Source organism: Scyliorhinus canicula, chromosome 1, assembly GCF_902713615.1.
Source record: "Scyliorhinus canicula chromosome 1, sScyCan1.1, whole genome shotgun sequence".
Taxonomy (NCBI): domain Eukaryota; kingdom Metazoa; phylum Chordata; class Chondrichthyes; order Carcharhiniformes; family Scyliorhinidae; genus Scyliorhinus; species Scyliorhinus canicula.
This window is the reverse complement of record NC_052146.1, coordinates 216,267,861-216,371,732: the sequence shown is the minus strand read 5'-3', so window position 1 is coordinate 216,371,732 and position 103,872 is coordinate 216,267,861. Positions and strand designations below refer to the sequence as shown.

The window sequence follows — 103,872 nt, the reverse complement described above, 5'->3', positions numbered from 1 at the left end:
ACAGGGAGTCAGTCACAAATTTCTTTTTTTTTATAAATGTTTTTTATTGAGTTTTCATGTTTTATATATGACAAGTTACAAATTGTTAGAGAGAGAAAAAAAAAAGACACAAAAATTTAACATGTATATTTACAGGTAAGCATCTTTATAACAACAATTGTGGCCGCCCCCTTTAGCCAGCATACATATTCTACATTCCCCAATATGGCCGAGGCACATGTTTATAGGCATTTATTTATAGTTTGGTTTTGGGCCTTAGCTTGCCATCAAACCCCCATAACGAACCCGTAACCCCCCCCCGGCTACCTTCCCCCGATTCCCGTCCATTTTCCCCCGATTCTTGGCCACCCAGCTATTCTTCCTTTTGTGCGTTGGCCACAAACAGGTCCCGGAACAGTTGCATGAATGGCTCCCACGTTCTATGGAAGCCGTCGTCTGACCCTCGGATGGTGAATTTGATTTTCTCCATTTGGAGAGATTCCGAGAGGTCGGACAGCCAGTCTGCAGCTCTGGGCGGTGCTACTGACCGCCAGCCAAACAGGATTCTACGGCGGGAGATCAGGGAGGCAAAGGCAAAGGCGTCCGCCCTCCCCAGGAATAGATCTGGCTGGTCTGAAACCCCGAAGACCGCCACTATCGGGCATGGCTCCACCCTCACTCCCACCACTTTGGACATAACCTCGAAGAAGGCTGTCCATTAATCCACAAGTCTGGGGCAAGACCAGAACATGTGGGCGTGGTTGGCCGGGCCTCTTTGGCACCGTTCACATCTGTCCTCCACCTCCGGGAAGAACCTGCTCATATGGTTTCTCGTTAAGTGGGCTCTATGTACCACTTTTAGTTGCGTCAGGCTGAGCCTTGCGCACGTGGAGGTGGAGTTGACCCTATGCAGTGCTTCGCTCCAGAGTCCCCACCCTATCTCCATCCCCAGGTCGTCCTCCCATTTCCTTCTTGTTGCGTCCAGTACGGTGTCGTCCCTTTCTACCAGTCGGTCATACATGTCGCACAGTTCCCTTTCTCTAGGATACTTGCGTCCAGTAGGTCTTCCAGTAGAGTCTGTCGTGGCGGTTGTGGGTACGTCCTTGTCTCCTTTCTTAGGAAGTTTTTGAGCTGCAGGTACCGTAGCTCCCCCCCCCAGCTAGCTGAAATTTCTCTGTCAGTTCGTCCAGTGTTGCGATCCTGTCGTCCGTGTATAGGTCCCTGACTGTCAGTGTCCCCCCGTCCTGCCTCCACCTTTTGAAGGTGGCGTCAGTCAGTGCTGGTGTGAACCTATGGTTGTTGCAGATGGGAGCCTTGTCCGACATTTTGGTCAGGCCAAATTGCTGCTGCAGTTGGTTCCAGGATTGGAGGGTGGCTGTCACCACTGGGCTGCTGGAGTGTTTTTTGGGTGGGGATGGGAGTGCTGCCGTGGCGAGGGCCCGGAGGGAGGTCCCCATGCAGGAGGCCTCCTCCGCACGCACCCACTCGGCTTCTGGCTCCTGAATCCATCCCCTTACTCGATCGGCTGTTGCCGCCCAGTGGTAGAATTGTAGATTCGGGAGGGCTAGCCCCCCCCTGGATTTTGTTTTCTGTAGGACCTTCTTTGGGATCCTAGCATTTTTACCCCCCCCCCCATACGAACGCCATGATAAGTTTGTCCAGCGCTTTGAAAAAGGCCTTGGGGATGTAGATCGGAATGGATCTAAACAGGAAGAGGAACCTGGGCAGTACGTTCATTTTGATCGTCTGGACTCTCCCCGCGAGGGAGAGCGGGAGTGTGTTCCATCTTTGCAGGTCCTTTTTAACTTCCTCCGTCAGGCTGGTGAGGTTCCATTTGTGGATCCCTTTCCAGTCATGGGCTATTTGGATCCCCAGGTAGCGGAATTTGTGTCGGGCTTGTTTGAACGGCAGCCCCTTTAGTGCTGCCCCCCCCCCCCCTTGCGGGTGTACTGGGAAGATCTCACTTTTGCTCATGTTGAGTTTGTAGCCCGAGAAGGCTCCAAACTCTTTCAGGAGCGCAATGATTCCGTCCATGTTGCTTTGTGGGTCCGAGATATAGAGGAGCAGATCGTCCGCATAGAGTGAGACTCTGTGCTCTTTACCTCCCCTTCGGATCCCCCTCCAATTTTTTGCTGCCCTGAGCGCGATTGCTAGCGGTTCGATTGCTAGTGCGAACAGCAGCGGGGACAGTGGGCATCCTTGTCTGGTGCCCCTGTGCAGCTGGAAGTATTGGGAGTTGGTATTGTTGGTCCGTACACTCGCCATGGGAGCATTGTATAGGAAGTCACAAATTTCTTGACCCGCCTGAGAAGGCTGGCGGAAAAATGTGATTTCAGCCCGACGCTAAATGAAATGCTTCGGGACCGGTTAGTGTGTGGTATAAACAAACTCACAATACAGAAACGCCTGTTGTCGGAAATGGAGCTAAACTGCAGGCAGGCTTTACAGCTCGCACTGTCCCTAGAAAAGGCAGCAAGTGGGGTGCAGGAACTACAGGGCACGCCAATGGAGGTAGATACCTGTGAGAGGGACTACCACAACGGGTCCTGCTACCAGATAGCCGCTCTCAGGAAAAACCTGAGGAATAGAGGGAAAAAGGAAAACCCCTGAACTGCCCCCAAGTCTGCCAGGACTAACTGTAGACAGAGGGAAGTACTGGCTGAGGCTCCCCCAACAGAGAAGGACCGTTTCTGGCACCAGACAGAGTGGGGTAACAACGACAGAAATCCTAGAAGGAGGTGGCAAAAGAGGAATAGCAGGTGGGGACGCAGGGAAGTACACAACCTAGACGCCCCATCCTCCTCTGAAGGGGAACAATTATATAATATTACAACGAAGAAAGCAGAACCCATTAGGATTACCCCACGGGTGAACGGGCGGCCGACAATAATGGAAATAGACACGGGTGCGGCCGTATCAGTAATGGGAGTGGCAACATTTAGAAAAATCAAAGATGGACTCCAGCCACTAACCCTAACAAAAATATCGACGAAACTTAAAACCTACATGGGGGAACCCCTGGAAGTTCTAGGCACGACTCATGTACCCGTGGAATATGAGAAACAATTGCTCAGATTACCGTTGACGATAGTAGAGGGCTCCGGACCGAGTTTAATTGGACGGAACTGGCTGAAAGACCTAAAATTAGATTGGATGAAAATTTTCCAGAGTGGAAGCGGGCAGTTGAGTGGAGTACTCCAAAAATACCCGGAGGTCTTCCAGGAAGGTTTGGGGAAAACCATAGGCGCCGAAGCAACTTTGCACGTAGACCTAGAAGCCCTTCCAAAATTTTGTAAGGCCAGGCCGGTACCTTTTGCATTAAGGAAGAAAGTAGATGACGAAATAGAAAGGTTACGACACAACGGCATTATCAGACCAGTACAGTTTTCGGAATGGGCAGCACCGGTGGTACCAATTTTGAAGCCAGACGGCTCGATACGTCTCTGTGGAGATTTCAAACAGACAGTAAACAAATACGCACTGCTGGACAAATACCTAATCCCGAAAATAGACAACCTATATGCCAAATTGGCAGGTGGGCTTTTGTTCACGAAACTAGACATGAGCCACGCCTACCTGCAGTTAAAACTGGACAAGGGCTCCCAGAAGTTTGCTACGATCAACACCCTGAAGGGCCTTTTTCGTTATACTAGGCTACCTTTTGGAGTGTCATCAGCCTGCGCTATATTCCAGCGTACGATGGAAAATATTCTGCAGGGACTACCGCAGGTGGCGATTTATTTGGACGATGTCTTAATCACGGGTAGGACAAACAGGGAACACTTAAGGAACCTGGAGGAAGTGCTCAGGCGTTTCGCAAAGGCAGGCGTACGGCTAAAAAGGGAAAAATGTGTTTTTCTGGCCCCACAAGTGACGTACCTGGGATATAAAGTAGACGAGTCAGGCTTTCATCCATTAGAAGACAGAGAAAGGGCAATAAAAGAAGCCCCAGCTCCCACCACGGTCCAGGAGTTACGATCATTTCTAGGGTTGGTAACCTATTATGGAAAATTTATTGAAAATAGGGCATCCATCCTAGAACCCCTCCACCAGCTACTAAAAAAGGGGCAAGAATGGAAATGGCCCATCCGCCAAAACTGAGCATTTAGGGACATTAAGGAACAGCTGTCATCCGAAAATGTCCTAGAGCATTATGACCCAAGGAAGGAGTTGGTGGTCACTTGTGATGCATCCCCCTACGGGGTAGGAGCCGTCTTAGCCCATAGAGGAAGGAATAGGGAAGAACGGCCAATAGCCTATGCTTCGAGGACCTTGGCGATGGCTGAGAGGAAGTACTCCCAAATCGAGAAGGAAGGACTGGCGGTGATATTCGCAGTAAACAAATTTCACCAGTACGGGCGGAAATTCACCATAGTGACGGACCATAAGCCGGTATTAGGGTTATTAAAAGAAGACAAGTCAATACCCCCTATTGCATCAGCTGGAATCCAGCGCTGGGCGTTGCTACTGGCGGCATATAGATACATTCTGGAGCACAGACCGGGAACGCGAGTAGCACATGCAGATGCTTTGAGCAGACTTCCCCTCCCAGACACTCCGCCGCAAATACCAAAAGTAGAGGAGACAGTAATGACTCTAAATTTTTTGGACACCCTACCAGTAGACGCACAACATATTCGGTTGTGGACGCAAAAAGACCCAGTTTTAGCCAAGATGAAGCATTTACTGCTAACAGGGGAACTGGAAAGACCAGTGGAGCCCGAGATGCACCCATACTGGAGCAGAAGGGACCAAATAACCGTAGAAGACTGTATCCTATTATGGGGAGCCCGGGTAATCGTCCCAGCTCAGGGCCGTCAGGCAATCTTAACTGAGTTACATCACGGACACCCAGGGGTGTCTAAAATGAAGATGCTTACCGAGGGATCAGTCAGGGCTGCCCGCTCTCCCCGCTGCTGTTTGCGCTGGCCATAGAGCCGCTGGCAATTGCGCTGAGAGCCGCAGAGGGTTGGAAGGGGATGGTGAGGGGCGGGGTTGAACACAGGGTTTCTCTTTATGCAGACGACCTGCTCCTGTACGTGTCGGACCCAGTGGCCGGGATGGGAACTATACTGGGAATGCTGAGGAAGTTCGGCCAGTTCTCAGGATACAAATTAAATACGGTCAAGAGTGAAATGTTTGTGGTCCAGGCAAGGGGCCAGGAGAACAGATTGAGAGGGCTACCGTTTAGGCTGGTTGAGGAAAATTTCCGGTATTTGGGAATCCAGGTGGCACGAGACTGGGGCAGGCTGCATAAGTTAAATTAGGCCAGGGTGGTGGAGCAAATGAAGGGAGAGTTTCGGAGATGGGATGCACTCCCGCTGTCGCTGGCAGGGAGGGTGCAGACTGTAAAGATGACAATCCTCCCTCGATTTTTGTTTATTTTTCAGTGCCTCCCGATCTTTATCCCACAGTCCTTCTTCAAAAGAGTTAACGGGCTGATCATGAGCTTTGTCTGGGCGGGAAAATCCCCGTGGGTGAAGAAGGCGATGTTGGAGAGGAACCGCAGCGAGGGAGGGCTGGCTTTGCCGAGTCTGATCAATTATTACTGGGCGGCCAACATCGCTATGATAAGGAAGTGGATGGTGGGTACGGGGTCTATTTGGGAGCGGGTGGAGGCGGCTTCGTGCAGGGGCTCCAGCTTGGAAGCCCTGGTCACGGCTCCTCTACCGCTGCCGCTGGCCAAATACACCACCAGCCCGGTAGTGGTGGCGACCCTGCGGATATGGGGCCAGTGGAGGAGGCATGTGGGGGAGATGGGGGCGTCTGTCTGGGCGCCAATCTGCGACAACCATCGGTTTGCCCCCGGCAGTATGGATGGGGGGTTCCGTGTATGGCGGCGAGCAGGGGCGGGAAGGGTGGGTGATATGTTCCTGGAAGGGAGCTTCGCGAGTTTGAGGAGCTTGGAGGAGAAATTTGGGTTGGTAAGGGGAAATGATTTTAGATACCTACAGTTGCGGGACTTTGTTCGTAGACAGGTCCCATCTTTCCCACGCCTCCCGCCAATGGGGATCCTCGACAGAATAGTCTCTAGGAGGGAAGAAGGGGAGGGCAGAGTCTCGGGTATATATAAGGTGCTTATGAGGGAGGAAGGGTCCCAGACAGAGGAACTGAAACTTAAATGGGAGGAGGAGCTAGGCGGGGAAATGGAGGATGGGCTGTCGGCAGAGGCCCTGAGTAGGATAAATTCGACCGCGACATGTGCTAGGCTCGGGCTGATCCAATTTAAGGTCGTTCACCGGGCCCATATGACGGTGGCTCGGATGAGCAAATTTTTCGGGATAGAGTACAAATGCGCTAGGTGCGCGGGAGGACCAGCGAATCATGTTCACATGTTTTGGGCATGCCCTGAGCTGAGGGGGTACTGGGAGGGATTTGCGGGGGTCATGTCCCAGGTGCTAAAAACAAGGGTGGTGATTAGTCCAGGGGTGTCAATTTTTGGGGTTTCGGAAGACCCGGGCGTCCAGGGGGAGAAAGAGGCCGGTGTTTGAGGGACTCAAAGCCCCCGAAGACTGAGTGGTGGCTTGCGGACATGTCGAGTTTCCTGGGGATGGAAAAAATTAAGTTCGCCTTGAGGGGATCTGTGCAGGGGTTCACCCAGAGGTGGCAACCATTTATTGACTTCTTTGGGAGAGTGAGCGTCAGCAGGGGGGTGGGGGGTGGGGGGTGGGGGGGGGGGGGGGGTAGAGTAGAGTAGGAGGGGAAATATGGCGGGTAGTACCGGTGGGAGGGGAGCGGGCTTGTGCAATATGTTACGATGGAAGTATTGAAAGTACATGGATGTTTGCACATTTTTGCCTTTTTTGCTTTCTTTCTGATGATGTCTGTAACTGTTTATAAAGCCAAAAACTACCTCAATAAAATTGTTTATTAAAATGAAGATGCTAGCTCGAAGCTATGTTTGGTGGCCAGGTGTGGACACAGACATAGCAGCCTTGGTACATCGGTGCCAGGAGTGCCAACAGGGGCCAAGAGTGCCACCAGCGGTGCCATTGCACCCGTGGGAATGGCCAGGCAGACCGTGGACCCACCTGCATATTGACCAAGCCGGCCCTTTCATGGGCTCAATGTTTTTGGTGATAGTGGACGCCCACTCCAAATGGTTGGACGTCCACCGGGTAAACACGGCAAGCACAGCATCGACAATTGAAAAGCTCAGGGCCTCGTTTGCAACACATGGACTTCTGGAGGTATTGGTGTCGGACAACGGAACGGCATTCACAAGTGGGGAATTTGGAAAACTCCTTAAGGAAAACGGAGTCCGTCACATCAAAACGGCCCCTTACCATCCAGCGACCAACGGCCTGGCAGAGAGAGCGGTCCAGACACTTAAAGCGGGACTCAAGAAGCAGCCAGCAGCGTCAATGGACACAAAGCTCTCCCGCTGGCTGTTTGATTACAGGACCACACCACATTCCACAACGGGCATACCGCCAGCTGAACTCTTAATGGGAAGGCGGCTGCGAACGAGGCTGAGTCTCCTTTTCCCAAATTTAACGGGGAAAGTGGAGAAACAACAGGAGGCCCAATGCAGGGGGCATGATAATAGTCGGCAGCAGAGACATTTCCAGGTGGGGGCACCGGTTTGGGTCAAGAAATATGGGAATGGACCAACGTGGGTCAAAGGCACGGTAGAGTCCCAAACAGGGCCCATATCCTATGAGGTTTCAATAGGAGGTAAGGTGCTGAAGAAACACCTAGACCAAATAAGGGTAGCGGAACCACACTGGGAGGCAGGCAAAGCAGGACCGCCTGAAGCTGGGATAGCCCAGACGGAAAGGATACCCACATCCCAGCCCCGAGCAATTTCTCCAGACCCCGTCATCCAGTCACCAGAGTCGGAGATGGACACACTCGACGAGGCCGCCGCGACACCTCTCCCCGAGGAGGAGGAAGAACAATTTCCAAGGAGGTTGTGTAGGAAAAGACGGGCACCTATAAGGTACACCCCGCCCACTTCAGAGAACGACCCGGCGGACGACACAGAGGTGACAGACCCAGACATGAGGAGCAGGAAGAAGCTCAGAGGAATGCCAGCTGGCAGGAATTCCTCGAACCTTGGGGGGGGGGGGGGGGGGGGAGGGGTGTAATGAACTCCAATTGGCTTTATTGGTTGGCCAATTGGAGTATGAGCTCCCTCAATGATAGCTCATTGAGGGGGCCCATATAATCACCTGTGTAGGCTTTGTGAGCCGTCTTAAGTTGACTGGACTGCTAGCGGCACTGTTTGTAGCTGCTCCTGTAATATCGTTATTGTAAATAAATATTGGTGTGGTGACGGAACTCCTGCCTCCCGTGGATTACTACAACCACCTCTACATTTCCAGGGCATACCTGCCCCTCTGTGCAGCAGGTGCTGTGCTCGGACCACCGCCTGGTGTGAGCGGAGTCGCCCTGTCTCACGGTCAGTCGCCGTCTACGTACTGGCACTTTAACAACCTGCTGCTGGAGGACGAGCGGTTCCCGGGCTCGTTATGTCGCTTCTTGACTGGCTGGAGAAAGAAGCAGGGAGGCTTCCCTCTCCTCGAGGCTGTGATGGGACGTGGGCAAGACTTACCTGCGAGTATGCGAGGGGGTCAAGAAAGAAGCAGAAATCCAGGGTCGAGGATTTGGAGAAGGAGGGGCGCGACCTGGAGTCATGTCTCGGACAGCCCAATGAAGACACGGCCCTGCGTCTGGTGTACTGGAAGGGCATGGACATGGACTGTGGCATCGCTTTCTTCTACTGTTGGATGAAGGTGAAGCCTTCCGGTGTCGGAAAGTATGGAGTCTCTGGGCGGGATTTTCCCCTACCCGGCGTGATGGAGGATGCTGGCATAGGGGAGTAGCGCCAACCACTCGGGTCGGGCCTCCCCAAAGGTGGGGAATTCTCCCCACCTTTGGTGGCCAGCCCCGCGCCGGAGCGGTTTGCACCAGAAGACTGGCGCAAAAAACCGGCGCCCCTGGCAGCGGGGCTGGCCGAAAGGCTTTCGCCGGTCGGCGCAGCTGGCCGCTGACGTCACTGCTGGCGCATGCGCGATGTGGGGTTCTCTTCCGCTTCCGCCATGGCGAAGGCCGTGGCAGCCGCGGAGGAGAAATAGCGCACCCAGGGCATTGGCCCCGATCGTGGGCCAGGCCACCGTGGGGGCACCCCCCGGGGTTCGATCGCGCCCCAGGACCCCGGGGCCTGCTCGTGCCGCTGATCTCGCCGTTCCAGAGGTGGTTCAAACCTCGGCAGCAGGAGAGGCCTCCCAGCGGCGGGACTTCGGCCCATCCGGGCCGGAGAATCACCGCAGAGGCCTCTCCGATCGGAGTGGTGAGATTCCCGCCACCGCCACTTCCCGGGTGGCGGAGAATCTCTGCCACAGCGGGGGCGGGACTTTCGGCGGCCCCAGGTGATTCTCCGACCCTGCTGGTGGTCGGAGAATTTCGCCCTCTATCTGTCCAAAGTTCTGCATTTTGTTCCTGTAAAAATTTATCAAATAAAACCCCCCGAAATTGTAAAAAAAAAAAATATGAATAAAAGGAATGAACAAAATGAATATAACCACCCCGAACTTGTAAAACAAAAACTGTGGCTGTTTAAAAAAAACGCGACCATACTGCACATGCGCACCGATGATCGAGCACATTTTTTTACATGTTCGCGGCCATTTTGAAGGCCCCTTGCAGCCTGTGGTGAATGTATCACGGCAACCATTCACCACTGTATTGCATTGTACTATGCTGTTGCCCTTGTGGGCTCCACCTATGGACCATTGTACCACATTACACGGCACTGTTTCATGTTGGTGCCCTTGTGGGCTCCGCCCCTGGCTCTGCCCCCGCCCCCCCCCCCCCCCCCCCCCTTGGGGGCGGTATATAGATCTGCTGCCCTGCAGACGGCTCTCAGTGCAGAGCAGTCGCAGGTAGGCACAGTTCTAGCTGCTTAAAACCACTGTTCACTTCAACTCTCCGTCTCGTGTGAATTGATGGTTACATCACAGCCGGCTGCTGCAGGTGTTGCACGCAGATTTGCGCGATCGGGAGCGCCGCGATGGACGGCTCCGCGACCCTCCCGCCATCCTCCTGCCATCCACCCGCAGATCGCGCCCGAGTTTGACAATGTCAGGTATAGGTGCACACATTCTTTGACTAGTAATATAGTTTATGAACAAAATGAACAAGTGGAAAGATAACTAACAAACTATAATATAAACGGTAACAAATAAGTGAATTCTCCTGGAGCTACATTTTTTTTAAAATTTAGAGTAATCAATTCATTTTTTCCAATTAAGGGGCAATTTAGCGTGGCCAACCTACCTAGCCTGCAGATTTTTGGGTTGTGGGGGCGAAACCCACGCAAACACGGAGAGAATGTGCAAACTCCACATGGAATGTGCAAACTCCACATGGACCTCGGGGCTGTGAGGCCGCAGTGCTAACCCACTGCGCCACCATGCTGGCAACCTGGAGCTTGGCAGGGACATGGGTCTGCCAGTGATAACCTGAAATGGGCTTAGGCCTGTGTTCTGTTTGGGGTTGCTCTGATACTGCACAATACTAGTGGCAAGGCTTGAATCCAATTCATGCCTCCTTGGTTGTATTTGGACAATCATTCGTTTAAAGTCCAGTTCATTTGTTCCACTTGTCCTGATGATTCTGGATGACAAGGGCAGTGTAGATTCCAATTGATGTTCAGTAACCTGTACACCTCCTGGCAAACAGCACCTGTAAAGTGGATTCCATTGTCTGAGTCAATGCTCGCTGATACTCCCCATCTGGGAATATAGGGCGCGATTCTCCGCAAATGCAGCGAATCATAAAGGCTGCCGTGAAACTGGCCGTGTTTCACGGCAGCCTCCGCATCCCCTCCCGGGACCTAATTCTCCCCCCTGGGCGGGGCTAGCAGCAGGGCCCCGTGAAGCACAGCATCGCGGCCTTAGCGACCGTCGCTAAGTCCGCGCGCCAAGCGTCACGCCGGCCGACGCGCACGATGACGTCAGCCGCGCATGTGCGGGTTGGACGGCTCCAACCAGTGCATGCGCGGGGCCGTCATCTCCCTTGGCTGCCCCTGCGGGGCGGCGGAGGGAGAAAGAGTGCGTCCGTTACGTGGTACTGCCGTGCCAATCGGGGCCCTGGATGCCCAGAACGGGCATGTTGCGGCCGTTTTTACAACGGCAGCAAGCAGGTGTGTTTGCTGCCGTAAAAACGGCCGTAAAGGCCTGGGAACTCGGCCCATCGGCCTGGGGAGAATCGCTGTTCGCCGTAAAAAACGGCGAGCATCAATTCGTGTCGTGGGGCGGCTGTGGGGGGGGGAGAATAGCGGGAGGGCGTGAAAAATGTCGGGGACACCCTCCCGCTATTCTCCGACCCGTCGTGGGCAGCAGAGAATCGCGCCCATCGTCTTTGCAAAGGACTTTGGCTGTATGGGTGGCTGTAGCGCTCCTGGCTGGAGCAGCCTCTGTTAATTCCACACAGTCATGTTCTTCTGCTCCCCACTTTTGCTCGTCAGGAAGCGGGAGCAAAGACAATGGATTTACGGGGCTTGCACAGTGGAAGTAATAATTAGGTGCTTCCAAAACTGCTGATGTTGGTTCCATGTTTAATAGGCCACAGTCATTTTTGTCCTTTGACCAAATTGGGTGGTTCTCTAGTTGGCTAGGTGGCCAATCCACCTACCCTGCACAACTTTGGGTTGTGGGGGGTGAAACCCACGCAATCACTTTTTAAAAATAAATTTAAATTACCCAATTATTTTTTCCAATTAAGGGGCAATTTAGTGTGGCCAATCCACCTACTCTGCACATCTTTTGGGTTGTGGGGGTGTGACCCACGCAGACACTGGGAGAATGTGCAAACTCCACACGGACAGTGAACCAGAGCCGGGATCGAACCTGGGACCTCAGCACCGTGAGGCAGCTGTGCTAACCACTGTGCCATCGTGCTGCCCTAACCCATGCAAACTCCACATGGACAGTGACCCAGAGCTGGGATTGAACCTGGGACCTCGGCGCTGTGAGGCCGCAATGCGCCACCATGCTGGGTTGAATCTTAATAGCCACTCCTTAGTTGCCTGCCATCCCGCTTCCAGATTTTTAAAATCATTGCCCAGGGCTGCCCAAACTTCTTTCGAGAGTATTTGACTCTCATGAGCATTAACCATCACAGACAGAACCTGTACACCATCTAATGGATGGAGACTGTAAATAATCTGTAAGCGCTGTAGCTGTTCCCAGGTGGCTAACCCCCCCTTTCTAGTTCTTTGGACCATCGATCAACTTTATCGGGTTCTGCTGGATCATGGACCCAATGTCGGGCGTATTGAGATTTAGTGATTGTTACATCGTTTTCGGTTGTTTAAGGTCGCTTTAACCTTAACCCATTTGGTGGTTAATGGGGCGAGATTCAGGCAAACCCGTTTCGAGAGAGCAACTCCAGCTATATGATTTTGAAAAATGTACGAGAACCAGCTCAGAATGTTGGTTCATTTTTATTCACTTTTTTTATTCACTTCCTAATGTTCCTGTCCTGCCACTAGGTTTGTTGTTTGCGTCACTGTCATCGTCCAAGCTAACTAGTTTCCATTGTTCAGCGCCTCGTGTAGTGATAACAATCCTGGAGCCTGCTGAAGCTGCCCCGGGAGGCTTTTGAATCGGGGTTAGCTGGGTGTTTTGGCTGACCACACTTGCCTTGTAGGCGGCTGTGGTGACTAGCTGAGGTTGAGATTTTGTGGGGACAAGGGCCATTGAACCCGGAACGGACATGGGGTTTTGTTGGCCGCACCACAGCTGTGGAGTCTGTGTCAGAGGATCCATAGTTGCCATGGCAGCAGCGGCTGGCGGCAATGCCGGAGCTGATGTAGGTATAGAGCTGGAGAATTGAGAAACAGCTGAGGGGTTGCTGCCTTCAGAGCCGCCAAATTTTCTCTCGGCAATCTGTTATGACTCATCATGTCGTCCAGTTCAGTTTCCAGAGTAAAATTTTCTTCAAGTAACTGGGTATTTTCCTTTTGTAGCCCAGCATTTTGGGAATGCAATTCATCAATTTGTGATAGTAATTGTTGAACTCTGGAATCCGAGTTGGTTAATGAAGTTTTAGTTTTTTTCGTGTTCGCTCAACTGGGTTTCTAATTGTTCAAGCTTAGGTTTTGATTTCTGCAATCGCTCACAGACTGCCTGGACTTGATTTTTGGCAGTTTTAAGTTCGCGATCGTGGTTTGTGTTGGCGATTGTCGTCTCCTGTCACCTACGGAGCTGTCCCATTACCCCAAGAAATCATGTAACACGCTGAAGGACCCATTCGGGTAGTTTTCCCCCAAACTCTCTTTATATTTTCAAGCGACCATTGGCCCTTGGGAATGTTGTATTTTAATTCGATTTCCGTATTCGCGTCGGACAATTCAAACTGCCGATTACGAGAAGATTTAAGATCTCCGAACATATCATCAGTAGACACATCTGGCGGAGCTCGGCCGCCGTTAGAGGTTGTGGGAAGCTCTGCTCCGCCCCTCGAAGCAGTGAGGACACCCGATTTAGCACGCTCACATGTAGGAGAAGGACTCCGGTCGCACTTTGGACTCTCGTCCCCCATAACTCTTCCGAATAGGTTTCTGACCCGGCCGCAAATCGTGGACTCTAAAAGTCGTAGGTCATAATTCATATACCTGTAGCGCCGTACTGTATACCAAATTACACCAATATAAGACGTCTGATAATAGATTTGCACCCTCACCCAATTGCACAGTCCTTTCTTTTAAGGTTCTTTTGTTGGTACGGGGAAGTTTCGCGAGCCGTTGCGGCTTAAGACTTTAATGAGGTAAGGTGATTTCTTCCCTCAGTCCCGCCGATCTTCAGATCAAAGTCAAAGTTCGGTCTTCCGGTCAGCGATTCTGCCTTTGGGCCTCATCGTTAATGATTCGGTTCTCGTCAATGGCAGGGTCTTCGGTCCACTTCTCCCTCCTTTCGTCTTGCAGTGCCAGTTGCCAGTTGGTGCGGTCGGCAGGTCGCAGCGCTAGTTGATGGATCTCTGTGTCTATTCGGAACCCTGGATAAGTGTTAACCCTCCTTAGTTCCCAAATAACAGAGATTCAGGCTGTGCTTTTTGGCAAAGTTTCATTGAACTTTATTTGTCAGCTTTAGTGTCTACTGGTAAACTTGGTTACAATACAAACTTAGGTCAGATAGATTGTCTTTAGCAAATACAGTGGTTGAGTTTAAAATACAATTACAGGCCTACGGCGCTGAGGACCCGGGTTCGAATCCCGACCCTGGATCACTCTCCGTGTGGAGTTTGCACATTCTCCCCGTGTCTGCGTGGGTTTCACCCCCACAACCCAAAAGATGTGCAGGGTAGGTGGATTGACTATGCTAAATTGTCCCTTAATTGGAAAAAATAATTGGCTACTCTAAATTTTAAAAAAAATACAATTACAGATCGTGGTAATTTCTTCAAATCATGATACAAAGTATAAAAATGACTGATTGATTAAACAAAAGGAAGATGGTGATTTAGCAGAAGCAAGCAAAGAAAATAGGTTTCAGAAATAAATAGATTGATTCCGGAATGGAGTTTTCCATCCCAAAAAGTGATTTTTAAGAAGATTATTATCCTAAAGTCTCGCCTTCTTTTGATCTCTGATTGGCTTTAACTAATTCATAATTCACTCAATTCAACCAAACTGTCTGTCTGTCAATTTTGTTTTTTAAATAATTTTTATTGAAAAATTTTGTATTTATACAACAACATCGAACCATAATAAAATACCAACAATAACAATAATAATAGCAATCATAAACATTCGCCCCTCCTCGATGAACAACACAACATATTAACAACAACTTAAATTAACACAATGTTAAGTTACATAACCGTAGAAAAAAAATAGAAACTACAATAAGGAACAGCCCCCCCCCCCCCCCCCCCCGCGGGTTGCTGCTGCTATTGACCAAGATACCTATCTTTGAGCCAGGAAGTCCAGAAAAGGCTGTCACCATTTATAGAACCCTTGTATTGATCCTCTCAGGGCAAATTTGACCCTCTCCAATTTTATAAATCCCGCCATGTCACTGATCCAGGTCTCCACAATTGGGGGCCTCGCATCTTTCCACTGCATCAAGATCCTCCGCCGGGCTACTAGGGATGCAAAGGCCAGGACACTGGCCTCTTTCGCCTCCTGCACTCCCGGCTCCACCTCAACTCCAAAAATCGCGAGTCCCCACCCTGGTTTGACCCTGGATCCAACCACCCTCGACACTGTCCCCGCCACCCCCTTCCAGAATTCTTCCAGTGCCGGTCATGCCCAGAACATATGGGCATGATTCGCTGGACTCCCCGAACACCTGGTGCACCTGTCCTCACCCCCAAAGAACCTACTCATCCTAGTCCCGGACATGTGGGCCCGGTGCAGCACCTTGAATTGGATGAGACTAAGCCTCCCACATGAAGAGGAAGAGTTGACTCTCTCCAAGGCATCTGCCCAAGTCCCGTCCTCTATCTGCTCCCCAAGTTCCCCCTCCCATTTAGCCTTCAGCTCCTCCACTGACGACTTCTCCACCTCCTGCATTACCTTATAAATGTCAGACACCTTCCCCTCTCCGACCCACACCCCCAAAAGCACTCTGTCCATCGCCCCCCGCGAGGGCAGCAAAGGGAACTCTTCTACCTGTCGCCTAGCAAACGCCTTTACCTGCTAGTATCTGAACATGTTCCCTTGGGGGAGCCCAAATTTATCTTCCAGTTCCCCCAGGCCCGCAAACCTCCCGCCAATAAACAGGCCCTTCAATTTACTGATGCCCACCCTTTGCCACCCCATAAATCCCCCATCAGTGTTCCCCGGGATGAACCGATGATTTCCACCTAATGGAACCTCCATCGAGCCCCCTGTTTTCCCCCTATGCCGTCTCCACTGTCCCCAGATTCTTAGGGCCACCGCCACCACCGGACTCGTGGTATACCTCTTAGGAGAGAGCGGCAACGGCGCCGTTGCCAAGGCACCCAGGCCTGTACCTCTACATGACGCCATCTCCATTCTTTTCCACGCCGCCCCCCCCCCCTCCATTGGATGGATGGATGGATGGATTTGTTTATTGTCACGTGTACCGAGGTACAGTGAAAAGTATTTTTCTGCAAGCAGCTCAACAGATCATTCAGTACATGGGAAGAAAAGGGAATTAAACAGAATTCAAGAAAATACATGAGAATACATAATAGGGCAACACAATATATACAATGTACTACATAAGCATTGGCATCGGATGAAGCAGACATGGGTGTAGTGTTAATGAGGTCAGTCCATAAGAGGGTCATTTAGGAGTCTGGTGACAGTGGGGAAGAAGCTGTTTTTGAGTCTGTTCGTCCGTGTTCTCAGACTTCTGAATCTCCTGCCCGATGGAAGAAGTTGGAAAAGTGAGTAAGCCGGGTGGGAGGGATCCTTGATTATGCTGCCTGCTTTCCCCCGGCAGCGGGAGGTGTAGATGGAATCAATGGATGGGAGGCAGGTTTGTGTGATGGACTGGGCGGTATTCACGACTCTCTGAAGTTCCTTGCGGTCCTGGGCCGAGCAGTTGCCATACCAGGCTGTGATGCAGCCCGATAGGATGCTCTCTATAGTGCATCTGTAAAAGTTGGTAAGGGTTAATGTGGACATGCCGAATTTCCTTAGTTTCCTGAGGAAGTAAAGGCGCTGTTGTGCTTTCTTGGTGATAGCGTCGACATGAGTGGACCAGGATAGATTTTTGGTGATGTGCACCCCTAGGAATTTGAAACTGCTCACCATCTCTACCTCGGCTCCGTTGATGCTGACAGGGGTGTGTACAGTACTTTGCTTCCTGAAGTCGATGACCAGCTCTTTAGTTTTACTGGCATTAAGGGAGAGATTGTTGTCGCTGCACCACTCCACTAGGTTCTCTATCTCCTGTATTCGGACTCGTCGTTATTCGAGATCCGGCCCACTATGGTCGCATCGTCAGCAAACTTGTAGATGGAGTTGGAACCAAGTTTTGCCATGTAGTCGTGTGGGTACAGGGAGTAGAGTAGGGGGCTAAGTACGCAGCCTTGCGGGGCACCGGTATTGAGGACTATTGTGGAGGAGGTGTTGGTGTTCATTCTTACTGACTGTGGTCTGTTGGTCAGAAAGTCAAGGATCCAGTTGCAGAGTGGAGAGCCAAGTCCTAGGTTTTGGAGCTTTGATATGAGCTTGGCTGGGATTATGGTGCTGAAGGCGGAGCTGTAGTCAATAAATAGGAGTCTGATGTAGGAGTCCTTGTTTTCGAGATGCTCTAGGGATTAGTGTAGGGCCAGGGAAATGGCGTCTGATGTGGACCGGTTGCGACGGTATGCGAATTGAAGTGGGTCAAGGCGTTCCGGGAGTATGGAGGTGATGCGCTTCATGATCAGCCTCTCGAAGCACTTCATTACAACTGACGTCAGGGCCACCGGGCGGTAGTCATTGAGGCACGTAGCCTGGTTCTTCTTTGGTACCGGTATGATGGTGGTCTTCTTGAAGCAGGTGGGGACCTCGGAGTGGAGTAGGGATAGGTTAAAGATGTCTGTGAAAACCTCTGCCAGCTGGTCCGCGCAGGCTCTGAGTGCACGACTAGGGATCCCGTCCGGGCCCATCGCCTTCCGTGGGTTCACTTTCAGGAAGGCCGATCTGACTTCGGAAACTGTGATGGTGGGTATGGGTGAATTATGGGTTGCTGGGGCACTCGATAGCGGATTGTTGGTTACCTGCTCAACCGAGCATAGAATGCATTAAGTTCATCGGGGAGGGGTGCACTGCTGCCAGAGATACTGCTCGGCTTCGCTTTGTAGCCCGTTATGTTGCTTAGTCCTTGCCACAACCGCCGAGAGTCTGTCTGTGACTCTAGCTTAGTTTGATATTCTCTCTTGGCATCTCGGATGGCTTTGCGGAGGTCGTACCTGGATTTCTTGTATAGGACAGGGTCGTCTGCCTTGAACGCCTCAGATCTGTCCTTCAGTAGGGAGTCAATCTCGCGGTTGAGCCATGGTTTCCGGTTGGGGAACGTACGTACTGCTTTCTTTGGCACCCAGTCGTCCACACATTTGCTGATGAAGTCTGTGACGGTGGTGACATACTCATTTAAGTTAGTCGCTGAGTTCTTAAATATGGACCAGTCCACTGTCTCCAAGCAGTCACGTAAGAGCTCTTCTGTCTCCTCGGACCAGCACTGCACAACCTTCTTCGCTGGATTCTTCCGCTTGAGTTTCTGCTTGTAAGCCGGGAGAAGGAGCACAGTCTTAACATAGAACATAGAACAGTACAGCACAGAACAGGCCCTCCGGCCCTCGATGTTGTGCCGAGCCATGATCACCCTACTCAAACCCACGTATCCACCCTATACCCGTAACCCAACAACCCCCCCCTTAACCTTACTTTTTAGGACACTACGGGCAATTAAGCATGGCCAATCCACCTAACCCGCACATCTTTGGACTGTGGGAGGAAACCGGAGCACCCGGAGGAAAACCAAGGAAACACGGGGAGGACGTGCAGACTCCGCACAGACAGTGACCCAGGCGGGAATCGAACCTGGGATCCTGGAGCTGTGAAGCATTTATGCTAACCACTATGCTACCGTGCTGCCCCACTTATGGTCTGATTTCCCAAAGTGCGGTCGGGGGATGGAACGGTAGGCGCCCTTGATTTTTGAGTAGCAGTGGTCAAGAGTGTTGTCGCCCCTGGTGGTACTGTAGAAGTGGATTTCATTTGGAACTTCGCTGATAGGGTTAATATAACAGTTCTGAAAAGCTCTGTGAAAGAGATGTCAACAGGTCAAGGGATGAAATAAAGGGAGTGTGTCTGACCGGCATCTGTGAAAGCAAAGATGTCAGAAGGTTATGGGATGGAATATAGGGAGTGTGACTTTGGTACTAATTAATGGCCTGACCCGCATCTGTGAAAGCAGAGAGGTCAAAAAGGCAAAGAATGGAATGAATGGGAACCGTTACTTTATTGCAGAGATAACGTAATTAAGCTCGTTTGACCAGTTGGAACAAATAAACATTGAAATGTAAAAGGAAGGGCCTTGGAATGAGATAAGCCAGATGGCCATGGGATACAAAAACCTTTGTATTAATATTGATAGTGACTTGTGCTAATGATTATGTCAAAAATAACCTCCCGACCTCGAAGAATAATTCCATATATGTACATGTTCTGGATCCTTGCCAAATCATAGGTGTATCTAGGAATTTAAGGGGACCACCCCTAAGCTGTAAGATGTATAAAGATACCGTCCTTATTCTGGGATTTTGGCACTTCTCGAAGGTGGTTACCCGACTGCTTAGAGATTTGTCCCGGCCGTAAATAAACGAATATTCGTTACTGACGTGTTCGAGTGTTTTACTTCTGGACTGACGATCAGATACGTGAAAGCGCAATTCACAGTACAGGAGATGTGCTGGTGGAATTTTGGCAGTACACTCTTGAGGTTGGCTTTGTTGAAGTCTCCGGCCACAATTAACAGGGCCTCCGGGTGTTCTGTTTCATAGTTGTTTATAACTGTGCAGTTCGTCCAGCGCGCCCATCACCCATTTACGCACCATTGACACATTGGCTGCCCAATAGTACCCCAAAAGGTTGGGCAGCGCCAGCCCGCCCTTATCCCTCCCTCGCTCCAGGAAAACCCTCTTCACTCTCGGAGTCCCATGTGCCCACACAAAGCTCAAAATACTGCTAGTCACCCTCCTAAAGAAGGCCCTGGGGATGAAGATGGACAGGCACTGAAAGAGGAACAAGAACCTCGGAAGCACCGTCATTTTGACAGACTGCACCCTCCCCGCCAACGACAATGGCAGCATGTCCCACCTCTTGAACTCCTCCTCCATCTGATCCCCAAGCCTGGTGAAATTATGCTTGTGAAGAGTCCCCCAGTCCCTGGCCACCTGCACCCCCAGGTACCTAAAACTCTTCCCTGCCCTCCTAAGCGGGAGCCTACCAATTCCTTCCTCCTGGTCGCCAGGGTGCACCACAAACACCTCACTCTTGCCTAGATTTAGTTTATAGCCTGAAAAGGTCCCAAACTCACCTAGCAGCTCCATCACCCCCGGCATCCCTCCCACCGGGTCCGCCACATACAGTAACAGGTCATCGGCATACAACAACACCCTATGTTCCGCCCCACCTCGCACCAAACCTCTCCACCTCTCTGAATCCCTCAACGCCATCGCCAACAGCTCGATTGCCAATGGAAACAACAAGGGGGACAGGGGGCAACCCTGCCTGGTCCCTCGGTAAAGCCGGAAGAACTCCAACCTCCTCCCATTCGTGGCCACGCACGCCATCGGGGCCTCATATAGCAGCCTCACCCATCTAATAAACCCTTCACCAAATCCAAACACCTCCCATAAGTACCCCCACTCCACTCTATCAAAGGCCTTCTCCGCATCCAGCGCCACCACTATCTCAGCCTCCCCCTCAATCGCCAGCATCATGATGATATTCAACAATCTCCGCACATTCGTGTTCAGCTGCCTTCCCTTCACAAACCCTGTCTGGTCCTTGTGTACAACCCCTGGCACACAGTCCTCTATCCTGGTGGCCAGGATTTTTGCCAGCACCTTGGCATCCACATTAAGGAGAGATATGGGCCTATATGAACCACACTGTTGGGGGTCCTTGTCCCTCTTTAAAATTAACGAAATCAGCGCCCGCGACATCGTCGGGGGCAAAGTCCATCCTTCCCATGCTTCATTAAGTGTCCGCACCAGCAAAGGGCCCACTAGGTCCACAAACTTTTTATAAAATTCCACTGGGAACCCATCCGGCCCCGGCGCCTTCCCTGACTGCATCTGCCCGATCCCCTTAACTAGCTCCTCCAGCTCAATCAGCGCCCCCAACCCCTCCACCTGCTCCTCCTGCACCTTCGGGAAAGATAGCCCGTCGAGAAACCTCTCCATTCCCCTCCTCTCCACCGTTGGCTCCGACCGGTACAGTTCCCCGTAAAAGTCCTTGAAGACCTCATTCACCTTTACCCCATTCCGCACCACATTCCCACTCTTGTCTCTCACTCCAGCAATTTCCTTAGCCGCATCCCGCTTGCGGAGCTGATGAGCCAGCATCCTACGCGCCTTTTCACCATGTTCATACACTGCCCCTTGTGCCTTCCCCCACTGTGCCTCCACCTTTCTAGTGGTCAGCAAATCAAATTTAGCCTGTAGGCTGCGCCTCTCTCCCAACAGTCCCTACTCTGGTGCCTTCGCGTACCTCCTATCTACCTCCAGCATCTTCCCCACCAGTCTATCCCTCTCGCTCCTCTCCCTGTGTGCCCGGATGGATATCAGCTCCCCACGAATCACTGCCGTCAGGGCTTCACAGACCATCCCCACCTGGACCTCCCCCGTATCATTCACCTCGAGGTACCCCTCAATACTTGCCGGGACCCTCCTACACACCTCCTCCTCCGCCAACAACCCCACATCCAACCGCCACAACGGGCGCTGGTCCCGCACCACCCCCATCTCCAACTCCATCCAATGCGGAGCGTGGTCGGAGATTGCAGTGGCCGAATATTCGGCCTCCTCCACTCTCGGAATCAGTCCCCTACTCACCACGAAGAAGTCTATCCGAGAATAAACCCTATGTACGTGGGAGAAGAAAGAGTACTCCCGTGCCCTCGGCCTCACAAACCTCCATGGATCCACCCCTCCCATCTGGTCCATAAACCCTCTCAGTAGCTTGGCCGCCGCCGGCCTCCTACCCGTCCTTGAACTGGACCGATCCAGTGAAGGATCCAACACCGTATTGAAGTCCCCCCCCATGATCAGACCTCCCGCATCTAGATCCGGGACCCGTCCCAGCATACGCCTCATAAAGCCCGCATCATCCCAATTTGGGGCATACACACTAGCAAGTACCACCTTCTCTCCCTGTAGCCTGCCCCTAACCATAACAAACCTACCCCCCTCATCCGCCACCACCTCAGATGCCTCAAACGACACATTTTTCCCCACCAGAATCGCCACTCCCCGGTTCTTCACATCCAACCCAGAGTGGAAAACCTGCCCCACCCACCCCTTCCTCAGGCGGACCTGGTCCGCCACCTTCAGGTGGGTCTCCTGAAGCATTGCCACGTCTGCCTTTAGCCCCCTCAGATGAGCAAGTACCCTCAACCGCTTCACCGGCCCATTCAATCCTCTCGCATTCCAGGTGACCAACCGGATCAGAGGGCGTCCCGCCCCCCCCTCCCCCGTCGACTAGCCATAGCCCGTCGACTGCCCGCCCCAGGCCAGCACCCCCTGCCCGACCCAGTCCCCACAGCGACAACACCTCACCTCTGTCCCCCCCGGCCCACACCAGCTCCTTCCTGACCCTGCCAGCAGCAACCCGGTATTCCCCTTTCCCCCCCTCCCTCCGCCCCCAGGCTAGGAACCCTCCCAGCGCGAACCGTCCTCCACTGTACTTCCGTGGGTCAGCTAACTTCTGCTGACCCCGGAAACTCCTGCCAAAAACCCGACCCCTCCCAAAGTGGGATCATCCCCCATCCTGTCCCTCCTCCAGGCACCGCTCCAGCGCGGGGACGAACCAGTTAAGGTCCGGCCCCCCCCGTCATCGTCTCCACCCCCCAGCCCCGCAACGCGGGAAACCAGAGGAAAGCCCGCGCTTTCGCACTGCCCCACCACACCCTTCTGACGCAGCTCCCAAATATCAGCCCCACTCCATACCCCCAACCCGATATAGAATACAACAAACCCCCCCAACCCTCCCCGCAAGATACAAAACTCAAACAATGCCCCACAGCAAAAAAAAAGAACAACACCCCAATAAATAACCATATCAAAATTACAAAAGTACAGAAAAAGAGAACACAGCAACAGCAGAAACCAACAATAAAGCATTACAACCGACCCCGCAACCCCCAACCCCTAGTTCGAGTCCAGTTTCCCCATCCGCACGAAGGCCCACGCCTCCTCCGGGGAATCAAAATAATAATGCCGGTCCAAATAAGTTACCCACAGGCGCGCAGGCTACAACATCCCAAACTTTATCTTCTTCTTGTAGAGCACCTCTTTCGTCCGATTAAACCCGGATCGCCGCTTAGCCATCTCCGCACTCCAATCCTGGTAGATCCGTACTACCCCATTCTCCCAATTGCTGCTCTTCACCTTCTTGGCCCAGCGCAGCACACACTCCCGATCACTGAACCGGTGGAACCTCACCAGCACCGCACGCGGGGGTTCGTTCTCCTTAGGCCTCCTGGCCAGTACCCTGTGGGCTCCCTCCAGCTCCAGGGGCAGATGGAAAGATCCTGCTCCCACTAGCGAGTTCAGCATCGTGGCCACATAGGTTGTCAGATCCGACCCCTCCAGCCCCTCCGCAAGGCCCAAGATCCTCAGATTGTTCCGCCTCATGCGGTGATCAAGCTCCTCGAAGCGGTCTTGCCACTTCTTGTGGAGTGCCTCGTGCCCCTCCACCTTACTCACGAGGACCACGGCCTCTTCCTCTCGTTCAGTGGCCTGCGCCTGCAACGCCTGGATGGCAGCACCCTGGGTCATCTGAATCTCCGAGAGCTGTTTATTCGTTTCCTGCAGAGAGCTCAGCACCTCAGCCTTGAAATCTGCAAAACAGCGCAGGAGAGCAGCTTGCTGCTCCTGGGCCCACTGCTTCCACTCCTCTGGTGCTCTGCCGGCCGCCATCTTGGAATCCTTCCCCCGTTTTTTCTGGGGAGCCGCTGCCGTTTTTTCCCCCTTTCCACTCCGAGTTCGAGTCATGAAACATGGTGAAAGTCGATCAGCACACCTTCTCCCACCGGGAGACGTCGAAAAAATTCCGTTTTGGGCTCTAAAAAGAGCCGAAAAGTCCGTTTGAATCAGGAGCTCCCAAATGTGCGGCTTCCTCCATCATCACCGCCACCGGAAGTCCGTCTGTCTGTCAATTTAAGAGATAATTGTTTTGCTGCAATTTTCCATGCTCTGGCTTGCCAATTATGCCTCGAACGTTAATTAGATTAACACAGTTTTTGAAAAGTCATTATGACCCTGTGTAGAAGGGACTTTAGTTGGCTGTTTAGTTGCCTCAATACCCTGTATTCATTTTAACCAGCTGCTTGACTATATTTCATGGAAATAGGCACTTGGCAAAGCATGATGGATATTTAGCCTTATTTCAGTCAAGAGTTCTGTATGAAATAGTCAGAAGGTCATACAATGTAAACAAGCGTAGAGCTGCACATTGTTTTGCTGACAGCATATAATTATTATTTTTCTTAGAAAGGAACCCAAGGCCTGTTATTAAAATCTAACTCTGGCCTGCTCGGTTTTCTGTCTCTTGCTAATCTAAAGAATGCTTTCTGTCCTAGATATTGCTTACTGTATCATATAAATTGTCTGCCTTTACCTCTGTAAAGTGGGGACGTTTGGAATGACTGTGGTCTCTCCAACCCCCCACAAACTTAGTGTTTAATTAAAGGACCTTTGACAAAAACGCAAAGTGCTGACTTATAATTTCTTCAACACCCTGACTGACTGTTACCATGGAAACGGAACTGTCCAGGCTTGGGAAAGAGCTGCATACAATGGAGACTTTTGGGCCAGATAACGTCACTGGTCTTGGATTCTCAAGCAAGTCGCAAGCAACTTGCAAAATGTGAAAATTGAGAGTCTTATCTGATTAGTTCCCAGCTATTCTGCTTTCCTCACTCTTATGGTTAATATGATTTAGTTAATTACTATTAATGATTTCTCAATTAAACCTTTTTTCTATCTCATCTATAGCTAACCAGAAAAGCAGATTTCTATCAAAGTGAGATTCTTCAGATTTTTCTTTGAATGAGCGGTCAAAGGCTCTATCGGCCAAAAAGACAAGCTTCTATGCTGTACTATTGTATGATACTGATAGATCAGTTTACCATATCCCTTCAGTTCTTGGTCTCTGAGGAGCTCAGTGCTACACTGACAACAATGTTATTCTCCTGCTAGAACTACAAGTTACTTTAAGTCCTGACTTTCTAACCACTGCCTGTGGTTGTTGATGTTGTGTTCTATGGCTCCCCTGATCATAAAGACATAAATAGAACATGTGTGGTTAGTTATAACAAGTATTTATTATTAACACGTGGACAGGTAACCAACAAACTATGTACAGACTCCCACTACTCTCTGCGTAAAAAAGTTCTAGCTCATGTCCCCTCTACACTTTCTGCCACTTACCAAGGGAAATAATTTTATCCTGTCCACTCTATCTCTTCTCCTCATAATTTTGTACACCTCAATTAAGTCACCCCTCAGCCTTCTTTGTTCCAAGGAAAATAACCCCAACCTATCCAATCTCTCCTCGTAACTACACTTTTCTAGCCTTGGCAACATTCTTGTAAACCTCCTCTGCACTCTGACCAGAGCAATAACATCCTTCATGTAATGTGGCGACCAGAACTGCACAAAACTGTTGTCCTTATCTGGTCTGGTCTATGTGTGACTCCAGACCCACACTGAAATATGACAAATTTCCTTTTTAGAAAATTAATTCCAAGCAAACCCCTTCATAAGATAGCTGGAACAAAAATGAACCAATTGTCTTTTTTTGTTTGAACTGTGTATAATGTTCTTATGTTGTTATATTTAAGACCATATGACATAGTAGCAGATTTTGGCCGCTCGGTTCATTGGGTCTGCTCTGCCATTTAATCACGGCTGATATATTTATCATCCCCATTCTCCTGCCTTCTCCTCATAACCCCTGATCCCTTTATTAATCAATAACTTATCTGTCTCTGTCTTAAAGTCACTCAGTGATTTGGCCACCACAGCCTTCTGCGTCAATAAGTTCCATAGATTCACCAACCTCTGGTTAAAACAATTCCTCCTCTTCTCTGATTTAAAGGATTGTCCCTTCATTCTGAGGCTGTGCCCTTGGATTCTAGTTTTTCCTGCAAGTGGAAACATCTTCTCCATGTCCAGTCTATCCAGACCTCTCAGTATCCTGTAAGTTTCAATAAGATCCTCCCTCATTCTTCTAAACTCCAATGAGTACAGACCTAGAGTCCTCATCCGTTCCTCATATGATAAGCTCTTCATTCCAGGGATCATTGTTGTGAACCTCCTCCAAGGCCAGCACATCCTTACTTAGATACGGAGCCCAAAACTGCTCACAATACTCCAAATTCGGTCTGACCATAGCCTTATACAGCTTCAGAAGTACATGCCTGGTCTTGTATTCTAGCCCTCTCAACATGAATGCTAACATTGCATTTTTCCCAATTTCTGACTGAACCAGCACGATAACCTTAAGAGAATCTTGAACTATGACTCCTAAGTTCCTTTGTGCTTCTGATTTCCCATTTACAAAATAGTCTATGCTTAGGGTGGCACAGTGGTGCAGTGCTTAGCACTGCTGCTTCACGGCGCCAAGGACCTGGGTTCAATCCTGGCCCTGGGGCACTGTTTGTGTGGAGTTTGCACATTCTCCCCTTGTCTGTCTGGCCCTCACCCCCACAACCCGAAGATGTGCAGGATAGGTGGATTGGCCGCACTAAATTGACCCTTAATTGGAAAAAAAAAAGAATTGGGTACTCTAAGTTAAAGAAAAAGAATATAGTTGATGCAACCATTCTTCCTCCCAAAGTGCATCACCTCACAATTTCCACATTGTATTCCATCTGCCAGTTCTTTTCCCACTCTCCTAGTCCTTCTGCAGCTCCCTCCACCCTCCAGCTTCCTCAATACTACCTGACCCTCTGCATATCTTTGTATTATCTGCAAACTTTGCAATAGTGTCCTTAGTTACTTCTTCCAGATCGTTAATGTATATTGTGAAAAGTTGTGGTCCCGACACCGATCCTGAGGCACATCTCTAGTCACTGGCTGCCATCTTGAAAAAGACCACTTTATCCCTACTGTCTGCCTTCTGCCAGTCCGCCAATCCTCTATCCATGCCAGTATCTCACCATTAACACCATGGCTCTTAACTTATTTAACAGCCTCCTATATGGCACCTTGTCAGAGGCCTTCTGGAAATTAAAATAGATCACGTCCACTGGTTCTCCTTTGTCTAACTTCATGTTACCTCCAGAAAAAAGTCGAACAGATTTGTCAAACATGACCTCGCCTTAATGAAGCCGTGCTGACTCAGTCCTATTTTATCATGCACTTCCTAAGTACTCTGCAATCTAATCTTTAATAATGGACTCTAAAAACTTATCAATGACCAAATTCATGCTATAATTTTGCGTCTTCTGCCAACCTCCCTTCTTTAACAGGGGTGTTACATCAGCCATTTCCTGTCCTCTGGGACCCTCCCTGCCTCCAGTGATTCCTGAAAGATTACTGCCAATGCCTCCACAATCACCTCAGCTAACTCCTTTAGAACCCTGGGGTGTAGTCCATCTGGTCCAGGTGATTTATCCACCATCAGATCTTTAAGTTTCCCCAGAACCTTCTCCTTAGTGATAACCACTATACTCACCTCTGTCCCCGATTCTCTTGGAGCTCTGGTGTCTTTTACTAAGAAGACTGATGCAAAGTAACTATTCAGTTCCTCTGCCATTACGTTGTTTCCTATTTCTATTTCTCCAGCCTAATTTTCCAGTGGTCCAATGTCTGTTCTTGCCTTTATCTTGCCCTTTATATGCTGAAAAAAATTGTTCCTATCTTCTTTTATATTACTAGCTAGCGTACACTCATATTTTATCTTCTCCCCTCTTGTTGCTTTTTAAATTACCGTCTGCTCGCTTTTAAAGGCTTCCCAATCCTCTGGCTTCCCACTAACCCTCCCAACCTTGTATGCTTTTACTTTTATGCTGTCCTTTTACTTCCCTCATCAGCCATGGATGCCTTGCTCTCCCCCAAGCATGTTTCCTCCTCCGTGGGCTGAATTTCTGTTGTGTCTCCCGAATAATCCCCAAAAACTCCTGCCATTGCTGTTCCACTATCTTCCCTGCTAGGCTCCCCTTCCACTCAACATTGGTCAGCTCCTACCTCATGTCTTTGTAGTTACCTTTATTTCATTGTAATACCGTTACATCTGATTCCAGGTTCTTCCTTCCTCTCAAACTTGGACGTTAATGTTAAATCATTGCAATCTCCTGAATGATGGGCAAGGCAGAAATGTGGTTATACCTGTTTTCCATCCGGATTTCGAGGACATAGCTCAGGAAACATTTTCAGTATTATTCACAGTGGAAATCAGCTGACCACTGCCATCTACAGGCACAAGTGATTTTTAAAAATTCATTCATGGGATGTGGCATGTTACTGGCAAGGCCAGCATTTGTTGCCCATCCCCAATTGCCCACGAGAGGGTGATAGTGAGCCGCTTTCTTCAACACAACTGGGGAGCAGTTAAAAATAGACCACATGAAATGAAAATGAAATGAAAATCGCTTATTGTCACGAGTAGACTTCAATGAAGTTACTGTGAAAAGCCCCTAGTCGCCACATTCCGGCACCTATCCGGGGAGGCTGGTACGGGAATCGAACCGCGCTGGCCTGCTTGGTCTGCTTTAAAAGCCAGCGGTTTAGCCTTGTGAGCTAAACCAGAGTCACATATAGAATAGACCAGTAAGGGCAGCAGATTTCCTTCCCTCCCCTTCCTCTTTCTTTCAGCTTTTCCCATTGCGATCACCACAGTGCTGTTTCGTCACTCTTTTCCATCTCCTCCTGTCAGTCAGCCATTCCTCTTCCGATCTTGCTGTGTGTGTTGAAATCTCTCGCAACTGCATCTTTCCATTTGGTCTGAAGACACTCCTTTTCTCCTTCTTCCTGGTATTCCCTCCTCCATTGCTCACCTCACCACATTCCCTCTCTTTGTCTCTCTCTCTCCCGTAGCATTTCAACTCTTCTCAGCTACTTTCTTCGATGCTCCCACAATCTTCACTAACCCCCTGATGTGCTGGTTTCTGATCTTGTCCTCTCTCCTTACGCCACACATCCACTTCAGCATCCGCATCTCATTAGCATTTAGTCCTTGTTCCTCTCTTCTGGATGTTGCCCAGGTTTTCCAGAATACATAATTTTTTTAATATAAATTTACAGTATCCAATTATTTACTTTCCAATTTAGGAGCAATTTAGCATGGCCAATTCACCTAACCTGCACAACTTTGTCTCCCCACGCAGACATGGGGAGAATGTGCAAACTCCACACAGACAGTTCCAGACGACATAATGACCCCGGTCTCATAACCCTCTTGTAGATTCTTCCTTTCGGTTCAGTGATACGTTTCTATCACATAACACTCCCTACACTTCTTCAATTACTCTAATCAGAGCTAATCCATTCCTTAATTTCTATTTCCATACATTTTCAACCATCACTGACCAACCCCAAGTACTTGAAACTGTTCACTTTCTCCAAGTCTTCATCTGAAATCTTCACACCTTCCTTCTGTTCCCCTGCCCATGGTTCAAACTGACAGTCCAAAAATTGGATAAATGAAATAGAAACATACCTAGGAATAGAAACAGGAGTAGGCCATTCGGCCCTTCAAGCCTGCTCCACTATTCAACATGATCATGGCTGATCATCAAGTTCAATACCCTGATCCAACCTTCCCCCCATATCCCTTTAGCCCCAAGAGATATATCTTTCTTTTTACATTTCCAATTAAGGGGCAATTTAGCATGACCAATCCACCTACCCTGCATATCTTTGGGTTGTGGGGGTGACCCACGTAGACACGGGGGGAATGTGCAACCGTCACATGGGACAGTGACCCGGGATCAAACCTGTGTCGTTGGCGCCGTGCTAACCACTGAGTCACCGCGCTGCCCCACCAAGAGCTATATCTAATTCCTTCTTTAAATTACACATTTTGGCCTCAACTATTTTCTGTGGTAGTGAATTCCACAGATTCACCACTCTCTGGGTGAAGAAATATATCCTCACCTCAAGGTTTACCACTCATCCTAAAACTATGACCCCTAGTTCTGGAATCCCCCACCATTGGCAACATTCTTTCTGATTTTACCCTGTCTAATCCTATTAGAATTGTACAAGTTTCTGTGAGATCCCCTCTCACTCTTCTAAAGTCCGATGCATATAATCCTAACTGACGTATGATAGTCCTACCATCCCAGGAATCAGCCTGGTAAGCCTTTGCTGCACTCCCTCAATAGCAGGAACAGCCTTCTTCTTCCTCAGATAAGGACACCAAAACTGCACACAATATTGGTCTCACCAATGCCCTATACAATTGCAGTAAAACATCCCTATTCCTATACTCAAATCTCCTCGCTATCAAGGCCAACAATTGAAAAGATTTCCTTCTCTAAAAGACATTAATGAGACTGATGAGCTGATCTGATGATCAAGGTTGATGGTCACCGCTGAGGGCCCGGGTTCGAATCCCGGCCCTGGGTCACTGTCCGTGTGGAGTTTGCACATTCTCCCTGTGCCTGCGTGGGTTTCGCCCCCACAACCCAAAAGATGTGTAGGATAGGTGGATTGGCCACACTAAATTGCCCCTTAATTGGAAAAAATAATTGGGTATGCTAAATTTATTTTAAAAAAACAAAAAGGTTGATGGTCACCAAAACTGATTGTAACTTTTATTTAATTAATTAATTGCGGGTGGCACGATGGCACAATGGTTCACACCTCCGGTATGTTGTGTGTGCTAAACATCTGGTGCAGTTGCTCAACATTGGCCCTCGTGGTGATTACCTGCATCCGGTGGACCTCCAGCCACTTGGAGTAGGCGTCCACAATGATGAGGAACATGGCCCCCTGGAAGGGATCTGCAAAGTCAATGTGGAGGCGGGACCAAGGGTGACCCAGCCATTCCCATAGGTGGAGCATTGCCGCCAGGGGCAATGTCTGGTGCTCCTGGCAAGGTACACAACTTTTGGCCAACCGCTCGATGTCGGCATCAATCCCGGGCCAGCAGACGGAGATGCGGGCCAGCATTTTAATTTTCCTTACCCCAGGGTGTCCTCTGTGGAGATCCTGCCCATGTTCCGGAACTACTACCTGATGCACGATCAATTGCACAAAGACTCAGGTTGGGTACAACTGTGGTTTTATTGCAGTCAGATGCGTGGCCTCCTGCTGCAGCTGGCGAAATGGCTGATCAGAAGGAGGACACGCATATTTATACTCCTCCTACAGGGCGGAGCCAGCCGGCAGGGACTACCGGCGAACCTGTAGTACAGGTTCTACCTTACATCCCCTAATACAGGTGTACAGTGGTTTACCACATTCACCCCCTGTTAAAAATGAGTCCCCGGGCAGCACGGTCTACTTGTGCGCTGACACATGTACCTCGGGAGAGGGCGTCTGGGGGCTCGTTGAGCTTGCCGGGGCGATACAAAATCTCGGAATTATAGGGGGAGAGCTCGATTCTCCTCCTCAAGGTTTTATCGTTTTTGATCTTGCCCCTCTGTGTGTTATTGAACATGAAGGCTACCGACCGTTGGTTAGTGAAGAGAGTGGATCTCCTGCTGGCCAGGTAATGCCTCCAATGACGCACAGCTTCAACGATGGACTGGGCCTCTTTTTCGACGGATGAGTGCTGATTTTCTGAGGCATGAAAGGTGCGGGAAAAGAATGCCACGGGTCTGCCTGCCTGATTGAGGGTGGCGGCAAGGGTGACATCTGATGCGTCGCTTTCTACTTGGACGGGCAGCATCTCGTCTACTGCGTGCATCCTGGCCTTGGCTATGTCTGCTCTGATACGTGAGAAGGCCTGTTGTGCCTCGGCCGTGAGGGGAAATTGGGTGGACTGTATGAGTGGGCGGGCCTTGTCCACATAGTTTAGGACCAACTGAGCATAGTACGTTTGAGGGCCTTGGGGCAGTGGGGGAGGGGAAGCTCCATGAGGGGGCGCATGCGGTCGGGATCGGGCCCCAGAAGTCCGTTCTGGACTACATAGCCGAGGATGGCAAAGCGGGTCGTGCTGAACACACACTTCTCTTTATTATAAGTAAGGTTGAGAAGAGTGGCGGTGCCTGCACGGGCCTGGCACACTGCGGCAAAGTTGCCCTTTTTGTTACAAGACATGCAAGTGGCGGCGCGGGCCGGGCAGCGTTGGCGGGGGGTGCTTCTGTTGGCCGCAAAGTAGCAGCGGGGACCCCCGGGGTGCGCGGATTGGCGTGCGGCGCAGGCGTATTGGCTAGGCAGGGCCCCAGCTGGTGGGGGCGTTTGCAGGGTCCAGGAGGGATAGGAGGGGTGGGCCGCGCGGCCGGAGGGGTAGGCCTGAACATTCCGGGAGGCGACCGTCATGGAGAGCGCTAATGTTTTTGTCTCCGCTAGGTCGAGCGTGGTCCCTTCCAGCAGTTGTTGTCGGATGAAGTCCGACCCAATCCCCGTTACGAACGCATCGCGCATGAGGAGATTAGAATGTTCAGTGGCTGTAACGGCCTGACAGTCACAGTTCCGGACGAGTGGGATTAGGGCCCGCCAGAAGTCTTCGATGGACTCACCAGGGAGTTGTGAGCGAGTGGCGAGTACGTGCCTGGCGAAGAGCGTGTTCGCTTTCTGCGCGTAGTTCTCTTTTAGGAGTGCCATGGCTTCTGCGTAATTCGTGGTGTTCTGGATCAACGGGAACACGCTTGAGCTCAACCTAGAATACAGGACCTGTATCTTATGAAACTCCGTCGGTGTGGGGGTCGCTGAGTTGATGTAAGCCTCGAAGCAAGCTCGCCGGTGATTAAAGTCCTTTCTGGCGTCGGGCGGATCCAGCTGCAGGCGGTCTGGTTTGATTCTGATATCCATCTTGTTCAAAATCTGACTGCAATAAACTGATGCACGATCAATTGCACAAAGATTCAGATTGGGTACAACTGTGGCTTTATTGCAGTCAGATGCGTGGCCTCCTGCTGCAGCTGGCGAAACGGCAGATCAATGGAGGACACGCATACTTATACTCCTCCTACTGGGTGGAGCCAGCTGGCAGGGTCTACCGACGAACCTCTAGGAGAGGTTCTACCTTACATCCCCTAATACAGGTGTACAGTGGTTCACCACACTACCCAAGTTCCCCAAAGGATGACATTGTCCTCGATGCTCAGCTCCTGAATTTTGGCCTTGAAAGCCCTCAAATTGTCTGGCAAAGCCAGGAGCTGGGCCCTATACTGGATAATGTGGTGGACATAGGACAGCTGTGGGTCCATCTGGGTCCAACTTCAGATGCACGACGCTGTGACTGGTAAAGAGTCCATGAAATGGAGGGTAGCGATGAGCTTGTTGGCTGGCACTGGCGTTGGTGGTCTAGAGGCGAGGGGAAGGTGGCTCAATGCATCCGTGCGGGGAATCTTTGCCCCTGCCCGATGCTTCAGCATTTATTCGTATGCGGCAAGCAACAAGGCCCAATGCTGAATGCGAGCGGATGCAATGGGGAGCATCACCCGATCATCTTTGAACAAACCCAGCAACAGCTTATGGTCTGTCGAATCCATGAAGGTATGTCCGTATATATACTGGCGGAATCCCTTTACACTGAAAACAACGGCCAAACCCTGCATTTCGATCTGCGCATGGTTTTGTTCGGCGTTCGCGAAGGTCCTGGACGTAAACGCGATGGGGAACTCTCACCATCGGCCATGCGATGGGCGAGGATGGCCCCGACCCAATAACGTGATATCTCGCAGGTCAAGATGAGTGGCTTGGAGGAGGTGAAATGGGTTAACAGCTGGGAGGACAATAGCTGTCCCCGCACTATGGAAAAATGCCGTTTTCTGGGATTGGGCCCATTCCCACTGTTGGCCCTTTTTCCAACAGCCGGTGGAGAGGTCCAACAAGGTGGCCAGATTCAGGATAAACTTCCAGTAGTAGTTGACCAGGCCCAGGAAGGAGCGGAGTTCTGTTGGCCCGCCTGGTACGGGGGCCTGTCAAATGGCCCTCACCTTGTCCTCAACAGGGTGCAAGCCATGGCGGTCCATGTGGTAGCCGCAGTACATGACCTCAGCCGCGTTGAATAAGTATTTCTCCCAGTGGAGGCGGATGTCGGCTTCCTGGAATGCCACAAGTTTCATAAATGTTCTTAGTTGGAGGAGCCAATGATCAGGTCATTGTCGAGGTAACCCGCAATCTGGGGTAAACTGCACAGGAAGTTCTCCAGAACCTACTGAAAAATGGCACATACCGAGGAGATTCTGAAAGCCAAGCAGCTGTACTCCTACAGGCCGTGGTGCGTGTTGACCATCACAAAACATTGTTAGTTGGGGTTCAAGACCAATTTGAGGTACGTGTGGCTCATGTCCAGCTTTGTGAATGTGCGACCACCACTGAGCTTCGCATATTAGTCCTCGAGGGCGACGGGATAATGGTCCAAACGAGAGGACCGGTTCACTGTAATTTCATAATTGTTGCACAGGCACACGGAGCCATCGGGCTTGGGGCAGGTATAATTCCCCAAAACTCCAGCCAATCCAATTCAGTATCTATCTTCGACCTCAGGATGTACGGGACTAGCCAGGTGCGTATAATAGCATGGCTGTGCCAATGGGTCCACACTGATCCTGGACATGGCCCCTGTATGGTGCCCAGGCCCTCCTGGAACATGCCGGGAAACTTCACCAAGACCCTTTCTGGTCCATGCAGGTACATGCAGCAAACCCCTGCCAATCGAAATGCAGGTGCCGCGACTCAGCAAACTCGGTCCACTGCCATGCACCATCACCAGTGGTAGGCTTGCTGACTACTGTCGGCACGTGATGGGGACCACCAATGTGCCCTCAATCACCACAGTCTCCCCTGTATGTGTGCCGAACCAGGCGCCAATATCTCGCAAGGCCAAAGTCTGGAGGCCCAACTGAATCTTGTCAAAAGTGTGGTGGCTGACCATGGAGACGCTGCACCAGTATCCAGCTCCATTTGGATGGAGTGTCCATTCACCTGTATGATCAGGTGGATGGGAGCAACCCGTGGGAACGTCACGCAGTGCAGCTGCTGGTAGTCTTCCTCTTCTATGTAGTAGGCCCAGTCACGTGGACAGCGATCGTGCCCAGCCGAGCGGGGGAGGTTGCTGGCCTTTGTGGGGCCATCAATCAGTCCGGTCTCGATGGCCAGCGGGTGCTAGTTCACATTTGGGTACTCATTCTCGGGGGGAAACGAACGGGGGAGGCCGGCTTCTCTGCAAGGTCTGCACCATCCTTGGGGCCATCTCCTCAGGTCATGGAAAGACCAATCGGCAGTCGGTTGGGCAACCTAAATTCTGGACAGCCATGCCCTGGATGCTCTGCTCAGTGTCTCGTGGGAGATGGCTATCTTGACCGCTCATTGCAGGTTCAGGTGGGTCTCAGCCAAAAGTTTTCGTCGAATTGCTGGGTCGCGAAAGCTGGAGACAAAAGGGTCTCTCAGAGTCTCATTTAAAACAGTGCCAAACTCACAGGTTTCAGCCAGTTTCCTTAACAGAGCCAAGAAGTTGCTGGTCGATTTGCCCTTGGCCTGCGTGGCGGTATGGAAATGGAACCGTTGAATGATTAGTGGGGGTTTTGGATGGAAATAGTTCAGGACAAGGGCTACCAAAGAGGCAAAAGATCGGTTATCTGGCACATCTGGGTGGGTCAAGCTTTTGATTATGCCGTAGGTCGGTCCACCATAAGCCATGAGTAAAACCACCATCTGCCTTTCATCCACTATAATTACATTTGTCCAGAAAAAGTATTGCATACGCTCGATGTACTGTTCCCAGTCATCCGTACCTGCCTTGAACGGTTCCAGCTTCCCAACATGGGCCATCTCTGGGAACAGGTTGGAGGTCACTGGAGGCCTAAATGAGATGGTCCAGTTTCGCAGCACTTTTTGCCGACGGCAGCTCCACTTTACACTTGTTGCCAGTGTGCTATCCACACCGAGAGAATATGTATGAAATGACAAATAGGATGCAAATGATACTCTTTTATTAACGATGCGCAAGTACTCCTCTCCCTGAAGGATCTGTCGGGGTTTTTAAACTGTGAGGGCTCCCCTCATTAAAGGGGAAGCTCCGCCTCATTACTGGGAAGTTCATATTCTGTGGAGGTCATGGGAAACCAAATGGTCTACACCATGGGGGTTGTAACATATTCACAAGCAGTAACTTTGACAACCGTTATTTGCATTGCTGTGAGCAGACTATCTGCCAGCTGTGAAAACAAATCTCCCCAAGCATACACATTATCCAGGTCTGGCTTCAGAATAGTTCTGGACAAATACTTTGTTTCCAACTAACCCTCTCTTAAATATACTCTGCTTGGGGCCTCCCCATGGCACAACAGCAGTGCACAGGCACAGAGCAGGCTGGACAAGTTAAAAATAGCTTATGTACAAGAAAACACTGTAACATAGCACTGTGACCCGCAGTGTAACCTTACAAGCGGTATGATTCATCTCATGCAGTTAAATCTTGTACTGAATTTCTGCACAAAACATTACAGTGAGAATTTCCAAAGGTACTTCATTGGCTGTAAAGTGCTCTGGCATGTGCCAAGGTCATGAATGGCACTGTATAAATGCAAATCTCTCTTTTACACATTACCAGGTATGCTATTTGGAGCATAGTGAGCTCAATTAAAAGACCCCTTAACTAAAGAAACAACATTTTGCATTTATATATAACATTTACAATCTCAAGGATGTGCCTCGTTATGTCAGAGGGTCAGTACTGAGGGAATGCTGCAATGTTGGAGAGTCAGTACTGAGTGAGCGCTGGATTCTTTGTGCGGGGGGGGGGGGGGGGGGGAGAGAAAGACTGCTTGGTTCTAAATGGATGTCATGGTAGCACTGTTGCTTCACAGTGCCAGGGAGCTGGGTTCGATTCCTGGCTTGGGTCACTGTCTGAGCGGCTTCTGCACGTTCTCTCCGTGTCTGCATGGGTTTTCCTCCGGGTGCTCCGGTTTCCTCCCACAAGTGCTGAAACACTTGCTTGTTAGGTGAATTGGACATTCTGAATTCTCCCTCAGTGTAACTGAACAGGCACTGGAGTGTGGTGACTAGGGGATTTTCACAGTCACTTCATTGCAGTGTTAATGTAAGCCTACTTGTGACAGTAATAAAGATAATTATAATACTAATCACTTATTGTCACAACTAGGCTTCAATGAATTACTGTGAAAATCCCCGAGACGCCACATTCCGGCGCCTGTTCGGGGAGGCCGCTACGGGAATTGAACCCGCGCTGCTGGCCTTGTTCTGCATTACAAGCCAGCTGTTTAGTCCACCGTGCTAAATTATTATTATTAAATGAACACTGTACTGTTGGAGAGTAAATACTGATGGAATGCTGCAAATAGAAGGTCAGCGTACTGCAATGTTGGAGTTCAGTACTGAAGGCGTGCCCCATTGTTTGAGGGTTGGTACTGAGGCAGTGCAGCACTGTCAGAGTGTCAGTACTGACGAGTGGTGGAGCTGTCTTTTGGGTGCGATATTAAGAGCCCCAGATCATGGCCTGGGGTGAGTTTGGATGTTCCCCCCGGATCACCGTCCCTCGGATGGGGATTGTGGATTACCTGTCATGGCCTGCTGGATACAGTGAGTAGCCCTACTCCCCACCTACAAGAGACGCCAGAGAGAAAGCTCATGTCCTTACCGCCGCCATAGCAACCCGATCCAATCCTTGCTTATTGGCCCAGCCTGCTGACCTGTTGCCATAGCAATCTAATCCTCTGCTCGCTGATTGGCCCAATCTGCTGAACCAGCGTCATAGCAACCACATTCTCTGCTCACTGATTGGCCCATCCCACTGTGCCAGCACCATAACAACTGATCCTGTGCTCGCTGATTGGCCCATCCTGCTGAGCCGGCGGCATAGCAACCTGATCCTCTGCTCGCTAATTGGTCCATCCTGCTGAGCTGGTACAATAGCCATTTGATGCTCTATCGCTGATTGGCAAAATTGGAGGACCCACCGCCATAGCAACCTGATCCTCTGCTCAATGATCGGTCCAATTGGCGGACCCACTGCTATAGCAACCCGATCCTCTGCTCACTGATTGGCCCATCCTATTGAGTTGGTACAATAGTAATCTGATGCTCTGTAGCTGATTGGCCAAATTGGAGGATCCACTGCCATAGCAACCTGATCCTCTGCTCAATGATTGATCCAATTGGCAGACCAGCGGCTATAGCAACCTGATCCTCTGCTCACTGATTGGCCCATCCTGCTGAGTTGGTACAATAGCAATCTGATGCTCTGTTGCTGATTGGCTGAATTGGAGGACCCACCGCCATAGCAACCTGATCCTCTGCTCAATGATTGGCCCATCCTGCTGAGCCAGTGCTATAGCAAACCAATCTTCTGTTGGCTGGTTGACCCATCCTGCTCAGCCAGAGCCATTGCAACCAATTCTCTGCTCACTGATTGGCCATCCTGCTGACATAGCAACCCAATCCTCTGCTCGCTGATTGGCAATAGGCCCAACCTGTTGACCCGCTGCCAGCAACCCCATCCTCTCTGCTCCCTGATTGGCCCATCCTCCCAGCCGGTGCCAGATCAACTTAATCCTCTGCTTGCTGATTGGCTCATTACGCTGAGCCGGTGCCATAGCAACCCGATCCTCTGCTCGCTGATTGGTTCATCCTGTTGAACTTGCGCCACCGCTGATCCTCTCTGACGAATTAAATAAATTATCTTTTCATACTCGGATCCAACGAGAAATACCCAAGTGATAAAATCAGCGGATGAACTATTGTTTTAGTTATTTAATTCAGTCGGTCCGTGTAGCTCTACCTGCCAATCACATTGCGTCATCGCCATGGCCCCGCCTCCAGAGGAAGTGGCCCGTCACGTGCGGCCGCGCCCTCGGGAGCGGGAGGCGCTGGTTTCCGGTGTGAGGCGGAAAGTTTTAGCTGGAGGCGGCTCGGGACCATGGACAGCAAGGGCAGGAAGGTGGTGGTGTGCGACAACGGCACCGGGGTAGGTGTTTGCCCCGCCGCGGGGGCTCAGCAAGCGGGGTCGAGGGTCAGGCCCCCGGGGCTGGGGAAGGGGTGAGGGTCGGGCTCGGCTCTGTGCGAGGCGCCTCGGGCCCGGCCTCCTGCAACAACTCCCTGCATTGATGTAGCGCCTGGGAACGGTTCCGCTCTGTATGCCGCCTGCACGGAAGCCATTCGGCCCTCCTGATCTCAATGTGCAGTCCGCCTCACTGGGTAACAGTCTCATTTCGGGGCAGCAGGTTCTGGGTTCGAGGCCCCCACTCCAGGGGCCTGAGCGCAGGAAGCCAGGCTGAGATTCCTTGGGCAGTAAGGAGGGAGCGCTGCAGTGTCGGAGGTACCCTCTGTCAGCTCACACATTGAACTGGCTCTCACGCCACAGTTTGAAGAGGAGCAGGGAAGCTGCTTGATGTCCTGGGGTAACCTTCCGTCAATCGACATCACAAAAAAGCAGGACATCTGGTCATTTTCAAGTTTATCTTTGTGGGATCTTGCTTCGCACAGTTTGACTGTGGTGTTTCCGGTATCGAGATTACCTTTCAAAAGTAATTTATTAGCTTTAAATTTATTTATTTTAAAAAAATGTATTTTATTAGATTTTGTACAAGTTGCTTTAAAATTATTTTGAGTATCCTGATGTCTGTAGTACACTATGCTATAGAAGGACAAGTCTTTTGTTTCTTATTCGCATCGTTCTGTTACTTTCTCCATTATGCGTTTTCCTAGCTTCCCCTTAGATGCATTTATACGGTTCCCTTCAGCCACTCCCTGTGGTAACAAGTTCCACATTCTCCCCACTCTTTGGTTGAAGAAGTTTCTTTTCATTTTTTACTGGATTCATAAGTGACTGTCATATATTTATAGCTGAAATGAAATGCAAATTGCTTATTGTCACAAGTAGGCTTCAAATGAAGTTACTGTGGAACGCCCCTAGTCACCACATTCCGGTGACTGTTTGGGGAGGCTGGTACGGCAATTGAACCGGTACGGCAATTGAACCCGTGCTGCTGGCCTTGTTCTGCTTTGCAAGACAGCTGTTTAGCCCACTGTGCTAAACCAGCTGAGATTCTTCCCCACCACTGGGAACATTTCAATGCCACCCCTACCAAATCATTTCAAAATTTTTAAGACCTCTTATCAGGTTACCCCCTCAGTCTTTCAAGGAGGAAAGTGCACTAGTCTATTCAGATTTCTGTAATGGCTACCACCCATCAGTTTTGGCATCATCTTTGTGGATCTTTTTACACCATCTGTGCTTCTATATCCGTTTTGTAATTGAGACTAGAACTATGCACAGTATTTCACTGCTCGGACCACAAGTAAAGCAACCCCAGGCACTTCACTGGAATGACCATCAAATAGAATTTAACGCTGAGCCATGAAAGGCGATATTGGGACAGGAGACCTGAGGCTTGTTCAAGGTGATCTGTTTTAAGGGGTAGATTGAAGAGGAGAGAGGTTAGGTTCAAGAAGACAATTTTAGATCTTGGGCAGCATAGGTACGAATGACTTGGAAAATGCAAACCAGAGATGAGCAAGGGGTCCTGCGTTGGAGAGATACAGGAATTTTGGAAGGTTCTTGGGAGGGAGGAGGTTCCAGAGCATGACAGCATTGTCTCGCCCAACTGTCTCATTGGTCAGCCGAATTGGGAGTGGCAGAGCCATGTCTCATTGCTGCCAGGTATCTGATCTAGACTGAGTTGGGGTCTGGAATGTGCTGCTTGAAGGGTGGTGGAAACAGATACAATCATAACTTTCAAAAGACGATTGGATAAATAGGTACAGAAAATACTATAGAGAAAGAGTAGAGGAGTAGGACTATTGTGTAGCTCTTCCAAAGAGCCACGCTGGCATGATGAGCTGAATGGTCTTCTGTGCTGTATCACTAGAAAGGAAAACTATGAGACCAGACAAACCTCTGTTATATTGTTTTTTTTTTTAAAATGAAGTTGGGCCTTCTCTTGTGGGTTTGATTATTGGTTGTGACTCTTAGTAATTGCTATGCACAAAGTTTAATGTTGGCTACCTGTACCTGGTTTTTGAGAATGCTCCTGTAGATTGGTGTGTCCATTGTGCAGGTTGATGTCCAAACAAGGAGCCTTGAAAAAGCATGTGCCTTGAGAAGGTTTGTGGATATCACTTGAGCAAATCTTTTAGTATATTAAAATGACTTCAAAATGTCCTTGTATGTTCATGTGATGGAACTTTCTGCACTCACTCTGCTAGCTTTTGTGAACAGTTTAGTTGATAGGCATAGTGACAAATGGTCAGAAGCACTTGGGCTCCTCTTGGTCAAATTTTATGATTTGAGTTACATGAAGCTTTTATGTGGGAAAAACTATCTTACATTTCAGAACCCACTTCACAAGAATTTTTTAAAAAAAAATTTAGAGTACCCAATTATTTTTTTCCAATTAAGGGGCAATTTAGGATGGTCAATCCACCTACCCTGCACATCTTTTGGGTTGTGGGGGTGAAACCCACGCAGACACGGGGAGAATGTGCAAACTCCACACGGACAGTGATCCAGGGTCGGGTTTTGAACCCGGGTCCTCAGTGCCGTAGGCAGCAATGCTAACCACTGTGCCACCGTGCTGCCCCTCACTTCACAAGAAATTGACCACTTGATTCATATTAGTAATTGAAACAAATGCTTTTTGAACAATAACTGTTTTCCTTTCCAGTGTAATTATAAGTGATTAAATGGAACTGTGGCCTCTGGATTAATGAAATAGAGAGAGCTGCATAGCTGCTTCCTGTGCTAAAATCTCTTTGCTGACTTAGTGAACACCCTTGGGGAGAAAACTGCAAACATCAACTGACAGGAAGAGTGTGCACTGGCCTCAAGCCACATTCTTCGGTGTGGTTATGAGCTGATACATACCTTAGAGCATGTATAGACTGCGTCGACTGTGGTATGTTGTGAAAGGGTAGAGGCAATATGCCTGAAAATGTAGTTTACCCATTGATTTGTGCTTTTGGGGAAGAAAATTTTGTAAATGGGTGATTGCATTATTTGGTGTTTGTAAATTGTGCACGCCTTGTTTTATCCCATGTTATGAACTAAGGTTATTAATTTCAGCAAGACAGGAGTTGTGGAATTGTATTTGATCTTCCTGCATTGAATGGGAGGTGGAAATGGACAAGGGTTCCACTCTTTATTCCGGTCAGCCGTCTGATGACAGCTGGAGAGGGTTTGCATATTGATATCAGGCGGAGGCAGTAATGGGACTGGGCGTGGCTGTGATTACCTCCTGAGGTGACCAATGTGCTGACCCTCCCACAAACCATTAAGTTGCTCAATGCACACTCAACGCATGTGTAGCTTTCCTTGAATTAGAGTTAACACTTGAAAAAATCAACAGGGTGTTTTGATTTTTGAACAATTTTCACTCCAATGAAGGCAGTTGTGTTGGTCATTAATTTAAATAGTCACATGTCATTTCCCTCCAGTCAACAGTAACTTGGATTATGTAGCATCTTAACATTGTTTCCTTTTGACAATGGATCATTTTTCAGTGATTTGAAAATTAAATTGAATTGGCACTTGCAAGAAATATATTTGCAAAGCTGTGGCGAATGAATGGTTGAATAAGACAATGAATTGCTCTGCAGGGAGTCTGAATGGACTCAGTGGGCCGAATAGCCTCCTTCTGTCCTGTAAATCAGCGTTTTTCAAACTTTTTCTCGGGACCCATTTTTACCAATCGGCTGTTTGTCGCGACCCATGCCGGCCAACTTTGGTGACGCACCATTTTTGCTTACCTTTAATGCGACAGCTGAGCCTGCTTGGTCCTCGTGATCTCATTTGCTTTGTCATTCAATGTTACATTTCTGTGTGGATTGTTCGTCCGTGGCCCGGGACACTGCTCTGTGATGCTGTGGATTCTCCTGAGCCGTTTTCTCCAGCAGGTGTGAGATCCTGGCCTGTTTGTGTCTCTGGCCCTCTCTCCCTTATTACAGTACGATCCACTTTAAATTTTACAGTCCTGTTGCTAGTCTGCTGCTGACAAAATGGAGGAATCTGAATCGTGTCCAGAGCACGTATTTGGGATGCATGACCTGTCCTCTGCCGACACTTCCAGCAGGAAGATTGCGTTGAATTTAAAGAAAAATCTTCTGGGTCAGAACGCTGACGTCAGGAGGAGATGGTGTTTCTTGCTGGGCTCCGGGCATGCGCACTGATGAGTGGGCACACATGCACAGCATGCCCGCATTCGGAAAACTGGTCGCAGCCGTCATTTTTAAAGCCGAACGTTGCGCATTAATTCCTGCCATCGGGAATGCCGCAATGGATGGCTCTCTGACCCACCCCGACTTGAAAATGGCTGCCTTAAATTATTCTGTCATCAAGTCACATAAGGTGGTGGAGCAAAAGCTTGCTTAAAGAAGTGGGTTTTAAGGAGAATCTAAAATAAGGAGGTTCCAAAGCTTTGGGCCCAGTCAACTGAAGGCAAGGTGGAGCGATTAAAATTGCAGAGAATAATTTTTAAATCTCGAGTTGCTTAACTGAGCACAAGGGCAGCACGGTGGCGCAGTGGGTTAGCCCTGCTGCCTCATGGGCGCCGAGGTCCCAGGTTCGACCCCGGCTCTGGTTCACTGTCCATGTGGAGTTTGCACATTCTCCCCATGTTTGCGTGGGTTTCACCCCCACAACCCAAAGATGTGCAAGGTAGGTGGATTGGCCATACTAAATTGCCCCTTAATTGGAAAAAAATAATTGGTTACCCTAAATTTAAAAAAAAAGTGAGCACGGTCACAACTATAATTTTTCATGTCAAACCCATTTCTAAGCTATGGAAAGCATTTATTCTGTTACATGTGATTCAGCTGTTTGCAAAGATTCCATATTGTTATATCTTGCATATTTGTGCAACGTTTATCTGAAGCTGTTAAAATGGAAGATTAAGTGATGTATCTAACTGGGTAGTTTGCTTTGTTTGAATGCTCCATTTAGCTTGTGCAGTGGTGATAATAAAGTGCTTGCTGTCACATTGATCGCCTCTCGGCCTTTAGCACAGGGCTAAATCGCTGGCTTTTAAAGCAGCACGGTTCAATTCCCGTACCAGCCTCCCCGAACAGGAGCCAGAATGCGGCGACTAGGGGCTTTTCACAGTAACTTTATATGAAGCCTACTTGTGACAATAAGCGATTTTCATTTCATGTTAATATCAAGTCCAAGGTGAGATATAATTCTGTTTCATATCAGCTTGGATCTCATGTCTTTCTGGTGGAGACCATGAATTGGCTTCAGTTTGAATTGGCTTTTGGAGCAAGCAATGAAATGGATTAAGGGTTTGCCCTGTCCACTCTGCACAACGCATTTTTAAAAAAACTGTCCCATTAATTCTGCCTGTCGGTCAGAAGGTAAAGGTTAATGTATAATCAGTCAATGTAGTTTGAAGTGTTTTGTAAAGTTCCATAATGCATGCTGGAACATTAATCTTTTGCTAGCAAAGATTTACTGTGCTAGTGCACCTAACTTTACACAATTTCCCAGTGTTTGGAAATGCTGGGGATCAAAATGAAAACTCCACTGGCGCTCACCATCTTCAAATCTGATGGAAGTTGAAAATCTCAATATTTGTAACAATTTATTCTTGCCTTGGGTATCACCATTTTATTGCTGTGGATGCTTGTCTGTCTACAAATGGCATGCATTTTGCTTTTTTTGGAATTTCCCACTCATTGTGTAAATGAGTCTTCAACTGTTTAGGACTTAATTGTGGTTCTACAGTCAAGCGGCAGTGAGCTTCCTTCCTTTGCACTAATCTGTAGATCAGTGCCTTATTTTCATAAAGTATGCTGACAGGTCACAGGAAAAACACCATGTTTCCAAAGTATTATTTTTCGCAAGAGCCCACAGCAAGGTCTCGCCCTGGTGGGGAGGGACCAGTTAAACCTGTATCAGTGACTGTGTACTGCAATTGTCGTTTGGTATTGGAAAGTGAACAAGGTCTGTACTGGATGTAGCAGGTACCTCTGGGTTCTGTGGTGCCCTTTATATATGCCACTGATTTTAACGGGGATTAATACAAAGAATTTGGTTAATATATTAATCCCCTTGGGGACTGCAGAACATGAGGTGGTCTAGGAAGATGAGCTGGAGTGAGCAGATAAGTGACACATGTAGCTCAGTATAGATAAATGTGAAATGGAGCATTATAGAGGAAGTAGTTGACATGCCCTCAAATGGTAAAATTCTCAAGTTGAGGAACAGAGTTCAGATCTTTAAAAAGCAGGACTGCAGATGAATGATGTCATAGTTACTGCACCGACAGCTTGCCTTTCTATAGCACCGTTAACATAGTAAATCATTTTACTGTGCTTCAGTGGGAGGTTACCAAATAAAGTGACAGCTCATACACATAGGGCGTGCCCATAAGGAGATAATGGGAGCAGGTGAGCAAAAGCTTGATCCAAGGGTATGGCTTGGGGTGCCTTAAAGGAGGAGGGAGAGAAGGAGAACGAAGTTTAAGGAAGGAATTCCGAATTTGGTGTCTGGCCAACTGAAGACATGGCAGCTGAAGATGGAGGATGCACAAAGGGCCAGAATTGGAGGGGTGTAGAGGTCCTGAAGGCTTGCAGACTGAAAGAGATTTTTCGGAGATAGAGGGGTGATCCCACAGTGATTTGAAAACCGGAATGATGATTTCCAAATCAAGGCAGCCGATAAATGTTAAACTGTATAGGGTAGTAGATGTTAGAGGAAGTAGCCTTCGCTGTGCTCTGCTGATAACAGCAATACTGAGTTTAGTTTCTGGTTATTGAGACAAGGAAGTTTTTGCAGAACTTCGGAAATAGTGGGAGAGTTTTATGATTAGTTACTGAGATCTAGCCTTTAATGTTCATGAACGTGGGAAAAAACTGGGTTTTTCAGTTTTGAAAGTTGGTGTCCAAGAAGTAGTCACTTGGTTGGAGGTACTGAAAATATATTGGTGATGGAAAAAGTTGTAAAATACTGCTAAAACCATAACCGTAGGGGAAGTGGTGGGGGAGGGAAGGTTGAAGCAAGTAAGACAAATGTAGGACTGAGATCAGGAAGTGCTTCAATGACTGATACATGAAATGAACTTCTGCATTGGTTAGTGAAGATAAATACTGGAGTCATTTATCAAATGCTTGTATCCTAATATGGGGGCTTTCTGGATGAAGGGCTACAATGTCAACATTCATTTAATGGAAAGGACAATGATTTCATATTTGGGCACTGAATATTGAATCAAGAAGGTTATAATGAATTTGTACAAAAGATCGTTCAGCCCACAGCTGAGAATTATGCTCTGACACTGCATTATGGAAATTGAATTTTCTCGGTATCTAACTTATTTAATCACACCATTTAAAACATAAGATGACAAATGTAAGCCATGTTTACATAAGTTTATCAAGGATATGATCATTGAAACTGGGATGTACCCTCTCCAAGGCCACTAAACCTTTCTTGAACTGAAAACAGTGAAGATTATTCAGACGAGGGATGTGTGGCATCACCCGGTAAACTTAGATTGGACTTTATCGTAATAAAACTTACCACAAACCTATTTCCTCACTTTGTGATTTGTGTCACAGGTCAAAATCCACCAATTAGAATGAGCTTTTTGTTTTTAAAAATAAATAAATGTAGAGTACTCAATTCTTTTTTTCCCAATTAAGGGACAAAATAGCGTGGCCATTCCCCTAAATTTCATAGCAAGTCAAGTCCTAAAGTTTCATAGCATTTACAGTGCAGGAGGCCATTCGGGGCAATCGAGTCTGCACCGTCCCTTGGAAAGAGCACCACATGCTTCCATCCCATCCCCGTAACCCCACCAAACCGTTTGGACACTAATGGGTAATTTAGCATGGCGAATCCACCTAACCTTCACATCTTTGGACTGTGGGAGGACACCGGAGCACACGGAGGAAACCCACGCAGTCACAGGGAGAAAGTGCAAACTCCACCGGAATTCAGCCCTAATGCTGTTATGCAACAGTGCTAACCACTGCATCTGCTTTGTGGAGGTGAGACCCACGCGCACACGGGGAGAATGTGCAAACTCCACATGGACAGTGATCCGAGGCCTGGATCTAACCCCGCTCCTCTGCGTTGAGGCCGTATTGCTAACCACTGTGCCACCGTGCTGTTCAGAATGAACTTCTTATACCTACTCTCCTCCCAACCTGGGTATGATCTTAACCATTATAGAAACATTTTACAAGGAGATCAAAGCTGGGAACTAAATACAGTATTCAGTGGCATGTGATATTTTCATAAGGACAGGCAGGAAGACAAGGGTAGGATTACTTTGTTAGTACGAGCTGGAATATGTATGAAAACAAAAAATTATCTTGGATCGGTGATGTAGAATCTGTATGGGTGAAGGTAAGAAATAACGAGGAAGAAGACGCTGGTGGGAGTAAGCTCTATTAGAGGCTCTGTAGGCTCCCTTCCTGCAGGATGGAGAACAAATCTGAATAATGAGGACATGTAAAAAAGGCAGTTCATAATCATGGTGATTTTAATTTTGGCTTTTTTTAAATCAGTGTCGCAAGTAGGCTTACATTAACACTGCCATGAAGTTACTGTGAAAATCCCCTAGTTGCCACACTCCGGTACCTGTTCAGGTACACTGAGGGAGAATTCAGAATGTCCAATTCACCAAACAAACACCTCTTTCGGGACTTGTGGGAGGAAACCCGTGCAGACTCTGCACAGACAGTGACCCTAGCCAGGAATCGAACATGGGACCCTGGTGCTGTGAAGCAACAGTGCTAACCACAGAGTGACGATGTTGAACAATTCGTAGTGTATTTTGGACAGTTTCCAGAACAATATTTTGTGGATCCAACAAGAATAGGCTATATTATGATCTGATAATGAGACAGGTTGAGTGAAGAATGAGTAGAAGATCCCCTAGAACAGGGTTTTTCCAAGTGTGGGTTGTGACCCACAGGCATTGTCCGGAGGCTCATGGAGCGATCGTTTGCAGCCTTCCAGCGGTGGCCCTGACCACTGGAGAAGTGCCCATTGGCCACTACTGGCATATTTATTGAAAATGGCCAGAGCCTTACTGTTAAAGCCAGGGTTGATCTTCAGTCTCATCAGTCTCCAGTTCCCGTGCCGAGGTTATGCTAACAAACCTTCATGTCTTGAAGAGATTACTATTCTTTCACATGCGGAATTCAGAAGATGACGACCGTGATGGAAGCTCAATTCAGCATGTTCAGAGGTCAGTTTCCTGGCATCGCTAAGGCAAGGGGCAGATGGACTTCTGGACTGTGCAACATGTTGTCAATGTGAGACACCTTGATAAAGTTTTGCAGCATCAGGTAGAGTTAACCAATGGGACTCTGAAAGCACTAAACCTACTTGCCACTTTATGCTGGAGGCAGCTCATGTTGAATGTAGCACAACTGAAGGGCATGGCTTGGACTCTGCAATGGATGATGATGGAGAAAGGTGCCCCAGAAGATCATGCAAGTGAACTTTGGTCACAGGGTAACGGCCCAACTCCCGATAAAGATGAGGTCAAAGTCACGTGCATGTGTATCAGGAGGTGAGCAAACAGGAGACAGTTAATGCAGCCTGTTTAGATGCGAAATCAAGCCAGACGCTTGTTTTAGAAAAAGGATGCTTGGATCTGATATCTTAACACCTCCAGCAAACTATACTTTGGAGATATTTGTGGAATAAAATGTTGATTCTGTAAATGCCACTAGGTTGCGTGTCATTTTTGGGACGGTCCTGCTGGTTACCGTATGAATCCTCGTTGACGAGTTCTGCTAGTGACCAGCGTATTCCGGAACGGTTGATGTAATCTCCTTCTCTTGTGTACGTGCACATCTCTCCAGATTATAAAACTGATCTCATTCATCATATGTGATGTGTGTAACAGTACAACATGAAAGGAAGCTACAGAGATGGTGGGTGCGTTGGTAGTAATTTTCCAAGAATTCTTAAATTCTGGAAAGGTCCAAAGAGGATTGGGGAAACTGCCAATGCAACACCCTTATTCAAAAAGGGAAGGGTGACAACAAACAGGTAACTATAGGCCAGTTAGCTCAACATTGGTCACTTGGAACATCATGCCTGACATTTATCAGAATTTCATAGATTATCATGGAATTTACAGTGCAGAAGGAGGCCATTCGGCCCATCAAGTCTGCACCGGCTCTTGGAAAGAGCACCCTACCCAAGCTTAATACCTCCACCCTATCCCCATAACCCAGTAACCCCACCCAACACTAAGGGCAATTTTGGACACTTAAGAGCAATTTATCATGGCCAATCCACCTAACCTGCACATCTTTGGACTGTGGGAGGAAACCGGAGCACCCGGAGGAAACCCACGCACACACGGGGAGGATGTGCAGACTCCGCACAGACAGTGACCCAAGCTGGAATCGAAACTGGGACCCTGGAGCTGTGAAACAATTGTGCTGTCCACAATGCTACCGTGCTGCCAAATTTGAAGTGGTAATGAGCAGGGTAGTTAAAGGGGAGCCAGTAGATGTAATATTCTTGGATTTCCAAAAAATGTGAGAGGTTCCGCACAAAAGGCTACCTGATAAGAGAAGAGCTGATAGTGTTGGGGGTAGAATATCAGCATGGATAGAGGATTGACTAACTGATAGAAGACAGTTGGGATAAGAGGGACATTTTCCGATTGGCAACCTGCAACTAGTGAGTGCCACTGGGATCATCAGCATTGGGGCTTCAATTATTTACATGTATTAATGATGTGGACGAGGGAAGTGAACGTACTGTTGCCATGTTGTGGATGTCACAAAAATAAATGGGAAGGCAAGTGGTGAGGATGACGCAAAGAGCCTACAGAGGAATATAGGAAGGTTAAGTGAATGGGGAAAAACTTTACAGATGGAATACAATGTAATGTGAACAATAAAGGAGCTGAATATAATTTAAATGGAGAAAGCTGCAGCACAGAGGGTTTAGAAAGCATCCTATCTGGCTGCATCGCAGCCTGGTGTGACAACTGCTCAGCCCACGACCGGAAGAAACTTGAGTAGTGAACACAGCCCAGTCCATCATGCAAACCTGACTCCATCTACTACACCTGCTGCTTGGGGAAAGCGGGCAGCATAATCAAAGACCCCTCCCACCTGGCTTACTCACACTTCCAACTTCTTCCATCAGACTGAAGATACAGAAGCCTGAGAACACGCACAAACAGACTCAAAACCAGCTTCTTCCCCGCTGTTGCCAGACTCCTAAACGACCCTCTTATGGACTGACCTGATTAATACTACACTACTGTATGCTTCACCTGATGCCAGTGTCTATTTAGTTACATTGTGTACCTTGTGTTGCCCTATGATGTATTTTCTTTTCTTTTCATGTACTTAATGATCCATTGAGCTGCTCGCAGAAAACTTTTCACTGTACCTCGGTACATATGTCAATAAACAAATCCAAATTTAGGTCCGTGTGCATAAATCACAAGGCATGCAAGTTCAGGTCCTAGGAAAGGTAAATTGAACGTTGGCATTTATTTCAAAGGGAATGGTGTATACAAATAGGGAAGACTTGCTAAAACTATACAAGGTACTAGTTAGACCATACCTGGAATATTGTGATCAGTTCTGGTCACCTTATCTTAGGAAAAATACACTCATTGGAGGCAGTCCAGAGAAGGTTCACTAGGTTTATCCCGGCTATGGAGAGATTTTCTTGTGAGGAGAGGTTGAATAGGTTGGGCCTTCACTCATTGGAGTTGAGAATATTGAGACATATACAGGATTCTTAGAGGGCTTGATAGCGTAGATGCTGAGAGGTTTCCTCATGTGGGAGAGTCCAGGACCAGCGGGCATAACCTCCGAGTAAGGGGCCACCCATTTAAGACAGTGAGGAATTTGTTTTGAAGGTAGTGAATCTGTGGAATTCTTTACCGTAGAGGCTAGGTAGTTAAGTATGTTCAAGGCTGAGATAGACAGATTTTTAATCAGTAAGGAAATCCAGGGTTATGGGGATAAGATGGAAAAGTGGAGGTGAGGATTAACGCATCAGATCAATTATCATCTCATAGAATGGCAGAGAAGACTCAATGGGCCGAATAGCCGCCTTCTCCATGTCTTCGGATCTCTTACAAGATTGCCTTGATTTTCGTGCACTTTCATTTTTGCAAATAATCTCTTTTTTGTGGAACTCTATTAAATGCTTTCTCAAACTCCATACCGACAACAGCCATAGGTGCTCCCCCTCTGTCTGCCAGGCTCATAACCTCGAAAGCTTCAAGTTCAACTTTTAAACCGAGAGTGTTTTGGAAAGTTGAGTCTTGCACTTGCAATTTGCTTACCTTTGTGTAGCCTAGGGTTATAGAACATAGAACAGTACAGCACAGAACAGGCCCTTCGGCCCTCAATGTTGTGCCGAGCCATGATCACCCTACTCAAACCCGTGTATCCACCCTATACCCGTAACCCAACAACCCCCCCCCCCCTTAACCTTACTTTTATTAGGACACTACGGGCATGGCCAATCCACCTAACCCGCACATCTTTGGACTGTGGGAGGAAACCGGAGCACCCGGAGGAAACCCACGCACACAGGGGGAGGACGTGCAGACTCCACACAGACAGTGACCCAGCCGGAATCGAACCTGGGACCCTGGAGCTGTGAAGCATTTATGCTAACCACCATGCTACCCTACTGAAGAGATTACACTCTTCAGTTATTTTCTTACATTATTGCTGGTGTTAAATCCCTTTTCGTTGCCTTTCAGCTGTCAGTTTCTTAACAAAAAAAGGAGAATTTTAGAAGAAATTTCTACTTCACCAAAGGTTACTAGTGAATGGAATGTGATACTACAGTAGGCAATTGAAGCTCAATCACCAGTTAATTAATCACATCTACCTTTTTCTATTACAAAGTCATTGATGTTGAGGTTGCTTTTCTGGCCTTTTGCACATGTCTAATTTTCATTGCTCCAAATATGGTTGTCCCTTCAGGCGGAAAGGTGCCAAGCTTTAGTCTAGAATTCCCTCCCTAAACCTCTCTGCCTCTTTCCCCTCTCTCTAAGACATTCCTTAAAACTATGCTCTTTGGCCAGGTCATTGGTCATCACTCTCAAATTTTCCTGTGGCTCTGCTGATTTTTGTTTGATGCTTGCTCCATTGAAGTGCCTCAGGATGTTTCAGTCCATTGCATATGCTATAAAAATGCTTGTGTCAGAGTAATTTTTGTAAGATCAATATGGTTGACTCTTGATTGTCTACTGAAATGACCTAGCAAATTGCTAAGCTAATTTCAGAAGATGGCTAACCACCAACTCCTTGAGGACAATTAGATAAGGGAGAAATAGAAAATGCTGGAAAATCTCAGCAGGTCTAGCAGCATCTGTAGGGAAAGAAAAGGGCTAACGTTTCGAGTCCGATGACTCTTTGTCAAAGCTTTGACAAAGTCATCGGACTCGAAATGTTAACTCTTTTCTCCCTACAGATGCTGCCAGACCTGAGATTTTCCAGCATTTTCTCTTTTGTTTCAGATTCCAGCATCCACAGTAATTTGCTTTTGTTTAGATATGGAAGAATGCTGGCCCTGCCATAGACCCCACATACTGTGAGTGAATACAAGAAAGACAGATATGTGTTGGTTGGTGTTTCAATTTTTTTTCTTATTTATGAAGTTATCCAGAAGACATTTGGGGAGTAACAACTTGAATGGATTTGCTCCTCACTGCATGTGCAAGTGTTGGTACATAATATATATTGAAAGTGAAATGTGTAAATGCTAATCTTGAAGAGATTATTCTCAAGAAGTCCAAATTATTTAAATCTGCTTTTCCTTTGTTGATGGATGATTGATTAACTGCAAAATGAAATGACTACAAGAAGCTAAATGATTTTTTTCCCATTTGTCCCCTTTGTATAGTTTGTGAAATGTGGCTATGCTGGCTCCAATTTTCCAGAGCACATCTTTCCAGCGCTGGTGGGCCGTCCCATTATCCGCTCCACTGCCAAAGTTGGGAATATCGAGATCAAGGTAAGAAAGGGTCTGGAGGGCCATGTAGTTGATAATTTGATGTGACCACAGTTTTTCTTAACCATTTTATTCCAATGTGTTGGCATGTTTTTGATCATTCCTTTTGTATAACAAACTGAAGGGGAAAACCCCTCTTGTAATAACATACCTTACAAAACCAGTAGGAACTTCTCAGAAGATGCTTCCAAGAGTGTTCAGTTAATCTTTTTTAAATTTAAATATTTAAAGCTGAGGTTATTCTGTACAGGCTTTATAGGTATACAGATAATCCAATGTTTGGCAAGCTAAATTAAGATAATCCGTTACGTTTTGACCTGTAGTTGCCGGTCTTGGCTGTCACAAATACAACGTACGACGGAAATAACAGTTTGCAATACAACTTCAAATTTGTGCATTAGGTAGAGAGATTAAATACTGATGCCCAAAAATGCAGCGTAGTCTTTCCTAAAAGTGTTTTTTTGGATGAGGGTAAACAGTTCTCTGTTCCACCTTTTTGCTTTCCCTCTTACCTCTAAATATTTTCTAAATTTAATCAACCTCCTGACAAAACCTTCTGAAAGGATTTTCCATTTTTTTGTGGCAGCAGCAGTGTGCATACTTGATGAATATGTTTGCAAACAAGAAACGTTGTCCGCACCACCCTTGGTGAAAAGGGTTTAAAAAGTTGAGCAAGTTCATAAGATTCGCACAAAATGTGAGAAATGTTTGCTTCCCATTGAAAGAATTTCAAATAGTCGTGTAAATGATTGCCCAGGCGGTAATTCAGATGCTCAGTATTAGCCCCACAGTCTCAGATGAGATAATGAAAAGATTATTCTGTTGAATACAAAAGCAACAATGTAGTTAACTTCAATAAGGTAAATTTTCTGTAAATTCAGAGAAATGGAGAAACAGGTCAGTGTGTGATTGATAGTATTGATTCTGTAACACTTAGAAAAATAACCTTTTTGTTATTGCAGAACTAATGTGCTCTTGAAATTCATTTTGCAAAACTAAATATTTCTTGAGTAAATTGTTTTATAAGGAATGGCACTAAACAATGAGTTTAGCTGCACATTAGACTCTCCACACCAGCTGATTGGGAGGTTTCTCAAAATGCTGTCATTTTCTTCTTTTAATTTTGCAAGGCACTTTGGATCTTTTGAGTTCCGGGAGTGATGTTTTCACTCGGACCTTTTCTGACCTTTGTTTTTACCTTCTTTCTCTCTCTCTCTCCTTCTTTCTTCACCTGTTGAAGTAGAATAACAAAAAGATGGTAAGTAAGTTGTTGGAGTGTGGTGTGATCCATCTTTACATTTCATTTTATTTTGGTATTGCAATCAAAACATCTAAACTTTGCATTGAAATAATTCCTTTTCGTTAACATTTTGCAGCTTTTTTTAACGTATAACAAGACAGCATTTTTGTCAATTGCTGTTTCCTCTTATGCCAGAAAGTTAACTTATCTGTTCTAAAGTTTTAAAAGCATGGATTAGACAGATTTTGCATTGGTGGCATGTTGGTCGACTGGTGCATTGCATCAGAGTGATCAAGCACAGGATTACGTGTTATTCGCGTAGCAAATTCCTGATCTTTTCTAGGCTACTTGGGCAGGTGTTGGGTAAAGATCAGATGTACTTGGTAGGAGAATCACGGGTATGTCATCCACTGCAATTGCATTTCTTCGCTTTCTCTTCTCCCCCCCCCCCCCCCCCCCTCCCCAATCCCTCCCATCCCTGCCGAATGCCTCCTCCCAAAGAGCAGAATTATTACAGAGTAAAAGGAGGCCATTTGACCCATTGTGTCTGCACCGGTTCTCCAAACGACCATCATGACTTGGTGCCATTCCTTGCCTTTTCCCTGAATCCATGCATTGGAAAAGGACCTGGGAGTAGGCAGCATGATAAGTCATTCAGCTATGGAGCGCTGTTGGGATTTCATAGGGGTGTGGTGGGCATGTAGAGGATAGCCGCATGCATGACTCTTCCTAAAGCTGAAAACTTCTTCCTCAAACTCTTGCGTAATCCAAGGTTTAAAAAAAACAGGTCGAGGATCTAAAGCACTTGTGAAATTCACTTAAAATCAGTTCAGGTAAGAGAATTCTTGCAAAAAGGTGGCCGTTTAAAGATATGTTTATATGCTATGAATGCACCAATAAAATAATGTCATAAAAGTGGTAGACCGAGCTTAGCACCTGCAAAGCCTTTTCTAATCTGCCCAGCAAGTATTGGGGAGCTGAGCAGCTTATCAAAACAGTTGGGCTGGTCATTAGAAGGGCTAGTCATTCTGCGTTATGGCCATGTCTTTCCTCTTGACCATTTGCAGGCCAGAAACCCAAGAATAAACAATAGTGAATGGAACAGGTTAGCCTAAATGAAGGAGGTGGTGGTTGATAAATGAAACACCTGTAAAATAAGTCTCTTTCTTGTTAAAAGAACATTTAGACCTGCCATTATTTCATGCTGACTGTTGGAACATTAAATTCCATTTTGGTAAGGCTCCTGAATAAAATAAGTAATAATTTTCTGTCTTTAAAAATTGCAATAAACCTGTTTAGGTTATTAGTATTGCACACTGCAGCATGAATTTGCCGCAATACCTTTATTTTGCTTTGAAGCATGTATTTGAACTGAATTTATCCATGTTTTTATGTGTGTAGGTGATAGCATTTGGTTGTTTGGGGCTTAAAATTAGCATTCCCCTGGATGCAAGTACTTTGCCCATTCTTTCAGTGACAATGGAATGCTGGCTGCTCGGGTGGAGGAGTTGATACATTCCTGTATAAATGCAGATTCATTTTGTTGTGGGCCAACTAGCAAAGAAGTATTGTACCTGTTTTATCCAAAATTTATGCTACACATTTGTGTATGCTGTGTTTGAGACTTGCATTGGTGAGATGATTTTTTTTTTCTTAAAGGTGGTTTAATTGTGTATTTTACTTTACAGTTCCGTCACTAATTCCAGAATTGAATGTATTTGCCTAAAACTGATTGCATGTATTTAATGGATCGCTTCAAAATTTGATGAATGCTTTCCTTCCGTTCATCAATTTAATCAGAATCCAAGTTAAAATCTGACTCGGTTTGTGTGCTCATTTTGTGGCCATGAAGTGCTTTCTAGTTTGTGCTAGTCAATATTTGGACATCCATTAAACTGTTTGAGCATGACTGGTTGTTCATTTTTGCTTCCCGTACTGTGCTTAAATGCAGAACCTTTCGTACAGGCAGTCTGCAAATTGTCGTCAGCAAATAGCAATGTATCCAGTGCAAGTACTGTATCAACTTTGTCAGTTGGTTCTACCAATGCCGTGCGCATAGCTTGCATTTCAAGTCCTTTGGCGAGAAAACAGATGGAAGGAAAACTCTTTATACTACATTTCTTGCTTTTGTCTAAGATCTCTGTTATGGAATAGCTCTGTTGAACAGTTGTTTTGTATTTTCATACTCCCATCCGTACAGTATCAATAAGCCCATTCTTGTCCACTCAGATATAAAGATGCACAATCATGTAGGATGGAATACAATGCAAAATACTGTCCCATAGCCATCGACTGCCCCCCCCCCCCCGCCCCACTCAAATCCCCCTCAACATCTGCCTGCCATTTTAAAAACAAAAATTTTTATTCTCCATTTTCACCGTTTCCTCATTCACACCCCACCCACAAACGGTAACAAATACAAAATCAATCCCCTTAACAATAACAACGATCCCATCCTCCCACCACCCCAAACAACGGCCCACCTGTCAATATATGCATCCAATAAAACAAACCCTCCCACGGTGGAAACAAAAAACAAAGGCGAAAAAGAGAAAGGAGTCTGGGATCATCCATGGTCACCCTAGAGTCCACTCTCGCGCTCTCTCTCTCCCTTCTTCTCTCCCCCTCTCCCCCCCCCCCCCCCCCCCCCCCGCCCCCGCCAAAACGGCGTCCAACCTCGGTTCCTGGTATACACGTATACCAGCTCCAGCCCACCGCACCACCCACTTCTGTTTGGCCCAGCACAGGAAGCACAAAGTCACTACTCTTGGCGGCTCGCCCGCCTTTGGTACAGGCCTCCACGACCGATCAGCCCGATCCAGTTCATATCGGGAGGGATCCTCCCCCTGCCCCAATAGTTTCGCCAGCATAGCGGCAAAATACTCCATCGACCTCGGCCCTTCAACTCCTTCGGGCAGCCCCACAATCCTCAAATTCTGTCGCCTGGATCTGTTTTCCAGCTCTTCCAATTTTCCTTGCAGATCCTTGTTCACTTCCATCACCTTCCTCATCTCCTTCCCCATCGAGGTAAGTTGATCACCGTGCTGCGACACTGTCTCCTCCACTTCCTTCAGCACCCCCCCATGCGCCCGCACCTCCGCCACTGCGCTCGCCACCGCTGTCGTCACCGGGGAAATCACCTCCTCCACCAGCACACTCAAAACCTCCCTCATCGCCTCCATGTGTTTTGTAAACTGCCTTTCGAATTCTGCAGCCATCACCTTGGTTATTTCTTCAGCTTTAAGCAATGCGGCCTCCCCTGGTGCTCCAGCCTCCTTGTTCCCTGGTGACACCGTGGTGACCTCTGCAATCCCCGACGGGCCTTCGGCTCCATTTTTAACGGCCGTTTTCAATACTGACCCTTGACATCTTCTGCAGTGCCTCCTCTGCGCCTTCTCTGTGCCTTTGACGCCTCCGTGGACCCTGGGACCGGGCTTAAAGCCCCGAAAATGCCGTTCCCGAATGGGAGCCCTCTGTTGCGCGGTCGCCTCCTGCCTGCCGTCACCGGAAGTCCTCCTGCTGCCTGCCTTTTAATGTGCATCTGTTATTTGTACTCTAGCAAACAACTTGTCCCAGTTTATACAAGCTTACAAACTGATTGAGACCACAGGAATTTCACCTTGAGATCGCTTTCAAGACTCTCTTACCAACATTGTCATGTAGAAGGATTGATGATCTCAATCAGGACAGCAGTGGGAAAATTGGAGTTGATATTGACCAGGAATGGAGAGAAATAGGCTAGCGGTTTTCCCATTTGTTGCTGTCAAACAATCTCTGAATGCTTATGGACACAGAGACACCGAGATTGTATCGATTTTGTTTTGAAAGTCGTTACACTCCTGATGTAAACCATTTCCTCCTAAATGTGAAAAGGAATTCTGGGTATTGTGTGTTTTGTAACATCAGGGAAAAATAAATGAAAATAAACCAAGTTTTCCATTAAAAATAACTGAATATGCCTGATGTTAATACTAAGAGAATTCAAATATTTTGTGCAAGAGTATTTTGCTTAATGGACCTTTGATTAACATATGTTTTGTAAATATTTTGGTTTGATTTGCAACTTGTTTGAGTTCAGTGCAGTTGTAATCACTGATGGATTTACCTGCTTCCATTTTAACCACTGCGACCCATTGTCAACTTCAATGGTAGCTCTATTCCTGGGATCTTTATCATGGACCAAGCTGTTTTCAGCCATGATCTCCTCACCCACGGCCCTACTTCGTGCTGTGCCTATCTCCAAAAGACATTTCTCCTTGTGTGCTGCCCCTCATTCATTCGAAACTGCACTCATCACCCTGTCACAAAGAAAGCTTTCCAGACCCCCTTCCTTGCAAGTGGGCACTATGTTTCCTCTCCAAAGTTTGCAAAACTTTCTTGGTTTTTCAGAGGTAAAATTATCCAACTGAGCACTTTACTCAACAAGTTCATTGAGCCAATAACCTGCCCAGTGCATCTTTATTTTGCTGTATTTCCTTAAAATTCTTGTTCTCTGAATATCCTGGTGGTTTTGTTTTGTTTTTTAAGTTGGGCTTTCTTTATTCTTGAACGTTATTGATGGTGACCTCAGTCTGGAGTTTATCATCTTTCATTTTCTTTTCACAGGATCTGATGGTGGGTGATGAAGCCAGTGAGTTGCGTTCTATGTTAGAGGTTAACTATCCGATGGAAAATGGCATTGTTCGAAACTGGGATGACATGAAGCATCTGTGGGATTACACATTTGGCCCTGAGAAATTAGATGTAGATTCCAAGAATTGCAAGATTCTTCTAACTGAGCCACCAATGAACCCCACAAAAAATAGAGAAAAGATAATAGAGGTAAGAATGTTTGAGAAATGCTGATTTTTGAGAAAAACCTGGATTTCAGGGAGATGGGAAAAACAATTGACATGTTTCCGAGGCTCTTTTTCTGCCTCTCTAATGGCTGTTAGCACAATAAATATCTGGCTTCATCTGGACTCAAAGGCTCTACTTAGAATTTGCCGAGGGACTTTTAGCACCTCAAGATATTTCTTCATATTGACCAATTACAATCTCATTGAGGCGAAAAGTCAGTTCAGATGTTGAGCATACAGTCAGTTCATAATTTCAAAAAAAGTATGGTTGTTTTTCACAGGTTACAGATTTTAACATCTAAATTGGAAGGGTTAAACTATTTGTCAGCTCCACTTGATGGATTAACCTTTTCCAAAGCCCTCTTTGTGCTGATTTTTAAAAAGGAAATTGCTTAAGTTAAGTTAAATGTTGTGCAACAATTGGGTGTGTGTGTGTGGTGAAGGTACTTGGGAAGCTGATTGGAATGACTGACTGGGTGCGAGCCTCCAGTGTAAACTCTGTAAACAAGCTTTTGACCCAGCTTCATTCGTTCATTGAAAACAGGATTTTTTTTCCAGATTCACGTTGGTGCATTTCCTCCCTGTTAACTTGAGCTTATGAATATGAAATTTAAGCTGATTGAGTCGATGTTGAAAATTGTGACGTAATTTCTGTGCAGGCAGTTAACCCAGGAGGTTGCATATTGTCTGAGGGAATCGGGAAAACAACTTAGCTGGTTTATCCGACCGGCTCCCATCACAGAGATTTTGGGAATGATCTTGGTCATGTCACTGTGGGCTTGGTTTATTTATCAAGCCAAAAATAGTTTGGAATGCTCTGAAATTTGATCTATGTTTGCACAGTAACTAGTCCAGTTAGCCAGTCTCGTGTATTAATTTTGAGAACAGAGAGCAGTGTATTATGGTTTTGGTATTGTTAACCTTTATGAGACGTTTACCCACATCACCAATTTATTTAATTATAATCACGTGTATGTATTCATTGGTACAGAACTATATAGTTCCAAAATGTGAGTTACGACACCTGATGGTATAGTGGGCCGATTGTTTGGCGCCTCTGCTCTTGAGAGCAATGGTGACTGTTGACAGTCGACTCTGGTCGGGGAACTAATTTTTAAAAAATCACCAAATGGTTAGCCAACCTGACCACTTTTGCTACTCATTGTTGAATTCAGTGGTCTTGTTGATTGGGGGTTTCCATGGAGTGCTTGTAGTGGATGCACTTTGTGCTCGGAGGTGGCGTTAATGTGTAGTGTAGTGGTTGGTGGGGCAGTTCTGTAACTGGCGTTGAGGATCCGTTACAGACTTGGCACAATTCTTAGCTCTTGAGGTCCCATCAAAGCCGTAAATGTTTGTGGACATTGGTGCCCACTCCACTCAACAACACTCACTTCGTTCCAAATGTCCTCCTTGTGCCTGCAAGCATTGCAGTGATATCAGAGTGGGTGCAGCTGCTGACTAATGTTTGCCATTTGGTGCATGTGTCTTGAGCAGTGCGATAGCTGGGCTTTTGCCTGACTGATCTGAGTATTGAAGGAGGCAGAACCTCACTGGGTTTTTTCATGAATGATTAACTTGTGCATCAGAAATAGTTTTCATGCTGAAGAAAAGTAGCAGTGATGTGGTTCTTGTATAGAAGACTCAAAATCAATGAATTATGAATCAGAATTTGTGCTGCTCTTTCATTTTGAGTGAAATGACGCTTGCCTTTCTTTGATCGGCTGCTAGATTTTTCACACTTGTCACCTCTGAGACTCGGAATATTGGGTTAAGTTAGATTTGCACTTGCAGCAACTTCTGTTCCCCTATCATCCCTGTGCTCACTGACCTTCATTGGCTCCTGGTCAAGCAATGTATTGATTTTAAAATTCTCATCATCAGAAAATACCAGCTTTGACAAAGAGTCATCCAAACTCTCAATATGAGCTCCCTCCTCCTCCCCCCTCGGATGCTGACAGACCTGCTGAGATTGTCCAGTATTTTCTGTTTTTGTTTCCAGTTCCAGCACCCGCAGTAATTTGCTTTCATATTAAAATTCTTGCACGGTGGTTAGCACTGCTGCCTCACGGCGCTGAGGACCTGGGTTCGATCCTGGCTACGGGTCACTGTCGCGTGGGGTTTGCAGATTCTCCCCGTGTTTGTGTGGGTCTCACCCCCACAACCCAAAGATGTGCAGGGTAGGTGAATTGGCCACGCTAAGTTGCCCCTTAATTGAAAATTAAAATTGGATACTTTAAATTTATTTTTTTAAATATTAAAATTCTTAGCCTTGTTTTTAAACCTTCCATGGCCTCGCCCCTCCTCTGAAAACTCCCCCAGCTATACAATCCTCCAGAATATTAATTCTGGCCTCTTTTGCACTTTAAACTGCCCCACCACTGGTCTTGCTTTCAGCCGCCTGGACCCAAAGCTCTGGAATTTTCACCCCACGCCCCTCCCTTCTTACCTTGCTGAAGACACGCTCCCTGAAACCTACCTCTTTGATCAAGCTTCTCTGATCACATTTGTCAAACTCATTGCAAAGTTCTTCTCAATGCCATTCTAGCATGTCTCATCAGCCATTGACCAGTGGCATTGGGAATTTGTGTATGCCGGAAGTATTTGAGCTCTCTGAACAACCTTTTGTCCCCCAAGACATGGTTGGGTAGGACCAGCTTTTCATTTGAGTCATAACTGAACAGGGATTTGTTCAGTCCTTGGAAAGCAGCTGAACATTATTTGTGGCAGACTGGTTCAGCAGGAGGATATTCTGTGAGCAGGGCCTTGTTCTTAATCACATCCACTTGTCTGGTTTCTACTCGAGTATCCTGGAGAAGGTGGTGGACACCTCACGGGCAGGGTGTTGTTGCACACTTTGTTTTGGAGGAACTTGGAGCTGAGATGGGGTTTGCTGCATCAACACCACCTGCCTATGAATCTCATTTTCCAGTGTGAAATCTGTACATCATTCACATGGAAAATCTGTTCAATAAATATGACAAAAGTGTTGAAGATCGATCTAAGCGTTCTGTAGTCTGCGATGTTGAGAAATATAACAATAGTGCAATAATTGTTGGCAACTTGAATTTGTTTAGCTAACTAAGATTTTGTTAATTAAGATGAGATGTCCTGTATGTGCTCCAGACGAGCTTAGTAACAACATTTCACATTGAGTTACATTGGGTGATCTTGGAACAAGTGTCCTTAAACGTGGTCAAGGAGGGAGGATTTAAGGAGTGTCTTAAAGGATTCGAAAGATAGCGAGTTTCAGGGATGGAATTCCAGAGTTTGGGGCTGAGACAACTGGAGGCACATATGCCAATGGTGGAGCAATGAAAATTGGTAATGCAGCAGAACTGTGAACGAGCTGCTGATGTTCAGCTTGCTATTTTTGTCCTTGTTCAGGAGGTCCACGCTCAGTGCTTGGACTGGCTGGCACTGCAATGTATCATTGCTCACCAACTCATGCATTCAACTGAGCATTTTCCTGCTGTTTAACATTGATGTCAGACAATTTCAGGTTGTGCTTGAGCAGTTTCTTTTCTGTTGCCAACCTGACTTCCCCTCTTACTATTCCAGCTTGCTGAACATGATCCTCTGTGACAATGGGTTATTCTGTGCAGTTGACAGTCTCTGACTGTGCAAAATGTGCTACATCAGCAGGGACTGGCTTAGGGTGGTTTAGACCTACTTGAGGAACTCTGGTTCATAATTTTGTTTTAACGGTTGATAAGCCTTCAGTATTGAAGAAGGAACTTGTCAAACTTGCTGGATATGACAGCAATAATATGTCTGAGAATCTGATGCGTCAAGTATCCAAAGCAGTTTCTGCTTGATTCGGAGATTAACCCATGTTAGTTCCAGCTGTGGCATCTTTTTAAAAAAATAAATTTAAGAGTACCCAATTAAGGGGCAAATTAGCGTGACCAATCCACTTACACGCCACATCTTTTGGGTTGTGGGGGCGAAACCGACGCAAACACAGGGAGAATGTGCAAACTCCACACGGACAGTGACCCAGAGCCGGGATCGAACCTGGGACCTCGACGCTGTGAGGCAGGAATCCTAACCACTGTGCTCCCCCCAGGTGTGGCATCTTGGTCTTTCAGTCATACAGCTAGTTGAATTCATTACCGTTCCTTGTGCATTATTTAACAATATGCCATATAATGAGTGAATCACTTAATGTTTATCTCAGTATTATCTTTTTAAAAAATAAATTTAAGAGTACCCAATTCATTTTTTTTCCAATTAAGGACAATTTAGTGTGGCCAATTCACCTATCCTGCACATCTTTGGGTTGTGGGGGTGAGACCTATTCAGACACCAGGAGAATGTTCAAACTCCACACAGACAAGGGGCAGGGATTGAACATGGGCCCTTGGCGCCATGAGGTTGCAGTGCTAACCACTGCGCCACCATGCCGCTCGAGGCAGCAGTGCTAACCACAGTGCCACCATGCTGCCCTGTGACGTTCATATCATTAATCTGGGCAGGTTAGAAAGGAGAAAACTATTCACACAGGTGAAATATTCGAGAATGAGGGGACACCGATTTTAACATTATTGGCAAAAGCAATGTACAAAATGTTTTCACACGGCATGTGGTTAGGGTCTAGAATACAATGTGGTGGAGGCAGCTTTAACCCGCTTTTCCCATGTTTAATGGTTGTGATATGTGAACGTGATTGTTCCATCTTCCTCCTTGCATCACAACCAGTATAGCAAAGCACTGGCACAGTATTGCTCCCAGGAACTGGATCTTTGAGTTAAAATTGTTGGGATGCAGGGCTGACAGATTATTTGTGTTAAGTGGCATTAGACTGCGGAGTTAGTTGTTGGCTGGCGTAGTCATGATGGGCCGAATAGCCTCACTAGATGCAGAAAATTAGTGATTGCATGATTCAGAATTCCTGCTCTCTAATTTTAGAATTGGATACACATTGTGGACAAATCCTGAAATAACTCCTTCCCTGTTACATGCTTTTTAAAGCAGAGTTGCATGCAAATCAAAGCCCAGGCCTTTATGCTGCAACAAATACAATATGGACTAAATTATGTCTGCACAAAGTGTTACAGAGAGGAGTTTCAGCATCTCACCATAGTCCATATTTGAGTTACTATGAGTGAAAATCATCACAGTCCAACCTTGAAGGACCTGAGCAATTGTATTTTCCCCACTGGCTGAGCTGCCCAAACAGAACAATGATCTGAGGTCAGGAGGAAAAGTGGGCGTGCTTCTTTCAATTTTCAAGTGCAGCTTCAAGCAAGGGTAGATTGCCGAAAACATTTTAGAAATATATACAAGTCAGACAGGAAAGTACGAGGAACCTTGTATGCGTATGGGTGTGTTATACTTATTGGCTGTTGGTCAATTGGTTTAAAAATGTAGGAGGGATAAGATGGATGGAAAACTGAGGCTGGCTAACTTACAAATTCTTCTTTGTTTCAGGTGATGTTTGAAACATACCAATTTAGTGGAGTCTACATTGCTATTCAAGCTGTACTCACACTGTATGCTCAAGGTATGTATGCCTGCCATCCAGTTGAATTGGGAGAAATAAAGTTAAATTAAGATGAAGTGTAATATGTAGCTTGATTTTAAAAAAAATAAAATTTTTAAAAATCAATTTAAAGTACCCAATTCATTTATTTTCCAAATAAGGGACAATTTAGTGTGGCCAAACCACCTACCCTGCACATCTTTGGGAAGTGGGGGTGAGACCCACGCGGACACTGGGAGAATATGCAAAATGCATACGGACAGCGATCCAGGGCTGGGATTGAACCGGGTCCTTAGCACTGTGAGGCAGCAGTGCTTGCCACTGTGTCGCCCTGTAGCTTGAGGCTAAAGGATCGAAAGTTGTTTCAAAATTAGAATGTCGTTGATCAGACTAAGCCTATCCGTTGAAAACTTTGCTTGCAGATCTCTTGTGGAATTTGAGAAAGTTGGAGGGTGCAGTCTATCACTCATAGCTATGTTTCTGCCAACAGCATTGTGTCCAATGAATATAATTGCCTGCGACAACTTTCTGTTGTATCAGCTTTGAATACGATAATCTACCCTTTATCTTCATGTTCCAAAATGCTACAATGGATGGAAGATATCCTCTAGAATGAATATACAAGAATTAAAAATGACTATTTGTCGAATCTCAGTAAAATATTCAAGTCATACATTTTGCTATGTAGCCAGGTTAAAAGTGGGATACCACATTAAAGGAAGGGAATCATCCAATGTAGTTGTGAAATGTAAAAATCTAAATTTATAATGAACAGCATTGGTTAATTAGAAGAGGGCTTTTTAAAAAAAAAAGTCTATAAATAAAAAGGATATGGGTTGGCGGGTATGAAACGGGCGGCCTCAGTGTTCTGGAAGTTTAACATGGGTTGGGGATTGTGATTGGTAAGGAGAGGTGTTGAGACCCATAGTTGACCACTGAGCAATGGTTTTGAACTAGCGTAACTGAAAATAGAAATGTTGTCTAACGACAGTTTAAATTTTCAATCTCCCCGTTTAGATAGAAAAGGTAACAAACAGGATGTTGGAAAAAACATTTGTGTACTTGGTGGTGGGATAGTAGGTGTCTTGAGGTTGGTTTGTTTTTCTCCCTGGGATTGGGAGGAGGGGGCTCCCGGTAGGGGCTGCCGCACTAGTAAACAGAGTCCGGCTAGTGGACGGGAGTGTGGTGAGGGAGGGGGCTGTCGAAGTCTGGTTGAGCAGGTTCTGGGGGGCATGAAAGGAAGAGTGAGGAGATCGAAGGATTTCACATGTTTGAGGTTAGCACTGTTGCTTCAGGGTCCCAGGTTCGATTCCAGCTTGGGTCACTGTCTGTCCAGAGTCTGCACTTCTCCTGTGTCGTTCTGGGTTTCCTCCAGGTGCTCCGGTTTCCTCCCACAGTCCAAAGTGCTGTTGGGTAATTTGGACATTCTGAATTCTCCCTGTGTATCCGAACAGGCACCAGAATGTGGCAACTAGGGGCTTTTGCAGTGTTCATGTAAGCCTACTTGTGACAATAATAAATATTATTATTATAATAAAGGCTGATGTAGTGATGCTACAAGAGACAGACCTGAAGCTGAAAGATCAGGTGAAGCTTGGGAAGGGTTTGGTGAGTCAGATGTTTCACTCTGGGTTTGACAGTAGGGCTTGGGGTGCAGTACTACTGGTAGACAAGAGAATACGATTCCAGATGGAGAAGGTGGTGGCAGATTAGGGGGGCAGGTATGTAGTGGTGACAGGCATTTTGGAGAGTAGGTTGGTGACATTACTGTGAGCATACAGTCCCAACTGGGACGATGCGGGGGTGGAAAGAAGGTGTTGGGTGCCATCCTCGACCTGGGTAACCATGAGCTGATAGTAGTGGGAGATTGGAACATGGTATTGGATCCGAAGGTGGACAAGTTCTAGCCGTGCTTGCTATCCCAATCGTTGGGGACAGAAAACTCAAAAGCTTTGGCTGGACTTATGGGGGAGTTAGGAGGGGTACATCTAGGAAGTCCCTACGTCCAGCAGTACGAGAGTTTTCTTTTTTTTCTCCCTGGTGCACAAGGTGTACTCAAGAATTTACTTTTTTGTAATGGGAAAAGTGCTATTGGCTGGAATTCAGATCTGAGTACTTGCCAATCGTGATTCCAGATCATGCCCCACACTGGATGGATGTGGGACTGGAAAAAGTAGCTCTGAGACCGGACTGGAGAATGGATGTGGGTTACTAGCAGCCCGCAGCTTCTATTAGAAGATTTAGAAACGTGATTGAGGAGTGTGTAATGTTTAATTGTAAATGGGAGTTGTAATCGGATGTCTGGGAGGCATTGAAGGTAGTAACGGGTGAAGTGATCTTGTTAAAGACCATGGAAGGTAGGGCGGAGAGGGAAGAACGTCATAAACTGATAGATTTTGGAAGTAGATGGGAAGCTCACTGAGGGCGCAGACCCGGGTCTCCTGGTTAAGAGGAAGGAGCTACAAGCGAGGTTCGATCACCTGTCCAGCTAAGAAAGGCGGAAGGGACGGTATAAGAGTATGGGGAGAAGGCAGGCTGCATGGTGGTGGGCCAACTCCGAAGGGAGGTAGCAGACGGGGAGGTAGTTCGGACACGGAATAAGACTGGAAGTTGGTGGTGGCTTCGGAGCAGGTTAATGACGTTTTTGTAGACTTTTATAAAGACTTGCATAGATCGGAACGTCCAGAGGAGGATCGGGCGAGAGTAATTTCTTGGATGAGTTGGAGTACCCGAGGTTGGGGGAAAGAAGGTAGGGTGGATTTAGAGGAGCCAGTGAGGGTGCAAGAAGTGAATGAGGTAATTGGGAAGATGCAGGCGGGGAAAGCGGCAGGGCCCGACCACTTCCCAGTGAATTGTGTAAAAAATGTGAAGACAAGCTTGCTCCACTGATGGGCATGTTCGAGGATGCGGATGGCCAGGGGTGTCTTGCCACAAACAATGGGACAGGCCTCCATCTCGTTGCTGCTAAAGGAAGGTAAGGACCTGGCGGAATGTGGGTCATTTAGCTCCATTTCACTGCTGAATGTACTTGTCAAAATTTTGGCGAAGGTGTTAGCATTGAGGCTGAAGGGGTGTCTCCCGAAGGTGATTGGGGCGCACCAGACGGGGTTTGTTAAGGGAATGTAGTTGTTTCCAAATGTGAGGAGGTTGCTGAATGTGGTCCTCTCCCCAGCAGAGGGAAGGGAGACAGAAGTTGTGGTGGTGGATGCAGAGAAGGCATTTGACCGGGGGGTTATCTGATGGCAGTATTGGAGAGGTTTGGGATCGGGCCAAAGTTTGGGGCATGGGTGCGTCTGCTATATAAGGAACCAAAGGCTAGTCTGTGTATGAATAATTTGAATTCAGGATATTTTGCATTGCATCGGGGTACGAGGCAGGGGTGCCCATGTCTTCTCTTCCTCCTCTTTTTTTCCCCCCCACCCCCCTTTGTTTGCATTGACTACAGAAACCTTGGCCATTTCTGTAAGGAGCTTGGGGTTGTGGAAGGGGATAGTGAGAGGTGGGGTAGAACATAGGGTGTCTCTGTATGCAGATGATCTCCTGTACTTTTAAGAGCTGACGGTATCGATAGGGGGGGGGGAAAGAGAGAGGGAGAGAGAGAGAGAAGAGAGAGAGAGCGATATTACAGAGAGGAAGATGAAAGGGGGGGGGGGAACTAGGCCTCCCAAATGGTTTATTATTTGGCGGCAAAGGCTGAGAAGGGAGCGGATGGTGTAAGGAGGGAAAGGCTATGTGGGTAAGGATGGAAGTGGGCTCTTGTAGGGGGTCAGTTTGCGGGCGTTAGCAACGGAACTGCTCCTAATGGCCCCAGGAAAGTATTCAGGGAGTCAGATGGTGGTGACTACACTGAGGATTTTAAGACATTTTAGGCTACACTTTAAATTGAGGACTGGGGCAGTGGAGATGCCGATTAGGGTGAATCCTGTGTTTGGCCAGGAAGGATGGATGGGAGATCTGGAGGTTGGGAAGAGACGGGTATCATTGTAATGGCGGATTTGTTTATTGCAAGTTGAGAAGACTTGGGAGAGAAACACGGATTGACAGAGGGGTTGGGTTTCTGTTATATGCAGGACCGGGACTTTGAAAGGAAAGTGTTCCCGACCTTCCCGGTAGCACCTGCTCCTTCGTTGTCGAAGTGTTGTCAGCACGGGGACTAGAGAAGGGAGTCGTCTCGGTGATTTAAGGGAAGATTCTGGAGGAGGACGAAGTATTAATGGAGGGTATTAACATGAACTGGGAAGAGGGGCTGGGGATGGCGCTTGAAGAGGACCTGTGATGTGAGGTGCTACGGAGGGTGAATGCCTCAACCTCTTGGGCGAGGCTGGGGCTGATAGAGCTGAAGGTAATGTATAGGGCTCACATCACTAAATCAAGAATGAGCAGCTATTTGTGGGGGTAGAGGATACCTGTGAGCGATGTGGGAGTGGCCCCGCAAGTCATAATCACGTATTTTTGTCCTGTCCGAAACTAGAACATTTTTGAAGATCTGTGTTCAAGTCGGTTTTGGGGGTCCTGCATGTGGGTGTGAAACCCGACCCCCTAGAAACCATTTTCAGGGTTTTGGATCAGCTCGAGCTGCAGGTGGGTGCGGGGGCGCATGTCTTAGCCTTCGCCGCGCTGATGGCTCAAAGGCGGGCTTTGTTGGGGCAGAGGTCAGCTTGCGCCTCGGCGTGACGGGTGATTTACTGGAGCTTTTGACCCGAGATAAGAAAGTTCAAACTGGGATGAAGGAGGGGTTCTACAATTGCTGAGGTTTGTTTATTATGCATTTTCAGGAATTGGTTACTGTTGATTGTGGGGGTGGGGGGACATCTTGTTTGTTTGGGGGGCAATTTGGGTGTTGTATTATGAAACCGTTGTAAATTTGTTGAATTAAAAATACTTTAAAAAAATATATATATATTTGTCAAATCTGCTGCGTCACCTGTGATGCAACCACTTACCTGCAACATCCAGCCCTGTAATCTTGCAAGAGGCAAAGCCGCCTTGCTGCTTTTAAGGAAAAATTCAAGGCTTTATGCTCCAGCTCCCTAAGACAATCAAAAAAACTGTACTTCAAATCTTCATATTCGGACTCCAGATTAGCAGGAAATATGATTCCCAAACAGAGACTAGTTTTAATAAAATAAGCTGTAGTGTGGCAGATATTTTTCCCCCAAAAAATCCATACTCTTACATCCATATTCATTAACACCAGATTCCTGATCAAAGTGGCAAATAGGATGGAAAGTTAATATCCCGATGGATGTGAATATAAATGGGCTGGAAAGCTGTGGCACAGTGGTTAGTAGTGGGCGAATGTGAGAAATTGACCAGGCTATGGCCAAAGAGCAGGATTGGGTCATGGGCTGACTGGCTGTGTATGCTGGAAGTGTCTGGGATTGCAAGGAGGGAGAGTTCTTAAATCTGAGGTGGTTGCCCTGGCTTTACAAAACAAATAAGTTTAAATATTTTTGCAATGCACTTTGGTGATTTAAGCTTAGTTTTAGGCGAATTGATTAAGTGCAGCAAGTACTGAGCATAGAAAAATGGCCAGTGTGAGTATCATTTACATCGGGTTGAAGTGGCTTCGGGTGAAATGCAGGACATCTGGAAGCTTAAAAGTCAAATAGTTAATTGACTGGGAACTGAAGCAAAGTGAGTGTCTAACAAGATAGCCAAAACAACAGATTATAATTGAGAGGAAGTGATCTTGGGCTGTACAGTACTCTGATCGAATCATACTTGGGCTGCTGTGTCTTGTTTTGAGTTACTGAAAGATTCCAGCCTCATTGAGTGGTGCAGCGAAGACCATGAAACCCATTTTTACCATTCAAGAGCTGAGAAAAGATTGGGGCGGACTTGGGATTTTATTCGTAACAGGTGATCTGATGCTATTTACAAAGTCAATCGGTAACGCTTGAAATCAAACTTTAATGTTAGGACATGGGCAGAGGTTCAAACCATTGAAAGCCAAGTTAAGGACTGATGGACGGAGACTTCCGGTGGCAGCATGTAGGTAGAGGTCGCATGTTGGGTGGCTCCTGATTTAATGCCCGGTTTCAGGGGCAGTTTTTGAACAAGCTGGCGCAGAAAGGCATAAGGAAGGTGGGGGATGTCAAAGATCCAGAAGAAAGCTGCAGGAAAGAAGGGGGTGAGCGATAGTTTGCCATCGAGTGAAAGGGTGAGCCCGGCAGGAGGAGAGATGCTGAGGCTGGATCACTGGGTGGGGCCACTCCCCTCACTGTGGAAACTCTGACCAAGGTAATGACTGAAGAATTCGAGAGGCCCCAAGCATATGGAGGCGCTGTGTAAGCAGATGGTGGCTGCACTGAAGGAGTGGGTGGGGGAGGCGATTGCCTGGTGAAGGCGGCAGAGTCAAAGACATTGGCTGAGGTTCGGGAGCAAGAGGAGAAGTTGAAGGGGGTGGAGGAGGCTCTGTCACGGCACAGTGACCAGTTCACCTGGCTGGGTGAGGAGCTGCGGAGACTAGCAAAGGGTACAGCCAAGGTGGAGGACCTGGAGAACCGGTTGAGGAAGCAGAACTTGCGAATCATGGGCCTGCCAGAGGGGGTGCAGGGCCCGAGGCCGACCGAGTACTTCACAAAGATGTTGGCAGAGTTGTTGGGGGAAGGGAAGAACCCTCCTGATGTGAGCTGGACATGGTACATTGGTCGCTCAGGCTCAAGTTGAAAGCAAACTAGCCACCAAGATCAGTTATAATCTGCTTCCATAAGTTTCACGTCAAGAAGAAGGTCCCGAGTTGGGCAAAGCAAAGGTGAGGTGAAGGTGAAGGCATTGGTATTTGAATATAACAAGACTTGACGGTGTAACTGGCGAGAAGGCGGGCGACATTCGGATGGGCGAAGGCAGCATTCTAGCAACAGTGTGAGGTTTGGTATGATCTACCTGGCGAAGCCGAGGGTGACCTACAATTCGAGGGACTTGTACTTCAAGAATTTGGAGGCGGCAGTGGCGCTCGTGAAGGCAGAAAGACTGGGATTGAGATTGGGATTTGGACTGAGGGTATGGGGACTGTGCTTAGTCTTTGTCTCTGTTTGTTTCTTCTGTATTTGTGGGGGAACAACTGGGTTTTTGGGTTAGTTTCACAGGGGAGGATAGTTTACCTTTTGTTTATAGTCTACAGTTGGTTATAATCATATTGGGCTTTGGGGAAATGGTAGTTTTCTGGGGTGCGATTTTGCACTGGTTTACATAGATACATAGAAGATAGGAGGAGGTCTTTTGACCCTTCGAGCCTGCTCCGCCATTCATCACGATCATGGCTGATCATCCAACTCAGTAGCCTAATCCTGCCTTCTCCCCATAACCTTTGATCCCATACTCCCCAAGTGCTATATCCAGCCGCCTCTTGAATATATTCAAAGTTTTTGCATCAACTACTTCCTGTGGTAATGAATTCCACAGGCTCACCACTCTTTGGATGAAGAAATGTCTCCTCATCTCTGTCCGAAATGGTTTCCCCTGAATACTCAGGCTGTGATCCCTGGTTCTGGACACACCCATCATTGGTAACCTCTTCCCTGCCTCTACCCTGTCAAGTCCTGGTAGAATTTTATAAGTCTGAGATCCCCCCCTCATTCTTCTGAACTCCAGTGAGAACAATCCCAACCTAGTCAATCTCTCCTCATATGATAGTCCTGCCATCCCTGGAATCAGTCTGATAAACCTTCGCTGCACTCCCTCTAGAGCAGGAACATCCTTCCTCAGAGAAGGAGACCAAAACTGCACACAATACTCCAATGTGACCTCACCAAGGCCCTGTACAATTGCAGCAACACATCCCTGGTTCTGTACTCTAACCTCTTGCAATGAAGGCCAAATTACCATTACCCTTCTTTACCGCCTGCTGCACCTGCATGCTTACCTTCAGCGAATGGTGCACAAGGACACCCAGGTCCCGCTGCACACTCCCCTCTCCCACTTTAAAACCATTCAGGTAGTAATCTGCCTTCCTATTTTTGCTTCCGATGTGAATAACTTCACACTTATCCAAATTATACTGCATCTACCGTTGGTTTACCCACTCTCCCAACTTGTCCAGATCTTGTTGTAGGATCCCTGCACCGTCGTTAAAATTCACCCTCCCACCTAATTTGGCATCATCTGCAAACTTTGAGATGTTACATTTTGTTCCCTCATCCAAATCATTAATGTATATTGTGAATGGCTGGGGTCCCAGCACTGATCCCTGAGGTACCCCACTGGTTACTGCCTGCCAATTTGAAAAGGACCCATTAATTCCTACTCTGTTTCCTCTCTGCCAATCAGTTTTCTATCCACCTCAATACATTTCCCCAATCCCATGCGCTTTAATTTTTTGTTTGGTTTGTTTGTTTTTGTTTTCAGGGGCTTGGTCATAGGGAAGGGGATTGGGAGGAGGGGAGCTTGAGCAGGGACTTCCCACTAGCAAACGAAGATTGGCTAGTAAATGAGTGTGTGATTGGGATGAGGGGCCGCAGTCATTGGAACCTGGCTGAATGGATTTTGATGGGCCTGGGATGTCTGAAAGGTGGGGAGATGGGATCGATACTGGGAGGTGTTTTCAAGAATAAGTGAACGGGTGAATTGTGGGAGGGGTGGGTGGGGGGGAAGAGTTCGACAGTAACAAAGGGATGGGGCAGGTCGGGCCTGAAGGGCAGGGTTGGGATTCATGGTGGTGAATAGGAAAGGTTGAGAATCCTCTCTCTCTCTCTCTCTCTCTTCCCCCCCCCCCCCCCCCCCCCCCCCCCCTCTTGAAGGGCTTAAAAACCGCTGTGGTGATGCTGCAGTGGACCCATCTGAGGGTGACCAATTGGGTGAGGCTTAGGAAGGGTTAGGTGTGTCAGGTTTTCCACTCTGGGTTCGATCGCAGGGCTTGTAGGGTAGCTGTATTGGGGGGGGGGGAAGAGGATGTTTCCAATAGTGACGGGGGTGCTAGAGGGGGGGTTTGGTGGTACTGGTGAGCGTCTATGGCCCCAACTGGAATAATGTGGGGTTTGTGAAGAGGGTACTGAGTACCATCCCGGATCTGGATATCCACTAGTTTATAGTGTAGGGGGGATTGGAATATGGGACAGATCACAGCCGTGCTCGCTGGCCCAGTCAGGGGAGCAAAGATGCCGGCTGGGTCCCTGAGGTAGATGGGAGGAGTGGACCTCTGGAGGTTCTAGCACTTTAGGGAACGGGAGTATTTGCTTTTCTCCCCGGTACACAACGTGCACTCGAGGGTAGACTTTTTCATGGTGGGGAAGGTGCTACAGGCTGGGGTTAGGAGGTCGGAGTAATCAGCAATCGTGCTTTCGGGCCATGCTCCGCATTGGTTGGATGTGGTTTTGGAGAAAGGGTTGCCCAGAGGCCGGGGTGGAGAATGGATGTGGAGTTGTTAGTGAGCGGCACGTTTGTGATAAGATTTGGAAGGTGATATAGGAATATATGGGATTTAATTGCATGGAGGAGGTTTCGCAGTCGGCTTGGGAGGCTCTGAAGGCAGTGGTGAAGGGTGAGGTGATTTTGTTCAAAGCTATGGTGGACAAGGAGGAGAGCGGCAAAAACTAGGAGATTCTGAAGGTGGATCGGAGGTATGTGAGGGGCCCCAGGTCTCGGCAATGAGGAAGGAGCCTCGGGTGAGGTTTGACCAACTGACCCAAGGAAAGCGGTGCGCCAGTTGAGAAGGGTGAGGGGGGCAGTCTACGAGCACGGGGAGAAGCCAGGGTGAATGCTGGCCAGCCAGCACAGGAGGGAGGCGGCGGCGAGGGAGATAGTTCGGATAGGGGATAAGATGGCAAAGCTGGTGGTGGCCCCGGAGCAGATTAGTCAAGTATTCAACAAGTTTTATAGGGATCTATATAGGTCTGAGCCAACGGGGGAGGGGGAATTCCTGGATGGGCTGGAGTATCCAAGACTGGGTGAGGAGGATAGAGCCAGGTTGGAGTGCTGGTGAGGGAGCAAGAGGCAATTGGGAGGATGCAGGCAGGGAAGGCGGTGGGGCCTGACGGGGTCCCAGTTGATTTTCATAAGAAATTGAAGGTTAGGTTGACGCCGCTGATGGTGGGAATGTTTGAGAATGCGATAGGTAGGAGTGTCTTGTCGCAAATGTTGGGGCAAGCTTCTATTTTGTTGCTGCTGAAGGAGGACAAGTACCCGGTGGAGTGTAGATCGTACAGGCCGATATCTCAACCGAATGTAGATGCCAAAATATGGCAACAGTGCTGGCGTCAAGGTTGGAGGGATGTCTCCTGAAGGTGATTGGGAGGACCAGACGGGGTTCATGAAGGGAAGGTAGCCGTACTTGGAGGTAATTGAATGTGGTCCTATCTTTGGCAGAGGGAAAGGAGACAGTGGTGGTGGTGGTACTGGACGTAGAGAAGATGTTCGATCGGGTAGAATGGGTTTAATTAATGGGAGTGTTGAGAGATTTGGAACATTGGGTGTCCTATGCCGATGATCTGCTGTTGTATATTTCTGAACTGAGCACGGAGATGGGGAGTATAATGGAGCTGTTCCAGAGATTCGAAACGTTCTCGGGGTATAAATTGAGGTGGTGCAGGTGGCCCGAGATTGGGGAGGACTCCGAAAATACAATTTCACTACTTTGGTAGGGAGGTTGAAGGCCAATTTGTCGAGGTGGGACAATCTCCTGGAGAGGTGGGATGTTTTGGCGATCTATGGCAGCATCCTGGAGGAGAATAGGGTGTCCATGGAGGGGATTAAGGTGAAGTGGGGGGAGGAGGAGTTGGGGGATGCTGGAAGAGGGACTGTGGTGTGCGGTGCTGCGGAGGGTGAATGTCTCGGCTTCGTGTGCGAGGCTGGGGCTCGTACAGCTGGAGGTTGTACATAAGACGCACTTCACAAAATCAAGGATGAGCCGTCTGAGGGGTGGAGGATGCCTATGAGCAATGTGCGAGGGACCCCGTGAACCATATTCATATGTTTTGGTCCTGCCCTAAGCCGGAGCGGTTTTGGAGAACAGTGTTTAGCACAATCTCAAGGGTCTCCCATATGGATGTGGAGTCCGGTCCCCTAGAAGTAATATTTGGGGTGTTGGACCGGCCCGAATTGCAGGTGTGAACGAGGGCAGATGTATTGGCCTTCGCCTCGCTGATCACTCGTAAGCGGGTGTTGTTGGGGTGGAGGTCAGTCTCTCCAGCCTGTGCCGTGGATGGCGGGGGGACTTGCTGGAGTTTTCTTGACCCTGGAGAAGGTGGTTCGAGCTGAGGGGTTCTACGGGTTTGTTCATGCACTTTTGGGAGTTGGTTACCATTGACTGAGGGGGGGAATCGCGGAGGGTTGTGGGGAGGCGTTTCCTGGGTTTGGGTGGGATTTCCTTATATATTGCTGGGATTGTTAGGTGAAAATTAGTTGAATAAAAATATTTTATTTAAAAAAAGAAAAAAGACTGATGGAAGAAAGTGTGAAACCCTACTCCAGGTTGGGATTTGATTTGATTTTGATTTGGTTGATTTATTGTCATGTACCGAAGTACAGTGAAAAGTACTTTTCTGCGGCCGAGGGAATGTATATAGTGCGTACAGAGTAAACATCAAAATAATCAACAGAGAACATTGACAAATGGCACATCGACAAAACAGTGATTGGTTACAGTGCGGAACAAGGGGCCAAACAAAGCAAATACACGAGCAAGAGCAGCATAGGGCGTCGTGAATAGTGTTCTTACAGGGAACAAATCAGTCCGAGGGAGAGTCGTTGAGTCTTGAAGCTGTTCCTATGTCTGTATGTGCAAGTCTTCAGACTTCTGTACCTTCTGCCTGATGGAAGGTTCTGGAAGAAGGCAATGCCTGGGTGGGAGGGGTCTCTGATAATGCTGTCTGCCTTTCTGAGGCAGCGGGAGGTGTAGACAGAATCAATGGGAGGACGGCACGCTTGTGTGATGCATTGGGCTGAGTTCACCACACTCTGCAGTTTCTTGCGATCTTGGACCGAGCAGTTGCCATACCAGGCTGTGATGCAGCCGGATAGGATGCTCTCTATCGCACATCTGGAGAAGTTTGTGAGAGGCGATGCAGACATGCCAAATTTCGTTAGCTTCTGCAGGAAGTAGAGATGTTGTTGGACTTTCTTGACTGTTGCATCAACGTGAGTGGACCAGGACAGACTGTTGGTGATGGTGACCCCCAGGAACTTAAAGCTATCGACCATCTCCATTTCGGAGCCATTGATGCAGACAGGAATGTGTATCGTGCTGCGCTTCCTGAAGTCGATGATCAGTTCCTTGGTCTTTCCAACATTTTAGAGGAGTGGCAGCAAAACCCTGGAATCACAAAAGAAATATGAGGATCTTTCTAGGTGAACAAACTTAATTGGGGCAAATGAATGTCATCATCCGTGTTAGTGTGTGTAATGTAATCAGTGTTCATGTGTGTAATGTCGTCTCCCGTGTTTGTGTTATTAGGAAAACAAAGGTAGTTTTAAGGGATTTATCTTTGTATTGGTGAACATTAGAAATAAGATAAGTTTTAAGTAGGTTTAATTTAATGTTTCTGTTCCTGGAAGGGTTAACCTATAGTTACATTCATGCTGGACAAAAATGTTTCTATGTGGGAGTTGGTTGGGGTGGCACGGTGACAGTGGTTCGCACTGTTGCCTCACGGTGCCAAGGACCCGGGTTCGATCCCATCTCCAGGTTACTGTCCGTGAGGAGTTTGCACATTCTCCCTGTGTCTTTATGGGTTTCGCCCCCGCAACCCAAAGATGTGCAGGGTAGGTGTATTGGCCACACTAAATTGCCCCTTAATTGGAAAAAACTAATTGGTACTTTAATTTTTTTTTTTTAAATGTGTAGGGTTTGGTTAAGTTTCAACTGTCATTCGATTCGGCTTAGCGAGGGCAATGGTGTGAACTATAAATAAACTAGCAGTGGTTGCTCAGCAATTGGGACCTTGTAAGATAGAGAAGCTTGTAAGTTTTAGTTCAACTAATTTGATTGCAATTGAATATAGGTAGTGAGAGAGAAGGAAGCTCTCGGCTTTATTAGAAGCAGTTGGTATAGAAGGCTAGAGAGGGCACATCTCTGTTTTGCTAGAACAAAAGCCATACCATGGACTACCACCAGGGTGGCACGGTAATACAGTGGTTAGCACTGTTGCTTCACAGCACCAGGGACCCAGGTTCGATTCCTGGCTTGGGTCACTGTCAGTGCGGAGTCTGCAAGTTCTCCCTATGTCTGCATGGGTTTCCTCCGGGTGCTCCAGTTTCCTTCCACAAGTCTCGAAGTCTCGGCCCACGATGTTGTGCCGAACTTTTGTCCCCGATTAAGAACAAATTAATCTACACCCCATCATTCTACCGTAATCCATGTACCTATCCAATAGCCGCTTGAAGGTCCCTAATGTTTCCGACTCAACTACTTCCACAGGCAGTGCATTCCATGCCGCCACTACTCTCTGGGTAAAGAACCTACCACTGACAACCTCCCCTATATCTTCCACCATTCACCTTAAATTTATGTCCCCTTGTAATGGTTTGTTCCATCCGAGGAAAAAGTCTCTGACTGTCTACTGTCGATTCCCCTGATCATCTTATATATTAAGTCGCCCCTCGTCCTTACCCGTTCTAATGAGAAAAGACCTAGCACCCTCAGCCTTTCCGCGTAAGACCTACTCTCCATTCCAGGAAACATCCTGGTAAATCTCTTTTGCACCTTTTCCAAAGCTTCCACATCCTTCCTAAAATGAGGTGACCAGAACTGCACACACTACTCCAAATGTGGCCTTAACAAGGTTTTGTACAGCTGCATCATCACCTCACGGCTCTTAAATTCAATCCCTCTGCTAATGAACGCTAGCACACCATAGGCCTTCTTCACAGCTCTATCCACGTGAGTGGCAACTTTCCAAGATCTATAAACATAGACCTCAAGATCTCTCTGCTCCTCCACATTGCCAAGAGCCCGACCGTTAACCCTGTATTCCGCATTCATATTTGTCCTTCCAAAATGGACAACCTCACACTTTTCAGGGTTAAACGCCATCTGCCACTTCTCAGCCCAGCTCTGCATGCTATCTATGTCTCTTTGCAGCCGACAACAGCCCTCCTCACTATCCACAACTCCACCAATCTTCGTATCGTCTGCAAATTTGCTGATCCACCCTTCAACTCCCTCATCCAAGTCATTAATGAAAATCACAAACAGCAGAGGACCCAGAACTGATTCCTGCGGTAACTGGGCTCCAGGCTGAATATTCCACCACCACTCTCTGACTTCTATTGGTTAGCCAGTTCGTTATCCAACTGGCTAAATTTCCCACTATCCCATGCCTCCTTACTTTCTGCATAAGCCTACCATGGGGAACCTTATCAAATGCCTTACTAAAATCCATGTACACCGCATCCACTGCTTTACCTTCATCCACGTGCTTGGCTCCTCCTCAAAGAATTCAATAAGACTTGAGGCAAGACCTACCCCTCTCAAATCCGTGCTGACTATCCCTAATCAAGCAGTGTCTTTCCAGATGCTCAGAAATCCTATCCCTCTGTACCCTTTCCATTACTTTGCCTACCACCGAAGTAAGACTAACTGGCCTGTAATTCCCAGGGTTATCCCTATTCCCTTTTTTTGAACAGGAGCACGACATTCGCCCTCTCTTAGCTCTCCTAATCCCTTTCTTCAGTTCCCTCCTGGCTATCTTGTATCCCTCCAGCGCCCTGTCTGAACCTTGTTTCCTCAGCCTTACATAAGTATCCTTCTTCCTCTTAACAAGACATTCAACCTCACTCGACCATCTCTTTCTTCCCTGCCTGACAGGAACATGCATATCAAGGACACATAATATCATCTGCTTGAACAAGTTCCACATTTCAATTGTGTCCTTGTCTGACAGCCTATGTTCCCAACCTATGCACTTCAGTTCTTGTCTGACAGCATTGTATTCCCCCCCCCCCCCCCCCCCCCCCCCGCAATTGTGAACCTTACCCTGTTGCACGCGCCTATCCCTCTCCATTACTAAAGTGAAAGTCACAGAATTGTGGTCACTACCTCCAAAATGCTCCCCCACTATCAAATCTATCACTTGCCCTGGTTCATTACCAAGTACCAAATCCAATATGGCCTCCCCTCTGGTCAAACAATCCACATACTGTGTTAGAAAAGCTTCCTGGACACACTGCACAAACACTACCCCATCCAAACTATTTGATCTAAAGAGTTTCCACTCAATGTTTGGGAAGTTGAAGTCACCCATGACTACTACCCTGTGACTTCTGCACCTTTCCAAAATCTGTTTCCCAATCTGTTCCTCCACATCTCTGCTGCTATTGGGGGGCCTATAGAAAACTCCCAACGGGGTGACTGCTCCTTTCCTATTTCTGACTTCAACCCATGCTACCTCAGTAGGCAGATCCTCCTCGAATTGCCTTTCTGCAGCTGTTATAGTATCTAATTAACAATGCAACCCCCCACCTCTTTTACCACCCTCCCTAATCTTATAGAAACATCTATAACCAGGAACCTCCAACAACCATTTCTGCCCCTCTTCTATCCAAGTTTCCGTGATGGCCACCACATCATAGTGCCAAGTACCGATCGATGCCTTACATTCACCCACCTTATTCCTGATGCTTCTTGCGTTGAGGTATATACACTTCAACCCATCTCCGTACCTACAAGTACACTCCTTTTGTCAGTGTTACCTTGCCGGACATGTGCCAGAATGTGCCGACGAGGGGATTTTCACAGTAACTTCATTGCAGTGTTAATGTAGGCCTACTTGTGACAATAAAGACTATTGTTATAATGGTTAAGACAACAGTGCACTGCGGCGCTGAGGATCTGGTTTCGAATCCCGGCTCTGGGTCACTATCCGTGAGGAGTTTGCACATTCTCCCCGTGTCTGCGTGGGCTTCACCCCCACAACCCAAAAGATGTGCAAGGTAGGTGGATTGGCCATGCTAAATTGCCCCTTAATTGGAAAACAATAATTGGGTACTCTAAATTTATATATATATAAAAAAAAACAGTGCAGAGATCCGAAGAACAGCTAGCTAAGGAAACTAGAGATTAAGAGCAGTTTCCAAGGAGTCTTTGGTTAAAGGTACTAGAGCACTGTTTAGTAAAGACAAGACGGAACTGAGAAAAATGTTGAGACATGGGCAGGATATCTAGTTTTGTTTTTCAGGTTTGATCTTTCAGGAAGGTTTTACCACAGCCGGTGTAATGTGGGTTGAATTAAAAATGGAAATCCGTGGCTGGAGCTCCAAGCTTGTGTAAAAGCAAACCGAAAAGGAGTGGTGTACAATCCTGGACTGGATTCTCTGATAAAAGTGGATTGGAAGCTTTCTTGAAAGTGTCATTTGAAAAACGTAGAACTTGGGGTTCAAAGTGTATTTGCCCACAGTCATCTTGTGTGTTTTAAAGGGACTTGGTGTTAGAAACCAGTGTCGATTAAGATTAGCTTTTTAATCCATGTTAATCTTTAAATCTGTGTACTTGTTAAACTAAGGGAAGGGGGGTTAAGGCGAATTTGATTATAATCCAGGGTGGCACAGTGGTTAGCACTGCTGGGTGGTGGGGAGGTGCTGAGAGTATTGTATCCCAACCCAAGGTTTCTATGTTGATTTCCCCCCCCCCCCCCCCCCCCCCCCCCCATTGTTAAAACTAATGAGCAGCCCTGTGACTCTGTTCCTCCGCATTAAAAAAAAAAGTTTTTTGAGTTGGTGTTTTGAGCTAGGGTTCCATTCTGAAATCTTCCCATCCAGTTATAACACCAGCTGGGATTGTAATGGGGCTGTTTAGCACGGGGCTAAATCGCTGGTTTGGAAAGCAGACCCAGGTAGGTCAGCAGCACGGATCGATTCCCGTAACAGCCTCCCCGAACAGGCGGCGGATGTGGCGACTCGGGGCTTTTCACAGTAACTTTATTTGAAGCCTACTTGTGACAATGAACAATTTTCATTAATTTGATTAATGGCTTGTGCAATTTTATGTGTTTTTAACCAGGATTAAATTCCACTTAAGACTTTGAGAGCATTTTTGTTTAAAAATCCATCCTTTTAAACAAACGCTGATTGGGTCGCTTGCTAATACATGCAGAATGTTAAAAGCAAGGTTCTCCTCCTGGCATCGTCTAACTCGAGCACGGAAGAAAATTGCAACGATCCCAGTTGCTCTGCTCAATCATCCATAGACTGGCACCTGACACTAAAATAACTTGTGTAGAAATTCCATTTTAAATTGGGTTAGAGATAACTTTAACATGGCGGAGAACTGGGTTAGGTTTATTTTGGATACTTGATGTAAAGTGGGTCAACCGGACTGACTCTCCAGTTGTGTGCTGGTGAAGCAGCGTTCTGATATTTCGTAAGTGGTTTAGGGAAGTGGTTGAATATTTACAGTTTGTCTGGTTGGTGAAACAGAAACATTTACTTCAGAACTACTCCCTAATCAGGAGAAAATTGGCTACTGTGCCTGACATTTTGTTTTACACCTGTCCCTAAAACGCCCAATTTACAATTCTCTTCACAGTTTTAACATAGATTTTGCCCAGCAGCATTGTGGAGTGGTGATTAATGACCTGCTGAACAATGGTATGAAAGTTAGGGGTGCTTGAAAGCATGGCCAGAAGGTCTGGGGGCTATGGTGACTCCACCATTGGTGAGGTGAGAAATGCCAAGAGGACTGGAGTCGGTCGATCAAAGGTCTGGAGGGCACAGAGACTTGATTTTGGTTTAGGGGCATGGAGCCAGAGTGGCCCTATGACAGGGAGGCTCGTTTTGGTCAAATGTGAATTGATCAACTCAAATGGGGAATGAAATGTGAAGGGTCTGCACGCCAAGGAGGACTTGTAAACCATTGAGTTTGTTGGTGGAGGTAGCTCTCGGAAGCTCTTGACACTGATCAGGGAAATAGGAACAAAGGTGGGAAATTGGGCCAGCTGTGGGATTTGAATCTTAAACCATGACATGACCCCACTTTAGGCTGATTGAGAATGAGTGTCTGGGCGTGGGGTGGGGTTTGAGGAAGTGGAGTTTATACAAATGAATAAAACCACATTCCGGATATTCAGGCTCCAGACATTTTGATTTGTTTGTGACTTAATCAGACATGGTCTGACAGCATGGTGATGCCTGGAGAGACAGGAATGGTGTTTTGTGATGCAAGCTGAGCTACTGCTACTGCCAAATGTTGTCGAGGGCATTGAGGGTATGATAAATGGGAGTGTGTAACCAGGTAGATCACGAGGGAGACATTGTGCCCCAGTATCCTTGCAAAATGGATGGAGCTGCTATCAGTATGGCTAACCAAACCCCTGAGAATAAGCAAGAGAATAAGCAAGAGCAAGCAGGGTAGCATGGTGGTTAGCATAAATGCTTCACAGCTCCAGGGTCCCAGGTTCGATTCCCGGCTGGGTCACTGTCTGTGTGGAGTCTGCACGTCCTCCCCCTGTGTGCGTGGGTTTCCTCCGGGTGCTCCGGTTTCCTCCCACAGTCCAAAGATGTGTGGGTTAGGTGGATTGGCCATACTAAATTGCCCGTAGTGTCCTAATAAAAGTAAGGTTAAGGGGGGGTTGTTGGGTTATGGGTATAGGGTGGATACGTGGGTTTGAGTAGGGTGATTGTGGCTCGGCACAACATTGAGGGCCGAAGGGCCTGTGCTGTACTGTTCTATGTTCTATGTACTGTGAAGTCTGCCCATTCCCTGCAATCCCCCTCCTCCCTCTCCCTCTCTCTCTCCATTCTGTGACATGTGCTTGTGGCAACTTACTGTATTACAGCATCACCCAACTGAGATTCAGATATCTATCCAGTGTATTGTCCTTCCAGTAACAATGGTTTGCATTCATTCACAAGTGTCATGTTTTGAGTGTTTCTGTCCTGATGAACTCTTTGTCCTTCCTACTTTTTCAGGTTTACTGACTGGTGTTGTTGTGGACTCAGGTGATGGTGTGACACACATCTGCCCTGTATATGAAGGCTTTTCACTGCCACACCTAACACGGAGGCTCGATATTGCCGGCAGGGACATTACCCGATACCTCATCAAGGTGACAAGAAGAGTTTGATTGTATTACTTGCCATCAGTGTGAAAAAGCCAAACAGTGTTTCTCTGCTTTCCTGCACTGTCTGCTGCTTGTTGATTATGCTTCTAAATTTGCTGACACTGTCAAAAAGACTGGGTATCAGTTCCTCTTGGGGAAAGACTGAAAAAAGTCACCTCCTGTTAATTGCAGAACGCAAAACCAGTGTGCAGTTTGGAAAATGGCTTTCAATTACGATTGCCATTTGGTTTGAAATGGGCTTATTAGTCAGTGCCACTTTGCCTTGCTTGTAATGGTTGAATGATTGTTTAATGTCCTAAAAACATCACTTGAAATGGGCAGTTAAATTTGATGAAACAAGGAGCAGCATGGTGGCGCAGTGGTTAGCACTGCTGCCTCACGGTGCCGAGGACCTGGGTTCGATCCAGCCCCGGGTTATTGTCCGTGTGGTGTTTGCACATTCTCCCTGTGTCTGCGTGGGTCTCAGCGCTACAGCCCTGAAAAATATGTCAGCCTTGGTCATTCTTGGCAGTTACCAGAAAGGATAGCTGCAGTGGTGGGGGAAATGTTTGTAGAACCCAGCTGCACTGGGGCAAATCTTGCGCATTATCAAAATACTAAAATGAATAACTATTGTGTCAGCTTCACAAACCTGCAAGATGCTGTCTAACCATTTGACACTTCGAGTCTGTTTGAAAGGTTATTTTTTCTGACTTCCATTTGAAATCCTATTGGAGACAATACTCTTCGCCCTGCTGAGTTGCATTGATATTGATCTTTTAATTAGAACTTCCAATACTGGAGCAAGCCATTTGGCCAACCAATCCAGGCCACTCTTTATCAGCATACCTCTATCCTTTCTTTCCCCCCCCCCCCCCCCCCCCCCCTTTTGTGTTCACCTGCTGTCCCTTTAATAACATCCGCACTACTCACCTCCCAAAGCCCTGTGGAATTAGTTCCACATTCTCTGCTGAGAAGTTTCTTCACCATTCACTGCTTGCTTTCTAGGTGACGGTCTTAAATTGATGGCCTCTGGCTTTGCCGCTCCCCACCTATTGAGGTGATGTCGAGACCTTTCATAATGTAGAAACTGGATTGACTAATCTGCACCTGACCTACCCACCTAATCCCATTTGTCAGCACTTGGCCCATAACCTTGAACGTTATGACATGCCAAGTGCTCATCCAGGTACTTTGTAAAGGATGTGAGGCAACCCACCTCCACCATCCTCCCAGGCAGTGCATTCCAGACCGTCCCACCCTCTGGGTAAAAATTTATTTCCTCAAATCTGCCCCTAAACTTTTGCCCCTCACTTTGAACTTGTCCCCTCAAAATTGAATGGTCAGTTAAGGAGAACAGCTGCTGCCTATCAACCTTGTCCAGTTCCATACCTACATCCTCATTCTCTTGGGTGAGGACAGATGTGAAGAATTCCTGGGGTAAACTTTAGTATTAAACCCCAGAGAGATCCAGAGTTGACGTTTTTTGAGTCTGATATGACTCATTTCGGGAAACGATCTGCTGTTGGTCTGCAGAATGCCAGGATTGCCAATCTGTTAACCTGTTGAATTTGAAGGAAAATCAATATTTTGAAAATCTTAATGGCTCCACAAGCAGCGAGCACTAAGCATCAGCAACAGTAACTGATTGCAGCACCATTTTGTCTCCGAGTGTGCACTGTGCTTGACCCACAAGCAGTGCTTAAATTGAAACTCAAAATGCTAGTGAGTGGAGCAGGCATTGATTGAGAGGTCAGTCAGTACTCTAACCAGAAGATGATGCATTCAGAACATGCTCTTATTTAGTCCCAGGTCAGCCTTGGGAAGCTGCATTAACTGCTGGACAGGAAAGTATAACCCTGTTTTCTGTGATCTTTGTGGATGTGTTGGGTAGCTGCTGGTAAATACAAATATAATGACCGCATTTTAACATTGCTGCTGGATGGCAATAAGAACCACATCATTGGTGAGGTAAATTAATGAGAAGGACTGAAAATCTAGATCAGAGGGGAGGGAAGAGAGGATTTGGGCAGGGAAATCTGGTTAGATCCAAGAGAAATTAGCCATTCTGATTATGGAATAAACTAAATCACCATAGTCCCATATGACCTTTGACGGGCAAGGTTGAGAAGGTGGGGCCTTCATGAATAACCTGAGCCAATATGGGAATTGAATCTACGCTGCTGACCCCATTCAGCATAATGAACCAGCTGTCCAGCCAACTGAGCTAAACCATTTGGAATGAAAAATGTGGCAGGAACATTGCCAAGATTAACCAACAAGGTCATCTCCAGTCTCAACAATTGTGCAGTGTACATTGACGATTTGGTGGTGTTCAGTAAAATGTTGAAGGAGCATTTGGAACATTTGAAACAAGTATTTGATCGATTTAAAGAAAGCTGGATTATTGGTAAATGTGGCTCAGTGAGTCTGCAAAGTCAACTTCTTGGGCCATACCATTGGACGTGGTCAGATGGCTCTATGGAATGTGAAGGCAAACACTATTGGAGAACTTCCAATAACATCGACTAGGAGAGAAGTTCTGACATTTCTGGACATTGAGTGGTTTCTACTGGAAATTCCTGGCAAATTTTGGCAGCGATTGCTCCACTGACTGAACTTCTGAGAAAGAAAAACTGTTTCAGTGGACGGCAGACTGTCAGGAGGCAGTTGATAATCTCAAGTCTAACCACTGCCAGTGTTGATGACACCTAATTTTGCCGTGGCAGGGTGGCGCAGTGGTGAGCACTACTGCCTCGTGGCACAGAGGACCCGGTTCAATCCCAACCCCGGGTCAGTCCATGTGGGGTTTGCACATTCTCCCCATGTCTGCTTGAGTCTCACCCCCATAACCCAAAAGATGTGCGGGGTAGGTGGATTGGCCACGCTAAATTGCCCCTTAATTGGTAAAAAGAAATTGGGCACGCCATTTAAGGTGGTTGTTGGTGCTGTACTGTTGCAGAATTGAAAGACCAATCTGGTATTATTCTAGGAAACTCAACATTACCAAAAGAAATACTCAACCATCAAAAAGGAGACCTTGAGTTTGGTATTGGCGTTACAACATTTTGACATCTGTTAGTAACAATTTATCTGACACACGTGTGTATACGAATTGTAATTCATTAAAGTTCTTGGGCAAATTCAAAACCCAAGGCTTCAGGTGGGGGTTTTATTACAAACGTGTAATTTAAGAATTCTACATGTGGCAGGAGAGAGAATTTGATTTCTGACACTAGTGAGAAGATTAAAATGCACTATATTTGTGATGTTTGCCTGTTTAAAAATGTAAAATTATAAGTAGTATAGAATGCAAGTTGTATGTGATCTTAAGAAATATTTAACGTTAAAAAAGTTTAGCAAAATTAAGCCATGTGTTTACATTGTTTTTCTTTTAAGGGGGGAGGTGTAGGATTGGCGGTTTTTTGGAATATTGTTATCTAAATATTGGGACAAGCTGAGCATTTAAAGCCTGAGGGTGTCGTATGTGGCTGCAGTGATCATGGTTTTAAAAATGATTTTGTTTTCCTTCTAGGGAATAGCAGGTGCAATTGATGAAGGAATGCATTTTTCAGTCGAGGCTAGCGGACTGTGGTTTGATTGGGGAGGTCCCTGGGGAGTTAATGTGCTTTTGCAGTTCTGCAGAGATGATTTGTTTTTCAACTTGGGGAGCTGAGGTTATTGTTGAATGGAGCCCAGAGAGGCGGTAAGCTTGGAGAAGCTGAAAGAGAGGAGCTGAGTTTTGATTTGACTAACTGACAGTGCACAATTCTTTCCAAATAGGATAGATTCTAAAAACAAAAGAGTTGTAATATTGTCAAGTAGAGCAGTCTTGTCTGAAGATGAAGAAAAGGCTGAAACCATCTAGTTGAAACAGTTATTTGAATATATATTTCCAGAATCGGAAGGGGTTCCAACCAGAGCCAAATCTGTTCTAGAAAGCAAGTATTCCTCTATGCCCTGCTAATTCAAAGATGGGTTAAGAGCTGTATGTTTCTTTTTGTGTTGTTTAATGGGAGCTTGTATAGTTGTGTTAAGGGATAATTGAAAGCTTCTTTTTGGGGGTGAAGTTTAAAGTTTAATATTGTATTCACAAAGTTTTTTATTTTCGAAATGCCAAAGCCCTATTCTTTCCTGCAACCACTCCTGGAGTGAATCATTCTTTCTACAGTCTTATAATAAGTTCAAATGTTAGGGTTTCTGTCCAGGATCCTAGCCACTGTTGGGGTCTGGGATGATAGCAGCAGACATTGTCTGTTCAGTTATTCCGCCATTTCCTTATTTCTCATTATCTCCCATTCTCACTCTCGAGGACCTACCCTCGTTTTAGTAATTGTTTTTTTTTTTAAATACTTGGGCACAGAATCTTTACAATGCCAAAGGAGACTTGTTCTTTAGGGTTTTGGCAAAGGTTGGTATCATGATGGGTACAGGCTTGAAGGGCCAAAGGGCCTGTACCTGAGCTGTATTCTTCCTTTCTCTGTTCTTTGAGACCATTCTTACGGTCTCTTGTTTTAGCTGGCTTTCTCTTGAACTCAATTTCTCCTTTCTGAACCATTTTATGCTCTCGACCATCTCGCACCTCCGCTCCTGGCAGTCTCTTTCTCTAGACTCCCAACAAAGGACAAGAGCGGCACGGTGGTTAGCACTGCTGCCTCACAGCGCCAGGGACCCAGGTTTGATTCCAACCTTGGGTGACTGTGCGTCAAGTTTGTACGTTTCCCCCCCCCCCGTGTCTGCATGGGTTTCCTCCAGATACTCCGGTTTCCTCCCACAGTCCAAAGATGTTTATTGTTAGGTGGATTGGCCATGCTAAATTGCCCCTTAGTGTCCAACGGTTGGTGGTATTAGTGGATTATGGGGATAGGATGGGGACGTGGGCCTAGATAGGGGTGCTCTTGTAGAGGGTCAGTGCAGACCCTATGGGCCGAATGACCTTTTTCTGCACTGTAATTATTCTGCGAGTCTGCATGCTCTTGGAAGTTAGTATGTCGAGGGCCAATTTTCCATTTTCTTTTTTAAAGAGTTCATGGGGTGTAAGATGTTGGCGCTCTACTGTCCTGTTGCCCTCATGCTAGCCGTTGGAGACCAATCATTATTGTCTTAATGCTCATTTTGTCTTGGCTTTGAATTTTGTGCCATGGATGTATCTTCTTTTGTAGTTTATAACTACACCACCAGGTGGTGCTGCAGTGCCACCTCGTGACAATAAGTGGAATTGCATAAATGACTTGTGATTGATTTACACAGAGCATAGGAACGTGAACAGAGTAGAAGGTAAAATTATCGGGCCACTGACTTCAACCATCATGACGTCACTCCATATTTTGTCTCTTTGCTGCCAATTAGAATTGTGAATAATAATGCTGAAGGCCTGGCAGCAGTTTGATTAATTGACCGTAAATGGATTCTCGGAATTGAATTAAAAAGCTCTGTCAGCACATTGCTGTTCTGACTGATATGACATTCTAATGTTTGCTAATCAGAATGTGTTTGATTGGGGTTGTTGACAGACAACTTGTCCTTTGTTCGTAAAGCAGTTCCTTTTTGTTGACCCATATTTCCTTAAACACTGATCTGTTATGCCAGTAGTTTAACTTAAGTTCTCAATGAATGAATACCCACAAAAGACAACTCAATTGCATTATTGATGTACTGGTGTTTAATCCATGGCAGGATGCATTTAACTATGGGGAATTGTCTATCGAGTAACTCTTAGGAGAGTGACATTGGTTCCAATTCAGCACTCTGCCCTCGACAGCTTTTTCTCATTAAATCAGCAGCAGCATCAGTGGAGCAGACAGTGAAATTTACAGTGTGACTCTAATCTCAGCATTGCAGGAAAATTAGGGGCCAAACATCTGACCTGACGACAATACTGTGTAACGGAGAAGGGAACATTTTGACCAGGCAGAAAAGGTGTTCAATATCCCAGAAAAAAAATAGGTTTCACAAGCGTTGGTATTAAGGCTGCAAATATGCAATGTTAGACAACTTTGAAGGATTCTTATTTCAATTGAAGCCATTAAAATCTGACGTCGTTAAACCGTTTCTGCTGAACAGCCCGGGCTAGTTTTCTTTACTTGCTTGAACAGCAGTCATTCTTGAATCTAAGGTTGTGGCTTCAAGGCCCACACCATATCTTGAGCATATAATGGAGGATGAGGGTCTCCGCATTGTTCAAGTGGAACGTTATGCTGCTACTTGGTGGTTTGGGATTTTCTTTGGATAGAGGGTCAGGGTCTGTTCGCCCAGTATCACCACCAACAAAAACATGATCTCACTCCCTCACTACTGGGGTATTTAGCTTTCTGCAAATTGATTTTTGCGTTTATCAACTGAACCCCTTTTCCATCCCCAAAAGTAATCAATTGTCTATGAAGTCCTGCAGTTGTGAATTCTGCACTGAATTGCTGAACTGCAGGGTTAGGGAGAGGGTCACAGTTGGAAAGGTTTTAGTTGTTACTGTGTACTTTAGGTCATGGTGAAATTGTTGATACCTTGCACTGTTAATCATTCAGTGTCAGAATTTAGAAACTGAATGGAACCAAGTTTCAAAACTGTTTTGCTTATCCTGTCTTTGCAATGGAAGAGTATTGTGTTTTTAGCATTCTATCACAATTTGAAAAGTATACACATTATTGCTGAGAATTTCTTTGCAAATGTTTCACGTTGGCTATCCATCTTAGTGGCTGGTCTGACCTAGACTGCCTGGCTTTTAAAGTCCAGTGTCTCTTGCTGTGCAATGACTTTGTTGGTATTGAACCATTTTTATCTTTGCAGCTGCTCCTCCTGCGTGGTTACGCCTTCAACCACTCCGCTGATTTTGAAACAGTTCGCATGATGAAGGAAAAGTTGTGTTATGTGGGATACAACATTGAACAGGAACAGAAACTAGCGTTGGAAACGACTGTATTAGTGGAGTCCTACACGGTGTGTATTCTGAGAATCTAAATTAGCGACTTCCTTGTTTTCGGTATGCTGTTGTCCAAGCATCTGTAAGTACTGAACTTGAAAGTGTAAACGTGTCCTTGATTTGTTCAACAGTAAGCAGAAAATAAGGGTAGCGCAGTGATTAGCACTGCTGCCTCATGGCGCTGAGGACCCGGGTTCAATCCCAGTCTCGGGTCACTGTCCATGCGGAGTTTGTGCATTCTCCCCGCAGGAGAATGGGGATGAGAAAAATATCAGCCATGATTGAATGGCGGAGCAGACCCGATGGGCCGAGTGACCTCATTCTGCTCCTACGTCTTACGGCGTCTGCGTGGGTCTCGCCCCCACAATCCAAAGATGTGCAGGGTAGGTGGTAAGCAAAAAATAGAATAATCACAACACTTATGATCTCCCCTAAGATAATTTCTTGATCTTTCTGCTTTCCTCCCCCTTTCAACCTGACCCAGAATATTATTTACCCTTGCGCTTCAAATTCTCTTCCATGTCTCCCTTCTCTCACTCCTTCTCTCACTCCTCTCTGTCTCTCTCTATGGTCAACAAGCTTTCTTTCGATCAAGACCCATATTGCGGAGTGGTCGGCGTGTCTTTCGCAATTTGTGTGTGCGCAACATTGCTGCCGTTGAATTCCTAAAGCACATGTTGGGTTTTTTTTCTTTGCAGCTTCCAGATGGCCGAGTTATAAAAGTTGGAGGAGAGCGGTTTGAAGCAGCAGAAGCCTTGTTTCAGCCTCATCTCATCAATGTTGAAGGTGTTGGTGTTGCTGAATTACTTTTCAATACTATCCAGGCAGCCGACATTGACACCAGGTATGTGGACAACGTTCGTTGGGCTTGTTGAAGTTTTTCTACATCGCTAATTACATGGTTCTGTCTAAATCTTCTAACGAGTGACTTCACATTACATTCTGCTACAATCGGTTTGCCTTTCCAAAATTTGCCACAAATTTTAGTTTTTACATTTGTACCAAGTGACAGTCAAACATTGCTTCAAAGTGTTGAGTGTTTTTGCACATGTTGTCCTGGTCATTCATTGCTGCCTGATTGTTCACCCTCAGATCAGAGTTCTACAAACACATTGTCCTGTCAGGTGGCTCCACGATGTACCCGGGTTTACCTTCCCGCCTGGAGCGCGAGCTCAAGCAGCTCTATCTTGAGCGTGTACTGAAAGGAGACGTGGAGAAACTTTCTGTAAGTCCAGCATTGTTGTTAGAAATATTGTCGCCAGTTCTCCATTCAGGACATTGATAAGAGCCTGGAGTTAGTGAAATGATACAGTACAATTTATTGTAATCCAATATCCAGAAAAACTCCTCTTCTCTTCTCTCTCTCTTCCTCCCCCCCCCCCTAATATTACTAACCTCACCCAGAGACACCTGTCCTGTACACGGTGTGATGGAGCAGCAGCTATATTACTGACCACCCAGAGACCCCAGTGTGATAGCGCAGCAGCTATATTACTGACCACCTAGAGACCCCTGTCCTGTATATGGTGTGATGGAGCAGCAGCTATATTACTGACCACCTAGAGACCCCTGTCCTGTATACGGTGTGATGGAGCAGCAGCTATATTACTAACCACCCAGAGACCCCTGTCCTGTATACGGTGTGATGGAGCAGCAGCTATATTACTAACCACCCAGAGACCCCAGTCCTGTATATGGTGTGATGGAGCAGCAGCTATATTACTGACCTCACCTAGAGACCCCTGTCCTGTATATGGTGTGATGGAGCAGCAGCTATATTACTAACCTCACCCGGAGACCCCAGTCCTGTACAGGGTGTGATGGAGCAGCAGCTATATTACTAACCTCACCCGGAGACCCCAGTCCTGTATATGGTGTGATGGAGCAGCAGCTATATTACTGACCACCCAGAGACCCCTGTCCTGTATACGGTGTGATGGAGCAGCAGCTATATTACTGACCTCACCCAGAGACCCCTGTCCTGTACACTGGGTGTTAGAGCAGCAGCTATATTACTGACCTCACCCAGAGACCCCTGTCCTGTACAGGGTGTGATGGAGCAGCAGCTATATTACTGACCACCCAGAGACCCCTGTCCTGTACAGGGTGTGATGGAGCAGCAGCTATATTACTGACCACCCAGAGACCCCTGTCCTGTACTCGGTGTGTTGGAGCAGCAGCTATATTACTAACCTCACCCAGAGACCCCTGTCCTGTACAGGGTGTGATGGAGCAGCAGCTATATTACTGACCACCCAGAGACCCCTGTCCTGTATATGGTGTGATGGAGCAGCAGCTATATTACTGACCTCACCCAGAGACCCCTGTCCTGTATATGGTGTGATGGAGCAGCAGCTATAGTACTAACCACCCAGAGACCCCTGTCCTGTACGCTGTGTGATGGAGCAGCAGCTATAGTACTAACCACCCAGAGACCCCTGTCCTGTATATGGTGTGATGGAGCAGCAGCTATATTACTAACCTCACCCAGAGACCCCTGTCCTGTACAGGGTGTGATGGAGCAGCAGCTATATTACTAACCTCACCCAGAGACCCCTGTCCTGTACAGGGTGTGATGGAGCAGCAGCTATATTACTGACCACCCAGAGACCCCTGTCCTGTACACTGTGTGATGGAGCAGCAGCTATATTACTGACCTCACCCAGAGACCCCTGTCCTGTGTGCGGTGTGATAGCGCAGTAGCTATATTACTGACCTCACCCAGAGACCCCTGTCCTGTACACTGGGTGTTAGAGCAGCAGCTATATTACTGACCACCCAGAGACCCCTGTCCTGTATATGGTGTGAAGGAGCAGCAGCTATATTACTGACCTCACCCAGAGACCCCTGTCCTGTGTGCGGTGTGATAGCGCAGTAGCTATATTACTGACCTCACCCAGAGACCCCTGTCCTGTACACTGGGTGTTAGAGCAGCAGCTATATTACTGACCACCCAGAGATCCCTGTCCTGTATATGGTGTGAAGGAGCAGCAGCTATATTACTGACCTCACCCAGAGACCCCTGTCCTGTACTCGGTGTGATGGAGCAGCAGCTATATTACTGACCTCACCCAGAGACCCCTGTCCTGTACAGGGTGTGAAGGAGCAGCAGCTATATTACTAACCACCCAGAGACCCCTGCCCTGTACAGGGTGTGATGGAGCAGCAGCTATATTACTGACCTCACCCAGAGATCCCTGTCCTGTACTCGGTGTGAAGGAGCAGCAGCTATATTACTGACCTCACCCAGAGACCCCTGTCCTGTACAGGGTGTGAAGGAGCAGCAGCTATATTACTGACCTCACCTGGAGACCCCTGTCCTGTACAGGGTGTGATGGAGCAGCAGCTGTATTACTAACCACCCAGAGACCCTGTCCTGTACACGGTGTGATAGCGCAGCAGCTATATTACTGACCTCACCCAGAGACCCCTATCCTGTACAGGGTGTGATGGAGCAGCAGCTATATTACTGACCTCACCCAGAGACCCTGTCCTGTACACGGTGTGATAGCGCAGCAGCTATATTACTAACCACCCAGAGACCCTGTCCTGTACACGGTGTGATAGCGCAGCAGCTATATTACTGACCTCACCCAGAGACCCCTGTCCTGTACAGTGGGTGTTAGAGCAGCAGCTATATTACTGACCACCCAGAGACCCCTGTCCTGTACTCGGTCTGAAGGAGCAGCAGCTATATTACTGACCTCACCCAGGGACCCCTGTCCTGTATATGGTGTGATGGATCCCTGCCCTTGTAGAGAAGGAATTTTGTCATTGTTATTGGCCTAGGTGCCTAGCAGCCCAGTTAGTTCAGGGCAGCAAGGTGTGGGTGATAATATATGCCCACCTTGAAAGCGGCTCCCAAAAACAAATGAATAATTAAAATTCCTTTCTGTGTCACCTTATTCCTGCCATGAGGCTCTCGCGTTTAGACAAATGCCATGCACCTAGCCACCCAATTGCAAACTGCTCTGTGTACTACTGCGCAGTGTCTGTCAGGGAGTGAGAAATTAATGGGTTTAATCTTTGCTTTGATAAAATGCTGAGGAAGCGCTGTCCTTCGGATGCCATTAAACCCAGGCACATGCAGTCCAGAACAGCAAAGATTCCAGAGAAGCAATTGTGGTGAGAGTGACAGAGACTGAGACATAGGGAGATTGTTCCCCAATCAGCAGCAAAATGGCTAAAATCTTTGGCCAGTATGAAATAAGTTCCCGAATGGATTCTTCCAATCTATTTCCTTCAGTCATTGCACACTCTAAATTGTATTGTGATGCAGTTCCATGGACTGTGGTGAAGACTTGGCCGAAGTGAACACTATAAGTGACCCTTGGCAGAGGATGTTTGCAAGCCTCTGGACTCCGCTGACCCTGATTGTGTCTCTGCATGCAGTTCCTGTGGAGTTTCTGCGGGTGGGAAGCCTGGCTGATTCAGCACTTTGTGCGTTTCTCCTGAAAGGGGAGAGTTGGGAGGGGAGATCAATTGGGGAGTATGGAGTGAGGCACTGCGAAGGGTAAACGGGACCTCCTCTTGTGCAAGGATGAGCCTGATACAGTTTAAGGTGGTGCGCAGGGTGCATATGACTTGGGCGAGAATGAGTGGGTTCTTTCAGGGGGTAGCAGATGAGTGAGAGAGGTGTTGGGGTTGCGAAAAATTTGGAAGTTTCTGGGCAGGAGTGTTCGCGATCTTAGCCAGGATAGTGGAGGAGGTGGATCCGGATGCTTTTGGTGGCGATATTTGGGGTCTCCGAGAAGCCGGACCTAATGGAGAGGAGGAAGGCTTGGCCTTCACCCCTCTGATTGCACGGTGGTGAATTTTGCTGGAGTGGCGGTCGTCTTCGCCACCTGGGGTAGCAGCTTGGTTGGGTGACCTTGTATGACTTCCTGCGATTAGAGAAGATAAAGTATGAGTTAAGGTGCTCTTCGGGGGCGGGGGGGGGCGGGGGGGGGTTGAGCAAAGGTGGGGCATGTTTGTGACTGTTTGAGGGGCAGTTCGTTGCGGGGGGTGAAAAAGAGGAAAAATCTGTCCAGACTAGTTTTTTAAAATAAATTTAAGAGTACCCAATTCATTTTTTGTCCATTTAAGGGGCAATTTAGTATGGCCAATCCACCTAACCTGCACATCTTTGGGTTGTGGGAGCGAAACCCACGCAAACACGGGCGAATGTGCAAACTCCACACGGACAGTGACCCTGAGCCAGAATCGAACCTGGGACCTCGGCGCCATGAGGCTGCAGGGCTAATCCACTGCACCACCATGCTGCCCCCAGACTGTATAGTTGGTTGTATGGAAGCATGTTTCCCAGCATGTTTGTTCACTGTAACCTGATTTGATACGTTAAAAATAATATAATTTTTTAAAAGGTGATTGAAGGTTTACTCAGATGTGGTCGGCCTTCAGAAGAAGTGCCTTTCTGATATCTGCTGTTACATAAAAATGAAATGCGAACAGACGGATGCTCGAATGTTATGTTGGAGCAAACTTGCATTGGACTGATGCAACTAACTAATATCCAAGTCAAATGTGGGAGTACAGTCTGTTAGACCCCAAAATAATTGCCACAACTTTTACCAAAGTGAGAAGCAAACATTGGAATCTGTTACCCAGCTGTATTTAAGGGGATAGTTCAAATGATCCAGCAGAGTTGTATTTTTATGTTGGTCTGGAGGGAGAAATTAAATTTGTTTTTAAAATTTCCTTTGTTATTTGGCAGTTTTTAACATTACTGAATATTTTTCTCCTTATGCAGAAATTCAAGATCCGCATCGAAGACCCACCTCGGCGCAAACACATGGTGTTTTTGGGTGGAGCTGTCCTAGCAGACATCATGAAGGATAAGGATAGCTTCTGGTTGACTCGACAGGAGTATGAGGAGAAGGGTGTGCGTGTGCTAGAGAAACTTGGAGTGACTGTTCGATAGACTAACACATTCGTTCCAACGGTTCTTGCTGCTTTTTTTTTCTTGCTCATCTTTAAATCATTTGACTGTCTGACATGAATAGGCTTCTGCCCTTTGACTCCTGGGGTCAGCTTTTGTTCATTGGTACTGCTGGTTTCCTGGGAGAGCTTTGTTTAATGTTTGTCAACAGCCCTACATTTAAAAGCATTTATCTTGACCATTTCCTTACAAACAAAATAAAAGGCAAAGTGTGGGGGGGGGGGCAGGTTGGGTTGGGGAAAAGGTCTTGTCTGCCGCATCGACAGTCCTGTAGGCTCTTTGAGAACCCCTATCCTCTTATTTGCAGCAGTAACATTGGACTGCTAACTATGTCTCTAGAACATCAGGTGGTTCGATGTTCCGGCTAAGAGGAACTGCTGTATTCATTTAAAGAAAGAAAGCAGCTTTCATCACCACTATATTGCAGTGGATATCACTATTGACTTAACGATTTTTAACATAGGTTCACCTTCAGGGAGTGGGGCCAGAGTATGATGTTAGTGTTTTCTCTTTTTTTAAAACAAGCCTTCATTGTAGTGTCCAGGGATGGGCTGTGGTAGCGAATTATTACTTTCGGTTCTGAGGTTTTTCTGTTGTGGGGTGTTTAAACAGTAAAAGACAGCTAGCCTGATTTAACTATGTATGTTGCTTCCTCTTTGAAATGGTGGTATGCAGTGATGAACATTTCTGATACTATGAAGAGATGTAATGTGGCAATGGACGTACAAAATACTCTTCATTTGGCACAAGGCTACAACAAAACAAAAACTTGTCAAACCAAAAGGGACTGGGTTCCCTTGTGTTAGGTTTAAAGTTTGTAGCTGTGTTAACTAAAATTAAACCTATATTATATAAATATATATAAAATATGAAAAACTAGAAGTTATAAATTGATAGAGCTGATATTTAAGTTGATCAGCGCTCAATTGTGTCTGAAGCGCTTCATGTTGGAACTCATAAAATATTTTTAAAATATTTTAACAATTGCAGCAAATAAGGTTACCCAGTGCCAGAAGAGTCATTATAACTGGATCTCTTTTTCATATAAACTGCATAAATCAAAATAAAGCAAAGTGATTTGTAGATAATTGTGCATACATTGTTTAGATTGGTGTCATTGTGTTGATGAGTTGGGACACGTAATGTTTCAGACAGTCATAGAATTGGGATCTTGGGTGCAGATGGAGGTCACTCGGACCATCGTGCTTCTGCTGGTACTAATCTGCTGATCTGAACTATCCACTGCACTTTACCTGTAACTTTTAATGTTTGTTTTTCTTCTAGTTGCTTATCCAACTGCCTCTCAAATGCGATCAACTTGGTTTCAGCAGTTACTGTAAAATGCATTCCATCTTCTAATTACCTTATTGTGTGGGGAAAGTGATCCTTTCTGCTAAATTTCTATAGAACTGAATAGTGTAAATGTTGGTGCCAAACTTCTCTCAATTTGTTATCTGCCAAATTTCGATTATAAAAGTTGCAACCTCTGATCCCTATCAAATATGTTGAAAAGCTTGGTCTGCCTGTCTGTAATATACAACATAATGTGAGAGGGTGTGTGATCTTTTTTACAAGCTATTTGGAAGTCTGTAGGTAAACTCGAAGCCATTCAAAGTCCCCTTTAGCTTATTTTAAGGCGATGTTATCTGACCTGGCAGCACTAAATGGCTGAATTAGCAAGGTCCGTACCTGCGTAATTATCTTGGATCTTTAATAAAGTTTCATTATGGGTTACCTTCATTATCCTCCTTGCTTGATCCAGCACTGTGTTTAAGAATGAGTAAACTGGCGAGAGTGTTGTGTGAACTTCAGTTTTTAATGGTTGCTCTGTTTCTTAAAAATGTATTGTGCAACTTTCAGAACCAAAAGTTGAGCAAGCAACTTGTGTAAGCGGTTGTTATTAAAATAGTGCAAAGTTGGCCACCAAAAATTAATCTGATATCTTTTGTACGTGAGGCTGCTTAGAGCACCTGAGAAATTCACATTTAACATCGGGGGCATGCTTGCTGCTGGACAATCAAATTAGAAAACTGCCTGTGGACAGGGATTTGTTTACTAGCAACAATGCTACCAGCTATCTAAATAGAGCTTCCAAGTCAGGAGTTGCTGTCTTCTGTCTAAACTCCTTTTTAAAAAATCATGAATCTTTTTCCACCCGAGGTGAATTCAATGACCACAGCAGAATGAGAACTGGTTCAGTCCGATTGAATGTGTGATTTGATTGACCTCTATTTCCTCGGGCTATTGGCTCGGTGAATCTCAGATAGCTGTAGTCACTGCCTGTCTCCCGCTGATGAGTCTTACCACCAGAAGTGAGATCAATGAGAGTCTGACACAAAATGCATTTCTTCACTACTTGCAACTTCACGTTACACCATTTTCATTGATCACTAGTTAACTGTTCAGTGGTAGCGAATGTCATTGACACTTGGTTTAAATCTGTTTTCTCAGTGAAATCTAACCAGACGCCTGGCCCTAAATGTTTCACATTTGTTGACCTCATCCCCACATGTCACAGAAGGCCTTTGCTTGGTATATTTGGGTGTATGTGTACAGCCAGGTTAGTTAAGGCTTATGGAGAATTCAAGAATTAAAAAATGGAGATGAAAAAATGGGATTTCGAGCCGGATCAGTTTTCTGACTTCCGCTGGTACTGAAACGGTAAACATCTTCACATAACATAATAATTGCTTATTGTCACAAGTAGGCTTAAATGAAGTTACTGTGAAAAGCCCCTAGTCGTCACATTCCGGCACCTGTTCAGGGAGGCCGGTACGGGAATTGAACCCGCGCTGCTTTCCATGTTATGCATGACGAGCCAGCTGTTTTAGCCCACTGTGCTAAACCAGCCCCTAACATCTGATGATGGATGAGCACTTGGCTGCCCTCTGTGTAAATAATGTGATGTTTGAAGAACTAACTGTGAAAATATGAATATGCTATCAATTTAAGGTTGTCTCTCCCGCTGCAATAAAGTGAGTGCGGTAAGTGGGATGAACTCCCAGGCTTTGCACTGAGTTTGTCTGCAGTGCACCACTGGTATGTTTACTGAAGAGTGCCTCCTTCACCTCGTAAAAACCTTTTAACTAGTATAGTGCCATGTGTTCTCAATTGTTACCTCTTTTAGAAAATTAAACAAGAACTGAAGAAGCTGAAATGATATTTCGGAAGGAAAATGGTACGTATTCAAGTGTGAAGTTTGAAATGCTGTGCAACTGCGTAAAAAATTTTTTGTGTTGGTTGAAAAATGTCAACACAGCAAATAGAACAGCATTTCTAATTTGTACCAGTCTGGCCTTGGATTCTGGCAGCTTCCTCACTAGAGACCCAAGGACAAGTCTAAGCTGATACTCTGGTGCAGTACAGGAGCGCTGCATTGTTTGGAGGTGTGCTGTCCTTTGGCTGAGATGTTAAACTGAGGTTCCCTTTGCTCTTCCAGGAGCAACGGTGTTTTATTCCAAAGAACAGGGGCTCTGTCCCCGGAGCCCTGGCCAATATTTATCCCTCAATTTACATTACAAAGATAACTGGTCATTATCGCATTACTGTTTGTCGGAGCTTACAGCATCCACATTTCTGGTGTTGCTCGTTATGCTTTCCCTTAATTTGCTCTTTTTTTATTACCGTTGCTCAAGAGTCTCCAGGTATCTTTCTGATACCACCACAAGGTTCAAAACCGAATACTGATCAATGACTCGATACACCAGTTAGTAAGTTTGAAATTGATGCACATTTATTTACACACACAGTCAATTATTGCTCATGCACAAACTCTACTCACTAAACTACAACTACTACTAAAAGCCTATACTTGGCTTTGGGGGGCCCACTCAGTCAGCGGAACAATGGCCGTTGTCCGGTTCTGATACTGCAGGCTTCGAACTGGTATAAAATAGTAGCTAGGAGCGCCTATCTCGTAGTGTGCGTTGACCTTAGACTTACTTGGTTGGTGCTTGGCGGGTCTCGTCGCTGAGAGCCAAAGGCCAAGGTGAAGGTGACAAAGAAGAGTAAGAGAGCGAACTGACCTTGGAGATTCTGCTTTATACCCCAAGGGGTTTCACGCCCTTCTGGGTGGACCCTGGACTTGGTCCCAATTAATTGGACCATGTCCCAATCGTTAGTATCGATTCTCTCCAATAACGGGGTTGTTCCCCGATCACTGGGGCGGGCCCTAGGTAACCGTTGGCCTGCCTTTGTTTTGGTCTCCACTGGCGCCGGGGAGTCTGGCCTGGTACCGATTGTTTAAATGTTTCTCTTTTGTCCCCGGAGATAGCTCATTACTATGCTAATGGCTTGTAGTTTCAGTTGTGTCTCGACTCTGCAAGTTCCAATCCACAGGAAACCTTGTACCTGCTTGTTTTTCTAGTGCTGTCCATTTTTCCCTGCACTCATTGCGAGTATCCATTTTGGAATCGGGACGTAGCCACCCCAGGTGGCTACACTGGTCATGTAGAGCGGCACGGTGTTTAGCACTGCTGCCTCAGCTCCAGGAACCCAGTTTCAATTCCAGCTTTTGGGTCACCTGAGTTTGTACATTCTCCCCGTGTCTGCGTGGGTTTCCTCTGCGGGCTCAGGTTCCCTCCCATAATCCAACGGTGCAGGTTAGATGGATTGGCCATGCTAAATCACTGTGTCCAGGGAATGTGGAGGTTAGGTTATGGGGTGGATGGGTGAGTGGACATGGGTAGAAGGTTCAGTGTGGACCCGATGGGCTGAATAGCCTCATTCTGCACTGTGTAGGGATTCTAGGATTCTGTTTCCTACATTTCAGCAATGCCTACACTTCAAAAGTACTTAATTCGTTGTGGTGTATGTTGAGATGTCCTAACAGTTGTGCACTATGAACAAAAGTCTGTCTCTGCCATTCACCTTAAATCACCAAGAAATGTGATCCAATTTGGAATGCATTTTAATACCCTCTCTCGAAGCCAATGCCTTTTCAATTCTCAAATTGTTTTACTTTTTAAAATTTGTAAGCTAATGTTTCCTGTGTATCAGTATGATGATTAAATCTGAATGCGCTGCTTGAAACCTGGCAAGTATTTTAGTATTGGCAGTTTTGAATCAGTGTGTTCTTGATCCTGTAAATTGCCACAATATTTACTAAACTAACGCTGGGAGCAGTTTGCTTCTGTGAAGACCCATAGGATCTTCAGAAGTCTGGAGGAGATTAATCATATTTGTGTATTTTGTGAAATTTGACATTGACTTGTTTTCCACTTCCTCAATCAGTCAGGGAACTTTATCCTGAAATTACAGGGTCAATGCTAATGTCAAAATGGTTTTCTCGGAGGCTGCTTATAACTAAGCTGCTATTTGTGTGGTTTATGTGCACACTTTCATTAAAAGGTATACACCAACATTGCAAGTGCTGTTTTTTTAATTTGCCTGTATACGCCTTGAAAAATCAAGTCACCCATTGAACAATTAGCACAACAGTCATTATTCTTTTGTTACTGTGGGTAGAAATACTGTGCGGGATAAATGGGTTGTTTCGCCAGCAGGAGAGAGAAGACTGGATGCTCAATGCAACTTTCCAGTGTGGCTTTTTAGTATAAATGTAAGTACAAGAGTCTCTTTCATTCCCCTGTGTTAGCATTGTTCGGAACGTGCTTGAACAGAGCAACATAGGAATGTCTGCTAATGGTTATTTCTCCTCTGTTTTAGGCTTGGTAACAATGCGGTACTGTATTATAAAAAGATTATTTAATCCTTGTGGATTAAAACCAGTATATTTTTTACATGGTGTAATGCTTTATTTATACTGTCACATCAAGGTTGCACCAGCTGCAACCCTGCCTCTGACATGCAAAGTTAATGTATCTGAATTGCAGGTGTCAGTATGAACTAGCTCAGTCTTCCCTTTGCAACAGCACAAATTAAATGTGTGCTTTCAATCTGCCAATATATTTGACACTTTTTCTCTCCCATTGCACCCACTGCATTCGAGTTGTGACCGGTGTCTTGAAATGCAATAAAACTTACAAAAATAACAACTATTTTCCCAGTGCACGGAAAACGAAAAAACTTGGTTAAAATAAGGGCAGACTCCATACCAACAGGTTTCATATTGCGGGCCTTTGACTAGATGTGAAATTGTTTATGGCAGAATGCTTTTATTTTCCCTTGGGGACCTCTCCCACAGCTTTCATTATCTCGATCGATAACTTCTTACTCAGGCTGTGAGATAGGGTTATGCCAATCACAAAGATTGCAAACTTATACCTCTAATATCACTCTTCTCCACCAATCTGTTAAAACTCATTCAAACCCGTGACGCATTTAACTGTTCCAATTCTCCCCAGGCTTCTCCATCTTCCACCTTCCATAAATCATCTAATTTGAAACTTTGCTGCCTGCTTTGTTGCCTAACAGTGGCTCCCTGTACCCCCAACATCAGTTAAAATGCTTATTCATATCTACTGTCCGTGTGGAGTTTGCACATTCTCCCCGTGTCTGCGTGGGTTCTACCCCAACAACCTAAAGATGTGCAGGTTCGGTGGATTGGCCATGCTAAATTGCCCCTTAATTGGAACAAAATAATTGAGCACTCTAAATTTTAAATATATATATTTCATTGAAGGTGTTTTTAATATATACATATTCACAAAAAGTGCAAAAGCCATCTCTTTCTCTTCTCCCCCCCCCCCCCCCCCCCCCCCCCCCCCCCGGCCCAGTACCCACCTCCCTTTTTCAACCTATTCCCATCCCACAGACATAGAACATAGAACGATACAGCGCAGTACAGGCCCTTCGGCCCTCGATGTTGCACCGACATGGAAAAAAAAACTAAAGGCCATCTAACCTACACTATGCCCTTATCATCCATATGCTTATCCAATAAACTTTTAAATGCCCTCAATGTTGGCGAGTTCACTACTGTTGCAGGTAGGGCATTCCACGGCCTCACCACTCTTTTTGCGTAAAAAACCCACCTCTGACCTCTGTCCTATATCTATTACCCCTCAATTTAAGGCTATGTCCCCTCGTGCTAGCCACCCCCATCCGCGGGAGAAGGCTCTCGCTGTCCACCCTATCTAACCCTCTGATCATTTTGTATGCCTCTATTAAGTCACCTCTTAACCTTCTTCTCTCTAACGAAAACAACCTCAAGTCCATCAGCCTTTCCTCATAAGATTTTCCCTCCATACCAGGCAACATCCTGGTAAATCTCCTCTGCACCCTTTCCAAAGCTTCCACGTCCTTCCTATAATGAGGCGACCAGAACTGTACGCAATACTCCAAATGCGGCCGTACTAGAGTTTTGTACAACTGCAACATGACCTCATGGCTCCGGAACTCAATCCCTCTACCAATAAAGGCCAACACACCATAGGCCTTCTTCACAACCCTATCAACCTGGGTGGCAACTTTCAGGGATCTATGTACATGGACACCGAGATCCCTCTGCTCATCCACACTACCAAGAATTTTACCATTAGCCAAATATTCCGCATTCCTGTTATTCTTTCCAAAGTGAATCACCTCACACTTCTCCACATTAAAATCCATTTGCCACCTCTCAGCCCAGCTCTGCAGCTTATCTATGTCCCTCTGTAACCTGTAACATCCTTCCGCACTGTCTAAAACTCCACCGACTTTAGTGTCGTCTGCAAATTTACTCACCCATCCTTCTGCGCCCTCCTCTAGGTCATTTATAAAAATGACAAACAGCAACGGCCCCAGAACAGATCCTTGTGGTACGCCACTCGTAACTGAACTCCATTCTGAACATTTCCCATCAACCACCACTCTGTCTTCTTTCAA

The 103,872-nt window shown here is 46.9% G+C and overlaps 1 protein-coding gene across 3 annotated transcripts; it reads left to right on the top strand.

Moving 5' to 3' along the window:
- The first annotated feature begins 38,561 nt into the window (after positions 1 to 38,561).
- On the top strand, positions 38,562 to 98,035 carry LOC119971655 (actin-related protein 2). 3 transcript variants are annotated; one of them, XM_038807499.1, is made up of 10 exons: positions 38,562 to 38,725; positions 52,613 to 52,723; positions 53,964 to 53,978; positions 58,566 to 58,781; positions 64,229 to 64,301; positions 83,121 to 83,257; positions 90,035 to 90,184; positions 90,866 to 91,011; positions 91,260 to 91,392; positions 95,917 to 98,035. In XM_038807499.1, the coding sequence occupies exons 1-10, from the start codon at positions 38,678 to 38,680 to the stop codon at positions 96,085 to 96,087; spliced, it is 1,200 nt and encodes a 399-aa protein (XP_038663427.1). In that variant the 5' UTR covers positions 38,562 to 38,677; the 3' UTR covers positions 96,088 to 98,035. The 3 variants fall into 3 exon arrangements, with proteins under 3 accessions (XP_038663427.1, XP_038663436.1, XP_038663445.1); XM_038807508.1 differs by lacking the exon at positions 53,964 to 53,978 and having other exon boundaries at positions 95,917 to 96,087; XM_038807517.1 differs by lacking the exon at positions 38,562 to 38,725 and having other exon boundaries at positions 53,961 to 53,978; positions 95,917 to 96,087.
- The last annotated feature ends 5,837 nt before the right edge of the window (positions 98,036 to 103,872 follow it).

Bases quoted from the DNA above. Each gene is read 5' to 3' on its own strand.
- LOC119971655 (XM_038807499.1), top strand. From the start codon at position 38,678: ATGGACAGCAAGGGCAGGAAGGTGGTGGTGTGCGACAACGGCACCGGG. The intron at 91,012-91,259 runs GTATGTGGACAA...GTTCACCCTCAG, and splicing joins GCAGCCGACATTGACACCAG to ATCAGAGTTCTACAAACACA. The intron at 91,393-95,916 runs GTAAGTCCAGCA...CTCCTTATGCAG, and splicing joins GAGACGTGGAGAAACTTTCT to AAATTCAAGATCCGCATCGA.